Source organism: Notolepis coatsorum, assembly GCF_963971535.1.
Source record: "Notolepis coatsorum genome assembly, chromosome: 3".
Lineage (NCBI taxonomy): Eukaryota > Metazoa > Chordata > Actinopteri > Aulopiformes > Paralepididae > Notolepis > Notolepis coatsorum.
The window spans coordinates 72,312,652-72,438,361 of record NC_140167.1 but is presented as its reverse complement, the minus strand read 5'-3'; the positions used below and the strand labels follow the sequence as shown (position 1 = coordinate 72,438,361).

Below are 125,710 nucleotides of genomic sequence, written 5' to 3'. Positions count from 1 at the left end.
GCATCCTTGACATCCAAGGACAACGATGTAAATAAGTCACTGCGCCTTTTTCGTTTCTATCCTTGACAAAAATGTATAATGGAGTAATGAGCTGTATATGTTTTGGAGTCTGAATAAAAACCAAACCAAACCAAACCAGCATCCAGGTGCAGAGCCCTGCTGTGAGGAGATGCTTCCAGCTGCAGACCTTCAGACCAGCGCTTACAAGCCCCGCACATACAAGCACCGCACATAGCAACCCCTCGCTTCCATTGGCTGATTTTGGTGACGTGATTTTGGGTCACGTTGCACGTTGCACTGCGGGATTGATTGATTGATTGATTGATTGAAAACTTTATGGTGACGTGATTTTGGGTCACGTTGCACGTTGCACTGCGGGATTGATTGATTGATTGATTGAAAACTTTATTAACAGATTGCCGTATGATTTGGGTCACGTTGCACTGCGGGATTGATTGATTGATTGATTCATTGATTCATTGATTGATTGATTGATTGATTGAAAACTTTATTAACAGATTGATTGATTGATTGAAAACTTTATTAACAGATTGCCGAATGGGTACACGTGACCACAGGCCCTGATTGATTGATTGAAAACTTTATTAACAGATTGTAGAATGGGTACACGTGACCTGACCGATTGATTGATTGATTGATTGATTGATTGATTGATTGATTGAAAACTTTATTAACAGATTGCAGAATGGGTACAGTGACCGATTGATTGATTGATTGATTGATTGATTGATTGATTTATTGATTGATTGATTGATTGAAAACTTTATTAACAGATTGCAGAATGCAGTACAGCTCAATACACACAATTGTTAAGGGGATGCAGACCATGCAGTACTGTTACATTTGTGACATACAGTAAATATATACAAGGGGGAGGGAACTGTACATTTATGATGAATTGAAAATGGGGGACCCTGATGTAAACAAGACGGAAGTCTTTCTCTGGTCTGCATCCCCTTAACAATTGTGTGTATTGAGCTGTACTGCAGATATATTTCAATTGCCTTACTTATTTACATAAGTATTATAGGCCTACAGCAGTATTGTACAGACAGTCTGTGTGAAGTCTGTGTGGTTATCCAGCTGCACAAAGGCAGAGCAAGAGGCTCTACAGAGGGTGGTGAAGGCGGCAGGCAGGATTGTCGGGACTCCTCTATCAAACATCACCTCCGTCTTCACCTCCCGCTGCCTCCACCGCTCCAAGTGTATCATCAAGGACCAGTCTCACCCAGCACATCACCTCTTTCAGCTCCTTCCCTCAGGGAGGAGATACCGGTCCATACATGCCAAGAGTTAAATATTTAAGAACAGCTTTTTCCCCCAAGCAGTCAGACTGTTAAACGCTCATTGACTGTCCCCTCACGTGCACCATGCACTTACCTGGACTTGATAATCACTGTTACCACTCATCATGCACTTTATTTAAAATATTCTGTTATGTACAGTGTTATATGTGTTTCATGTATGTATATATTGTACTACGGTCTGTGGGAGCTCCCCTGAAATTTCACTCACGGTCATATAAGAGTTTTAATGTACCATGTACAGACATTGGATTTTCTACCCATAATTTGATTTAAAACATTCCATAGATTTTTACCATCATTTCTCACATCATATAACCATGGTTTAAAATATTCCCTTTTTCTCACCTTATTTAACTTTGTGACTTGATTACGTAAGGAACGGTACTTTTGTCTGTCATCTGCAGAACTGGAACACACTGATGCTTTTTTGGCTACAGTATGTCTCTCTCATTCATTAAAATTCATTAAAAGCTACTATCTATCCATGGGGCTGATTTGTTTCTGACATAAATAAGTCCAGTGCAACCTCTGGGTCATCCTCACAACATACCTCCTCCCAGTTTATACCCAACATTTCATTAATAAAACCTTCTACATTAAAACTCTTATATGACCGTGAGTGAAATTTCAGGGGAGCTCCCACAGACCGTAGTACAATATATACATACATGAAACACATATAACACTGTACATAACAGAATATTTTAAATAACGTGCATGATGAGTGGTAACAGTGATTATCAAGTCCAGGTAAGTGCATGGTGCACGTGAGGGGACAGTCAATGAGCGTTTAACAGTCTGACTGCTTGGGGGAAAAAGCTGTTCTTAAATATTTAACTCTTGGCATGTATGGACCGGTATCTCCTCCCTGAGGGAAGGAGCTGAAAGAGGTGATGTGCTGGGTGAGACTGGTCCTTGATGATACACTTGGAGCGGTGGAGGCAGCGGGAGGTGAAGACGGAGGTGATGTTTGATAGAGGAGTCCCGACAATCCTGCCTGCCGCCTTCACCACCCTCTGTAGAGCCTCTTGCTCTGCCTTTGTGCAGCTGGATAACCACACAGACTTCACACAGACTGTCTGTACAATACTGCTGTAGGCCTATAATACTTATGTAAATAAGTAAGGCAATTGAAATATATCTGCAGTACAGCTCAATACACACAATTGTTAAGGGGATGCAGACCAGAGAAAGACTTCCGTCTTGTTTACATCAGGGTCCCCCATTTTCAATTCATCATAAATGTACAGTTCCCTCCCCCTTGTATATATTTACTGTATGTCACAAATGTAACAGTACTGCATGGTCTGCATCCCCTTAACAATTGTGTGTATTGAGCTGTACTGCATTCTGCAATCTGTTAATAAAGTTTTCAATCAATCAATCAATCAATCAATAAATCAATCAATCAATCAATCAATCAATCAATCAATCAATCGGTCACTGTACCCATTCTGCAATCTGTTAATAAAGTTTTCAATCAATCAATCAATCAATCAATCAATCAATCAATCGGTCAGGTCACGTGTACCCATTCTACAATCTGTTAATAAAGTTTTCAATCAATCAATCAGGGCCTGTGGTCACGTGTACCCATTCGGCAATCTGTTAATAAAGTTTTCAATCAATCAATCAATCTGTTAATAAAGTTTTCAATCAATCAATCAATCAATCAATGAATCAATCAATCAATCAATCAATCAATCCCGCAGTGCAACGTGACCCAAATCATACGGCAATCTGTTAATAAAGTTTTCAATCAATCAATCAATCAATCCCGCAGTGCAACGTGCAACGTGACCCAAAATCACGTCACCATAAAGTTTTCAATCAATCAATCAATCAATCCCGCAGTGCAACGTGCAACGTGACCCAAAATCACGTCACCAAAATCAGCCAATGGAAGCGAGGGGTTGCTATGTGCGGTGCTTGTATGTGCGGGGCTTGTAAGCGCTGGTCTGAAGGTCTGCAGCTGGATACTATTGGCTGTGAGGGCCGCTCAGCAGCGCCACCCACCCAATGCCTGAATTGGAGTATTGCACTGTGCGCTACAAAGAGGCCAGAGGATGTACATACTGTGAGTAAATTAACGATACTTTTGCTCACACAATATCTTGAATGAATGAGTTTATTTATTTTGAACATAAATTGAAAATAAATAATAATAAAAAACTAGACAATTCTGCGCGGGGGAAATTGTGAAAGTGTGGGTGATCGATGCCTGTGCCAACGGGAGAGGGGTATTGTCTCTGTGTCTCTTTCCACAGCAAACCAGTCGGCAAGGAACCTTGGTTGATAAATGCAGGCTTCAATCTATGTTGTTTATCTGTTCAGTACTGTTTCAAGATGCACAATGAGATCTTCTGAGAGAATTGTTGAATAGATACACAAATGTTCTAGAATGTTTGATTATGACATACATGACATCATACTGTGACATCACAACGGAATATGTTTGAGTCCATTTGAATAATATAAATAATATGTTTGGTATGGCTGTCCCCAAAGACTGTTTTTGGGATTCAAACTTCGTCAGGGTTCTTGGGAACCTTCGTTTTTAATTAAAAAAATAAAAGAAAAATTTATAATATATTTTTTTTATCCTCAAATTAAATCCTCAATTTGAATAAAGTGATTCAAACTTCGTCAAGGTTTTTCGATACGGACGTTCGAACCTTCGTTTTTAAAGGTGACATGCATTATAAATGGCTTTTTTCTGTCTAGCATTGTATTATAGTAATAGTATAGTTAGTATCAATGTGTCTGTGTCTCTAAATACCATATTGGCAGATTGCTCTCATTCATGTCCGACCATTTCCTGCTCGAGTTAATTAGGTCATTCTGATTTGACTCGCATCGTGACGTAACAAGGCGAGGATGGAGCGGATAGTGATCCGATTGGCTCTGTGGTTGTAGCGCATAGTGTAACCCGACACTTCATCAAACGGGGTTTGACAGAGAGCGAGCGAGAGAGAGAGGGAGAAACAGATACACCCTCGCGACAGAGCACACATACACACACGCGCTGTCGTCTCTCTCTGTCTGTCTCTCTCTCCCCCTCTCTATCTCTCTCTCTCAATTCGGGAGCATAACTAACGCCCCGTCTATGGCTGTAGCGCACAGTGGAAGACTTCCTCAAACGGGAGAGAGAGAGACAAGGGGACCTGCTAATCTCACACACGCAGCTTTGTTTACACAGTGCTCCGTCTCTCTCTCTCTCTCTCTCTCTCTCTCTCTCTCTCTCTCTCTCTCTCTCTCTGTCTGCCACTCGCAGACTGTGTGGATGACTGTCACTCAAAGTGCTTATGGGCGGAGCCAGGCCAACATGAAATCCAAAGCTTTTGAGTACTTGATTAGAAATATAAAACAATGCATTTTTTGGAATAAAACCTTACAGAGGTGTTCCATAGACTCACAGGAATTGTGTAAAGTTGCCTAAATAGTGCTAGGAATAGCAATGCATTTCCCCTTTAAATGTGCACATGGACAAATATGAAGGACAAGAATTCAAAATGTTGGACATGAAGAGAGGCTTGGAGAACCTTCTTTGGGAGGTATCTTCGTCTCTGGGGGGGAGGGGGCTTCTCCAGTGGGAGGGCTGATCCCCCTCCAAACCGCCAACCGGGGAAAGAGTGCGAAACATATAACCATTTGTATTCATGTAATTCTTTCTTATTGTGTTGTTAGTTTAGTGTCATAAATATAGGCGGTGATGTCGGTGACATGGGAGGTACAGAGGTGGGCAGGCTGGGTTCAGTGGGGGGGGTGTCGGGGGGAGGGGCCATCGTTCCGGCGGTTCGATCCGGGGGAGGGGGGGCCTTGCGTGTTGTGGGATTGGTGTGGGGGGGGTGGGGTTTCCTGGGGTCCTCGGCCGCCGTGGCCGGGCGGTCTGGTCTCCGGGCCGAGGGGGCACCGGGCTTGGGGTCGTGGGGGGTCGGGGGGCCATTGAGGCGTGTTGCTTAGGCCTTCTGCGGGCCTGGGCTTGGGGCTCTCGTGAGCCGGGGGCCTGGTGGTCGGGCGGGGGCGGGTGGGGGCTCGGGAGGCTCGGCTCCGCGCATGGTGGACCAGGATATGGGGGTGTTCTGTCTCTCGGGGAGGAGGGCGGGAGGGAGGGGTTTCTCTCGGGGGGATCAGAACGGCTGGGCTTTGCCCGGCGGGGCCCTGTGTGTTGGGGGGTCGATGGGCGAGGGGTGGGGCTCTTGGGGGCATGGGAAATAGCGGGCTTGGCTCGGTGGGGCGGAGTCCCCTATCCTTTTCTCTACTGGGCCTGGCCCAATTGATTCAAGGGACCCGTGTCGCTGGGGGCCCAGCTGCGAGCGCAGCAGCCTGGGATATGGGGGGCTCCAATGGGCTTAACTCAGGGGGGGGGGGGTGTGTACGGGGGTCTGGATGGCTGAACGAGGCCATATTCAAGGGACCCATGTCTGTATGTTGTTATGTTATGGATGTCACTGTAAATATTGTGTTGTATGTCTATAAATGTTAAATAAAAATGTAAGTTTAAAAAAATTATAAAAGATCGACGGCTCTGGGGAGCTCCCGTAGCTCACCGCATATCTCGGCGCTATTTCTGCGTCGGGGAAAACCGTGCTCGTCACGGATCTGGGGGACACGAGTTCGATTCCCGGACCCGCCGTCATTTCTCAGAATGTCTTCCCCTGCTCTACATCCCATTTCAACCTGTTTCTGTCGGTCATGCTTGACCAGAAAAAGCGATAAACGCTAAAAAATAAAGTTTAAAAAAAATAAAAATCGACGGCTCGGGCAGAGTCACACTTCGGAACAGGAGGTTCCTACGCAAGTTCAGCCCTGTTCGCAACAACCTTCCGCCTCCTCGATCAATTTACGACGACCTGGTGACCCGTGTCACTGTACCAGCACTCGTTGTGACACCACGTCTGCCTGACCTCTACTGCGACCCTGTGTCCCCCACATCGCCACCGGTACTCACGTAGGCGAGCCAACCCCGGCGTGGGACGCCACCCGCTTCGCACACGATCCTCCGGGCGTCACCACCGGCCCCTTTGGACCCGGGAGCCGATCCCCCACCGGGGCCCACTGTGTCGCCCCCTGCACCTAGGGCGGAATTACGCCGATCCACCAGGGCAACCAGAGTGCCTGCCTGGCACAGGGACTATTCCATGGGCTAGTCACATAATGGACACATGATTTATAGTCACATAACCTGGGTGTGGGTTATACAGGCATTTATTCACGTTTTTGTGTGTTCGTTTATAAAAAAAAATCTCAGCCTTTACACAGTATGTTAAAGACTCTGGGGGAGATAGAGAATATCTATACAGAGCCTCTATAATAGACGGCCTTGCACAGTAGCGCAGCGACCGGAACAGGAAGCTGAGACGCTATTTGTAAATACACCTGCAGTCGTCCGAGACTTGTTTGTATCGTCCCATATTAAACTGGATGGAACAAATGGAATATCGTTCTTATTTAGAAAAGAAATAAACCATTTGGATATCTTTGAGCGGCTGTGGACATTATTTTTCTTTATCAACGAACGTACTACTCACGAGTAAGCAACTTTAACCAGTAGAGTGGAACGTCGGCCCTCATACTGTACCCATTCTGCAATCTGTTAATAAAATGTTCAATCAATCAATCAATCAAGTCGCTCCGCTCGAGTAGGGTATATCTGCAGAGCCACAGAGCCCAACGTCTGGGCGGGGCTTCGTGGCGTGGGCGGGGCTTCGTGGCGTGGACGGGCTTGAGGCGGGGCTTCGTGGCGTGGACAAGTCTTATGGCATGGACAAGTCTTTGTTGGAGTGCGCATATGTGGACTGGAGCATGTGAGAGTATAAAGAGTCAATTTTTTATATTTGAATACCGTATATGTCACATGTATCGGTACTAAATACCTGTATGTCCCTATGTCGATATGAATTGAAAATGGGGGACCCTGATGTGAACAAGACAAACGTCTTTCTCTGGTCTGCATCCCCTTAACAATTGTGTGTATTGAGCCGTACTGTATTGTACCCATTCTGCAATCTGTTAAAATAAAGTTTTCATTCACACTCAAATCTGCGTTCATTTTTTATTTTGCATACTAATGTTCTGTGTCTTGAGTCGTATACTTGTATTGAAAAACTGATTTTATATGTCTGAGGAGAAGACTGGTACTCATCATCTTCGTCTCCACAAAGTACTGGGGGGTCTACTGTATGTGAGACATATTTCCTTTAGAGTGAAAGAAAAATAACATGTGAACAAGTATGTTGTGTGCCAGGTTAATGTACACAGTCCCCCCCACCCAACCCCCTCCAATGTACAGTTTTCCCCACCTACCCAACCTCTTCCAATGTAGTTTAATCCCCCTCAAATGTATAGACTCTATTATTACTATATATACTCTACTATTTTTGTATCACAAACAGTGCTGTATATTTGTAGAACTGGTATGTCATAAATGTCTAGTATATTTGTAGATCTGGTATGTCATAAATGTCTAGATGTATTACTGTCTTCTGCCTATCTGTATGTCATGTTATGATGAATTGAAAATGGGGGACCCTGATGTAAACAAGACAAAAATTGTGTATGTCGTAAACGAGAGAGAGAAGTTACAGGTTGAAAAAACCCTCAGCTCAGAACTAGGCAAAATCTGCATATGGCTCGCTGATAACAAACTATCATTACACATGGGCAAAACAGAGTCCATTCTCTTCGGTTCAAATAACAAACTCAGCAAGACCGACGGCTTCTCAGTTACAGTGGGTGACAATATTGTCACAAGGAAAGAAGATATTACCTACCTGGGTTCCATCCTAGAGGCAAATCTTTCCTGTGACAAAATGGCATCCAATGTAATAAAAAAAGTCAACCAACAAACTCGATTCTTGTACCGGATCTCCTCACTGGTAAACAAGAATACCCTGAAGACTCTAGCAGGAGCACTCATTCAAGGGTATTACGACTATGCTTGCACCTCATGGTACCAAAGCACCTCAAAGGCGCTAAAAACAAAATTACAAACATCTCAAAACAAACTGGTCAGACTACTGCTTGACCTTACTTCTAGAACCCACCTCACCCCTGCCCACTTTGACAACCTAGGATGGCTTAGAGTAGACGACAGAGTACAGCAACTTGCAATGGGCCTGGTCTACAAGATACACTACACGACCAAGGTACCCATGTACATGACAAAATACTTCCCAAAGGTCAGTGAATACCACGATCACAACACCAGAGGGAGCTCCACAAATCATGTTAAACCCAGATTCGGCTCAAACAAGGGACTAAACACGTTTCGCAATTATGCCACATCAATGTGGAACGCCCTACCCAAAGCTGTAAAGGAATGTGAATCACTACCCACTTTCAAAAACACTCTCAAAAAACACCTACGGGAGACTGCAACTCGAAACTGGCCCCTGTAAATGTCCGAACACAACCCCCTCCAATGTACAGTAAATTACCAAGTATGGTCTTGTCAATATTCCAATGTACAGTTTTGTTTGTACAGTTGTACAGTGTCCCCCACCCACCCCTCATACCCAACCTCCCCCCCCCCCCACCCACCCAACCACCTCCAATGTACAGTCCCCCCCCCCCCCTACCTACCCAATCCAATGTACAGTTTCTACGTCAAATGTATATACTTTTTTTTTCTGGACTCTTGGTATCACAAACAGTACTGTATTTGCAAATCTGGTATGTCATAAATGTATAGATGTAGCAGTACTGTCTATCTGTATGTCATGTATGTCATATATGTTACGATGAATTGAAAATGGGGGACCCTGATGTAAACAAGACGAAAGTCTTTCTCTGGTCTGCATCCCCTTAACAATTGTGTGTATTGAGCTGTACTGTACTGTACCCATTCTGCAATCTGTTAATACAGTTTTCAATCAATCAATCAGTCAATCAGAGAGCGTCTCCGAGAAATGCGGCGTGCATATGTAATGCATCCATGCCACAAGACTTGTCCACGCCACGAAGCCCCGCCTCAACCCCTTAACAATTGTATGTATTGAGCTGTACTGTACTGTACCCATTCTGCAATCTGTTAATAAAGTTTTCAATCAATCAATCAATCAAGGCCGTCCGCCTACGCCACGAAGCCCCGCCCAGACGTTGGGCTCTGTGGCTCTGCAGATAATATGCTATTGCTCCGCTCTCCGATGACTCCAATAGGTCGTGGGAGCGGGCGGAAGTTGCCCAATCTGGAACAATCTCCGGGGCTGCAGCTGGAGGCTACTCTATAGATATCTGACTCCTCCGATGTGCACTCGATGTAACCCGAGCACTTCCGAAAAGTAACTCGTGGTCTCATTTCATTGGCGAGGGTATCGTCCAATGAGCCACGGCCATCTGTGCAGGAATCAGAGTGAAGAATTTCTCAAAAAGCTGTTTCCTCCTCGAGGATTTATACACAGAGACAGGAGGACGTATAAAGTGATCTCAGGAGATCACCCGGTCACTTCACCCGGTCAACGCCGCAAAGAGCAGCAAGCATGAGGACCGTAGCGGCGATCATCGCAGTTTTCGCATCGATAGCTGTCACATTAACTGGCGCTACAGTACACTTCAAGGAACAGTTTCAGGATGGAGGTGCGGTATATACTATAATAGTGTGTTCCCCTTTTGTCTTTTTAATGATCATATCGTTACATTACCTATTAGGTTAATACTTGTACGATTACCTATCTCAATGTTATTATTATTATTAGTACTGCTAATGTATGTGTATATTGAGATGTTCATGTTAACATAATCTAAACCTATTTATTGTAGTAGTAGGCCATGTAGTTCACTCGGTGCTTAAACAAGACAAGGTTATTTAGTTGGTAAATAAGAACGATATTCCATTTGTTCCATCCAGTTTAATAAAGAAGAAAACAATATACAAATAAGTCTCGGACGACTGCAGGTGTATTTACAAGTAGCGTCTCAACTTCCTGTTCCGGTCGCTGCGCTACTGTGCAGGACCGTCTGTTATAGAGGCGCTGTCTAGATATTCTCTATCTCCCCCAGAGTCTTTAACATACTGTGTAAAGGCTGAGAAATAACAATAAACAAACACACAAAAACGTGGACAAATACCTGTATAACCCACACCCAGGCTATGTGACTATAAATCATGTGTCCATTATGTGACTAGCCCATGGAATAGTCCCTGTGCCAGGCAGGCACTCTGGTCGCCCTGGTGGATCGGCGTAAGTCCGCCCTAGGTGCAGGGGACGACACAGTGGGCCCCGGTGGGGGATCGGCTCCCGGGTCCAAAGGGGCCGGTGGTGACGCCTGGAGAACCGTGTGCGAAGCAGGCGGCGTCCCGCGCCGGGGTTGGCTCGCCAACGTGAGTACCGGTGGCGATGTGGGGGACACAAGGTCGCAGTTGGGGTCAGGCAGACGTGGTGTGACAACGAGTGCTGGTGGTACGGTGACACGGGTCGCCAGGTCGTCGTAAATTGATCGAGGAGGTGGAAGGTTGTTGCGAACAGGGCTGAACCTGCGCAGGAACCTCCTGTTCCGAAGTGTGACTCTGCCCGAGCCGTCGACCTTGACCACGTATTGGTCATGCTGGCGTACCTCCACAACACTGCCAGTCCTGTCCCATTTGTTGGGGTAGGGCCCTGTCTGGTTCTGTACACGGACCATGTCCCCTACCATGAGTGGCGGGAGGCGTTTTGTGTGCTCTGCCCAGGCATCCGCTGTGCGGATGTGGCGTTTGCGGAGAGCCTCCTCCCTTGCCGTCAGTGTCTCACGCCAGGTCTCGTGTGGTCTGTACTTCCCAGGTACAACCGGGATGAAGTCACGTATCGGGCGGCCGAAGACACACATTGCCGGAGATATTTTCGTGTCAGGGTCAGGTGTGTTACGATATTGCAGGATCGCTCTCTGCACAGCATCTGTGTCAAGCTCCCCCTTTGGGCCGGTGTTGTCAGTGATAAGGCGTTTCATTGTCTTTACCCCAATCTCAGCGCGGCAGTTGCTGTGGGGGAAGGCCACAGATGAGAGGCGGTGGTGTACGCCCCATCTGTATAGAAATGACCTGGTCTCGGTGGAGGTGAACTCTGGACCCCCATCTGATGTGAGCTCTTCCGGCGTCCCGTACGTCACGAAGGCCCGACGTAGGTGATTTATGAGGCCGGCGGCGCCCCCCGTCGCCTTCGAGATGATCGGCCAGTTTGAGTACCGGTCCACCGTCACGAGGTAGTGCACGCCCCTGTGCATGAAGAAGTCCGAACACACCGCCTGAAAAGGGTAAACAACTGGGATCGGCGGGGTTGGCGGCGCTCCAGGCTGTGAAGGTGCCATCCGGTGGCAGTGCTCGCAGTTCCTCCGAGTGGCGCTGATGTCAGCCGACATGCCTGGCCAGAACACAGAGGATTCTGCGCGGGCGGTCATCATCGATACGCCCTGGTGGGCAGCGTGTAGGGCGCTCAGCACTTCTCTGCGGAGAGAGAGTGGTATAATCACCCTGTCCTTGTACAAGACCACCCCATCAGTTGATGTGATGTTCTCACGGTACTGGTGGAAGTCACGGATCGTCGTCGGCATCTCGAATTTTGAGTCGGGGATGCCGTCCGTCGCCATTTCCTCCAGGGTGCGCATCTCACCATCGCTGCTGGTGGCCTCCCTGACACGATCCCATGTCACTGACCGCAATGATTCAAGGCCCGCAGCACACCATGCCAGGTCATCCTCCTCAGTGTCGTCGTCATTCCCTGGCTCGGTCTGGCGTAGGAAGGACAGTACATCAGTGTGCGTACTGGGTGGGAGGTGGGCGTTGTCATCTGGAAGGTCCATAAGTGATGGCCGTGTGGTGCCAACCGGCCTACGTGACATGGCGTCCGCCGCCTTGTTCCTCATGCCCGGGACATGCACAATGCGGAAACGATAACGCAAGGTCTTCTCCTTGAGGTTCCGTAGGCGTGGGTTTGGTATGTCATCGAGCGCCCTGTCTGCAAGGAGTCTCAGCAGCGGCTTATGGTCTACAGCTACAATCAAGTCCTCGCATCCCAACACAAAGTAGCGTGCCTTGTCCAATGCGTCCGCGACCGCAAGAGCCTCGCCCTCTATGGGCGCGTACCTGGACTCCGCCGCATGCGTGAATCTGCTGCCAACCAGGGTTATCTTCCACCCATCAGTGCAGCAGAAGGGTCTGACTGGCATACATCGGCAATGTTTCTGGAATAACCAGAATCCAATGCCCTCCTTTGACCAGTCCGTGGCGATACATGTTGGCCTGGTTTTGTCAAAAATGCGGACACCACGCTCAATTTCTTCGATGATCACATCCTTTGACTCACGGAATATGTCTTCCAACTCCGCGGACCACTCGAAGCGTTCTCCACTCTTCAGGAGCTTCCGGAATGGCTGCATACGCTTGGCCATACTGAAGGCGTAGGCCACCTGGTTGACCAGCCCGAACCACGACCTGATGTCCGTGACATTACGTGGTTGTGGGAAGTCGTGTATCGCCTCCAGGTAGCGACTGCACGGTCGCACATCAGTCATGGTGATTGTAAAGCCAGCGAAGTCCACCGTGGGTGCGCTAAAAATGAACTTCTCCGGGTTGAGGACTATTCCATTCCGGCCGCATATGTCCAGCCACTGGACCGCCTGGAAGTAGCTCTCCTCGATCGTATCTGACCATAGTAGCGTGTCGTCTATGCACTTAGTTTTGTTGCCTATGTCCGCGACAACCTCGTCATACCGTCGCGAGTAACCGTCCCCCGATGCCATGTACCCCTGCGGGGCCGACAGGTACCGGTAGCGGCCCCATGGGGTTATGAACGTCGTCTTGTGGCGATCGTCCTTGTGTAATGGGACGCTGTGGTAACCATTCCAGGCATCGAACACAGTCTTGAGTTTCCCGTTAGGCACACATCTCGCTTGGTGGAATGGAGATTGGGTGTGGTGGGTCTCGCGGAGTGCATACTTGTTCAGGGCCTGGAAGTCGACAGTGCGTCGCGGTTTGCCTGTCTTCTTCGCGCAGATCACCATGCGATGACACCACGTCACCGGTGTACCGATTGGTACTTCCTCCAACACGCCGAGGCGGACGTCCTGGTCGAGGCCTGCCTTTACCTCCTCTTGCCAGTGTAGGGCCACGGGGATGGGGGTGTGACAGGCAACCGGTGTCGCATCCTCATTAAGCATGAGGCGGAGTGGTGGGCCGGTCATTTTCGGTAATGTCTGGTGGGGGCATGTGTTAAATGTGCTCTGAGCGTACAGTTCTAACAAGTGTCTCCGTAACGCCTTCCTGTTAGCCTCGATCGCCAACATGGGGAGTGTGGTTGGCCTGGTCGGCGGCTCCGCACGCCGCGGGCAGTCACATACTTCTGATGTCGCCAGATTCACCTCCCCGAGTGTTGGGAACTGGGCGGAGATCATTCCCAGGTCCACGCAGGCTGCGCGGGAGAGAAATATGCGGTCTGAGGTGTCCGTCACATACGCGATTTGGCGTGTCTCCAACCTTCGAGCGTCACCACTGTTGCCGGCGAATCTGACTACCGCAGCTCCGAGGATCCGAATTCCCTTATTGTTCGCAGCTTTCATGGTCATGGATACGGGGATGAGGTCCTCTGTGCTTAGGCCCATTTGTTGAGCGACTTTAATGCCGATCAGGCAGCTTTGGCATCCCGTATCGGCCATAGCAGGCAGGGATACTGCACGGGTGCGTTTTAGGAGGTCAAAACCCAGAGCCTTGTAATCCTCGTGCTCGGTGGTGAGAGTGAGGTTGACGTATGGCTGCGGGCTGGACGCACGCTTCATCCACTTGTCGCACATATCATCGTACAGGTGGTGAGCGAGGGGAAGCGTGCGTAACTCGCCATCTGTGCTGATTGTGCATAGCTCAACGAATGCTGCTGTCTGCTCGTCACACGTCCAGTCTGTCTCTCCGGGTGGGGGCCTAGTCGATCGGCCACCCAGGCAGGCCCTCTCGAGGTGATTCTGGCGGCCACACTTCCGACACTTTTTACCGTATGCTGGGCACTCGGCACGTCTGGCGTGCCACTGGGGTGTTTTGCCGTGGCCCACCTCGCCGCAGTGGATGCATACCCCTTCGGGTTTGGCCTTTGGTTTCTCTAGCCTGGCTCCTCCTCTGGCGCGGGTGTCCTGTTGTCTCACCCGCCTGTACGAACTGCTGACCGTGTCCGCGCTCTGAGGGTCAAGCAGGCGCGATGCCGAGCGCTTTCCAGACTCCTTAGCCTCGATATACTCGATCATGTCCTTTAGTGGCATGTTCTGGTTCTTCTCACCGAGCAGGTCGAGCTGTATTTCCGAATCTGCAATGCCACGGGCAATCACGTCACGTAGGATCTCTTCCGTGAAGTCGTTGACTTGGTCGCACCCTGTCCTAGTGCATTTCATCTGGTACTTGCACGTGTCCGCCTGCCCCTTGATGCGGGCGTGGAACGACCGGATGGGCTCTTCATAACCCTGCCGCATGTTAGACAGGGCCGCCCGAGCTACCATGGTGTTCTCTGCGCGAACGGCGAGTGCCTTCATGGCAGCGAGGACGTCCTCCTCGTCGTTGCCCGCTAGGCTCCTGCCTGCCGCGCGTGTGAGGTCCTTCCTCAGATCCTCCTCGCAGCACTCCAGTAGCTGTGAAACTATGTCGGGCCCGACCAGCTTGGTGCCTGTTTTATACTCACCCCAGCGGGTTACAAAGTATGACCAGGCCTCGCCCGTTCCGGCCAGTGCTATGGAGGGACGCTTTAGCTTCTCCATTTTAGCATTTGCGCCCGGCGCCCAGGGGGCTGCGCCTGCGACATGTATAGTGGCGTGTACACTTAACATGGCCGCCACCACGGCCGCCGCTACATGCTCAGCTACATAGTCACAATCCTCAATAGGGCACTCTGCATTTATAAGCACCATTGTCAGTTATTTGGATGAATAATTAATAGCTTGCTTCCAATGTATAAAAATTACTTCAGACTACAGCTGTAGCTCCAAAAAAATAATCCCTTTTGGCATCTTCCGTTGGAACTAATAATAAAAGTCCACTATAATCCAATGAAAGCAAAAAAAAATCCATACCAATTGTCGACGTTAACAGTGTCCTGGTCCTTTAAGTCGACAAGGTGCCGTGTTGTTTGCCGACGGCTCCGTCGACTATCCGACTTTCTCCGGTCTGTTTGCGCACCTCGTCGTCCTCCTCTGATCCACAGTCCACTGATCATATCCGTTGGACTACATCCAGATATTTGTATATAAATAAGAACGATATTCCATTTGTTCCATCCAGTTTAATAAAGAAGAAAACAATATACAAATAAGTCTCGGACGACTGCAGGTGTATTTACAAGTAGCGTCTCAACTTCCTGTTCCGGTCGCTGCGCTACTGTGCAGGACCGTCTGTTATAGAGGCGCTGTCTAGATATTCTCTAGTTGGCTACCTTGTTGTGTTTTACAATGTAACTTTTCAAAAAGTAGGCTATTTTAACCTGACAAAACGATGACTGTAATTTTCTAAAAGTAGTTTGATTCGAATGTTGTCCAACCAAGGCAGGTATCCTTCAATAAGTGATACAACTATTTAATTAAGTCACATCATAGATCACATACAGTCATTCCGACAGATGTAATCAAATTTACAGCAAGAGCATAACAAAATCGTTCACTTTTGCTATCGCAGAACTGCCAGTTAGTCCTTTCCTGGAAATCCAGAAGGCTATAATTGGATTTATGCTAATTCCTCTATCAACCCCTGTCGAATGATTACTTTCATTAGCTTTATATAAGCTACTACTACTTATCATGATTGTATTGGTTTGATACAACCATGTTGTAATAGTGCATTTAAAATAATAATTGTAATAGTGCATGAAAATGGATTGATTGATTTTCTTTTAGGATCTTTATTGACGTGAGAGTGAACGACCTGTGTTTTCAGATGCGTGGAAGAGCAGGTGGGTGGAGTCCAAGCATAAATCGGACTACGGACAGTTTAAATTGACCGCTGGGAAGTTCTACGGGGATGTAGAGGCTGATAAAGGTAATGCTGACAATAGGCCTATATACACATACACTAAATATGATTGGGTTGTTTCCACTAATGCAGAGATAATTGTTTAAAATGTGTTCAATTTTGCAGTGTTATTAAGTGAATTGGATGCACTTTAGTTTATTTGCATAGTAGTCAAATTTTGGCAATGCAAATGTAGGGGAGCTGGGTGTCTGAGAGAGGGACAGACACACAGAGTGTACAGGAGCCAAAGCTATTTAGGTTATTGTATTATGAATGTTTATATGTATATTTTTATAACCTTACATTGAAACAGCATTAGGAATATTGATTGGAGTTATTGAAGTCATTGAACCGGCTTATTTGTCATAATAGAACATTCTAGAACATTTGTGATGTCACAGTATGATGTCATAATCAAACATTCTAGAACATTTGTGATGTCACAGTATGACTTCATAATCAAACATTCTAGAACATTTGTGATGTCACAGTATGATGTCATAACCAGAAGAGGTCAGTGTGCATCTTGAAACAGTGCTGAGCAGTACTGAACAGATAGACTAAACAACATAGATTGAAGCATGCATTTCTAGACCCGGGTGCCTTGCCTACCGTTTTGCTGTGGAAACGGCCGGCAAGTTGATCTACGGCTTTCAGGTGTGGAGGAATTTTGTCGTGTGTCGAGTCTGCAGTGATTTTGGAGACTGGGAAAATACAGTTTTCTTACCTTGTAGTAGTGACGTGAATATTTAGGAAAATAGCTTTAGGATCACTTCTGTAAAGAAAGACTTCGCTGTGGAAGAGAAATAAACCATTTGGATATCTTTGTTTTACACTGGAGCTGTTGTGGACATAATTTCTTTATCAATGAACATACTACTCATGAGTAAGCAACTTTAACCAGTAGAGTGGAACGTCGGCCCTCATACAGAGAGAGAGAGAGTTGGAGAAGAGATGGATACTATGCTTACTACAAAGAGATGTGTGATAAGCTTGGTAGTTTGTTTTGCGTCATTTCCAAAAATACAGTAGTGGTCACCTACATTTTACTAGATTTCCTAATATTGTTGTATATTAGTCAGCCCTGTAAAGGGTAGGCTACTCACTCATATTCACCAAGTTTAAAGGTGCTATAGATGACATTCAGCCACTAGATGTCGCACTAGAGCACTAGCACGTCATTTATCCAATCTGGTGCATTCCACGTGGGGAAATGGGAAGCAAAGAGGGGATACATGTAAACAACATTCACTTTGCACCCGCACAATTTTTTTAAATGATAAAAGCATAAAATTATACCAAATAAAGTTTATTATTATTAATAAATATTGTTTTGGGGGGGAAAGCAGTACTTTTAGTCTGCACCTAAACCTGGATGTATTATTTATAAAAATAAATAAATAAAGATGACTCTACAATGTTTATCTAAAAAATCTAGCTCATCTGATCCACTTCTGCACTCCCCTGGGTCCCTGCAACAATACACCCGCCTAGAGTCAAGTTGAGCCTGATGGTGGTGCTAGATAGAAAGGTCACCCAAATCAATAGCATTCTTCCTCTAGGGGTCATGAATATGCACAGCAAGTTTTGAATCACAAAGATTTGAATAAAAAACAATTTTGATCAAATGATCTGTCACGGTGGTTGGGGTGAATATAATGACCAGCTGTGTAGAATACGACTGTCTACAGATTTACAGATATCTACACATTGAAAAACACGTATTTTTTATTTTACTTACTCTACTTTGAGTTGACGAGAAAGCCAGTCCAGTTTGAGTTGTCAGATAACATCCTCTATCCATCATCACTCCTGTTTAGTTGATTCAAGTAAAAAAAAAAAATAGGTTGACTGCCAGGTTTGTGTAAGATATAAGATATTCCTTTATTGATCCCCTTGGGGAAATTCGGGCATCATAGCAGCACGGGGAGGGGAGGTACAGATATGGGCAAGGTAATAGTAGAAAGGTAAATATAGGCAATACTTCAGTTTTGTTTATTTCAAACCATGCAACCTATACAATACAAGACAACCACAAATCTATCTAGGTCGTTCTCGGACGAGCCCTCCATCGGTGCTTCCAGTCATCCCAATCCTCCATGCATCTGGCTAGCTTGCCCATGCTTTCTGTTCCCGCATCTCTCCTGAGTACGTCCACATAATGTTAATGTGGGACGTTCTCGTGATCGATGCCCATGTGTTGGCTCCCACAGCACAAGTTTGCTGGTTGGCAGCTCATGGTGTCCCTGGCAGTGACCTGCCAGCCTCATTCTCCTGACTGCCACTTTCTCGCTCACCCTTAGAGCCCCCCCCCCCCCCCCCCCCCCCCATACAAGTTTGCATTAGTGACATGCTCATCCCTGTTGATGTTAAGTACCGCACATCATTCTGGTGTAGCACCCATCCAGGGACTTCTGCAGGGTGGGCTTCAGGGTCCAGCATTCACTGCCATACAGAAGGACAGACTCAGCTGTTGCATGAAAGAAGTTGAGCTTGATTTGACGGGGGAGGTTGGATTTCCACACACTGGTCATGTCGTTCAGAGCCCTCCATGCAAATGCCTTGCTCGGACGAGTTGACCCACGAGCCCAGGTATTTGAAGTCACCGACTTCCTTTAGAGCAGTGCCTCCTGTTGTCGTTAGAGGTGGATGATCCAGGAGGATGTTATACATTATGACCTCGGTTTTCTTGGCATTTTGCCTAAGGCCAACCTTGGCACACTCCGTCTGCACAGGAGTTCCTGTGCCTGCTCTACGTGGTCAGAGAGTACAATAACCACCACAAAACAATACAATAGACAACCTTAACAACGGACACCACTAAATGGTTTGAAAAGGGGGATGGAAGAAGCTAAGCTTTCCATTCCCCACACACCTGACCACCAATGGCTATACTATACCTAACATCAACATGCAACATTGCTCTGCTTTCCACATTCCCCTGGCATCTAAAAAAGACATGCATGAGTCTGACTAGTTAATACATATATTCTATATAACTATTCCTTTTAATGCCAAACGTCATATTCCTCCCCTTTTATACCTTTCCAATATTCCCTTTTTTTTTTTTTTTTTACTTTCTTTTCAACTGGTTTATGTTTTTACTCAGTTTAACCTCCTCGTCCAATCCATTCCATAATCTCACTCTACAAACGGATATGCACATAATTAGATATGACTATACAAATATGAGAAAAATAAACGGTGTAAACAAAGGTGCAGAGGAGGGTCTGTATGCCCTATCGGTTATATTATGTTATTTTATATATCTGAATATATACTATGAGTAAAAGTAAACCATATACACAAGGTACCCTAACTGACATGATATACAGTACATCATATGTTGTAGTCCGTGCAGGTTTTGGTGCAGGGACACATTTAGTGGTCAGACATTCCTAATGGCTCTCAAGGTCTGCAGTTGTGTGTGTGTGTGTATATATAATTTTCGTTATGGTGTACAGATATGAATTTAGCCTAAAATGTATCTCTTATACATTTGGCCCGCACGCAGGTCTGCAGACTAGCCAGGATGCCCGGTTCTATGCCATGTCCTCACGCTTTGAGGGCTTCAGCAACGAGGGCAAGCCCCTGGTCATCCAGTACACGGTGAAGCACGAGCAGAAGATCGACTGCGGAGGCGGCTACGTCAAGATCTTCCCCGCCGAACAAGACCAGAACGACATGCACGGCGACTCGCAGTATTACATCATGTTCGGTGAGGCAGGACCGCATGTGTGTTAGTTTCTAAGTGTGCGTGCCTGTGCACGTGCATGTATGTGTGTGGGTTCTTATTAGGGATGCTCGATATTGGCTTTTTTACCTATACCGATATTGTCCAACTCTTAATTTCCGATACCGATATATGCAGGGTTTCCCCCCCCCCCAAACAATTTAATAATTTCAGGTAATTAACATTACATATCTCTTGTTGTGGAATTAACACAACATTATGCATACGTTTGACAATAAATAAAATCAGAATTTGTTCTTACTTGCTTGCCTGGGTAAATAAAGGTTATAGAAATGTAAAATAATAAAAAAACATTTAAAACCGATACCGATATTTTCCAATATCACATTTTAATGCCGATAATATCGGACATCCCTAGTTCTTATGAGTGTTTTGTTTGTTACTTTCAGTTTGAGGAAGAAATGATGCGAAAGGACAATGTTGACTAATTTCTGTGTATTTTCCCTACTGAGTAGTTCAGTAGTCTACTTCCAATTTATCTATTGTGTTCAAGTGATATACATGTTTTATTTTGATTGGGTTATTATACTTTACAAGCTTTTTAAAGAAAATATTTGGAACATTTAGCTGGTGTGAAATGTGCAGGGATTAAAGTTCTCCGTCCTACGACGGATTTCCGTCAATTTGATTCGGAGTCGCGACGGATTTTCCATCAATTGACTACCTGGTATAATATGATTTGTAGAGGCATACAATCTATTTTGATGTCGGTATTAGGTAGCCTATATAAATTATATATAATAGCATAGCAACTCAATTTTGCATAGCAACTCAATTTTGCCAATCAGCGGCTTCAAATATGATGCCTGAAGGGCGATTTTTCTAGCGCCCCAAGCAGAGTCATTGGTGTGGGGGTGCACGGACTGATGACGACAACAATGATGGACGCAGAGAGACAGGATCACACGCTAATAGTCGTTGTCGGAAATGGATAATAATCACAATGACAAATCAATATTGGCTTTGGTGAAACAGAAGCATGCAGGCTGTTTGAACTTTGGCTGAATAATGAAGGCATAAGATCCACATTCTTGTTTATTTTTTCTATTCTATTTCATCTATTGGTGATAAGCGGTCATTGCACTGTATTGACTTGCTTTCTGAATTATAAAATGTATTTAACCAGGCAGGTCAATTTAAGAACATATTCTTATTTACAATGATTGCCTGGCGACAAACACCTCTCGAAGGGTAACAGGGAAAAGGGGTGTAAAGGGTCGCCAGTGGCTCGGGAGGTAGAGCAGTCGTCTGAACCTTCTAATCCGAAGGTTCCCGGTTAGATTCCCGCTCCTCCCGGGCAGCAGCATGTTGAGGTATCCTTGAGCAAGACACTTAACCCCTAACTGCTCCCAATGAGCAGGTTGGCACCTTGCATGGTTGCCTTCGCCGTCGGTGTGTGAATGCGAGGAACACATTGTAAAGCGCTTTGTATAAAAGCTGCTATGGGACAAAAAAGTGAGAAAAGTCATTAATGGGAACTACACTGAGTTAGTTCTCTATTCATTCCAAACAAACTGCTTTTGCTGCTGGTGATCACTTCCTGTGCAATGGATGATTTTCCCAGGAATGTCCTACCAGTACAACAGTATTTAGAACAGCAAACATAAAAGCATTCATGAAATTATTTTACGTAGAATCACTCTTGTGTAGGGTTGCCACCCGTCCCCGTAAAATACGGAATCGATACGGGACGCACTTCGTCCCGTATTTTAAGGTTGCCAGTATTGTGAGAGAAATGAGCCAGCCGACCTACAAAAACAAGCCAAAAACAAGCAAAATTGTGTCCAAGTTGCGGAAAATAAACAGACTTGGCAACTCTTTTTTTTTTTTATCTACTTTTTCTCCAATCCCAATTTTCGTATTATCCAATTCTACCCTCCCCTGTCTCGAACGTTGTTAGACTATGCCTCCCACTGGTCGGCTGCAATGTGGATGAAGCCTTTCATCACGTGTCCCCTCCGGTACACGAGGAGGCAGCTGTCATCTTTTCACCTGTACAGCGCGATCTCAGCAGCAAGGAGTAACGCGTGGGAGGCTCACGCTGCCCCGTTGCTTCCTGATTCTGCTGTACAGGCGCACCAACCGATCTGTAGGAGTCGCTGTCCACAACGTCCGATCCCCACCCACCAGCTTTCCCACCCCCTAATACTGCCAATTGTATTAGTATGAACGACCAGCCAAGCCGGAAGCAATGCAGAGAGCTGGGCTCGATCCCAGCATCTCCTGCGTTAGTGGTGAGCGCCTTGCCCACTGCGCCACTTAGCCGCCCTAATATGAATCTTTTTTGAGATTATTACTTTAAGAATGGAATGCAAATCTTCCCCAGGTCCTGACATCTGTGGCTACAGCACCAAGAAGGTCCACGTCATCTTCAACTACAAGGGCCAGAACCACCTCATCAAGAAGGACATTAAATGCAAGGTGAGTTTTGTATAAAAGTATTTTCTGACGTTTGCCCTGAACCCATCTTCCCTCTAGACCATCTCCCCTCTAGACCATCTCCCCTCTAGACCATCTCTCCTCTAGACCATCTCCCCTCTAGACCATCTCCCCTCTAGCCCATCTCTCCTCTAGACCATCTCCCCTCTAGACCATCTCCCCTCTAGCCCATCTCCTCTAGCCCATCTCTCCTCTAGACCATCTCTCCTCTAGACCATCTCTCCTCTAGACCATCTCTCCTCTAGCCCATCTCTCCTCTAGACCATCTCCCCTCTAGACCATCTCCCCTCTAGACCATCTCCCCTCTAGACCATCTCCTCTAGACCTTCTCTCCTCTAGACCTTCAGTAGTAACATAATTCAAGGCTGCATTCGTGCCCCAGGGGCTACTGGGAAGTCATCCACCACAGCCATTCAACTCGACCTTAATTCTTCATTATTCATTATTTATTATTTTATTATTATGACTCTGGCATATAGTTCTGTTCATGTCTTATATTTCTGTGGAGCCAAAATAACTGCCATCGTAGAGGGCCCCTACGCGCTGAGGGTCCCTGGCAATGTGCCCAGGTTTCCCATATGGTAGACCCGGGCCTGGCTGCACTGTGAAACTTTGGGAGAAAAAAAAATTAAGATCTATATCTTTTATATCATCATAGACTGCAACCAGAATTTGGAGCCCAACCTAACCCTAGATTAGAAGATGGCTCTTTGTATAGTCGATGATGTATCGTAAAACTAAATTGTAGGCCCTGAACATGTAAACAATGGAATGGTAACATTCTACGGAGGCTTTGGAGCTTCATGCTCTGTTCCATTTTTTTTTTTTTTTTTATAACTTTCTTTATTGGAAGAAGTATGCAGGTAAAAAGACACCAGGTAAAAAAACATCAAAGTGCAAATGAGAAATCTTCCGTTTTTCTATTCACAATTTCTATCCCCTAACCCAGGGGTCGGCAACCCGCAGCTCTTCAGCCACTCTGCAGGGGCTAATCTTGAGTTTCTGACCGCCCAGTAAGCTAACCATGGATAAATCTAAAAAAATGTAAGTCTCGGAGGAACATGGAGGGTTTAATTCAGCGTGGGCAGGCAACCTTGCGATCTAGCTCTCTCCACAAGCGCCCCTTTCTCCGTTACGCCTGTTGCCTGAATCTGTCTGACTGCGCACTGTAGTAGATCGATATCAAATATAGAAATAGATGCGTTTGTTAGAGAACTAATTTCAATAATATACCTTATTCTATGCGCATATAGTATAACTATATAACACTTTATACACTTATCTTAATTTTAAGGGCAAATAGGTTTTGCGGCTCCAGATGAATTTAATTTTGTGCATGAGGGGGCCAAATGGCTCTTTTGATAGTAAAGGTTGCCGACCCCTGCCCTAACCCCACCCCACCCAGGGAGAGCGACGACAAATGGTTAAGCAAAAGGTTATGCTGATGACATCGGCACAGGCAAAGCTAATGATGTCAACATTACAGAATACACATTCAAATAAAAATAGATAAACATAAATACAGATGTTTTACAAAATTATTTTTGTAATTTATTTAACGAAAATGTACAATCAATTATTTTATTGTGTCTTTTCTGAGGTTCAGATTTTCCCTCAAACTACAGTGATTCGGGGGCGCCCTCGTGGCGCATACCATAGTGCCTCGCGCACCTACGCGGCCGACCCGGGTTCAATCCCAGCTCCCGTCGTTATTTGTTGCATGTCCCCCCCACCTCTCCTCCCGTTCGCCCTCTCCTCTGTCGGTCCTGCATGACCAATAAAGCTGTAAAAATGCTAAAAAATCATAATAAAAAAAAACTACAGTGATTCTAAATATCTTTCTTACTGTCGTCCGTCCGTCCGTCCCCCCCCCCCCCCCCCCCCCAGGATGACGAGCTGACCCACCTGTACACGTTGATCGTGAAACCGGACCAGACATACGAGGTGAAGATCGACAACGAGAAGGTGGAGTCTGGTTCTTTCGAGGACGACTGGGACATGCTGCCCGCCAAGAAGGTCAAGGACCCCGAAGCAAAGAAGCCCAGCGACTGGGATGACCAGCCCACCGTGGAAGACCCTGCTGACGCCAAGCCCGAGGTAAAGGCTTCAGCTTGTTTATTCTGAACACGTGAAATGTAGCTTGTGATGCAGTAGCACGGGGTCGTAGTGATGAGTAGAACCAGTTTCACAGATGGAGCCATTCGAGTCTATAAAGGGGCACATCAAAAAAATAACAAAGGTGATTTATTTTGCACATAATCTCACACACATCCAAAATCTCTAAACAGTTGAACACATTCATTTAGTTTGACAGTAAATGACTGAATATTGCCACCTAGCCCCTTTCGTGACTGTGATACACCGAGTGAAACCACAGTCACTTCCTAGCCCATAGCAAACCAACGTATGTTGACCATGAAGGACTGGTTCTGCCCGAACCGTTCGTTATACAAGTATCGCAGAGAGATTTCAAAGGTACTCACAGTTGCACGAGGGTTTCGGACAAAAATACGTGATGGTTTGAAAGCTCTGCGTTGCTAATAAACATTTAAAATATTTTTTATAAACTGGTCAATTAGGTAATAAAATAATAATAATAAACAGAACATCACCAGACAATAACAATGACAATAGAATGACAGTAGAAATAACAAACAAAAAAGAAATAATAAATACAGAACCTAAAAATAAAAACAAATTATATGATCACAGACTAAATACATTTCCTCCCACCCCAGGACCAACACCCCAACCCCGCTCCGCTGCTAGATAGTGGCCTTAACTATCATGGCCGCTGTGACCCACAGTGCAATGTTGGCCTGTCTCACCCCAATTACCCGTGCAGTAGAGATTTCCATATAAATGATATCCAGTAGTGTCAGAGACCAATTAATCATTGAGTTTCTTAGGTTGTTTCCACCTCATGGCTATCAGCTTCAAGGGCAGAGGATCTTGAAAGACTGGTTTGGGGCGTGGAGAGCTTTGCATGCTTAACTATCGAATCAATGTATAATAGTTAGCTGAATCCTATAGACCTCTTGCATAGGCTGAATCCTATAGACAACAATGGCAGGTGAAACCAGCGCCATCGAACCTAACTGAATCAAAATCAAATTGAGGACCTTTTGAATGGAAATCACAGCCCTATTTGTTAGAAAAGTTAAATATGTATTTCCATATTGAAGCGCTGCTAATTGTGCAGGACTGATGTCATCGTCTCAAGTTGGTAGGGTTTGGTTGGTCAGTGTGGCAATAAGGGGAATAGACCTACATATAATACCAGAGATAAAAGAGGACAGTCGTTTATGGTTTATTGACTTCATTTGACACTTAATTTAAAATGGACTGTACCGGTCTAATTATTCCCCCGACTAGGGCCGGGCAATTGATCACATTGTATTTTCATGATCACATTGTATTTTCAGTTACGATTTTGGCTTCTAGCGATTATGTAAACAAGGAAATCCAATGTCAAAAGTTATTTATTTAAAAAAAGATATAATGTTTCCAAAGTCAGTGGGTAGTCATGTTAAATAATCGTGATCTCAATATTGACCAAAATAAAGGTGATTATGATCGAGTAGCCTGCCTGCCCCTGACCTTTCCTGAGCGTTGTTTACTTTTTACATTTTGGTGATAAATCATACAATTCTATAGAAGAACCCAACCCAAAAATGATCTCCTGGTCGTGTCAAAGCATGTTTTCTTCCCATGATGGCATCGAGCACCGTTTTCAGGTCAGGCCATCATTCACTCAGTCATCAAGGCTTCATGACAGAGGGCGTATTATACGATGCCTGTTTTTCATTGTACTCTTGAGAGCTCACAAGTCCATTTCCCATTGTACCTATATTTGTACCATCAATAACGATAACATTTGTTGAAATTAAAGTGAATTGAAGTCAATGGAATTGAACACAGGGGCCTGTACAGAACCTGTGCTCTCTCTCTCTCTCTCTCTCTGTACGTCCTTGTTTATGCTCAAGAACTCTCCGCTTTCAGTAGTGCCTTTCTGGTCCAGTCCATCGCTTTCTTTTTGATAACAGGTCTTTGTTAGCGCAACCAGGAAATGGTCCTTTTAAACCATAAATGTAAAACTTTTGTGGCTAGGACTTTGACAAGCCAGAGACCATCCCTGACCCCGACGCTAAGAAGCCTGACGACTGGGATGTGGACATGGATGGCGAGTGGGAACCCCCCATGATCAGCAACCAAGACTACCAGGTACAGTTAGAACACAGGGCTCCAGACTACCAGGTACAGCTGGAACACAGGGGTCCAGACTACCAGGTACAGCTGGAACACAGGGCTCCAGACTACCAGGTACAGCTGGAACACAGGGCTCCAGACTACCAGGTACAGCTGGAACACAGGGCTCCAGACTACCAGGTACAGCTGGAACACAGGGCTCCAGACTACCAGGTACAGCTGGAACACAGGGCTCCAGACTACCAGGTACAGCTGGAACACAGGGCTCCAGACTACCAGGTACAGTTAGAACACAGGGGTCCAGACTACCAGGTACAGCTGGAACACAGGGGTCCAGACTACCAGGTACAGCTGGAACACAGGGCTCCAGACTACCAGGTACAGCTGGAACACAGGGCTCCAGACTACCAGGGGACCACTGCCATAGACGATGGAGCTGTAATAACGAGTCTCAAAAGGAGCTTCTATCCCCAGGCCATCAGGATGCTCAATGACTCTATGCAACATTAACCCATTCATCTACATTCGTTACACACACATCCACATGCACACGCTCACTACTTGAACTCCCTCCCCAGGGAGAGTGGAAGCCCAAACAGATCGCCAACCCCGACTACAAGGGAGCCTGGGTTCACCCGGAGATCGACAACCCGGAATACTCTGCTGACGCTGCCATGTTCAAGTTCGACAACATCGGCGTGCTGGGCCTGGACCTGTGGCAGGTACATGCACCTTCAGTGGAATGTTTGACACGTTGCTAGGCAACGCATCTGCTAAGACTACAGTTGATGTTGAACAGACGTAGATGACATCTCCCTTGATTGACGATGTGGATAATTCTTATTGTTTTAGGGTTGCTACTGCTGGCTACACCTCAGGCTCTCTGCCAGGAGAGGTCTGGAGAAATCCACACTATAATAAACTCCCAACCCACATCAGACAAAAACTAAATGTAAACAAAGTGCAATACCAAGCACCTCCTTTGCCTAGAGGTCGCTGTTTGACAACATGGTAGTCTACTGAAATTTTTACAACGCCTGGCCCAGTCAAACACTTCTGCATCTGTGACCAAACCTTTGTGATATCAGAACCTTGGTTTCAGTGTTTGATGCGTTGCCATAGGGAACGGCTCAGTTGATTTTCTGTTTCAGTGTTCGCTAATATCAATAACTTGACGGGTAATGCTTTTTTTTTTTTTTTTTTGTCAAGTCGAAACCGTCTAGCCCAGTGGTTCTCAAGTGGTCTAGCCTCGGGACCCAACATTTTCCGTAGTCATTAAGTCGCGACCCAACATTTTTAACCACTATGATTTATGTCAAAAATTAAAGAATTGCAGTAATACGCAATCTTTCAAAACATGAAATAAACACAAAAAAGTGCAACAAAAGTGCAACTATTGCTAAAAACCCAATGAAATTAAATAATCATAAATAATTATGCTTCTTAGCAGATTTCTTAGCTTAACATAACAGACCTAAGTTTGGGGGAACTAATGGGATAACTGGGGTTGCAACAAAAGTTGATTGATTGAAAACTTTATTAACAGATTGCAGAATGGTACAGTACAGCTCAATACACACAATTGTTAAGGGGATGCAGACCAGAGAGAGACTTTCGTCTTGTCAGGGTCCCCCATTTTCAATTCATCAGGACATATATGACGTACATGACATACAGATAGACAGTACTGCTACATCTATACATTTATGACGTACCAGATTTGCAAATACAGTACTGTTTGTGATACAAAAAGAGTCAAGAAAAGGGAGTATATACATTTGACGTAAAAACTGTACATTGGAGGAGGTTGGGTGGGGTTGTGTGGGGGGGGTTGGGTACATTGGGATATTGACAACCATACTGGGTAATTTACATTGGAGGGGGTTGGGGGGGGGGAAACACTGTACAAACAAGCAAAACTGTACATTGGGGGGGGGGGGGGGGACACTACAAACAAGCAAAACTGTACATTGGAATATTGACAACCATACTACGTAAATTACTGTACATTGGAGGGGGTTGGGTTAGGACATTTACAGGGGCCAGTTTTGAATTGCAGTCTCCCGTAGGTGTCCCTTGAGAGTGGTTTTGAAATGCAACTAAGGGCTAGAAACGCAATGAAATAAAATAATAATAAATAATATATCCTTCTTAGCAGACTTCTTAGCTTAACATCCGAGGGAACTAATGGGATAACTGGGAATGTTGTTTGCTCCTGACAAGAGTCTCAAAGTCTGGGGTGATGGTAGACAAAGCAACTCTGAGGTCATGCTCAATGTCCAATCTGTTCCTCCGCTTTGTCTTCAGCCGGACCAGAGCTGAGAAGCCACTTTAACAAAGATAGGTAGTGCAAAAAAATGTGTTAAAAAAAAATACTTTTTTTTGTCTTTTTCACACACATCCGCGACCCACTCAAAATGGCCCTGCGACCCACTTTTGGATCGCGACCCACCAGTTGAGAAACACTGGTCTAGCCTATACTGTATTTAAGCATTACATCACACGCAGGAGTGGTTTGTGACCAATAAACCATGCCTAGGGGTGGTTGTTAGGCCCGAGGCGCAGCCGAGGGTCGTTAGACCCCCCTAGGCATGGTTTATTGGTCACAAATCACGACTGCACGTGGTGTAAAGCTTTTATACAACTGCCAGATTCATCCAACCTTATTTCTATACAATAAACACACATTAATCGAAGATTTATTGAAAAAACCATCCGCCAGAAAAAGTAGTTCCCACAACTCCATGTGGAAGCAGCTTGAAGTGCATCCAACCAAACTAACACATCCAACTGTGTATTATTGGAATGATTGAGAGAAGTTGCCTCATGTGGAAGCAGCTTGAAGTGCATCCAACCAACTAACACATCCAACTGTGTATTATTGGAATGATTGATTGAAAATTTATTAAAACGTTTTCTTTGCCCTATAGGAAAAAAACGTTTTCTTCGCCCTATTTTTTTATTTATTTCTTTTAGCCTAAACTTAACCAGTTGGAAACCAGGGGTACAGTAATAAAATTAGCAATCAACCAATCAATCAATTCAATAGACCATGCTCACTTAAAACAGCGCTGCTTCTCTCTCAGTCTGACTCCCCTGCTGTTGCAGACAGGAGTGTGTGTGTGTGTGTGTGCGTGTGTGTGTGTGTGTGTGTGTGTGTCACAGTGTGTGTGTGCGTGTGTGTATGTGTGTGTGTGTGTGTGTGTGTGTGTGTGTGTGTGTGTGTGTATGTGTGTGTTTGTGGGTACGCCAGCGTCGGACAGTGTGAGAGAGAACGCTGCAAGAAAGTAGGAAGGAAGAAATTTAAATCAATCAATTAATCTATCAATCAATCCGCGATTTTTCTTTTGTTCTAGATTGAGTCAAGACCCATCAATTACATCATCCAACATTGTTTAAAATACTAACACGTTCCCCTTGACAGAATCGCTTTATATTTAGTCGTTATGACGCTATCAACATATCCATTTGTTAAAGATTATTGTCCGCCATCTTGTTTTTTCCGACGGAGTGATCCGGCGGAGTGATGTGATTCGGTGGTGGGCGGGTCCTGGGACCAGGAGCGTGGATTATGAAGGATACATACGTGTAAATGGACTGTTTCAGCCAATCAGAATAGAGAAATTTGCATGCCGTTGTATAAGTAGTGGTATTCACAGACGACACTATAGAATCAGAGTTTGATTAAATTCACTTTCAATTCAGGAGGTGTTTGTCATTATTTTAATTTAAAAATAAATAAACAATTGTCCTGAGAAGCTTGTCTTACCTACTAAGGTATGTCTGAGACTGAATGCTTTACCACTTTAGTGGATAAACGGACCCTGATTGTAATCAATTCATTAAATGTTCTCAATTCTATACTGCGAGAACGATATGATAAATGTGTGATACACTTAGACCAACGTTGTACTTGGTTATTCTAGAAGAATTCTAAAGTGGATGTGTTTTGATGGTGATATCATACTGTACGTGTGTTTTGATGGTGATATCATGTGTGTTTTGATGGTGATATCATACGTGTGTTTTGATGGTGATGTCATACGTGTGTTTTGATGGTGATATCATACGTGTGTTTTGATGGTGATATCATACGTGTGTTTCTCCAGGTGAAGTCTGGCACCATCTTCGACAACTTCCTGATCAGTGACGACATCGCAGAAGCAGAGGAGGTGGGGAAGGAGGTGTGGGGAGCCACCAAGGTAAAGTCAAATCATTTATATAAATAAATATGTTGCAATGGATCACAGACATGTGTAGAGCAGACTGTGTTAACCCTTTCACTACCACACTATAGAAGGTTAACCATTTCACTACCACACTACAGACGGTTAACCCTTTGTAGTGTGGCCTGCTGAGCGCACTACAAGCTTACTGTAGCGCATGGCTCACACATCGTCAAGATCCATGTGCCATGCCATAAAATAAACCCATGCAAAAATATGCTGTTTTTATATCGATATAGCTGCTTTTAAAAATATTGGTAGGGCCATGGCCTACCGGTCTAGATGTTCCCCGGGCCCCTCCCTCCACCGTTGGTGGAGTTCAAGCTGCATCCAACATTTATATTGCATGCTTTCTAATGTTGATTAATAACATTAATGGCATTCTGTTGCCTTTTAATACTTATTAATATAACACCAAATAAAGCTGTCTGGTTGATGCATATTGTTAATAGGTTTATGCATATTTTCCATGCTTCATTTAGTCCTGTGAAATCTGACCAGTGCGTTTTTTACTGGTAGCTGAAGTAATGCCTTAAAAAACAAGTACCTTTTTTGCCTTAAAGTCGATTTCCCCAGGATCCCCGGGGATAGTGTGCTTCTATTCCCGGGATAGAAAATTTCTATGAATCCCTAGTGTTGAGTATAATACAATATGTGTCTTCAGTCAAAGTGGGAACGGCTCTATATTCCTCATTTTATCCAAGAAGACCAATGGGAGATTGGTGCTAAACACAGTCAGGGATTCGATCCCTGCTGGGATTGTCCATAACAGAAATGCATACTTTTCCATTTGTGGTCTGGAATTGTATTTGATCCAAGTGTTCACCAAATGATACATAGCTGAAGACTAGCTACAAATGGGAAAATCTACCCTAAACATATTTATATAATAATATTGTGTAGCTCAGTTTCAGATTTGGGAAGATGAACACATCTTTCCTTTAATACCTGAGAGACAAGCCTGTAGTGATGTCATCAAGTTCTGGAGCTGCTCCATAGATGGTGAATAGTAGAACAACTCCTAGGACACTATGACAGTAACCATGGTGATTTTACTGGGATATGAGGACACTATGACAGTAACCATGGTGATTTAACTTGGATATGAGGACACTATGACAGTAACCATGGTGATTTTACTGGGATATGAGGACACTATGACAGTAACCATGGTGATTTTACTGGGATATGAGGACACTTTGACCATGGTGTTTTGTGTTTTTCTAAATGTTGAGATTATTTTAAAAAGCAACATGTACCTTCTCACCCAACCAGGCACCAGAGAAGAAGATGAAGGAGCAACTGGAGGACGAGGAGAGGAAACTGAGGGAGGTGGAGAAGAGCCCGAAAGACACAGATGGAGACTACGAGGAGGAGGAAGAGGAGGGAGAGGAAGAGGAAGAGGAAGAAGATGAGGAGGAGGAGGAAGAAGATGACACTCCCTTAGAAGAGGACAACGAGATCAAGCACATAATGGACGAGTTGTAGTGGGGAAGCCTGGTGGAGGTGTTCTGTCCCCGCCTCCTTCATTCTGTCTGCTCCTCAGAGGGAAAGGACTGCTGTGCACCTCTCCTCGTTAAAAAAAAAAAACCTTATGGATTTTGGCGTTCCATACGGCAGCCTTTAAAAGAAAATAAAAAATCAGGTGGCGGGGCGTAGGGGCAGCAGGTTCTTTTTTGTTGTTGTTAATTAATTCCCTTGTTGCTATTTTTAGGTTTTGAAGTCGGAAGGGTTTACGTCTTTATTTTGAGTGTATGCGTGTGTCCACCCCAGAGAGTTCTTCTCTTTTAATTTAATGTGATTTACAGAATGTGATTGGTCCCGGATGTATGTACTATATATATATATATATATATATATATGTGTGTGTGTCCTATAGTGGCTCTAGGTGCTGATTCTGGCTCAGCTGTTCAAACTATCATCATCCATGTTCATGGGGTCATCTGTCCCTTGCTTTGAAAGGAAAATGCCCCCCCCCCCTAGTAAATTTTTTTTTATATTTTCCATATTAAAAAGTCTATTTTTAGTATAATAGTGTTAAAAGTATATTTCTATGCATATGTACTTTTCTGAGAGTATACTTGCAATGTATTTTTGGTACTTATGCGCTTTCATGTACTAGTTCAAAGCCCATATTAGTATGCTAGTCATTAATATCCTGTGAGTGTAATCGAGGTATGTTTTGAGATGTTTACCAAGCTTATCGTGTACTTTGGTGTACTTGAGTAAAATTATTAAAAGTGTACTATTTTGAAAGGGAAAAGTAACCAAAAATACATCAAGTGTATTTAAGTACATTTAAGCATATCTTGAAGTACAAATTTTAACACATCAAGTAGTCGTTTCAATTTGACAACTCTTGTATACTTTCTGAATACATAAAAAGTATATTTTCAGAAAATATACATACGTTTTTTTTTTTATATACTTCGGCCCCTCCCCGCCCTGCCTTCTTGCTCTCATATCTCATGTCACCTGCTTGGGGATTGGCTATAAAATCGAGGGCTTATTACCTGTTGTTTCTTTGCACTTTTCTCATGTTTTTGTTTGTTTTAGTTTTTTTTACATGAAGTTGTATGCAGTATGGTGTCTTTGTCTGGTGTAATTTATCCACTCATAATTTATTCAGTCATTTCAATCATATCGTTTAAAAATTTACAATTTTCCAGTTCTCTGTCAGCATCTGCCCTTGCCCTAAGTGTACTGTATGTGTGTGTGTGTGGAAGAGAGCGAACAGGAGAGAGACTGCACTGGACAAACTGACTTTTCTTTGTCTTGTCTTTGTCCCAAGACGTGACTGTCTCCCATTGACACACACTGTACCTTTTTTGAGTTTCAGTCAATAAATAAAAAGGAAGCGTTTTCTCTCAATGAAAGTGACTACTCTTGCTCCCGTGAGACTGCTATGACTGACTGATTGATTGATTGAAAACTTTATTAACAGATTGCAGAATGGGTACAGTACAGTACAGCTCAATACATATATACAATTGTTAAGGGGATGCAGACCAGAGAAAGACTTTCGTCTTGTTTACATCAGGGTCCCCCATTTTCAATTCATCATAACATATATGACATACAGACAGTACTGCTACATCTATACATTTATGACATCAGATTTGCAAATACAGTACTGTTTGTGATACCAAAAGAGTCCAGAAAAGAGTATATACATTTGACGTAGAAACTGTACATTGGAGGGTAGGTGGGGGGGAGACTCTACATTGAAGGTGGGTGGGGTGGGACACTGTACAACTGTACAAGCAAAACTACATTGGAATATTGACAACCATACTTGGTCATTTACTGTACATTGGGTTGGGTTAGGACATTTACAGGAGCCAGTTTCGAATTACAGTCTCCCGTAGGTGTTCTTTGAGAGTGTTTTTGAAAGTGGGTAGTGATTCACATTCCTTTACAGCTTTGGGTAGGGCGTTCCACATTGATGTGGCATAATTGCGAAACGTGTTTAGTCCCTTGTTTGAGCCGAATCTGGGTTTAACATGATTTGTGGAGCTTCCTCTGGTGTTGTGATCGTGGTATTCACTGACCTTTGGGAAATATTTTGACATGTACATGGGTACCTTGGTCGTGTAGTGACTACTATGTGGTTAGTGTTGATGCCATTTTGGAGTAGTGTAAAAGGACTTAGTGATTTCTACCAGGGATATTATAGTTTTGTATTTTTCATTTGTATTTATTCATTTTTATTCTCAGTTTCTTTCCAGAGTGGGCTTGCTATTTTTTATTTTTTTAGTAGGTGCACAATATGGGTTAAGTTTAATTCAAACAAATTCTTAGGCCTGGTTTTATTTGTATTCCAGTTTACTAAAATATAGCCCCCCCCCCCCATGCCTAGTTTTAGTTGTCTATAATAACCTTGATTTGTAGTTGTAGTGTGGACATTGATTGATTGATTGATTGAAAACTTTATTAACAGATTGCAGAATGGGTACAGTACAGTACAGCTCAATACATACAATTGTTAAGGGGATGCAGACCAGAGAAAGACTTTCGTCTTGTTTACATCAGGGTCCCCCATTTTCAATTCATCATAACATATATGACATACATGACATACTGATAGACAGTATTGCTACATCTATACATTTATGACATATCAGATTTGCAAATACAGTACTGTTTGTGATACAAAAGTGTCCAGAAAAAGAGTGTATATACATTTGGCGTAGAAACTGTACATTGGAGGAGGTTGGGTGGGTGGGGTGGGGTTGGGTGGGTTGGGTGAGGGCTGTACATTGGAGGTGGGGGGGGGGGGGGTTGGGTAGGACACACACACACATTTTACACTGTACATTGGAATACTGACAAAGCCTTACTTGGTCATTTACTGTACAACTAGGTTAGGACATTATTTGTAGGGGCCAGTTTCGAATTGCAGTCTCACGTAGGTGTTTTTTGAGAGTGTTTTTGAAAGTGGGTAGTGATTCACATTATAAGACAAATGGCAATTGAAGCTAATTGCCTCTACTATACACCCTAAAATGGCCACCATAACACTTGACATTTGATACATGGGGCAAAGAGGGACAACACTTTCTATAAATTATGACTTATGAAATGAGGCCAGTTGCATTTGGGATATAGTGCCTTTTTTATGAATGGGTGTAAAATAATAATAGGCTACCCTGTTGTCTAAACGGTCACATATAGGTGACAGACAGTAGTGTGAGTGGTGGATCAACCAAGTTATTTATGACTACACTCTCAAATGGGGTGGGACAATCGAGTGATTTATTACCACACAGCCTGAAATAGGGGGGCGGGGTGTGAGTGTGTCGCCGAGGCATCACTAGTACCGTTACACAGACCGGGGTTATTATTATGGTCCGCTCAGCAGTCCTGTCTCAAGCAGCAAGTAGAGCGTCTGAGCTCAGCTGAACAGTGAGAAGCTGAGTCACACGCATAGGCTACATAGGCGAAACAAGCAAACAGTAGAGAAATAGGTGTCAAAACGCCGGTCGGGGCCTGGCATTTCGCAGGAGTTGTCCGGAAAGATGTTGACGATAATAACGCTGAAGACCCTCCAGCAGCAAACGTTTAAAGTGGAAATGGATCCGGAATTGACGGTGAGTAAAGAAGTTGCGGGAGTGAAGTAAACACGGCCGGGCCGGGCTGCTGCACTGGGGACGGTACCAGACCAGCAGGCCGGCGATTTGATCCAGAAGGAAGGCGTGCATTTGTTCTTAACGTCGCACATTATTATTATTAATAATAATAAATAATAACTTTGATTTATACAGCGACTTTCAAAGACACCCAAGGACGCTTTACAGGCAAAAAGACATAAGGAATAAATAATAACAGTAAATGACAGGGAGACCTTGTTGTCACTAGTGTGCGGTGTTTTGTAGTAAGCGGGTTTAGGGGGGTTTCTTTTACGTTAACGTTCACTTCGTAGGCTGTGTTGTTCACCGCGACTGAATGACGATGCAATATTTCATGCACCCCCCTGTCTGCATGTAATATCCAACCAGTATATACTCTGTCAGGATCTATGGGTAACTTACAGTACTGTATATTTGTATATCGTATATGTCACAAATACCTGTACTGTATGCCATGTGTCCCTATGCCATAAATGTCATGTATGTCATAAATTTCATTAATTGAAAATGGGGGACCCTGATGTAAACAAGACAAACGTCTTTCTCTGGTCTGCATCCCCTTAATGTGTATTGAGCCGTACTGTTTTGTACCCATTCTGCAATCTGATAAAGTTTTCATTCATTCATTAATTTCATTCACCCCTGTCCTCGCATGTAATGCTGGTGAGAACCCCATTGAACCCCCTCATCTGGGTAAGGGGGGGGGGGGGGGGCTGGGGGGGACGGACTTCTGGACATTTCTCATGATATTGAGATCTGTCATCTATAGATAGTAACGCTAAGCTGACTGCACTGAAATTATTCTAGTGACAGTTATTTTCTATAATGTCAAACCATAATTTCCTAGATAGCCTACTCGAGATCTGCTGAATCCTGTAGAATATAGAATATCCCTGAAAGCGTGAATTGGAAGAATTCAACTCAATGTTGTACTGAATTTAATATACTGTATCATTCATGATGAGTGTCTGTAGTATGTATGCCAAATTATTATATATGATGACGCTATTTATATTACCGGGTTTGGGGTCATGTGAGGACATAAACCATCCATTTAATAAAGCAGTGACAGTTGATGTGTTTTGTCTTGTCAGGTGAAATCTCTGAAGGAGAAGATCGAGCTGGAGAAGGGCAAAGATAGCTTTCCAGCCCTAGGCCAAAAACTCATATATGCAGGTATGATCCAACTGAACCGAATTTAAAGGAACGCTCCGTCAGAAAAGAAAAGTGTATGTCATTGTCCACAATTTCATACATATCGCAAAAGTATTTACTTATTATTATTATATATTTTTTTTAATGTAGCCTTTATTTGACCAGGAAGTTCCATGGAGATTAAAAAAACTATAAATTTTCTTGTAGATTATTTTGGCTTGACAGTTAACACTATGGTCGCCAAAAACGCTGTACCACGTCATTCCCCGCCATGCTCATTCTGCCAAAGACGCCGTACCACGTCTTTGATATCAATATTTCAAAAATCTGTGATCAAAATCATATTTCTCCCCCGGAGACTTGAGATCTACTGTTGATCCCCTCTCAACTCTCCAACGGTTCAAGAGCGCCATCTGGTGGCCGATCGGCGGATCGCCCAGAGCGGAAACAGGAAATGGAAGCTGGTGCTCATTCCAATTCGGTCCGATCACTCGGTAATAGTCCCAGGACTCGAGCTAGACACAACGGATAGCAATCCGTTACCAATAACTCGATAAACAACATGATTTGGACGTATATACTATTATACAACCTGGAAATGGATCGCATATTTCTACATCCCATAACAGGAATATTTCTGTTCCACGCTCATCGCCCAACGCTATGAGGAAGCTACGGTAAGATTCAGTGTTATTTTTTAACGTGTTCGATACTAACTGCTCTAATGATCATATCACCCACACTAGATGAATCATCTAACGTTGGCCACGGAATTATAAACTACCCCCCCCCCCCCCCCATCCGGTCAACATCAGATGATCAGTAGTAACTTCTAGAAGCACGTCCAGATTCCTATCAAACTGTATTTGATCATCAATATAATGCATTTGGAGCTATAAATCACGTTCTGGAGAAAGCTGCAGAAAACGATAAAAACATACTTTAGACCGTATTTTAGTGTGAATATGTGAATGAAAAAGTATAACGTTGCTACACCCTGAACAATAGATACTTGATGTTGAATGGGCCATAGTAATGTCAATTTAGCAATACAATTAAAAAAGTTATAGCCCTGCAAAGAAGGGGAACTTCTCCATAGACAAATAGAGCTGGCGGAGGATGGTATATTAAGAATATAAGCCTGGCGACCAAAGTGTTAAAAAGAGGTGCAGTCCCTCTTCTTCCGCTAACCACCATGGGACCCTACTGTATTTCAGAAAAACTCATACAGTACAATGGCAAGAGAGAGACAAATAATCTTTTGATCCCGTTTGTGTTGTGCCACATATATGATGTTTGTCAATATAAAAGATAATTTTGCAAGTCAAGAAAGTTGATTGACAGGCAAGTTAGCTAGCGTTAGCTAACATTACAGATATCTTTTGATGCTATAACTTAATGTTAGCTGAGTCATTCCACGAAACCGGTACGATTTGAGTCCCTCTGACCTTTTTTAACACTTTCAGTGCCAGGCCAGCCATTAGACGCAGCCCTCTGTAGCGATGCCGCCGCTAGATGGATAGGAATTCCATGCATACATTCACGCGTTATACCGTGGTGAATATATGTTTTTAGATCGGTCTGGGGTAATTCCTGAAATGCATGAGGAATAACCTTTTTTGTTTCTTGCCTGGACCTGCTATTATTCTCAAATCAAATCTCTATCATAGGTATTATGTTTCATCATGAATGCATGAAAGGGGAGGGGGGGTCGTTCTGTTGATGCTTTGATCGCCACCAACGGCATACGTTGTGGACTAACGTTACAGACACATGTTCGGATCGAGCTGAAGACATGCTTGGATCAACGCAAGATTGATATCATATAGCCCTTACCTTGACTAGGATGTACCCCAAAAAGAATATTCCAATTATCTGATCACGTTTCAAAGTAGTGATGTCCATCGTGTCGCCAACATAATCCACCACACATCATGCATCGGGAGCATTTGCTTCTTCTCAATCCGACCGTTATAACCGCTGAGCTTGAGCAAAAAAAAAAAAAACGACCCAGACCCATTCGATCGACCCACAGGCCAGGAAACAAGGTTTCAAAGGGTGCTCAATACCGCCGTCTAGCTGGATGCAGCCGGTATTGCACCTTGGCGACCTCAGACTCATTCCCATACCAACAGGCTCCCTGGGTGGATAATGAATACAAATATCGATAAAAAAGGAAAGTCGACCCAGAAATTACTTAAGTCGTTTTTGGCACTGAACGACTTGGGCCCAGAAACGACTTAACTTGTTTTTGGCACCCAAAGTGTTAACTCATTCACTGCCAACGACGAGTATACTTGTTATTGGGTGCCAATCGTTGAACGCCAACAACGATTATACTCGTTATTTGATCGTTATTTCTTTTATTCGATATTTATTTATTCGACCATGCAGGGAATTGGCATAACAACTAAATTGGGATGGGTGAAAAATACAGAAAGCCCCAAAAAATATATATAAACAAATAAATAAAGATGGCCATTGCTCTACATGTGGTGAATAATAGGAGAGCACATGGCACACATGAGATTAAGAAATCATATATATTGATATTATATATGATATATATTGATATATATTAAATGATAATTTTCACAAGTAATGGTTTTCTGTCTTTATTTAACCCAATGGACGCCAGACCAGAGTAAAGTCGGATTTTCATCGTTATTTCTTTTATTCGATATTCCCATTTATTATCCATCCAGGGAGCCTGGTGTTATCATAGGGAATGAGTCTGAGATCGCTGGTAGGATGCGGCCTGTATTGCATCCTTTGAAACTCTGTGTCTTGGGCTGTGCGTCGATTATATTGGTCCGGGCGGACTTTTCCATGTCAGGCAAGGGGAGCGGTTGTCCCGATCGGCTTGAGGAGCGTCGAATGCTCCAGATGGATGATGTATGGCGGATTATGTTGGCGACACGATCGACACCAATACTGGGACTCGCAATCAGATAATTGGAATATTCTTTTTGGGGCAGATCCTAGTCAAGGTAAGGGCTATATGATATCAATTTAGCGTTGATCAAAGCATGCCTTCATTGCGATCCGAGCGTATGTGTGTAACGCTAGTCCATAACGTATTTCGTTGGTGACGATCAAAGCATAAAAAACGTTTCATGCATTCATGATGGAACATAATATCATATGCATTTGATTTTTTAATTGTAGTGTGTGTAGGGATGGAACGCAAATGTTTAGTATAATACACGTTGGGGGCTATTACCAGCCTCTCATGAATTACCCTAAAACCATACTTATATTCACCACGGTATAAAACGGGAATGTATGGATGACATTTTTTTTTCTTTTTCACATATTGAAGGATAGATACTAGCCCTGCAAACACCACCACGTATTACTTTTTTTTGTGAACACATTTTTTTTATAATTTTTTTGACATGACATAAAACTAGACACACAAGCATTAACAGTAAATATCCACAATAAATCACAGGACTATACATTCCAGTATTTGAATCAATATAAATGTAGTTTACGAGATATATACATAATACTATATAGAAATATACAATACAATACATACATATGCTCTTGCTCGCTCTTCTTCCCCCCCCCCTCAGGACCCCCCTTGGATAATCCATCCATTATTTCGTTTGCAATGCTGGCTTCATTGACACCTAAAATTCTTGCAGTAGATATCTCTAGATAAATCACATCGAGATAGGTAAGAACCCATACCTTCCGGCACATTTTATCCGGTTGAATCCAGCGTGATGCTATCAGCTTTTTAGCAGCCGTAAGACCGGACAAAATTTGTCTCTTTAGCTGTATAGAGGCTGCTAACTGAGAAACATCATTCAACAACAATACAGAAGGCAGTACAGGTATGGTCAGAAATAAAAATTCTGATAATTGCGTGGTTACTTCTTCCCAGAATATCTTAACAGGGGGGCATTCCCAGTACATATGTATAAATATACCGATATCACCCCTTAGACACAAGGAGCATAGAGAGTCTTGTTTAAGCCCCATTCGGTTCAATCTTATAGGAGTCAGGTAAATCCTATGAATATAATTAAGATTAATCTGTTGATGATCCGGGTTGCGTGACGCTAGTCGAACGTTTGCCCAGACTTCTTGCCAATCAAAATCTACTTCCAAGTCTGGTATATCCCTCCTCCAGACTGAGTCTAGGGGAAGGATTCCATACGAAGACGTATGAGCCACCGGTGGGCAATCCCAAAACACCTAAATATTTTATAATAATTTTGTTAAGTTTATCAAAAAGTAATTCGATTTTTTAAACTCTGTCTGAAATGTTTCGATAAATCATAAGAATTGATTGAGTAATTTTTGTTCAAATTCTGAAGTTAAACACATTTGATAAAAATGTATTGGGTCGCTGTCACAAAAAGCTCATTTCAGGCTTTAGTATAGCAAAAGTTTGAGATGTTATGTAATTTTTATATTTGCTGTTGTTGAATTAGTGTGAGGGACTTCTGAAAATCCCTGAAAATGTTGATTTCATTACAAGTACATTTTATAATCGTATTCAGACAGCTTTCATAGTGTCCATAACATGAAATAATGACTAATAATAATAGGGATTTGATGCCTGAGGTGGGAAAATATGTTTTTCTGGAAGTTAAATGTAGCCTTAATGTTGTGGGGTGTTCAGAAAAGTTATACATTTTGGTAAAAAAAAATGTCATAGTCCAAATCGTACTGATTTTGTCGAATGACTCAGCTAGCTGACAATTATTATTACACTTTTAAAATGTCAGTGCAATTCATGGCACAATTCAAACGGGATCAAAAAATGATTTGTCTCTCTACGTTTCTTTCTGGGTCCCATGTGGGTCCAGCAGAAGGGGAGGGACTTCACCTTTAGAGTTACGATGTGTGATGTCATTATGATGTAGGCCCATTATTCCAGGATGTACAGGTAAACTGACATCTCAGTGAAATTATTAAAATGAAAATAAGGCCTTAGTGAGTGATTTAAAGGAACATGTCAACATTATGGGAAATGTGCTTACCGTCTTCTCCAGAGTCAGACAAGAAGATAGATACCAATTTCCTCTCTGTGCATTCAGTAGAAAGCTATCCCCCTGCAAGCTAGCCTAGCTTAGCACAAATGAGAAGACAGTAAGCACATTTCCCATAATGCTTTTGTGTTCCTTTAAACATTTCTGGAAAGGCATATACAAAGGCCTTGATATATTTTCACTTTCATCATTCCACTGAGATGTATTTATTACTTTCTGGAATAATATGCATCATAATGATATCACACATCCTAAGTCAATAACTCTCAAACCTAAATTAATTTGTACAAGATGTTTTATCATTTTGGGATACGTGTGAGATCTTTAAAGGAACATGACAACATTATGGAAAATGTGCTTACTGTCTTCTCCAGAGTCGGACAAGAAAAAATATACCAATTTCCTCTCTGTGCGTTCAATAGAAGGCTAGCTGGCTGCAAGCTAGCCTAGCTTAGCACAAAGGAATGGAAGTGGATACGGACCAGTTAGCCTAGCTATTGTCCATACACCTCTCTCTGAGTTTTAAGCTAGTCTAGTGGTCCGTATCGGCTTCCATTAATTTGTGCTAAGCTAGGCTAGCTTGCAACCAGAAAGGAAATTGGTATCTATCTTCTCGTCTGACTCTGGAGAAGACAGTAAGCACATTCCCCATAATGTTGGCATGTTCCTTTAAGGTAGACTCTGTAATGTTGTCAAACAGTGACCTCTAGGCAAAAGAGCCCCGCTTGATGTTACACTTATTAACATTTTAGTTTTGGTCTGATGCATAGCTCGGGCTATGCCAAGACAGGTCTAAATAAATTCACAGTTGCTAACTCCAACCCACACATCAGACCAAAACAATTAAACAAAGTGCAATACCCAGCAGGATTATTTTGCCTAGATGTCACTGTTTGACTGATGGCATTACAAATTCTACCTTTTAATGAAAACCAGCTAGTAAATGGCATAATATTAATGGTACGATAATTCACTTAATGACTGTGTGTGCTATCATGTTTCTCTTAAATATTTTAGCTTAGAGTAGGATTATGCTTCTCTCAGCTCTGTGTCCGAAACCATGGGCCATTTATCTTTTTCCACTCCTTGTACCTTTTTGATGTACCAGGCAAAATCTTGAACGATGACATACCTCTGAGAGACTACAAAATCGATGAGAAGAACTTTGTAGTGGTCATGGTTACAAAGGTGAGTCTCTTTTATCTGACTTTCTTTGACAAATCCTTATGAGAGAAGTGAGTATTATTTCAGTGGCATGATATACTGTACACTGTGATTAGTATACACTGAAAGTATATTTTTAGCTTATTAAGTGTGTTTAAAAGCATATTTCTACCCATATGTACTTTTATACTTGCAATGTACTTTTGGTGCTTATGTGCTTTCATATACTAATTAAAATCACATTTTAGTATGATTGTCATTAATATGCTGCACGAGCTACACGCCAGGTGCTGCATGCTCCTCTGCATTGGAAATTAATTGAATGCAGCCACATTACTAGACTTGGCTGGAGGCGGTCGGAATGGCCCTTTACACCAGTACTTGGTTACAATAGCGCTCGCCTGAATAGGGCACTGTGTCCTTTATGCGTCTATATTAATCCCAGCCGAAGAGTGCAAGAGCGCTTCCGCATTCTTCCCCATTCGCCGGTAAGCAATGCGCATTTCCTTTTCCTTCGCCCAGGTGCTCGCCGCGCATGCGCATGAGGTCCTCGCTTGGTGTTGTAATGGCAACATTAAACTGAAAGGCTGAGACCATCCGGTACATGTTTCTATTGTTCATGGGCGTATTATGGGGTATGTTTTATTGCGAAAATACTGTACATCTATTGAGGGGTTATAAAATAGGCTAATCTGAGATTTATACAATTGATTTTGCTATAACAGTCTCCCCTGTTCAGACCTCTGGTGAGTGTACTGAATTAATAAAAAGTCACCTTCAAAGTAATGTGTGTCTTCAATTATTTTAATTATGCAGCAAAGGCCCAATCAGTGATCCAAATGTAAACCACTGGGTATAGTCTCCACCACCAGAAACAATAAGAAATTAAGGAGACTGGTTGATTGACTTCTTGATACAAGGACTACATTGACTAGACAACATGTAACTATGAGTTTTAATTGTAATTGCTGTATTATTATACTTTGGTAATTGTATGTTTTGAGCTGTACTGTACTGTACCCATTCTGCAATCTGTTAATAACGTTATGAATGCCCGAAATAACATAACGTTACAAAGTACAGTTGACAGCTGCGTTGTGTTAATGTACAGCGAAATAATGTTATGGCGTTATGAAAGTACAGTTGACAGCTGCGTTGTGTTAATGTACAGCGAAATAATGTTATGGCGTTATGAAAGTACAGTTGACAGCTGCGTTGTGTTAATGTACAGCGAAATAACGTTATGGCGTTATGAAAGTACAGTTGACAGCTGCGTTGTGTTAACGTTACAATGTACAGCGAAATAAAGTTATGGCGTTATGTGGTCCTCGTTTGGATAATATGTAACGTTACAATGTACAGCGCAATAACGTTATGGCGTTATGTGGTCCTTGTTTGGATAATATGTAAAGTACAATTGACAGCTGCGTTGTGTTAACGTTGCAATGTACAGGGAAATAACGTTATGGCGTTGCGAGTGAATCTGGTCCGTGTCGCGATAATATACATGTATTCCATTTCATTTCGGCGTCTGAGCGGCGAAAAAGAAGATGCGCATTTGGAGGGCATTACCGGGGCCAATCAGGGCAAAATGCGGAAGCGCTCTTGCACTCTTCAGCTGGGATTAATATAGACGCGTCCTTTATACGCCCTCAACTACTCTACTCAGACAGTATATTTTTGTGTTTCTGTCCCGATAGCCTAAACCAGCGCCTTCTCCAAAAGCCGCGCCTTCTCAGTCAATCCCGTCGTCGGCCCCGCCCGTTGCCCCGGCCTGCGTCCCCATCCCTACGGTGGCCGCGCCCGCCCAGGTAGCTACCCCATCCACGCAGTCAGCGCAGCCCGCTATGGTTCCGGCACCGGAAACAAACGCCCCCCCCCCGCCAGTGTCCTCGGAGCCGAGTGTGGCTCCCACCACTCCAGCGGACACAGACAAAGCTCCAGCTACAGCAAAAGCCCCAGACCCGGCCTCGACCTGCACCACAGACCCGTGCCCCGCCACGTCCTCCCTGCAGCCGGAAGAGAAACCCAGGGAAGAGGACCTCCAGGATGGGCCGTCGTCAGCCACTCCACCGGCTCCCTCCTCCTCTGCGTCCAGGTTGGGGCAAAATCCAGTCCTCCATTACCTCCTATACAATCTGATATGATCTGATAACTATTACAAATGTTCACCATACCAGTTGATTGTTTTCACCGGTAACTTGTGAAAAGGTGAACGATTAGAAACCATTGACAACCAGCAGAATATAAAGATATACTTAGGCCAGGCCCAGGGCTGATTTTCAGGATACATCTCCATGCACATTAATATTTCATATGTCTCTTTTACATCCAGAATACCAGGTGTCTGTAGTCTCCCACACTAACATGAGACAGACAGGCCACAGTCTGTTTATGTAAAATTTTCCAAAAACATCCTTTAGAGCTACCTGCTTCTCTCTGACTGACTGGACTATAGGCTGTGAGTGGGGAGATGCTGCTGTTCCAGAATAGAGATATCAGTTTGAAATGGATCACTATTATTGCCTAGGTTTGAATAGGGCGCCTTAAAGGGATAGTTCAGATTTTTGGAACCCTAGCCCTATTTCTTACTTACTAATGATGTTGTTGTCCTTTCGCAGAACAATCCATGCTGTTTCTCATACCACCTCCTGATAGTTAGCCACAATCCAATCCAAAGTCAATGGGGTTGAGTCCGTCTGTATAAGTTGACAGAGACTGACTGAAATATAGTGTGTACTGTGAAGTCAATTTCAGTTACCTTCAGTCAGTTACCTTCAGGAGCTTGACCCCATTGACTTTGCATTGGTTTGTGACTAACTATCCAGAGCTAGTATGAGGAAGAGGACCAGGGTGCCAAAAATCTGAGCTATCCCAAATTTAAGACATGTATACTATAGATATTCTACTTCTGACTGAACCAACATTTTAAAGAATTTTTATAAACTGGTCAACACTGCTCAAAATGGCTTTAGCTGCCTGATCAGGCACCCAATGCCGGAAATAAAGCTGTGTTGACCAGTGTTGACCAGTTTATAAATTTCTTTTAAAATGTTTATTAGCAACGCCAAGCTTTCAAACCATTGCGATTATCTGTCCAAGACCCTCGTGCAACTGTGAGTACCTTTAAAATGTCTCTGTGATACTTGTATAACGAACGGTTCGGGTAGGACCAGTTCTTCATGGTAAATCTAGGTTGGTTTCCTATTGAGGAGCAAGGGACTGTGGATTCACTCGGCCAAACCTTGTTGGCGTGCATCACAGTCACGAAAGGGGCTATCTGGTGATCAGCTCTCTAGTGACCAGCTCTCTGGTGACCAGCTCTCTGGTGATCAGCTCTCTGCCTCTGGTGATCAGCTCTCTGGTGATCAGCTCTCTGGTGATCAGTTCTCTAGTGATCAGCTCTCTAGTGATCAGCTCTCTGGTTACCAGCTCTCTGGTGACCAGCTCTCTGGTGATCAGCTCTCTGGTGATCAGCTCTCTGGTGATCAGTTCTCTAGTGATCAGCTCTCTAGTGATCAGCTCTCTGGTTACCAGCTCTCTAGTGACCAGCTCTCTGATGATCAGCTCTCTGGTGATCAGCTCTCTGGTGATCAGCTCTCTGGTGATCAGCTCTCTGGTGACCAGCTCTCTGGTGACCAGCTCTCTGGTGATCAGCTCTCTGGTGATCAGCTCTCTGGTGACCGGCTCTCTGATGATCGGCTCTCTGGTGATCAGCTCTCTGGTGATCAGCTCTCTGGTGATCAGCTCTCTGGTGATCAGCTCTCTGGTGATCAGCTCTCTGATGATCAGCTCTCTAATGATCAGCTCTCTGGTGACCAGCTCTCTGGTGATCAGCTCTCTGATGATCAGCTCTCTAGTGATCAGCTCTCTAGTGATCAGCTCTCTAGTGACCAGCTCTCTGGTGATCAGCTCTCTAGTGATCAGCTCTCTGGTGACCAGCTCTCTGGCACCAGTGTACAACGACATAGGCATGCCAGTGATCCTGGTATTGTCGTTGATATACCTATGCATTCAAATAAAATATTTTTCAGCTAATCTGTTTGCAGTCTGTTTGCAGGTTAAGTATTTAATGTTCGCTTTTGCCCAGCTGGCCACATACAGGTAATGCTCAAGTGAAACTCACATTATATGTTGATAGGTCTAGTTATCAGTGAATCTCTTAGTTATAACAAGATTGTGTTGCTCAGAAGTGTTAAGTATAATTTACAATGTTTGCTATTTGGTGAAACAAGACGGCTGGCCAGAAAGCACTTACTCACACTGGCAGCTGGGGAAGGAGACAATCCTAACCAGGATTAAAAAAATTGCTCTAAAAGGGAAATACAAATAATTAGCACGATTTAAGAGACCAGTCACAGCTGTAGAAATAGAATTTTGTGAATTATCAGGTGCGCCGTTATGGATTATAAACAGAGACATCCAGTGGTTAACTGTTTGGTCTCAACAGTGGCATTTTTGGTATTTAAAAAAAATGAGACAAGGCGTTGAATATTAATTAAGATCCAGCATTTCCTACTTCTCGCCTAAAATATTGTGAGAAACATATCCGTTTAGGTGGTTGGATTCTGTCATTCCCTGATATATATCTAGGTCTGTGCTCCTTCCCCTGAGACGCACAGTGGCGTGTAGTGAGAAAGCAATGTGGCCAAATAGCGAACATTGGATATAATGTTAGTTCACCTATAAACACAACCTTGCTTAATTTATACAATCTTGCTGTAACTAAGAGATTCACTGAACATTTTTATCGTTTTCTTGGATAGATGACTAGATTGATTAACCTCTTAAGCATTGATAGATTATCGATTGGCATTTCTTTCCTATACACGCTATATTAAAAATTCAAATGTATATGATCGGTATACATTATGCTTCATCATGGCGAAAAAATGAAATATTGATGACAAAAATGGCGTAAGTCGTTCTTGGCATTCAACGCATGGCGGGCAAAAACGGCGTAACTCGTTCTTGGCGACCAATGTGTTAAGAGGTTAATATCTCAATATGAGTTTCACTAAACCTTTCCTGGTTGATAACAAGATCATGAAAGTCGTTAAATGGCCAATAGCAAACTTTAAATATTCTACACGTAAGCCCCACCTAACATGTAGGCTACTAGACAAGAATGGGCTGCCACTTGGTGGACATTTGCGCTCTACTGAGCTCACCTTTCTAGTTTGTAAATGTTCTCTGCTGGCATGTTGATCTCTTTTCTTCTAAATGTGGTTCTGTTACAGCCTTGTTGATGAACTGGGTATCCTTGAAGAAGCAGCTTCAATACTGGGTAATGAACATAGTACATAGACAGTAGACTATCTATCTATCTATCTATCTCTATCTCTATCTCTATCTCTATCTCTATCTCTATCTCTATCTCTATCTCTATCTCTATCTCTATCTCTATCTCTATCTATCTATTTATCTCTTCCTCTTCTACCCTCTCCCCAACCCCTCACAGTGACGGGGCAGGCGTATGAGAACCTGGTGTCAGAGATCATGTCTATGGGATATGAGAGAGAGCAGGTGGTGGCTGCTCTGAGGGCGAGCTACAACAACCCTGACCGCGCTGTGGAGTACCTCCTCATGGTGAGTGTCAACGTGCCTTCAAATCAGTGGTCGATGTGGTTTCAATGGCTGATATCTAGAGAGCAGGGTTGCCGGTGGTTTATAAGATGCCGATATAATAATTAATTTGAGTTTTTACAAACAATTTAATATTAACTAATGAGACACAAAATTGCTGAACTTAAGTTCACCAACATGTAAGATAATATAAGATTATCCTTTATTAATTCCCTCTGGAAATGCAGGTGTCAAAGCAGCATGGGGGGGGATACAGAGCTTCACAGTCCAATAATATACTATAAGATACAATATAAAAAGGACAAAATACAAGATAGTACAATGTGTCACTAGCGTGTCACTAGCATGTCACTAGTGTGCAGTGGCGGCGGGGGGGAGGGGCTAGCAGGGGCTTAAGCTCCCTCTGAAAAAGGCTTAGCCCCCTCTAAGCCCCCCCCCCCTCCCAGTTATGTTTTTTATTTTATTTATATATAAAATACATTACGAATTCCGTTATATTGGACATTTGTATTAATTATATCAAGCGAAGAACTGAGAAATTTGGCAGAGAGAGACGGCAACATTATCCGCCTCCCAACGACTTGGTGCACTGCTGGATTTTGCGAGAGCATGCAGCTGCAGAGCCGCAGAGCCAGCGGTGTTTTCAGGTCCGGTCTGGGGACCGCTCAGCAGCGCCCCCCACCCAACAGCTGAATTGCCAATGGCTGAATTGGAGTATTGCACAGCACCAAGCTCCCGCTGACAACATCGTTGTCATTACACAGACACACACAGACACAGACACAGACACACACACACACTGGAATGTAGGGTCTTCTTCTTCTTTCTAGTTTAATGTATAGGGTCGCCGTGCCCAGTTGACTACTGCTCTGTATGGTGGCTGTTACCGTGGTGAATGAATGGTGCATGTCAGAAATGTAGTCATATTATTATAGGCTATGTTTTCGTTGTCCTTGTGGTTTGTCATTATCTGATATATATATATTTCGTTGCTATACCCTTTGTAGAAACGAAATCTTAAATATTACACCTTTTCTTTGGTTACTTTTCTTTCAAGCGTTGTTTTAAATTGTAATCATACTGACTGAGCGACCTTTTACGCACAAGCGTCAGATTACCACCCCGATATAATGTAGAGTTTTATTGGGTGCTTGCATTGGTGTATAACGCTAAACATTTAGTATCGTGCATTTTCAATGATAGCCTATATTAGCCGTTATTTTGTTTGTTATTGTTTGTCACATTAAAATTCATTAGCACCTGCTATAAACAATCCAGCCCCCCAGAGCTCCCCAATGCCAATTCTCTGGCGCCGCCACTGCTAGTGTGTCACTAGCATGTCACTAGCGTGTCACTAGCATGTCACTAGTGCGTCACTAGCATGTGTGGTGGAATGTAGCCGAAGCTGAATAACTTACTCAGTCAGAACAGAAGAGATCCGGTTAATACAATTTATTAACTCAGTCAAAGTATCAATACAAAATAGTCAGAGAACGGCTGGATGACTCTCACACTAGGTGACTAGCTAAGAAACCCGGAAATGAGAGACCTCCCCCCTCACTGAGGAACCTCTTTATACACACGGGAGAGGGTGGGGGTCAAACTGGGACTGGACATCTGGGGAGGTGAAGGACTGGGGGTTGGGTGGATACTAGGAAGGAAAATGAAGGAGGGGGGGGGGGTTTATCTACTACACATGTCACTAACATGTCTTCACAGATGTTCTCGGAATGCTAAAACCATTCTCAAACACAGCGTGCTGTGTGTCTGAACGTACTAACTCTCAGTCTGAGTTGGAGGTGTCTGTTTAAACTCACTCCTCAGAAAATACTGCCATTCATCCTGTTCTAGCATGCGCTTCTGATTTGTCTCGATCGATGATCAATTGCCGCCAATTATCAATCTGTACCTTCCTTTTTTTTGTAGAATTCTTTTTTTGGTATTTCCATTCATACATACTTCATTTCAAACCTTTATTTAAACTCGAAAGGCAACTGAGGTTTCCCACATTTACAGTCACATTGAGTGTACTGTTCGTGTTTACAGCCTCCTCGTTGATTCTTATCACCTTCCGTGAAGTCTCTGTGTTGTGTTTATTTGTTGTTGTTGAGGCAATCGTTTGGTGGAATTCTGTCCTCCCACGCACTGGCTGTAACACTGTTTCACCCCGTTAATCCGGACAAAAAGGTACTGGAATCGTCGTCTCATATCAGAAAGGAGGATGTTTATTTTGCATAAACCAAGGTTCTCATACAGCATGAAACTAATTGAAAGTCTTTCGTGGTATAAGAAACTAGCCGAGGCCTGACTGTTAGCCGCTAGCTATCTCTCTACCTCGTGGTCTCCCTCCCCCTCCCCATCAGGAGGAGGAGGAGGAGGCCTGGGCCCTGTTCCTCGTACCTGGCTAACTGAGTTAGCTGGATAATTTTCAGGATAACTTGACCTGTCGGTTCCCCGACGCGCGATTGTCTAAATCACTATGGCAACAGATCAAAAAGTTTGAACCTGCTCCAGCGCAGGGGTAAGTTCAGTTAGCTGGATAACCTACATGGCCACGCCCTCGCAAAGAAATGCCAGCTCCCTTCCTGAAATAATTCTCAGTCTACTCTAGATCCCATTATACCATTCTGAATTATGTTTTTGTGCTTAGTTTTTCTAGAGAGGGCTTTTGAAATGTAAATTATACAACGGCATGCAAATTTCTCGATTCTGATTGGCCATTTACACGTCTTTATTGGCAACAATCCACGGTCCTGGGCTCAGGACCCGCCCACAACCGAATCACATATCACTCCCTGGCTCACTCCGGGAGAAAACAAGATCGTGGACAACAAATGGATATGTTGATAGCACCATAACGACTAAATATGAAGCGATTCTGTCAAGGGGAATGTGTTAGTCCTTTAAACAATGTTGGATGATGTAATTGATGGGTCTTGAGTCAATCTAGAACAAAAGAAAAATCGCGGATTGATTGATTGATTCATTGATTGATTTAAATTTCTACTTCCTTCCCACTGACTGCAGCGTTCACTCTCACACTGTCTGACGCTGGCGTACCCACAAACACACACACACACACACACACACACACACATACACACACACACACACACACACACACACACACACACACACACTGTGACACACACACACACACACACACACACACACACACACACACACACACACACACACACACTCCTGTCTGCAACAGCGGGGGAGTCAGACTGAGAGAGAAGCAGCGCTGTTTTAAGTGAGCATGGTCTATTGAATTGATTGATTGGTTGATTGCTAATTTTATTACTGTACCCCTGGTTTCCAACTGGTTAAGTTTAGGCTAAAAGAAATAAATAAAAAAATAGGGCGAAGAAAACGTTTTTTTCCTATAGGGCAAAGAAAACGTTTTAATTAGTTTTACCTACTTTATATAGAAGCATCTAAGAATGAAGTTCTATGGAAAGTAGGTCTGCATTCCCTTAACAATTGTGTGTATTGAGCCGTACTGTATTGTACCCATTCTGCATCTGGTAATAAAATGTTCAATCAATCATTCCAATAATACACAGTTGGATGTGTTAGTTGGTTGGATGCACTTCAAGCTGCTTCCACATGAGGCAACTTCTCTCAATCATTCCAATAATACACAGTTGGATGTGTTAGTTTGGTTGGATGCACTTCAAGCTGCTTCCACATGGAGGCAACTTGTCTTTTTTGTAGTTGTGGGAACTACTTTTTCTGGCGGATGTTTTTTTCAATAAATCTTCGATTAATGTGTGTTTATTGTATAGAAATAAGGTTGGATGAATCTGGCAGTTGTATAAAAGCTTTACACCACTTGTAGTCGTGATTTGTGACCAATAAACCATGCCTAGGGGGGTCTAACGACCACCCCTAGGCATGGTTTATTGGTCACAAACCACTCCTGCGCGTGATGTAATGCTTAAATAATAGAGAGCATCCTGACTGGCAACATCACCTCCTGGTTTGGGAATAGCACTGCACAAGACCGAAGCTGACTACAAAGAGTGACACGTTCAGCCGAACGCACAATTGGAGGGGGGCTCCCCACCCTCCAGAACATTTACAACAAGCGGTGCAGGGGCAAGGCTAAGAGAATCATTAAGGACTCCAGTCACCCGAACAACTGCCTCTTTGAACTGCTGCGGTCAGGCAAGCGATACCGGAGTCTCAAGGCGAGCACAGAAAGACTCAGAAGAAGCTTCTATCCCCAGGCCATCAGGCTGCTCAACGAACAATGAACACTACACAACAACCATCAAACGCACATAGCACACACATCCACACGCACACACTCACTTTAAACAAACACACTGTAGCACCCACTCCCCACACTTTATAGCACACACTCACTTTAAACAAACACACTGTAGCACCCACTCCCCACACTTTATATTTATTGATAAAGGATTGCACTACAACTCGTACACCTTACTGTAAATTGTACCTAAATTGTACCTCATCCCATTTCTGCTTTGCACTATATAGTATTGTATATTAGTACACTGCATAGTATTGTATATTATATGGTAACTCAGTTATGTCTATTCTGCATCGAACATTGTACATATGTCTATACTGAACACTGTGACCTCATTTTCTACTTCTAATTTACATGCTATACTATGTTATTTGATACTTATCTTGTCTAGCACAGTCTCTGGAGCGTAACAGTAAGAAGCATTTTGTATAAAAGTATTCTGTACTTCTGTATGACAACTATTAAAGGAACTTGAAAACTTGACCATCATGCCGATCATATGCAGTTTGATTTTTAACTGTAGCTTCTCTATAGCCGAAATACCATTGGATTTAAGGTTAGTAGCTTAGCGCCCTGTATCTCGCCTTCCAGGAAATATACTAGTCCAAATCCCATATAACGCTTATATTCAAGATGCTATAAAATGAGAACGCATTGATGAGAAAATTATTTCTTTAAGCCATTTTGAAGGGACTGTTCATGGTGTCAATTGACAATGAGAATGGACAGATAGCAATACTATAAAGTATAGATTTAGCTCTACAAACAGCCCCACGGACTATGCAAGTCTGTTTAGAAATGCTGGCCGTCTAGAGTGATATTAGACAGATCCAAATGGCCGGGAATGTGTTAAGGCCAAAGCATGTAAAAAAGGTTTTATGTATATATGCACCCATTTTCGTACTACCCTGTTTTGCGCTTATGAGTTTTGAAAAGAGCTCTTTTAAACCTGTACTGGAAACCAGTTCCACCAGCCTAGTTGTGTGGAACTTGAAAGACACTTTCTTGGCTGTGGTTAAAGCAGTGTCTGAATAGCAGTGATTGAACATGTCCTCAAATATCCAGTCAAAAGGTATTGACATACTGTATTTGCTGTTGAATGTGGCTACTTGTAAGCAACACTGTTTTGTTAAACTTGTCAGCAGGAAGGGCACAACTCTATCAGCTGAGTAACAATGTTCATCAAAGTGTTCAGACTTGAGTGCTACAGTGTTGAGTGTATGTTAGTATATTAGGAAGAGTGCATGACTGTAGAGGACAGTAAGAAGGTTAGTATATATTTTTAATTGTACATTTTACATTTTAAATAAAAAATATATACTAACCTTCTTACTGTCCTGTCTAAGTGTGTCTTTAGTCGACGGCAAAATATTGGTTGGGTTTCAGCTGTCCTAATTGTGGTGGGAAGTTCGTTCCACCATTGTGGAGCAATGACTGAGAATAGGCGGCTTCTCTTTGATGACCCTCCCGGAGCTCAGACAGTAGTCTGATGCAGCCAGAAGACATCGAGCGGAGGGGTCTTGAGGGTGTGTAGTTAGAGACCATTGACCGGAGGTAGACAGGAGCTGTTCCCTTCGCCGTGCGATATGCCAGGTCGAGGGCCTTGAAGTGGATTCGTGCAGCCATGGGGAACCAGTGCAGGTCCCTAAGAAATGGGGTAATATGGGCTGACTTTGGTAGGTTGGAGAGCGGAGAAGTTCAGCCGATCGTCGAGGACAACGCCAAGGTTCTTGGTGGTTGGGGACGTGGCCACAGCTACATTCTCCACTGTGATGGAAAGGTCGGTCAGGGGGGAGGAATTGGCCGGCAGGTGAAGCAATTCTGTTTTGCTTAGGTAAAACTTTAGGTGGTTGGTCGTCATCCAGGCAGAGATGTCGGACAGGCAGGCCCAGATCCACTCAGAGACGTGGATATCTGAGGGAGGGGAGGAGAGGAAGAGTTGAGTCTCATCGGTATAGCAATGATACGATAAGTCATGAGACGTTATAATGTTACCCAGAGATTTGGTGTAGAGGGAGAAGAGGAGGGATCCAAGGACCGAGCCCTGGGGGACACCTGTTCGAAGGGGGCCGACAGGGTCCCTCTCTGTGATACTCGGTAGGAGCGCTCGCCGAGGTAGGATGTCAGCCATGCCAGCGCAGAGCCAGCCACTCCCATTCCTGCGAGGGACGCGAGGAGGATTTGGTGGTTGACTGTGTTGAAGGCTGCAGATAGATCTAGGAGAATCAGGACAGAGTTTTTTTTTATGAGTGGTGTGACTCTGGCTTGTTTTAGGGAGGCGGGGACCACCCCTGAGTTGAGGGAGGAGTTGATGGTTGCCGTTAGGAATGGGAGGATATCTGGTTCTATGGTCCGGAGGAGTGGAGAGGGTAGCAGGTCCAGCTGGCATGTAGTGGGACGGTTGTGTTGAGGCCTCGGCATCTGTAATGGGAGAGAAAGATGATAGAGTGAAGGATGACATCTGTGTGTCATCACGCACATGCAGATTTTAACAAAGTGTTAAGGTGAGTTTGTGCACCCAATGAGTTTGATATTTATTCTAGTGTTGGAAAAAAAAGTTTTGGCCACAATTTAAACGTGTGTAAGAACTCAAACATGCTATTTTTTTTATTTGCAAATAAAGTCAATGTTCCATTCATTGTCTATAGAGCAGCCCCATATTTTACGTCCAGTTGACGTCACAAGTTACAAGGTGCTCTCTGATTCCTAGCTTTAGGAGAGAGTGGTGATGTTCCCAAGTACTATTATGGTACAAGGCCGTTTCTATTGTTATATAGCCTACAAGCTGAATACATGTCTTACCTCATAACCTTTGCAAAGTACATTATCAATGTTTTCTTTGCCCTTGCAATGTTTACATCCCATCCGTGTTGGGTTTCACTTACGGTTTTGGTGAAGTTGAAGTCCTCCTTTGATAGACAGGCGGTTGGCCTGGGGACCCCGGAATTCACTGTGTACGTCGATATCTACACATGACAGAAATGGGTGGGGCCAGGTAACCAGGTTATAGGGGTTGGAAGACAAAGGGGGGGCGGGGGATGGTGACTAGAGGGAGGGGGTGAGACGGGAAGGTAGTTAGGAAGGTAGGATGGAGGTGGTAAAGGTATTTAAGGTACACAAAGGAACGGTATCAATTAGTGGGGGAGGGGGGAACAGTTTCTACCATACATGCCTCCAGTGCACTCTTTTTGTGTACTATGTCACCCCCGTGCTCCTGGCCTGCTTGTGTGTCCTCGTGCACGTGCTGGAAGAACATGGTGATACACAATTTTTGGGGGACACCCTTTTCTCAGGCCATGGTTAGACTAGGTGTTTTTGTTTTAGTTTTGAATACGTTTTGAATATGTTTGCTGTCCCTGTTAGATAGAAATGTCGTTTTGGCAGGAAAACGCATTGCCCTACCAAAACGCTGAAATTGTGTTTCCGTTTTGGAAAAGCGCCAAAACTTGCCGACAACGTGTTGTGTAATCGGCGCGGAGCTGTTGTTGCTCAACGCCCATGCGCAGTAGATACCGACATCGGCGTGCCCTCACAACAGAGCTGTCCCAAATAGCTGCAGCTACCATGTGTTGTCAAGTTATTGTTATAAGGACCCCAGTCCAAGCTACAACAGTCTGCATTCCCTTAACAATTGTTTGTATTGAGCCGTATTGTATTGTACCCATTCTGCGATATGTTAAATAAAGTTTACATCCATTCATTCTGCTAGCATTAACGATTGCATGAGCAGCTGGCTAACGTTAGCTACCTACCGTAGCTACCAGACCCTGTTAGCTCAGAGCTCATCTTTCAACATAACAAGCATTAAACAAAATGGCCCAGTCATCTATTCACCTTTGTTTAATACACAAGGTGTTGTCTCTAATGTTATCTAGCTACTGATAGCTCCCGATATCATCAGTTTGGTGCTGGCTGGCTAACGTGTGCTAATGTTAGCTGCTAGCCACAATGCTATACTGTTATAATGGCATATTCCTATCGCGTTAGCATGTAAGCTAACAAAATCAGCGCCGATGAGACTAAACTCCGCTCTTGGTGGTCAATTGTGTTGATGTTAGTTTTGTTTCATCAACAAATGAGAGGCAGAACACACAGTGAATGTATCCGTTTTGTTTATTGCACTTTTATTACACTTTGCTGAAAAATAAGTGCTGCATTGGCTAAATAGCCGGAGGCATTTAAAGATGGCGGCGTGTTGACATTTCTTTGCAGGAAGTGTATTGGCACATTCAAGTTCTGATTGGTTGACAATTACCTTCATGTTCGCCACCTACTGCCACCTACTGCTTTGGCATTGTACTACATCACTGTGCTCAGGTGACAAAACGAAAGTGCTCAGGTTGCAAAACGAATGTCTGACTCGCCTACCGCTACGTTGCGACCTGGAAAAGCGAAACTCATCTTCAAAACGAAACGAAAACGTCAGTCTAACCGCAGCCTCAGACTATTGGCGCTATTACATCAATTTCAACAACTAGTGGTGAAAAACTCCACTGGACACCTTTAAAAAGAAGATAATGATATGATCCTTCACATCAGTACAGTACTACCTGCTGTGTGGTGAATCTGTGCACGGAACGTAGACCAAATGCGTCCACATTTTTATAGGATTCTATTACATTTTCATAACAATAGCGAATATTACCATTTTCATTGAGGTTTCTTACAAATTAACAATGCTTTATGTTGTCCTTTTATATGCCGATTATCATTAAAATCTTAAATTGTACCAATTGTCCCCCTTTAGACAACATATGTAACGCTACCAGCGCACTTTTGTTAAGATAATTAGTTTACCATTCGCTGTCGCTATACCGAGGTTGCAGTAATAGTTTACCGCTGTTCAGATCACGGCGAAGAATAGACACATCCCAGTGACCTGTGACCTGTGCTAAGGATCTTGGGAAATGTATTCATGTAGTTTTCAACATTTTCACCTTTTAATTTTAAACCAATGCTGCCATCTACTGACAACAAAGTGTTGTCTATCGTCACCTTTAGAGTCACTTCCGTATACAGCGTCGCCCGAAACCCATTCTAGAGATTCCCACTTTTTACTGGGAATGGGGCGTGGCCGTATTTGGTCCCAGACAATAAGAGTGGCTGCGATTGGTCACCGTGACGTTAACTATTTCAGGGGATCCCAGTGGACCATCGGGACGTCCCGCCACAGGAGACGCTAAGACCCAGTGCCCCATCCAACCCTCCTGTCCCTGCTCCAGAGACAGCCCCTCAACCTGCACCTGCGGCCAGCAGTGAGGACACACACACACGCACACGCACAAACACATCCACACACACAAATTCTCCTACACGTATCTTCAAATATTTCGAAAGCCCTATTTGACCCAAACATTAGGAATGTATTTACAATATTTAATTCCATAACCATTCAACTCTTTCAACTCCATTCTGTAATCCTTCTATGGGTTTTCAGCTCACTTTCAATTCATTGAAGGTCTACATTGATACTATGGTGATGATGATGATGATAGATCTGGTTCTGCGTCCCCCAGCAGGACTGGTGCCGGTGTTGGCCAGCCAGACAGCTCCTCCTCCCTCTGGCGGGAGTAGAGGTCCCACTGGGAACCCTCTAGAGTTCCTGCGGAACCAGCCTCAGTTCCAGCAGATGAGACAGATCATCCAGCAGAACCCTGCCCTCCTGCCAGCCCTGCTGCAGCAGCTTGGCCGAGACAACCCACAGCTACTGCAGGTGTGTTTTTACTTCCGCCAGCGCTTCCAGAGGTACCGTTTACCGTGTGTGTATGAGGGAAAGAGGATCTATTCTCACCATATATTGAAAAGTAATGGTTGGATTGCCATACAATTTGCTGTGCACATTCATGATCCCAAGAGGAAGACGTTTTTGTGACCTTTCCTCTAACGTCACCACCAGGCCAAAATTGTAATTTGCAGTGTTTCTGCGTCATATCTCGACAAATACTGTCCGGGTTGCCATGGAATTTGCTGTGCATATTCACGATTCCACGTGGAAGAAACCTACTGATTTTGGTGACCCCATGACCTTTCCTCTAGCACCACCATCACCACAAAATATTCAAATGAGCTTATCTCCTGACCTGTTTGTCGTACAGTCACATAATTTGCTGTAAACATCCATGACCCCTAGAAGAAGACACCTTTGATGACCTTTCTTCTAGCTCAGCGGTTCTCAAACTACGGATCATGACCCAAAGTGGGGAAGGTGACAGGCGCATTGGCAAAAAAAATAAGAAATATCAAGAAAAAAAAAACTGACGAGCCCAACTCCGATAGAGTTTTCCACCTGGCAGCTGTGTGTATTTGCCATGTCTCGCCCCTTCATCAACGGAGGCCGACACACAGTATTCCAATACACATCTCACTACATCCTGTGCATGTATAATCGCGGAGCCCACATCTGGTCTTTTGTGTGTAATCTGGACTCGGATAGGTTTGTTGTCAGAATCTGTGCCGGTTGGCCGTGATGAAATGGGCTCTACGCATAACCAGCTGCTATACCACACTGAAGTGAGGTGGCTATCTCGAGGCAGAGTATTAAATCGCCTTTTTGAACTCCGAGAAGAAGCGCAGATTTTCCTTGCAGACAAAAACAACCCATTGGCACAGCTGACATATCTAGCCGACATCTTTGACCGCCTCAATGCGTAATCTGGGACTACAAGGCCGGGACACAGACCTGTTTGGACTCGCAGCTAAAATGGAGAGCTGGATTAAGAAACTCTTAGTGGCACTTAGTGGCACTCCAGGATAATCAGTGGAGATTTGGGGGTATTTACTCTGCTTGGTGGCTTTTTGTAAGGAACAGAATGTTGCAAATTTTGAAGCCCATCATCTAGCCACTAGAAGGGCTCATTGAACAATTTCGGAGAGAGAGCGTGGACAATTTGGACAACTGGATCAAAGATCCATTTATTACGCATGACGCAGCAGGCCTCCCACTGTCTGAGCAGGAGGCGCTCAATGATTCATGTGACAAGCTACTGAAAGTCAAGTTCACTGGACAGGCACCCGCAAAGTTCTGGATATCAGTCCGGAACGAGTACCCACTAGTGCTGTGTAATGCTGCGCTGAGAAAGCTTGTCCCCTTCGCATCAACATACCTCTGTGGGGCCGGATTTTTGGCACCGACATAAATAAATACAGATCTCACCTCAGAGTAGAAGCGGTTCTCCGTCAAAGCGCATCTGAATGCTTTTTCTTTTCTTTTTTTTATGTTCTGGCTACATATTTTGGCTAAATATGCCTTGTTTTTATAAATGTGTTTACAGAAACAATTCCGTTGTTTTTGTTGATAATTTATTCATTTCATTGATAAAATTGTGTTGTAATTTCATTTACTAATAAATATGCATGATCAAGTTCAACAACGTGTGCTTTTATTTTGATATTCCTTATTTCCATGTTGAAATTACGCGAGTGTGGGGTCGCCAAAAAAAATCCTAAATAAAATGGGGTTGTAGTATAAAAAAGTTTGAGAAACCCTGCTCTAGCTCCACCATCAGGCAAAACCTTCCATTTTCAAATGAATGTATATCCTGAGTAGGGCTGGGCGATATGGCCTAAATATGATATCACGATATTTTCTGACCTTTCGGCGATACACGATACACATCACGATGTTTTTCTTTTTTCCCCCAAACAATTCATTATGAGGCTTACCAAGACAGTATTTGAGTTTGCAAGCTAACATTAAAGACAAAATAAAATACCCATGCATTTAGCATTTTTATATTATATATTAGATTTAGATTATTGGATTATTAGATTATATATTGCATATATTTAGCAACGAGATATTATATGATTTAGATATGAAATATGATGAATTGAAAATGGGGGACCCTGATGTAAACAAGACGAAAGTCTTTCTCTGGTCTGCATCCCCTTAACAATTGTATGTATTGAGCTATACTGTACCCATTCTGCAATATGTTAATAAAGTTTTAAATCAATCAATCAATCAATAAATAGCATTTTAGCATTTTTATGAAACTACTGTATATTTGTATGTCTCTAAATGTTTTGATGAATTGAAAATGGAGGACCCTTATGTAAAAAAGCTGAAAGTATTTTTCTGGTCTTCATCCTCCAGTCCACTGTTGTATTGAGCTGTACTGTATTGTACCCATTCTGCAATCTGTTAATAAAGTTTTCATTCATTCATTCATTCAGACGGCAAACAGAATAATTTTGTTCTTAGCACCAATCGGCAAGCGCGTATTCATGTTTTACTTCCGCTTTTGTCCGCCATTGATTTTGACGAGAGCTCAGCTCAATAACATCAACAACGTTAGCTCCCCGCCGCCGACGTTTAGCTTTTAGCTCCACAGGATGACTAAACGAGGCATAATGATTTTACTGCAACAAATGTTATAATAAAAGCCTTTCCATACATCTGTCTGATTGAAAACTTTATTAACAGACCGCAGAATGGGCACAACTTACTCAGCACGGGCTGAGATATGAACCGAGTAATGCTTGCTATCTATCTAGGTTGCTATGTTCGGGTAAATACGCTGATGTTATTGAACGTGTAACTGTATAACGTTAATGCCACAAAACAAATGCATTTGTTAATCATAAGTAGTAACTTTGATGCAGTAGTGTGTGTGTGGGGCGGCGTTGTTCAAAAGTTTGAGCGTGTGGACCAGATTGACGCGACACAATCCTCTTGGGCAAAACATCACGATATCCATGATACGTTTAAAAAGTGTATCGTTAATGAACTGTACCCGATATTTATATAATATCGTCATATCGCCCAGCCCCAATCCTGAGCCATCAGTCACAAACGTTGCCATTACCTCTTGTAGGCCTGTGGGACCTACTTCATGTAATGTGTATGTTACGTTCCGCCTGGTCCTGCCCTCTTCCCCCCTCTTATTCCTGGACTTACCCCTCCACCTCACTTCCCCCCACCTGTGCATGGACTACCCTCACTAGTGCATAACCTCCTCGTGCACTGGTGGATCTTTAATGTTTCTATGTTCCTCTGCGTCCTTCCCCTTTTACTGTGTCTCCCAGTGTGTCTCTTGCCCTTCATGTTCCCTTGTTAGTGTTATGTTCCTAGTGTGTTAGATTCCTTGTGTTGATGTTATGTTTCTAGTGTCACTTTAGTCAGCCAGTCTGTACCCCCTCCCAGGTGTGTATCATTGCCATCAACCCTCATGTGTCTCGTTTGTCAATTAGGCCCAGTCCACACGATCACAGGGATTTTTTACACAGTTTTTTTTGTATTATTCAAAAAAGTTAAACTCTGTCCACACGACTGGTTTAAACCCTGCACCGAGTGATGTCATATACATGTAGTACAATGTCAAAGCAATAGGTGGCGATGTAGTTCAAACATGAAGGCCATTTCAACCAATCAGAAGGGTTTAGGGTTAATACCGGAAACTGAACTGAAGCCTGGAAGTTCTGGAACACAACATTTTGCTTGTGCTCACAGCCAAACAATTCTACAGTTTGCAGCTAGAACAATGTGCAATAAACAAAAAAGGATACATTCACTGTGTGTTCTGCCTCATTTGTTGATTAAACAAAACCGACATCAACACAATTGAATTTACCACCAAGAGCGGAGTTTAGTCTCACAAAAAGATCGCAGATTTTGTTAGCTTACGTGCTAACGTAATAATAAAGTAGTAACGTTAATGCTAGTAGAATGAATGGATGAAAACGTTATTTAACACATTGCAGAATGGATACAATATGGCTCAATACAAACAATTGTTAACACATTGGCGACCGCTGGGACCCGTCTAATATAGTGGTTGAGGACCAGCTTTTGTAAAAAGACCGGTGTGTTTTTGTAGAGCTAAATCTATACTTTATAGTATTGCTATCTGTCCATTCTCATTGTCAATTGAGTTCATAAACCGTCCCTTCAAAATGGCTTAAAGAAAAAAAAATGCATCAATAGGTTGTCATTTTATAGCGCCGTGAATATAATCATTATAGCGGATTTTGTCTCGTATATTTTCTGGAAGGCTACAGTAGTTATAGGGCTAATAGCTGCTAACGTTATATTCAACGGCATTTCCGTTTTACATATGCTAAAGAAATAACTCAAACTGCATATCATCGGGACTGTCCCAAAGCATGTATGCATCAAAGGGGGAGGGGGGGGGGGGGACGTTGTTTATTATTATTGATTACCAATAACAGTGGTCGTGTAACTAGCCACATACGCTGCTCGGCTGGTTGCGTATCATAGCAAGCTCTGATCCGGCTGTAATTTATGTGAAAAAGATCTTACCATGAGCCGGTGAGATACCCCGAGCATTTCCCCGTTATCGATCGGCATCTGGTAGATCCATTGGCTGATGATAAATCCCCTTATTCCATGGTGAAATCTGCAATTCGAAACGTAATCCACGGTACAAGATGCTGATTCAGAATCCGGGTACTAAAAATATCCATTGAAAGGGGGGGGAAAAAGTCATCCGTTCGCCCACAGGGCACATTGCAGTAGCGCGATGGCGCCCCTAAGAGGATCTGGCCGGTATTGCATCTTCTGGAATTCACAGACTAGGGAATCTATGCAGTGCCGCTCCGCGACCTTGACTCGGTTATTAAAATGATATAAAAGCTGTTGTGAAGGGCCAGATTAAACCGAATATATATATTTATTTATATATATTTAATTGTATTTGTATATTCTCTAATATTCCCTGATATCCCTTGTATATTCCTTGTACAATATGCATTGAATATCCATTCTAGCCTACTGCACATCCCATAATAGTCTCCATTCTACTATTGGTCGAGACCTTGGTGCCAGGCTGCCATACCCCTCAGACCCAGTTCAAACGTACCGCTCCACATGTACGAACAAGTCCTAGTTCCGCGTAGGAATCTGACTACCGCACCACTAATGGGACTATTTGTTCATAGTGCGTATATATACTGCGCTACTAAAGTAGGACTTCCTTTTCAGTCCAGTTTCTTACCCTCCAATAGAGTCACAGACGTAAAGCCTCCCCGCGACGCCACGTGTGGGAGTAAGGCCAAGTTCGCCTACCATCGGTATTGAGACATCGTGTATATTAATATTTGAATAGTCATATTTGGCACTATATCGTCGAGTTGGACGTAGTCTATTAAGCTAATAATAGTCTGTTAATATATAGTGCTTCGTGCGGTGAGAATACTACCGTAGTCAGTACCCCATCGTTTCGGGCAGAGAACTGGCTGCTTATCCAGGGTGGTTGACCCCACGTGAAGCTGCACCCGAGGAGCCCCAGAGCCGACGAGCGAGTGGACCTGTATACCGGATTATTCTACCGACGACAGCCCGCCTTCCCAGGCACGGATTATGCTTTGTATACTTTGATTATTCCATGGATAAAGACCCCCGACACTGCCGTGTGTTGGAACCCCCCCCCCCTGGAGAGGACGCAAGGTGAGGAGACGCTCTGCAAGACGAGGTCGCTTCACGTCTCTCCTCCGTGGACCGGATGACGCCGGCCCACAAAGAGTCCACCTGCTTTCATCTGTGGTCCAAGGATCGCCGGCGCATTGAACGGCACTACAGTGGGTTCACCTGGGATACCCTTGGCCGGATGAGGCAGCCGGATTCTACCCCCCCCCCCCTCCTACTCCTGTCGGCTTACAAGCGACCGGATTAACCCCCCCTAGTGTATCCAGTATATAATCATTAAAGTATCATTGCTGTTATTCCTTAAACTATTCCAGGTCGTATATGTACCACCTGCGCCTTCAGAGATTGGACATTCTCTATTGATATACCGACGAATACTCTTGCCATAAAAGTGCATACTAATTCCATTCATAAATGTGATTGATTTGATTAAGTGCTTGCTCTACACACCATCGCTGTGTAGAAATAAAGACCTATTTCTAATTCGTACATTTGTGTTGGATCCGTTTCATCTACGTGACAGTGTTCATCATAATATATTTATGCCGTGTACTGGGTGGCCGAATATTAAGTACAAAGGTAGTGGTAGTAAGTATCATATCTAGTAATACAGTCAGGGAATTGTACCCCTCAGTTACAATTGGTCCTTCGAGCCGGAGGGTAATTAGTGTAATATTAATATAGTGTTATTAATATTGAAATGGCCTATGATGAACACTCCACGAAACGATCCTCCTAACCAACGCCCGCAGCGCGAACGACGGCTCCCTCAGTACTTAGAGGCCTACGCTGTCAGTCAACAACCTAGTCTTCTACTAACAGTAAACGCGGTAAAACTAGAAAGTAAAAGTATGTCTAACCCCAACGCCCAGACTACCCCGACCATAGAGGCCCCTACGGGCTCTAATGTAACTGACCAAGTTCACGGTGGGGACCAGTGGGAACCAGACATGACTTCACACCCCGCCAGTACTGAAGAAGTAGTCCCCGATGAGTCCCGGGAGGAATACAACGCTACCGAGAGAGAACTCGGCACGGAAGAAGACGGGGAGAGCACCGTGGAGATAGAGCTCCAAGGCTCCGCAAGGAGTACCCCGAGGGAAGGCTCCCCTATACAACCGCCTTCTCCCAGCGAGGCAGAGAGGACCCTACAGCAGGCCTTCCTCATCAGCCTGAACGCCGCTGCTGAACGCGACCGACTGCAGATCCAGCAGCGGAGCGAAGAAGAGCATATACGTCTAGAACTAAGACGCATTCAGAGAGAAGAGAATGTGGCCCGAGACCGAGCAGACAGCCAGCGAGCAGCTGCTGGTGCTCTACGGGACGCAGAGCGCGACAGACAGCAAGCGCAACTAATAGAACAGCTGATCAGACGGACAACACCCTCTCCCTCCGCCAGAGGCTCCAGGAACTCGTCTAGACACACCTCCAGGGCGGCATCCCCTAGCCGAGTAAACAACCCTGAACTTGACCAACAGACGAGGTCTATACCCCCCACAGACCACCTCCCCCCACCGGTCCAAGCGAGACCTAGCAACCGGGAAGGAGCAGCATATCCTGTGGAGAGGCTAAACCAGAGACTACAAGCACTGGATGACCTAACTGAAGATGAAGAGGAAGAGGAGGAGAACCACGCCCGACGACAGCACAGTACTCTACCGGACCAGGAGGTCCGGTACAGCCCAGGCTATACTCCCGCGGAGCTGCGCTACAGACCCCCGACTCTATACACGGGTGAGCACGACGCACGACCCGCACCGAGGAACAGCACCTGGACAAGCGGGCCATGGTACACTGCCGGTACCAGCCCATACCAAGGAGCGGGAGGAGACTCGCCTAGGAGGCCTCTCCCCCAACGCTCGCCGATGTATCCACAGTCAGCGTCATACATTGGCCCGCCTATGGTACCCGACTTCACCCAAGAGAACCGGGCCCAGTATACGGAACTCCGCATGTGTCTGGAGACCATGTTGGTGGATGTATTGGATGAACGCCATAAATACACCATCCTACTGAAGCACTTAAAGGTACCCCGCGCACATAATATAGCGCTCGCCTACGCGACTTCCACCACCCCATACACAGCAGCGCTGGTAGCATTGGACCAGAGGTATGGGCGCATATGGGATTACGTGATCCAGGAGATCCGACACATCGACCGCTTACCCCCAGCAATAGACAATCGAGCACTGGACGACCTGTCCATCAGAGTGCAGTCCCTGGTAGGGATGTTGGGAGCGCAGAGAGAGAAGGGGAGGCATGAACTTTACGCCAACTCAAATGTGGAAAGGATCTTGGAGAAGCTGCCGCCCGCTCGACAGGAGCGTTTTAGGCGACAGAGGGACCACCGAGACCCGAATGGCCCCGAACCGAACCTCCTCGATCTAGCAGACTTCCTGGCGAGAGAAGTCAGCAGCCTACGGCTAGATACATTCGGACGGAGCACCCCTGGCTCCAGAGAAGGAACCAGACGACTAAATGATGGAAGAAGATCGGTGACTGTGATGCACCAATCGGAGTCAGTACCGAGCAGCAGGAGCCACAGTACCCCCTCCAGAACGGAGAAGTGGAAGATAGTGTGCCCCTACTGTGAGAAAGAACACTGGCTAGCGCAATGTGACTCCTTCCCCAAGCTGAACGCGGAGGAAGCAAGTCAATGGATAAAGTCCAACAAGCGCTGTTTTCGCTGTGCGCGCTCACACATGGCAGCCGAATGCCGCTTAAAGAAAAGGTGCACCAAGTGCGATGGAGCCCATCTGGACATACTTCACAACAGTAACAGACGGCGCCCTTCACCCGCACCATCCAGCAGCAAAGCGAGCGTCATGTACATCGATCCCGCCAGCAGCAGTGGAGCCCGAGTACTCCTAAAAGTAGTGAGTGTGACACTAAGCTACCAGAATAAAGTCCTGGACACTTACGCCGTCCTCGATGACGGGTCAGAGAAGACCCTGCTGCTCGCCTCCGCTGCGGCCCAGCTAGGGCTGCGGGGAAGCGAAACCCAAATGACAATTCGGACAATAAGACGAGATTTGAAGACGATAAAGGGCGAGAATGTCTCATTCTCTATCGCAGCAAGCGGCCAGCCTGAGCGACGGTACCAGATTGCAGACGCTTTCACCAGCCAAGAAATAGGACTGTCGCGGTACACATACCCCGTCGCCAAGCTGATGGAGAAATATGCACATCTGCGCAAGTTACCGATCCCGCTCATAGACAATGCTATGCCGACCCTGTTGATAGGCTCCGACCATGCAGACCTCATTGTCCCGATAGACCGGGTTCATACCGGACCCCGAGGCTGTCCTGCAGCAGTCGAGACCCGTTTGGGATGGACTCTCCAAGGCCCGCTCGCCAAATCTCTCAACCGAAGTACAGCCACTAGATGTCTCCACTCCCGAGTCACAGAGGGAGAAACCGCACTCCTGCAACACGTAGAGCGGCTATGGACCTTGGAACAAATGCCCTTTAAGAACGGAAAGAAAGACATTCGCTCTAAAGATGACATTTACGCCATTCACCTCCTCGAGACAGGGACCAAGAGAGTCCCGGTCAACGGCGTGTTGAGATACGCCACGCCACTCCTGCGGCGAGAAGGAATGCCTACTTTCCACGCCAAGACAGACGCCACAGAACGGTACCTGCTGAACACGGAGCGGCGCTTAGCCAAGAACCCCGCCCAAGAGAGTGTATACCGCGCTGAGATTGAGAAGCTCATCACAGCGGGACACGTCACAAAGATGGACATTAAAGAGGCTAACCAGACCACTGAATCGTGGTACGTGCCTCACCACAAGGTCCATCACAACGGTAAAGACCGCATAGTATTTAACTGCAGCTACCAGATCGGATCCCAAAATCTGAATAAAGAGTTACTGCCCGGTCCCACACTCGGCCCCTCCCTACTCGGCGTTCTACTCCGCTTCCGCCAGGAAAAGGTGGCCATCAGCGGGGACATTAAAGGAATGTTCCTGCAGGTGAGATTAGTAGAGGCGGACAAGCCCCTGTTACGGTTCCTATGGAGAGAGAAGCCAGGAGATGAGCACCCAGCCATCTACCAATGGGAAGTCCTCCCCTTCGGAACGACGTGCAGCCCCTGCTGTGCTACATTTGCACTACAGAAACATGTAGCAGAGGACCCAGCAGCGGACGAAGAGGTCCGACACAGCGTAAAGAACAGCTTCTACGTAGACAACTGTCTACAAAGCCTTTCAACCCAGGAAGAAGCCGAGGCTCTCCTGATTAAACTCTGCGCCTCATTGATCAAAGGCGGCTTTGATCTCAGGCAGTGGGCCAGCAGCGATCCGCAAGTACTGCGCAGCCTCTCCTCCGAGGACAAGGCAGCCAGCAGCGAGACCTGGATGGCTACAATCCCGGGAGAAGCCCAGGAGATGACCCTGGGATTGGTGTGGCGATTCAAAACAGATTCGCTTCACTACAGACACAAGCCCCTGACTACGGAGCAGGGAAGGCCGGCGGCGGCGCCGACCACCAGACGGAGTGTGTACACAACACTCGCCCGACAATATGACCCGCTAGGATGTATTCTACCGTACACCACCAGGGCAAAAATGATTGTACGAGCACTGTGGGACAAGGACCAGGGCTGGGACGACCCCATTCCCGCACACCTTGCATCCACCTGGAGAGAGTGGGAGATGGAGCTCCACTCACTCCCAGGCGTTAATATGCGCCGAAGCTACTTCCCACCCACGGTGAGGCCAGAGACATGTAAAATGGACTTACACGTCTTCAGTGACGCCTCAGAGGTCGCATACGGATCAGTAGCCTACTTGCGGGCCCAAGACCAGGGGGGAGAGATCTACACAGCATTTGTCCTCGCCCGCTCGAGAATAGCCCCACGCAAGCAACAATCTATCCCACGTCTAGAGCTCTGCGCAGCCCTAGCCGGAGCGCACCTAGCCACGCTCATCCAACGTGAGCTCACCATACCGGTGTCTAGAACAATCCTGTGGTCAGATTCCACGACAGTACTCGCCTGGATCAAATCGGACTCATGCAAGTACAAAGTCTTCGTGGGAGTCAGAGTCACCGAGATTCAAGACTTAACCGAAGAGTTAACCGGAGAAACAGAGTGGCGCTACGTTGATACAAAACAGAACCCAGCTGACGTCATCACCCGGGGGATGCCCCTGGATGACCTCACCCGTCGCAATGTCTACAGTGACGGCCCCACATTCCTAAGACTCCCGGAAGGACAGTGGCCCATGCCTATCCCGAGGGAAGCAAGTCCAGAGGAGGTGGAAAATAAGAAGTCTGTGTTCTGTGGATTGAGCACCGTAGCCTCCACCGACCCTAACAGAGACAATTTGACAGAAGGAACAGTCGTCATGATTATTGATCAATCACTGCCCAGAGCTATGTGGCCGGCCGGCCGCGTAAGCAAAGTGATCACCGGTGCCGACGGCAAGGTCCGAGCAGCTGAAGTGCTCGTCCAGGGTCGCACTTACACCCGTCCCGTGGCGAGGCTCATAGAACTGCCCCGACTCCCAGACACAATCGATGATGACCATGACCCTATAACCCTATGACTTTGTGAAGTTGACTGACCCCTACAGCAAACCCTTATGTGTAAATAGACAACGCGATTAATCTGTCTCTGTTTAACTGATTAGGTCTGGGACCAATCAGGGGGTGGCTGTTGTGAAGGGCCAGATTAAACCGAATATATATATTTATTTATATATATATATTTAATTGTATTTGTATATTCTCTAATATTCCCTGATATCCCTTGTATATTCCTTGTACAATATGCATTGAATATCCATTCTAGCCTACTGAACATCCCATAATAGTCTCCATTCTACTATTGGTCGAGACCTTGGTGCCAGGCTGCCATACCCCTCAGACCCAGTTCAAACGTACCGCTCCACATGTACGAACAAGTCCTAGTTCCGCGTAGGAATCTGACTACCGCACCACTAATGGGACTATTTGTTCATAGTGCGTATATATACTGCGCTACTAAAGTAGGACTTCCTTTTCAGTCCAGTTTCTTACCCTCCAATAGAGTCACAGACGTAAAGCCTCCCCGCGACGCCACGTGTGGGAGTAAGGCCAAGTTCGCCTACCATCGGTATTGAGACATCGTGTATATTAATATTTGAATAGTCATATTTGGCACTATATCGTCGAGTTGGACGTAGTCTATTAAGCTAATAATAGTCTGTTAATATATAGTGCTTCGTGCGGTGAGAATACTACCGTAGTCAGTACCCCATCGTTTCGGGCAGAGAACTGGCTGCTTATCCAGGGTGGTTGACCCCACGTGAAGCTGCACCCGAGGAGCCCCAGAGCCGACGAGCGAGTGGACCTGTATACCGGATTATTCTACCGACGACAGCCCGCCTTCCCAGGCACGGATTATGCTTTGTATACTTTGATTATTCCATGGATAAAGACCCCCGACACTGCCGTGTGTTGGAACCCCCCCCCCCTGGAGAGGACGCAAGGTGAGGAGACGCTCTGCAAGACGAGGTCGCTTCACGTCTCTCCTCCGTGGACCGGATGACGCCGGCCCACAAAGAGTCCACCTGCTTTCATCTGTGGTCCAAGGATCGCCGGCGCATTGAACGGCACTACAGTGGGTTCACCTGGGATACCCTTGGCCGGATGAGGCAGCCGGATTCTACCCCCCCCCCCCCCCCCTACTCCTGTCGGCTTACAAGCGACCGGATTAACCCCCCCTAGTGTATCCAGTATATAATCATTAAAGTATCATTGCTGTTATTCCTTAAACTATTCCAGGTCGTATATGTACCACCTGCGCCTTCAGAGATTGGACATTCTCTATTGATATACCGACGAATACTCTTGCCATAAAAGTGCATACTAATTCCATTCATAAATGTGATTGATTTGATTAAGTGCTTGCTCTACACACCATCGCTGTGTAGAAATAAAGACCTATTTCTAATTCGTACATTTGTGTTGGATCCGTTTCATCTACGTGACAGTGTTCATCATAATATATTTATGCCGTGTACTGGGTGGCCGAATATTAAGTACAAAGGTAGTGGTAGTAAGTATCATATCTAGTAATACAGTCAGGGAATTGTACCCCTCAGTTACAAAAGCAATAACAACTTGCCACAGCTTTATACGTGATTCTGTCCACAACGCATGGATTCGAAACCCGTATTAACTCGTGGTCGGGCGGCAAAGTGTTAAGGGGATGCAGACTGTTGTAGTTTGGACTGGGTTCCTTATAACAATAACTTGACAACACGTGAGCTTAATTTAGCCGCAGCTACAGGTTTACTCTGGTCAGGTCAGGAATGCGACAACAGACATCATCAGTCGATCACAACACTTTTCAACACAGACGATACATTTCGAACAAAAGTAAACACTGGAAATAACTTCGGTTTCTATGCCCACACGCAACCACTGCAACCGGGATGCGCGCAAAACTTCACCCTGGACTCCGGTTTTAAAAGACCATGGTTGCACTGTTCCAAAACCCCGGTTGTGTGTGGGCGAACAGTGCAACCACGCACATTAACACATTGGTCGCCAAGAACGACTTAAGCCGTTTTTGCCCGCCATCAAATTTTTTCGCCATGGCATTCATAATTCATCCAGCCAACCTCCGGACTGCAGCGGCACCCTGTATGAGATTGCAACGCCTCAATACCGCCGCCTGGTGGATGGTCGGGCGAGTTACACTCTCGCCAAAACCGGAAGTGGCGCTGGTGCATCGAGGAAATCCCTCCGGCAGTAATATCTTGTTACATGGATCCAGACAAACACTATAGTGCATTTGGATCGCTTTCTAACCTTAATAATCTATATGATTTCGGCGTTTATTGCGCCATACAAACCGGAAATGGATCTAGGCGATCGGTGTCAAATAATTGGGATCTTTTTCCTCCAGTCTCATCGGCAAACGGTAAGAGGACAGTAACGTTATTTTCAGCCTGATTGTTTATTCATTTCACTGCAAACCATCTGATCAATATATCAACCCATACTAAATAAAGCCGTTACTGACGATCAAGGAATTATAAACGACCCCCCTTTCCTTCACGCATGATGAAGCATAATGTATACCGATCATGTATACATTTGAATTTTTTTATATAGCGTGTATAGGAAAGAAACGCCAATCGATAATCTATCATATGCGTCAGGGCCTATAACTCTCGTTTTTGGAATTACAGCAGAAAACCTTAAAAACATACTTATATTCTAGACTGTATTAACACAACAATGTATGAATGAAAAAATATAACGTTCCCACATCCGGAACGATAGATAATCGATGTTGAATGGGCCATAGTAATGTCAATATAGCAATACAATTAAAAAAGTTATAGCCCTGCAAAGAAGGTAAACATCTCCGTAGGCTTTCAACGGTGGCAGACTGGGTACAATGATGGGCACAACCCCCGGTGCCCAATGTGTTAAGGCTCGGTTACATAACACCCCGCGTGCGTGTGGACAGGGCCTAATAGTCTGTGTATATATGTCTAGTCTGCTCTGTCTTTCCTGGTGGGTTCACTATTCTTGTTAGTGGTTGTTACTGTCATGGTCGTTGTCGGATGCTATTCGTTCCTCGTATTACTAAGTGTTCCCCGTGTTAGTTTTTGTGCCTTGTTACGCTTTCTCCTCTTCCAGCATTGTTGAGAGGTTTTTGTTTCGTGTTTAAAAAAAAATGTATCTACTTTTTCTCCCCATTTTCAATTTTTTCTCCCTTCCCCAATTTCGTATTGTCCAATTCTACCCTCCCCTGTCTCGAACGTTGTTGGACCATGCCTCCCACAAGCCGGCTGCAATGTGGACGAAGCCTTGCATCACGTGTCCCCTCCGGTACACGAGGAGGCAGCCGTCGCATCTTTTCACCTGCACAGCGCGATCTCTCAGCGGCGAGGGTCTGCGTGGGAGGGACACGCCGCCCCCGTCGCTTCCTGATTCTACTGCGCAGGCGCACCAACCGACCTGTAGGAGTCGCTGTCCACAACGTCCGATCCCCACCCACCAGCTTCCCACCCCCTAATACTGCCAATTGTATTAGTATGAACGACCAGCCAAGCTGGTAGCAATGCCGAGAGCTTCCAGCACCCAGCATCTCCTGCGTTGGTGGCGAGCGCCTTGCCCACTGCGCCACCTAGCCGCCAATTTGTTTCGTGTTTTTGAAGTTCGTTTTTGGTTAGTGTTTAAGGCCTTGTTCAGACGAAGGCGGATCCGATCTTTTTCGTTTTCATTTAGTTTTCATTTAAAAAAAGGTTTCCGTAAACACGAAATTGTTTCAAGAAATATGTGCGTCCAAATGAGAACACTGAAAATGCTGAAACGCTGCCGCAAACTACACCAAAATGTACAAAATAAACGTCTTTCCGGTGTTTTAGATATCGCTCTTTTATTTTGAAACCCCCTGACCGGAAGTATTATTGTTGTTATCGCTAGCGGAACCTATCTATGAGCGGAACAACTTGTGTCATCCGGTTCTGTGTTGTTGTGTGTTGTAGCTATGTTAATACATTCTGAATGGCATTAACGTTAGTTGGGTATGTTAGCTACTAGTATGATAGTCCAATCAAAGATATTTAGTTAGCTTGCTAGCTATCGTTGATCATCAAAAGTTGTCTGTATTTAACGTTACCTCAGGATACGACTGTCATTGTATTTAGTTGGTTAGCTATTTAGCTAATGTTGATAGCATTGAATAGCACCAACGCTAGCTGGCTGGCTACAATGAATTCTCACATGCTGGCATCGTAAAATCTCAACACCAGCCATGGGAATACTGTTTACTAAATTATGGAGGCTTTTTAATCGTCAAGGTAAGAGAGGATTTGTCATGATCAACTGAAAGCGTATGCTATGGAACAGTCTATGTGCTTGGCTACTTAGCTAGCTTATTTGGGTTTTCACCGCTATGTGACACTAATCTCTAGCTAGTATCGTATTGTGTATTTCATCACAGTACCCTCCCGGTATTTAATATACACTTCTAGCCAGGACATATCTGGACATATATGACATATATATCATGTTTCTTTTTTGTTGGCTGGGTTTGCACATGCGGATTAAGGGAGGGGTGGGCTATCGCATCATCGGTTCAGGAAATATGCGTACTGGCTTGCAGGAACGCAAGGATGGTGTTGATTGATTTGATTTATTGCATCTTCAGATTTGTTCACTCTGGGACCCGTTTTCCGAAAATAGCGTATTCAGGCTCCCAGAACCCGATTCCGTCTGGACGAAACGTGCATACGATAAAATACTTTGACGGATACAACCGAAATCGTTTTCGTCTGGACAAGGCCTAAGTAAAGCTCTCTGTTTGAATCAGTACCTGCGTGTTAACCTCGTTCCCAGTTTTATCTCCTCCGTGAGATAAAGACTGGTAAAGCACTACAATCGAAAGTGTGAATTTCTGGTGTATGTACTTCCCCTGGAAGCTGCCTCCAAACGGACCAAACTTTTCCCGAATCCTGTCGGCAAACAAGCTAGAACGTCCCGGTCATGTAGTAAATTCTTCAGGCAAAGCCGTTGCAGTGGCTTAAACGAGGAAATATTGTGCACTTCACACGTTTCTATAATTGTTTTGTCGAAACCGGAAAGCCTGTAGCCGGTACTTCCTGTACTTCCGTTTTCACACTTTAGGAGGCATAGCTTTACCAGCCTACCCGCGTGTCCTGCCTGCTTCCTCCTTGTCCTGTCTGCGATTGGGTCCTGCCACCACTAATCCCTATTGATGTCATTTTTGCCCATTGGAATTTTGTGAGGTTTTGTTGTATTTACTATTTATTATGAAGGGTTATATTTGGTTTTTTCTTTGATGCTGATCTTTTAGATGCCATGTAAATTGTAATTGTATCCCTTCAGGTTCATCTACAAACGTAACCTGCAATATTTGGTAAATCTTTTTGGAGAATGCAGTTTAGCCTTCGGGTATTAAAGGAACATGTCAACATTATGGGAAATGCTGCTTACCATCTGGCTGCAAGCTAGCCTAGTGTAGCACAAATTAATGGAAGCGGATACGGACCACTAGCCTAGCTTAAAACTCTGGAAGAGGTGTTTTTGGCCAACAGCTGGACTAATGGTCCGTATCTGCTCCCATTAATTTGTGCTAAGCTAGGCAACATTTCCCATTCACCCGTTTTCACGTGTTCCTTTTAAGATGGCTTTTCTTTTTTAAACTTACATTTTTATTAACATTTATAGACAAACAACACTTACACAAAAATGGATCCCATAACACAGTATGAAAGAATGCAGTGAACATAAATGGTTACATGAATAGCATTGTTCGTTTCCACTACAGTTATTTTTCCAGGCACTTAATACAAAGACAGATTGTATACCACCCTTGAACAGGTATAGACAAATGTAATACCTACTCAAAAGGATTAGATACTGACTAAGGCAAATATGTATGGTATGGGTCCAGTGACCCTCCTTGAATTTCCTTCTTCTCTTATCCTTCGCCCTTTCTATTTCTTTTATACTAAATTTCTCTTTGCCTTTTGATTCACCCATTTACAAACCACATCTTCCTTGATTATTAATACAACATTGTTAAACAGACATAAATAATAAAGTACAAAAAATGTAATACAATTGTAATGCCCAAAAAAATGAAAAATAAAATCAGAAAATGCTAACTAAGTCAAAAGTGTGTGACATGGGTTCAGAGACCCTCCTTGAACCTCTTTCCTCCTTTACCCTTCGCCCTCTTGTGATGCATTTGGTTCTTCCTCTGTGATGTCGTTTTCGTTCCCCTTGTAATCCTCCCACTTTCCCCATCTTTCTCCAAATGTCTCTTCCTGTAACCTCAGCATGTGTGTTATCCTCTCCATATCCTGTATCTCATCCACTATTCCTACCCATTGTGCTATTGTCGGTGGGTCTTCTTTGTACCACAGTCTTGTTTGTTCCTTTCCCTCCTTCGTATGCCCTTACTATCATCCTAATTATTCCATTGTGTTCTTCTTCCTTGTCCCCTTTTATTTCTTTATTATAGTAATCTCTAATCTGTAGATATCTGAAGTGGTCCTTGTTTTCTAGTCCAAATTTCTCCTTTAATTTTTGTAGTGTTTGCATTTCCCACTTCTCTATCATTTTGCATATCACTGTTGCCCCCCCCCTCTCCCACCTTCTGAATCCATGGTCCAGCCTCCCTGGTTTGAATCTCTTGTCACGTGCTATCCATCTCAGAACCCCTGACTGCTTCTCTAATTTGTGTGTTTTTACTACTCTGTTCCATATGGTCAAGGTGCATTTGGTGATAGGATCTAGCAGTCCCTCTTTTTCTTTGAACAGTTCCCTATCTCCCACCAGAGCTTGTACCTTGTATCCCTCCCCTTCTTTTTCAATGTCTTTCCATCTTGCCTCATATTTGTCGTTACACCAGCACGTCACTGCTCTCAGTTGCGCTGCATAATAATAATCTTGTAGGCTGGGTACTGCCATCCCTCCCTCTTCCTTTGGTAGTTGTAGTGTTTTATATCTGACCCGTGGTCTTCTCCCCGCCCATATGAACCTCGATATCAGTCTGTCCCACTCCCTGAATTGATTCTGTGGTATTTGTATCGGTAGTGACTGGAACAGGTACAGTAACCTTGATAGTATGTTCATTTTAATTACCTCTATTCTTGAATTGAAGTCCAAGGGCATTACTGTCCATCTCTCTAAGTCTCTCTTGATGTTCTGATTTATCTGTGTATAGTTCGCCTCAAACAGTTTCCCCACCCCTCTCGTGATGTTCACCCCTAAGTATTTAATCTTGTCCATGTCCCATCTTATCCCGTACTGTTCCCTAATTTCCGTCATTGGGGTATAGTTCCATGCTAAGGTCTGTGTCTTTGTCACGTTTAGTTTGTATCCTGAGTAGTGGCCATATTCCTTCAGTAGATCCATCAGTGCCGGGAAGCTCTTGTCTGGTTGTCTCATGTATACTATCACGTCATCCGCAAATAGGCCTAGTTTATATTCCGTTCCCTTTATCCTTACTCCCTTGATGTCCTCGGTCTGTCTGATCAGTTGCACCAGTGGTTCTATGAAAACGGCGAAGAGCGTTGGTGAGAGACAACATCCCTGTCTGGTAGCCCTCTCTAATCTGATTCTATCCGTCAGGCTGCCATTCACCTTAACCCTCGCTGTCGGTTCTTGATATAGCGCCTTGATCATCTTCATCGCCCTCCCGTTCAGTCCGAACCTCATCAATGTTTTATATAAAAATGTCCAGCTCACACTGTCGAATGCTTTTTCTGCATCTAGGCTAATCAGTACCGCGCTACCACCTTGTTTTTGTATCTCCTCTACTATGTGTAATGTCTTTCTCACGTTGTCCTGTGTCTGTCTCCCTTTAATAAATCCAGTTTGATCTTCATCTATAATGTCTGGCATAAACGTCTCAAATCTCTTTGATATTATCGATGTATACATCTTGTAATCCACGTTGAGTATGGACACAGGTCTGAAACTACTACATAATTCTCTATCCTTCCCTTCCTTCGGTATCGTGGTGATTATGGCTTCCTTCCACGAGGGGGGCATTTTGCCCTCTTCCATCGTGTGTCTGAACGCCGCCCCTAACATGGGTGCTAATTCCGTTCTAAATGTCTTGTAGAATTCCGATGGGAATCCGTCGCTCCCCGGAGATTTGTTGTTTTTAGCTCTACTAATTGCCTCTTCCAGTTCTCGTTCCGTAATTATTTTATTTAATTCTTCATTCTGTTCTTTCCCTATCGATGGTAACTCTAGCTTCTCCAGATATGCTTCTATTTCCTCTTCTCCCGCTGCTTTTGGCTGTGTGTATAGTCTCTCATAGTATTGTCTAAATGTCCTCTCTATTTCAGCTGGGTCTCTCAATATTTCATTAGTCTTTGTATCCCTTATTGTGTGTATCGTGTTCAACTTCTGTTGCGTCCTAATTCTCCTAGCCAACAGTCTGGTCGCTTTTGGTCCCCCTTCATAGTACGTTTGTTTCATGAACCTCGCTTTCTTTTCTATTTCCGTCAATATTTCCCTATTTATCCTGGCCTTTACTTCTTTGATTTCTCCGAGCGTTTCCTGTTCTTTTGATATCTGGTGTCTCCCCTCTAGCTTCTTCAGCTTCCCTATCAGATTGTGATATGTCTCCGTTCTGGCCTTCTTCAGCATTGCTGTCTTCTCCATCAATTTCCCCCTTATCACCACCTTCAGTGTGTCCCATAGAATGTTCGGATCTACCGCCCGTTGTCATTTTCTTCCTTATACCTGGCTATCTCCTCCTTGATCTGACTCACCACCCCCTTGTTATTTAATATTCCTACATTTAGTCTCCAGATCGTGTTCCTCCGTCTCCCTTCTAGATCTACTGTCAGATATATGGCACTGTGATCCGATATGTCCGCTACTCCTATTCTGCTCTCCCGTACCCTGTAACTGTCCCCCGTCGTCATCAAAAAGTAGTCTATTCTCGCATATGTCACGTGCGGGTGTGAGTAATGTGTGTATTCCCTGTCCATGGCGTGCATCCCCCTCCAAACATCTATAATTCCCATTTCCGTCATCTGAATATTCATATATCTACTGATTTGTGTCCGTCCTTTTCCAGTACTCGTGGTGTCTAGGTCGTGATTCAGTACTACATTAAAATCTCCCGCGCATATCAATATCCCTTCTAGTTCCATCACTATCATATCAAAAATGGTCTCATATAAATCCCTCTCACTCTCTGGGGGTGCATAAACATTCACTAACGTAACCATTTGGCCCTCCATTTTCCCCTTCACCAGAACAAATCTTCCCTCCTTGTCTCTTACTTCCTTGATCAATTCAAATTTGACTGTTTTTGATTAACGTGATTACTCCTCTCCTCAGGTTCCGTTTAAAGGAACTATAGTATGCATTTTCATATCCAAATCTCTTAAGTTTCTCATGATCCTGTGCTACCAAATGTGTCTCCTGCAAAAAAATCACTTCCCTCTCACTTTTTTTACACTTTTCACTTTGCCCCTCTTTATCGTATTATTCATTCCATTAACGTTTAACGACATAATTTGTATACCTTTAACCTCTGTCATCTTTCTTCTTCTTTCGTCTATCAGTCCCCCCCATGTCACAGTCATTCCCCCCTCCGGTTGTAGCCTCCGCTCTCTTCACCGAATACATATAATGATTAACATAAATAAAAAACATAAACTTTACATAAAGTGCTCCCAAGGCGTTCGGGGGATCCCTGTGTCCCCCCCTGTCCCCTGCTGGTGGGTGAGGGGTAATTGCTCTCCTAGCGAGAGGCTTAAGATGGCTTTTCATGGTTACAAACGTAAGACACTGAGGTTACCCTCATTTACAGTGACGACGGGCTTAGAAAACAAGTTAGTTTATCAGCAAATCCATACATATAGGCACAATAAATAAGCAATAAAGAATCCGCTAAGACAGTTACAAATCAACACACACAGTGGTCGTAGATCATACTTTTAAATGCAGCAAGAGAAGGAGTTTTAAGGCGGAGGTTTACCAATAAGGGACACAGTGGTGGGTATCATGTGCTGGATGTAACAGTACAGTACTGTTTATCTGTATGTCGTGTATGTCATAAATGTTATGATGAATTGAAAATGGGGGACCCTGATGTAAACAAGTCTTTCTCTGGTCTGCACCCCTTAACAATTGTGTGTATTGAGCCGTACCCATTCTGCAATCTGTTAATACTGTTTTCAAGCAATCAATCAATCAATGTCTGTCACCAGTAATAAATCTGAGGGCAGAATGATAGATAGACAGAGTCCAGCGGTTTAAGAGTTGAAGCCGCAACATGCCTATAAATCACATCACCATAGTGCAAAAATGATGAGAAAACAACTAATTGTGTTTGAAATAAATTAATTTAAAAAAGAATGCACACAGGTTTCTACAGAAGTAATTGTCAAAATGTTTCAATATCAAAGGAATAACTTGTACTTGGTCAGAAAAAAGGGTATTGGTGCACCTCTAGTACCTCTATATTAAGCTATATAATGTTGGTACCTGTCTCTCTTGTTGGCTTTGCAGCAAATCACACAGCATCAGGAGCGTTTTGTGCAGATGCTGAACGAGCCTCGACCTGGAGAGACGGAAGGAGGAGAAGGAGAAGGTGGAGGAGGGGGAGGGGGAGGGGAGGGTGCGGAGGCCCAGGGGTCACCTCACAACAACTACATCCAGGTCACCCCGCAGGAGAAGGAGGCCATCGAGAGGGTAGGGAGATGACCGGTGCATTATGGAACTGACAGCGTTAAAGGAACACGCCAACATTATACAGTAGGAAATTATCCAGAGTCAGACACTGTCTATCTTCTTGTATGACTCTGGTGAAGACAGTAAGCGCATTTCCCATAATGTTGGCGTGTTCCTTTTAAATAAATGGTTAAACCTGTAATCTATTTATCTGGTTCTGCTGTTGATCCCAATTGTGTATTGTAGAAAAACATCATCCATATAATTTAATACATCCTTGTGTGTAGCCCTGCTCTGCACTAATAAACCAGCCTTATGTAGCCCTACTTGGCACTAATAAACCAGCCTTATGTAGCCCTGCTCTGTACTAATAAACCAGCCGTATGTAGCCCTGCTCTGCACAAATAAACCAGCCTTATGTAGCACTACTTGGCACTAATAAACCAGCCTTATGTAGCACTACTTGGCACTAATAAACCAGCCTTATGTAGCTTTGCACTAATAATGCAGCCTTGTAGTATTAGTAGTAGTAATAGTAGTACATTTAAATTGACATGAAGTCATTATTATTTATCCAAATTATGTACAACAAATCAGCAGGAGGGGTACACCTCTAGCAGCTAATAGTAAGTGGTATTGTTCGTCTAGCAGTGCTGAATTTGAGTGCTTCACTTTGAGTGCATAGTAGTATAGACATAGGGTGGGAATCACCAGTTTCATCACGATACGATATCGATTCTTTGGACAACGATACGATATTTGCCGATATCACAAAGTCTGCCACGATACGATACGATTCGATTCAGGTGCCTGCAATCGATATGAGACGATATTATGTGCCCATTTAACACAATCAGTCACATTTAGATCAACTAAAAAAAGGCTACGGAAATATCAATTGACGTTTTTATTTTTGAGCTCTTCCAGACATTTAAATTAAAAACAATCTATTGTTTTAATACAAATAGACCTCCTGTTCACTGTAAAGTGCCACGTTTTTATATATTGAGCTTTAAAGTTTAAGTAAAATGTTTTGGAACTCGCCACACGCAAGCTAAAACCCCTTCCTCTCCCAAACCATTCCTACAATTGTTTTATGTTGCATGATGATCATCAATACATTTATTATGTATTCATGTTTACTTTAAATATCAACATTATCTGTCCATCCTCAGTAAATAATATCAATATAATAATACTCCTGACTTCATTTGGTCTTTTCAAACGCGCACACACACACACACACACACACACACGGAATGCTCCCGTGCCCCTCCTCCTTCCCCTCTCCTCTCTCTCTCCTGTTCTCTCACGGTTAGCTTAAGCAGCTAACCTAACGTTAATTTAGATCTGCCCACGTGACGTGGGCATAAAGGAATGGCGACGATGCAAAGCATGTTTAGATGCATTTGACCCGTTGCGGGGGGAAAACTGCACAGACTTATATCGCAAAATAGACGCTCTGACTGTAGCCCTGCTCTGCTGTACAGAGCTACACAGAGTTTGACAATACTGGGCGCGGGCGGATATGACGTCGCCGGATTTTCAAAATAAAAGTATCGCAATATGAATCGATCTTTTTACGTTGCATCGATCCTATTTGATTATTGATAATAGATCGATATTATCAATATCGATCTAGGTGGGGCATCGTCCCACCTAGACCCAATCCCAATTCCCTTCACTTACCCCTCATTTTGGAGTGCCCTCGACTGGGTAGTGGCCCTTCAAAATTAAGCTAAGAGGTAGGGGTTGAGTACTATCAGCTTACTTGTTTTTTTGCAGGACCTAGACACATTAATAATGTTAGAATGTTAGGGCCTAGAATTATAATAATAATAATAGGCCTACATATTTATTTTATGTATCGAACACAGCACAATAATTTGTTGTATACATGAACTGAAATATAGTGGAACTGAAATCTTTGGAACTCTGTGCATCTGAAGAGAAAATGCCACATATTTCAGCTTTTTACCTCAATATCTCTGCTACACCTGCGAGTTACAAAACACTAGTTTCTCTGGTAACCGGACAGGTCTCTCCTACATGGCGTTCTACCATCCCGGCTGTGGAGAACATTACTGCTCAGTTCGTCTGGTTGAGCAGTTTCTTGCTAGTTAAACTGACATAACCATCGTTTCCGCCGTCAAAAGATAGTTAAAATCATTAATTCTTTCTTCATTTGGAAATAGTTGTCGTCATCTTTTGAGCGGTGTGAGAAAAAGTGACACGATTTAGCGTATTTCTTCAAAGGGAAACTGAAAACCTAAGTCTTTAGGTTAGTCTCCCTTCTACCCCTCTGTTTCGAGTCAGCATCTGAAAACACTCTGTTCGGAGAGCCAGTTAGAGGGCTAGATAACCTCTTCCCCTAGACCCACAAAATCTTTTGTTCATATGTTGATTGAAAAAGTGTGTTTGTAGTTGACGGCAGAAGATTGGCCAGTTTTCAGCTGTCCTGACTGGTGGGAAGTTTGTTCCACTACTGTGGAGCCAGAAGAGAGAATAAATAGCCTGCTTTGTTTCAATGACCCCCCAGGAGCCTGAAGAGGAGTGGGTCTCAGGCGGTCAGAAGATGCAGAGCGTAGGGGTCTGAGGGTGTGTAGTTAGAGTCCATTGATCAGAGGTTGTTGCACGGAATGCCAGGTCAAGGACCTTGAAGGGGATTTGTGCTGCAATGAGAAGCCAGTGCTGCTCTCTGAAAAGTGTGGTGATGTGTGCTATCTTTGGTAGGTTGGAGATCCGGTGGGCCGCTGCATTCTGTATGAGTTGAAGTGCCTTAGTGGGCGCAAGTAAATAAACCAGCTAGCTGTGCATTGCAATAATCAAGGCAAGACATGACTGTTGATTGCAGGAGTTGGGTGGCTTTTTTGTCAGGAAGAGGCAGATCCTTCTCACATTGCTCAGGAAGAATCAGCAGGTTCTGGTTTTTGAGGCAATATGAGCAGAGAAGTTCAGCCAAGGACCACACCTAGGTTCTTGGTGGTCGGGGACGGAGCCATGGCTACATTCTCCACTGTGATTGAAAGGTCAAGTGAAGTAGCTCTGTTTAGCTGAGGTTCAGTTTGAGGTGGTTGGTTGTCACCCAGGCAGAAAGTAGTAGTAGGCCTAGTAGTGTAAGTAACAGTAGTACTGTAGTAGTAATAATAGTAGTAGTTGCAGTAGCAGTAGTAGTAGTAATTATTGTAATAGTAGTAACAGTAGTAGTAGGCCTAGTAGTAGTAGTAGAAATTTGATCTATTATTATTAGTAATAATAATAATTCATTTATTTTGTAAAGTGCTTTTCAAAGACCCAAAGTCACTGACAATAGGCACAAAAAAAGGAAACAAAGAAAAACAAAGAAACAGAACCACAGGGAAACGGAGGACAATAAGAATACACAGGAAACATAAAACCAAGAGTAACAGACAACAAATACGGGAGTGAGTAGGGGAGACAGTCGGGAGGAGAATAAGGGAAAACCAAGGGGGGTGGGGGGGGGGGGGGGGACAGGAGAGAACGTGGGGCAGGGGGTAGGTTTTGAGTCTGGATTTGAAGGTGGAGAGTGAGGGAGAGTCTCTGATGGTCTGAGGGAGGGAGTTCCAGAGTCGGGGTGCAGCTCGTGAGAATGCCCGGTCACTGAAACCTTTGAGTTTGGATGACGGGACAGTGAGGGAAAGAGTGGAAGAGGACCGGAGGGAACGGGTGGGGCGGTAGGGGAGAAGGAGGTCAGTCAGTCAGGTAGTAGTAACAGTAGTAACAGTAGTAACAGTAGTACAGTAGTAGTAGCAGTAGCAGTAGTAGTAGTAGTAGTTGTTGTTGTTGTTGTTTTAGAAGCAGTATGTTTGCAAACTGAACATGTGTGTTGTATGTTTTGTTCCAGTTAAAAGCGTTGGGCTTCCCCGAGGGACTGGTCATCCAGGCTTACTTTGCCTGTGAGAAGAATGAAAACCTTGCTGCCAACTTCCTGCTTCAGCAAACATGGGATGACGAGTAAACAACCAATGCGACGTGTTGCCAAGAGAAAAGAGGCTGAGGATGAGAGACAGTGCTCCAAGTCCAGCACTAAGGAAACAAAAACATGGATTTGGTTTTACAAAACCTACATTTAGTTTGTGCTTTGTGGGTGCTTTTTGAATTGGAAAAAGTTATGATGATGAGGATGATAGAGGTGGTGGTGATGATAATGATGATGAGAACGATGATGATGATGGTGGTGATGATGATGAGAATGATGATGGTGGTGGTGGTGAGTGATGATGATGATGATGATAACACTGTTTAACATAGGCTTTGCTGGCTACTCTTCATTCTGCTGTGATGATTGTACTGGATGAGCTCAAACATACACTGAGGTCTGTCCGCCTGGGCTAATGCATTCACACATGAGAACTATTTGTATCCTCTTTTCAAAGAAATCCAACATGATATATTGTTTTCTTGTGTGTGAATATACAAAACCACAAAATATCCTTTTGTATATCTGTTCAATTAGCTAGATAGGCCATAGAAGTGGTCACCCCCCTTGCTGTGGTGTGGGGGTGGTGTGAGTTAATCGGCTGACGCACTTGAGCGACCGATGCACAATAGGTTAGATCCCCCACTAGCACACTGGAGACAGAGCTGTATGTGGTGTTGGGGATGCTGTGGGGTGACCAGGCCTAAAAAAAAAAGTATTGTTTGTTTCCGGTTGCCGACCGACCCTGCCGATTTAGGTGCGACCCAATATATTTTACGAGTTAAAAAAAAGATTTTTTTTTCTTTTTTTAATAAAGTTTCATCGAAATCTTAGTCAAACCTTTAGTATTATGGATATTAAACATGCTGGCAGAGTACATGCATCCATGTTGTTGTGAACATTTAAATTAAATAAAGAAATTCCCTATCCATAGTTGCCGTGGGAAAGAATAAAATAAAAAATTAAATAAATTCCCTACCTACCCATGGCCTTAACACTTTGGCGACCAAAGTCCTGCGGCGATTTATAGTCCAGAGGACCGAGCGTTGTCTAACAGCTATATATATACTTTATAGTATTGCTATCTGTCCATTCTCATAAACCGTGCCTTCATAATGGCTTAAAGAAAATAAAAATCCATCGGTTGGTTGTCATTTTATAGCGCCGTGAATATAAGGTTTATCGCAGTTTTTGCCTTATCTTTTTTCTGGGGAGCTAGATAATAGGCTAAAGGCTAGTCACGTTATATCAAACGCCATTTCTGCTATATATATACGAATGAAATAAAACAAACTGCGTAGCATCCGACTATTACAGAGCATCTATGGATGAAATGGGGGCGGCAGGGGACGCCGATTACCGTAATTCCTCTAATAGTAACCCCGGCTTGTATTTGTTTCAACTGTAGCGGGTACCAGGCTTGTATTAGGAGGAGGCCTGTATAAGAGGGAGGCCTATATTTCAAATTTTCAAACGGATCATAATGAATAAATCAACATTTTGTGTCAGTTTGAACCCAGTAAAATGTACTGGGTTCATTTATTGAAACCAAGTACTGTATGAAATAGTAAACAGTGCAATTACAGGTGGTCACTGGTCATTTCAACGTTTTCAAAGTGAAATCAAGTAACTAGCTCAGTATGCAGCTCAGTATATTAGTAACCCGGCTTGTATTAGGAGGCCGGCTTATAATTGCTTAGCTCAAGAGCGCACCCGGCCATTAATAGAGACCCGGCTTGTATTTGAGACCCGGTTACTATTAGAGGAATTACGGTACTACAGTGTGCGTTCAAGTAGCCATTTTCACTGATCGATCACGTTGCGTTTTAAAACAATGTCCAATCCAGCTGTAATTTGGGGGAATAGTATCCTACCGTCAGCCCATGTGATCGCCGGCAGCATTTCGTCATTAGTCATCGGAATCTGGTAGATCGATATGTCCATTGGCTGATCATAAATCCCATTATTCCAGGCTGAAATCTGCGTTCGGTAACGTGATCAAAGATGGAGTATGTTCGGCTGGGATCGAGGCTCATATGAAACGCCCACAGACGGTAATTTTTTTTTTTCAATCGCCCTCAATGATACTGCAGTGGAGCGATGGCGCCCCTAAGCGGATCTGGCCGGTATTGCATGTTTTGAAAATCAAATATGCGGGTAGGTCCTGCAAGTCGATCGGGGACGTTAATAGCGGTATTAATATGGAATAAACTCGTGGCTCTGGTCCACAACGCATGGCACCGTAACACGTATAAACTCGTGGCTGGTCCTTAAAGTGTTAACTGACAACCAACAGGAAACAAACAATATTTTTTGTTATGCCCCGGCAGCCACACCACCCACAAATCACATGGCCAATTATCAGTAATTTAAGGACGCAATAAAGAAATCCCACGACCTGATACGTTTCCCAGAGAGCTAAGTTAAGGCATGATTTCTGTTGCTTGTTGGCTGCGTTCTATCATTTAATTTCTGTGTGTTTGGTGCTGTGTCTGCGGCGCTGTGCTGGGGGCCGTGTCTGCGGCGCTGTGCTGGGGGCCGTGTCTGCGTGTTGAGACACGTTTTCTGAGCTCAATAAATACTGCATCAATAAACACTAAACTGCTTTGTCAGGTCAGTGTTGTCCCAACCAAGATATTTGCCAAAAATAGAACATTAATTTGACTTGAACATTTAGCAGTAAACAGCACAAGTTCACCCTTTCTTTGTTGCTGTGGCCGTTTTGGTGGTAGTTGTAGTTTGTAGAACAAACAGGACTACAGTCATGTGTCTGGGGAAATATTTGTGAAATTATAGGTTTTCTGATTTTCTTTCTGATAGTTTTAAGCAAATGTAAAATGATCAATGCAGATAATGTTTCAACCTTATCAGAATTACTTGTATTTGATTTTATTATTATTATTTTCTCTATAATAAAGTATTGGTTGTTTTCTTTTTTAATCATGGGCGAGGTTAAGTGTTAATTGTGTAATTTATCTGAGAAACCCATCTGATTTGGTCCACATTAGCAGTAATTTCAGTCCATTCAAGAACACATTGCTCTTTTAGCTTTTGAGATATTGGAAGCAGAGATTGTAGAGATTTGTTAGCAATGCTGGTGGAAGTCAATATGTTCTCATAATGTCTGAAAAGAAAAATCACTGTTTCACACTAGATACTGTAGAAGGACTTGCAATTTAGTTTTTAAGATAATTTGTTCAAAAACCTATTGACTTCCACCAGCATTGCTAACAAATGCTAATATTTTCTACTTCCAATATCTGAAAAACCAAAACAAGGGTTGACCTCATAAGACTTTTTGGAAAGAGTTTCTAGGATAGAAGTGAAACATAAACATTAACTTCTATTACAGTTTCTTTATTTCTTTCTTGTTTTTTTTGGTAAGTAAACACAAATGTATTGTGACACAAACATGTTTAAAAGGTTTATAAGTGCTATATGCTCACTAACTGCTCTTACTATCCATGTTTGTAAACCTCTGTTTGCAGCCACAAACACCTTTCGTTTGTCATTCTTGCTCCAGTTGTAAGTATTCTTTATGATTTAGTCTTTTATTTCTTTAGCTTAATGATTTAAATATGGTTTCAGACAATCTCATTTGGTCTTGTAACTCAGACCCTCTATGCATCTTAAGAGTGTGTGGTTTCAGTTTCCATGCCTTATCGATGGGTTGAAGAGGTTTCATTGTATCTGTAGTGCAACACTGTGTTTCATCTCTTTAACCCTTTCACTGCCACAATACCGAAGGTTAACCTTTCACTACCATCATTCTGTAGTGTGGTAGTGAATGGAACCTAAAATGCATTTCTCCTACTTACCCGTCTGGTCCATCCATTGGCATTGTACTTCTACTTGGACTTGTTGTGCGCATGCTCAGGACTACGCTGTTCCGTTTACTATACTGTACTGATGGATCGATAGAGCTTGTTGCCTTTTGAAGTACATTTTGTAATAACTACAATGCCCCTGTTTTTCAGAACAACCCACTACAATATTTAGAACTGGAAATATGTGTTTGCAAGCTGTATTTAATGATTTCAGCAAACAACATGGCTTCCTGGTTGAGAGCTCCTCAGAGTAGGAGAGAGTAGGAAGATAATTGAGAGTATAGAAGAAATGCTTTGTAGGTTTCTGTCTTTTTATAAGCTACTGCATGTTGACAATAGGAAATGAAAATACACTGGCATATACTTTACATATTATATCCGGACGAACGCCCCTGAAATGTATGTTGCTAATTAGAGTTATTAGAGTTTTGAATATCGTAAGTGTAGCATATAGGCCTGTTCATTAACAAAGTGGACTAAATAGAATTCCACAAAGAGCTAAAAGCCAAAGTAAGTGATTTCAATTCATCCTGCATCGCTTATTATTTTATCTTATTTTGTTTCCCCCTTCTTCTTTAATGGGAACTGAATCATTCTGTATCATAATGTACATGGAGAACACAAGTTGTGGTTATGAGGACAAAATGCTATGTTTTTGAGCCATGGCGGTTGTTTGTTGCATAAGTGTGTTCAGGTTTATTTAAAAACATGGCTGTGGGATATGAATGGATAGTTTGATTACATTTTGATCTTAGTTTATTATTTGTTGTTATAGTACTGTTGTTGATGTTTTTTCGGGATTTGTAAAAAAAAAAAAAATAAGACGTATAGCCTTAAATACATCCCTTGAAGGTGTGCTTAATAGTTGTGGACACAACTCCTTGTTTCAGCATTGTGTACAATAAATGGCTTTTACAAAGCTTCAAGACCGTGTCACCAAAAGTCTTGTTAAGTCACATTCCTGAATCCAGTGTTGGGAATTCGACTTGAGTCCCATTACCTAGACTCAAGTCAAGAATTTGATCACAAGAGAGAGAGATTGTGTGTGTGCTTGAGCCTTGATATTATTTTCTTGAGACTTGACATGGACTTGGACATTACATTATTTACTTTGACATTACATTATTTACTTGGACATTACATTATTTACTTGGACATTAAATTATTGACTTGGACATACATTATTGATTTGGACATTACATTATTGACTTGGACATCGCATTATTGACTTGGACATCGCATTATTTACTTGGACATTACATTATTGGATGTGAATAGGGTGGCTTCTGATAAACCCCTTCACTGAGTTCCATAATATTCTAGGGTCCTTTACTGTGTTAATATTGATTCCCCAAAACTCTGAGTTTTTCCTTAAAATCGGTGCAGAAGTTTTTTTAGTATCGATGAGTTAAATCGCCACCTGGGGGCTCTTGTGGTCAGTTTACCAAACGAAGCTGTGAAAGAGATACCTTCATGATCAGAGAGAGCCATGGGTAATAAAGAGATATCAAAGCTGTCAAAGAGATTGGGAGAAGAGAATAAGTAGTAAATCCTGGAAAAGGTCTTATGTCTGGCAGAGAAACAGGAAAGTAATTTATAGGCACCATAGGTCAGTCAGGCCCAGTGGCGGACTCAGGCTGTTTGAAGGGCAGGGGCGAAAAGAAAAAAAGGGCACCTACTGGACAAAATGGGACGCCTGGGACGCATGGGACCCCATCAGTGAGCAAAAAGCTATGATGCGTCATTTATGGTGAGATAGTCTTCATCCTTGATTAAGATTAACATTCGAATAACATAGACAATCCAGATTAATAGTATAACGCACCTCTATGATAAAAACACACAGGGAACAATACACCTTTCAAATGTTTATTTCACCTCATTGTCATGGTGTTTGAAAAGTAGATTTATCATGGTGTTTGAAAAGTAAATTATGGTGTTTGAAAAGTGGATTTATCATAGTGTTTGAAACTTAGATTTATCATGGTGTTTGAAAAGTAGATTATGGTGTTTGAAGGCCTAAACCATTGCTGCAGTGGTACATTTCTCAATGCTAAAGATATCAGTGAGGAATATAAATATATGGGAAACAGCATTTTAATATGGTCTGGGTTGAAAAATAGTGAACCTATTCTTTAAAAGCTATTTACAACATATACAGTATTTTACAGGATATAAAACAGTTTAAAAGTTAAAGTTAATTTGAGTGCCATTGAGCTTCTTCCTTTCACTCTCCTAACTCTCCTCATGTCCTCTCCTTCTCTCCTCCTATACTCCCCTTCTCTCCTCCTGTACTCCCCTTCTCTCCTCCTGTACTCCCCTCCTCTCCTCTCCTTCTCTCATCCTGTCCTCTCATTCTCTCTTCTATCTCTCCCTCCCCCCTCTATCTTCCACATTCTCTCAATTAAAGTTAATATATTGTACCTGGATACTGGCTGGATCAGTGGGATATTTTAATGGCAACAGGAGAGCATTCAAGTTATTTGTTGTTGTGTCGTTTGAATTATTTCTCTCCCTATCATCATTTTCATCCTCGCTTTCTTTAGCATCTCCATGACCGTCTTCATCATCATTTTTCTCCATAGCATCATCTGCATTCTCTTTCCTCAACTTCTTCATCATTTCTCTCCATAGAATCATCTGCATTTTCTCTTTCCTCCATGCCTTCATAATTTCGCTCCATTGAATCATCTGCATTTTCTCTTTCCTCCACTTCTTCACCATCTCTCTTCCTGATATCACTATTTCCCTCTTGAATATCTCTACCTTCATTGTCTGTACTGTCTTTATCTAAGGTGGAGCAAATAATATTTGTTTTATAATAGTAATATAATTGTACTGTATATAATATTCGTACTGTAGCCTACAATGTTATAATTGTATTATAAAATAATATGTCATATAGCACTACCACCACTAGCCCTCTTACCTTGATTGGAATAAAAAGGGTCTATGGTTGGTCAATTTAAATGTTTAAGACACATCTTTCTGTAAAAAATAAGCATTATTGACCATGTTAGCACCAGATTCTCAGTTATAATCCAAACTATGGCTCTGTGAGACAAGCTTGTACATGTATCTAGTAGTGCAGACTTACAAATACATACCTGTATCCTTATCTCCTCCCTTACTATTGTTGCTTTGGACCCAATTTTTCAAAGAGAATCTGCCTCTCGCAGCCTTTTTCAGCTGATTTTTAATATTCTTCCGATTTCTTTCTTGGCATTCTGTAATCATAGAATATAGGCCAATGCTAAACCCACTTATCAGGTGGGGGCCCACATGTGGGCCCTCTTGAGGACGATTTGCCCACCTGCACTTTGGCGACATTATACATTCGAATTAAAGACCCATTATTTGCCTGTCGATAGCCCTTTCAGGTGACAAAATCCATTCAGCGGTTCTCGAGTTACATGCCGATATGTGAGGCTTGCGCGAAGTACACGGTATTGCGCAAATACTACTCCCGACTCTTGGGGCTCTAGTTCCGTCAATCATTTGGCGATCTCGAAAATGATTGGACAGGGTTGTATCCAATGAGTGTGGCTTTCCAATGATACCCCACCTGGGGATGTACGAATCAGGGATCTAGGTGAATAGTCACGAGCGAAAACAGGAAAAGAAAAACCACAGAATTAGTTGACGTCTATGAGAAAACTGAGCTTTTCTTTTGTACACAGTTTACCAAAATCACTCATAATCACTCATTTCTGAACGGATCTTTATGATCTACATAAGACTCGGGTGTTTTTTAAGCCTCCAGCCATTCTGGGGAAATACTACTTCTGGACTACTACAGAAAAACGTGAGTAACAAGTTTATCTACAACTCAAGTTCAGACCTATGTTACTCTATTTCATTAGCAGTAAAGGTGGGTTTTCCTTATTGTATCAGAAACTCCAAAATGTCATCTTTCAAAAGAGATCAGGCTCATGCATGTGGTATAAGTATAAAGTATAGTATTTTGGTTTGCAAAAAAAGTATGCAGTCCTCAAAAACGAAAACTAAAATGGCCAATTTTGGGGTTTACTACCACTCTTACATTAACTTTAAAAAGCAATTCACACTGAATTTTAAAGTGCTAGTATATTTTGTGCAAATAATCATAAAATAATTTAACACTTTATTTCTAAAACTGAGAACACAGGTTAGCATAGAATCAGCTAAGCAAGGTACCTGTTTAGTTAGCTATAGCTACAGTAGTAATACAGCTAGCTAGGCTAAAACATACTGCCATCAATAAAAGCACTTGCAGTGTACAAAGATTGAGTTTGTTTTACCAATTATGCATTACTAAATACTAATAGTGTATTTAGTAATGCATAATTGGTAAAAAAACAAACTCAATCTTTGCTACTTCAAAGAAAGCTTGATGTATTACCTACCTCACACACAGCAGTAGGATGAAGGGTTACAGCTCAGACTGCATTAAGCCCTCTGGCATCTGAACATTCAAGAGGGGATGTGTCTAAAACTGAACATTTAAATGGATGGAATATTGTAGTGACAGGGCTGCTCAGAGTTGTAGCTAACACTTTTGTGTGACATTATTTAACCGTCTGGGTCAAGTTTAGACCATTGGAATTGATTGATTGATTGAAAACTTTATTTAACAGATTGTAGAATGGGTACAATACAGTACGGCTCAATACACACAATTGTTAAGGGGATGCAGACCTGAGAAAGACGTTTGTCTTGTTTCCATCAGGGTCCCCCATTTTCAATTCATATAGACATTTATGACATACACAACATACATGACATTTATGGCATAGGGACATATAGGTATTTAGTACTGATACATTTGTGACAAACGGTATTCAAATATACAGTACTGTTAACCCTAGATCCTGACAGAGTATATACATATGATGGGGAGGGGACTGTACATTAGGAGGGGGTGGGTGGGTGGGAGAGAGATACGGCGGGGAGGGAATATATACATGCGGTGGGGAGGAGACTGTCTATTAGGAGGTGGTGGGGGTTTTGGGCATTTACGGTGGCCAGTTTCGAATTGCAGCCTCCCGTAGGTGCTCTTTAAGAGCGGTTTTGAATGTGGGTAGGGATTCACATTCCTTTACAGCTTTGGGTAGGGCGTTCCACATTGATGTGGCATAATTGCGAAACGTATTTAGTCCCTTGTTTGAGCCGAATCTGGGTTTAACATGATTTGTTGAGCTTCCTCTGGTGTAGTGGTTGTGGTATTCACTGACCTTTGGGAAGTATTTTGACATGTACATGGGTACCTTAGTCGTATAGTGTATCATCTTGTAGACCAGGCCCATTGCAAGTTGCTGTACTCTGTCGGGAAGGAAGGGCACCAATGGGCACGTCCTCTCATTTTCGCCACTCAAAATGCCATTTTAGCGTGATATTTTCAGCTGTGGGGGCACATAGTCAAGTTTAACCATTGGAAGGGCACCAATGGGCACATCCTCTCGCTTTTGCTACTCAAAAGGGCACTTTAGGTTTAGCGTGATGTTTTCAACTGTGGGGGCACATGGTCAAGTTTAGACCATTGGAGGGGCACATCCTCTAATTTTTGCCACTCAAAAGGGCACTTTAGTGTGATGTTTTCAACTGTGGGTGGGGGCACATGGTCACGTTTAACCATTAGAGGGGCACCAATAGGGCACATCCTCTAATTATTTCCACTCAAAAGGGCACTTTTGCATGACATTATTTAACCGTGGGGCACAAAAGCACTCAAAAGGGCACTTTAGCACACGTTTTTCAACCGTGGGGGCACCAGGCCCCCCCTGCCCCCCCCCCCCCCCCCCCCCCCCTGAGTCCGCCAGTGGTCAGGCCAGTATCGCGGGCCCAGGCTCGAAGGGCAGCAGAGGATTGTTTTTGATCGTGTGTCTCTGAGATCTGTCAATAGTTGAGTCCCAACACATTAAAATCGCCCCCCACAATAAAGGCGTAGTCATGGAGTTATAACATTATCCTAGTGATTGTCTTATAAAATTCTGCGTCAAATATGTTTGGAGCATATATCGAAATGTATGTGATCAAACTGTATGATAACATCTGCGGCCCGGCTATGTGCAAGCATAGGGATGGGAACCTTGGGAATTCAAAAAATTTTAAATGCTATGCTAACATCTGAGGTGCATTTATTTTCCTGAAAACTTGAACCCCTGAAAAGCCACTCTAATGTGCCTTAATATGATGATACAATTATGTCTAAAAACAAACAAGAAGAAGTCTTCCTCAGATTTAAGCATTACATCACGTGCAGGAGTGTGTTATAGGAATTGGATCATGCCTAGGGGGGGTTGTTAGGCCCGCCGCACAGCGGAGGGTCATTAGACCCCCCCTAGGCATGATCTAATACCTATAACACACGATTACAAGTGGTGTAATGTCTTTTATACAATGGTCGAATTCACCCAACCGTATTGTTATAGAATAAACACACAGTAATTGAAGCATAATGGAGATTTATTCACAAAACCATCCACAGAGAAAGTAGATCCAATAGTAGATCCAATAGTAGACACCAGAGGGAGCTCCACAAACCATGTTAAACCCAGATAGACAACTGCTACATCTATACATTTATGACATACCAGATTTACAAATACAGTACTGTTTTTGTAGGGTGATTATGGTTTATTTACATTGAGGTTCTGGGGTCACGTACTCACGTGGAGTGTGTTATACGAAATACCCCCCCTCCACCCCACCTACCAATCTCCTACCTACCAACCTCCTCCAATGTACAGTTTCTTCGTCAAATGTATATACTCTCTTTTTTAGACTCTTCTTGTATCACAAACAGTACTGTATTTGTAAATCTGGTATGTCATAAATGTATAGATGTAGCAGTACTGTCTATCTGTATGTCATGTATGTCATATATGTTATGATGCATTGAAAATGGGGGACCCTGATGTAAACAAGACGAAATTCTTTCTCTGGTCAATTGTGTGTATTGTACCCATTCTGCAATCTGTTAATAAAATGTTCATTCAATCAATCAATCAATCAATCAAATAACAACCGGTAACTTCACTGTGCTTTTTTTTTTATTTATTTTTTATTATCATTTTCCCTCTCCTACTGTTGGTCCGAGAGGCCGGAGACTGTCACATGCTTTCCTCCGACGCATGTGCAGCCAACCGGCAGCCAGCCTGGCAGGCAGCGCAGATTCTCACTGGGAGAGTGTAACGTGTGGAAGGTCGCACTACCTCTCTCCAGATCCTACCCTCGCTGTGCAGGCGCCCCGACCGAACTGTAGGGGTCGCTGTCCACAACGCCCAGGACCCACCCACGGCTTCCCTCCCCCTAACTCAGCCAAACGAGTTAGTATAGCGATCAGCCCAAGCCAAGGCAATGCTGACTCTCCGGGAGTCGAGACCGCAGCCTCTTGCATTGGTGACGAGCAGAATCTCCGCTACGCCACCTGACCGCCCCCACTGTGCTTCTTAAACAAGATGTAGCAGTACTGTTAATCTTTATTACATGGCGTTTTAACATTCGCCAAAATGCTTGATTGTGATTGGTCAATAGCGCTCCATTGCCCCTAGCAGCGGCCAATTATTTCTCGATAATTCACCGCTGCTATGGGCAACGCGCAATAATGACCGCTGTTAGGGGAAAGATAGCCTTGCAGCCGGACTCTCGCAGCGTTATACCATGCACAGCCTGCGGAGCACGGTCTCGACAATAAGGCAGGTCTCGACAGTACACCATGCATTTGATCTCGTCTTGTCGATGGTGTAAAATGTATTATATTGTTGGTAAGTTAGTCCTGTAATAAGTGGGATAATGTATAAGTTGACACTGCGAGATCCTAAATAGACTCAGCTTTACCATATGCACAGCTGCACTGCATCAGGTGTAATCAAGCTCATTGTGATATTTCCTCCAACGCCAGAGGAGCAACAGAACAACCGCGTCTGCATTTGATCTCGTCTTGTCGATGGTGTAAAATGAATTACGTATATTGTTAGTAAGTTAGCCCTGTAATAATAAGCGGGATAATGTATAGCTATACTCGGTCATTGTCGCAAAATAATTGACCTTCACTGCGTTTAGAATTATTTTGCGACAATGACCTTATCCCTTACTTATACAATGGTATGCAAATTTCTTGATTCTGATTGGCTGAAACAGTCAAGTTAGACGTGGTTATTTCTCATAACACACGCTCGTGATCCCAGAACCCGCCCACAACCGAATTACAATCACTCCGCCAGTTCGAGTTTTTAGGAAAAACCAAGATGGCGGGGGATCATCCCTATGTTCCCCGGGTCCTATGTTCCCTGCTTGATTGATTAATAGATTGAACATTTTATAAATTTTTATTATTTTATTAATTATTAATGTCCGCCTTGTTTCGAACTGGTTAAGCTTAGGCCCTCTTTCGAACTGGTTAACACTTTGTATGCCACTCACGGCTTTTCTCGGGTTTACGCCCCGACCGTTGAATGCCACGTCACGAGTATTCTCGTTTTTTTTATTAGCGATCTGAAATCATATTGCATCACGCGAGCCTACCGTTGGAGATCCAGGGACCGCCGGCGCTCAGATGTGAAAAAAGCGCCCCCTATCGTCTCCCAGATGGTAAATCACCCTTTTGGAATGGACTCAATGAAAGTGAATGGGAGAACGGATTTCTGACTCCACATTTTACTTCTCACTGATGCAGCCGGGGTCTACCAGAGTTCATTCTGGAGCCTCTGAGCCACGGCGAATATGGGTTATACTGTACACACGATGGATCAATACAATTATCGATTTTTTCGAATGGCGATCGGAAATTGGAATAAACCATTTGGATACCATCTGACCTCAGGTAAGGAATCTATGTTATCAGTGTTAGGATAATCAGACTCGTTTTCACGGATATATAAGCGTATATGTGATATGGCTGTTTTGACTGTAAAAGCCATGAGGAAATAAGAGCAGCGATTATCAGCGCACGGCATGAGCGTGCGTGCGCACACATATACTATCGATCATCTAGCGTTTATTTGAAAACGATTCATAAATAGGCAGACAAATGACAACGTTCTGGAATATTCCAGTAAAAGGCGATTATCATAGGCATGGGTTGTTTTTTTCCCGAAAACGGGTGATTTTCAAAATGCTATCAAACGGAAATGAAGCGATAAAAAAACAATCTGCCTTGACAATGTTGACTGGAAAATGATTCTTTGATAAGCAACGGGCAGATTAGACACATAGCCATAATTTAAAACATAGATTAGATAGATTATTAACGTTAACATTGGTCGTGGATGGTGGCATTCCAGCCGGTAAAAAGGAAAACACGGCTGGCGCTCAAAGTGTTAAGGTTAGAGTTTGGAATCAGGGCTGGTGGTCTAAAATGTTCAATCAATCAAAGCGGGGAACATAGAACCCGGGGAACATAGGACCCGGGGAACATAGACATGCTCCCGATGGCGGACAATAATCTTTACGAATGGATGTGATGATATAGTCATAACGACTCATTCAAAAACTATTCTGTCACGTGGAATGTGTTTCTTACACAATGTTGGATTATGTAATTGGTGGGTCATGAGTCATTGTGGAACAAAATATAAATCGCGGGAAGTCTGATGTTTTTGGGTATGTAGTACATCCACAGCTAAAGAGATTGGTTTTATCTGGTATTACAGTGGCTAAAAAACTGATAGCATCACGATGGATTCAACCGGAAAAAAATTGCCGAAAGGTCTGGATCCTTACATATCTCGATGTGATTTATCTAGAAATATCTACAGCAAGAATTTTGGGTCTCAATGAATCCAAATTGAAAATGTGGTTAGAAGTGGTGGAGAAAATAAAAGCTAGCATATAATGGTAGTGTCTGGTTAAGAGCGAATGAGAATGGATGGATTATCCATTGGGGGGTCCAGTGTGGGGGGTGCGAGCAAGAGCATATGTGTGTAGGGGAATAGATAGCAGGTATTAGGGGCATATCTTGTATAAGACATTTACTTAAACTGTGATTTAATTTGATGTGCACTGTTAACACTTTGAGTGCCACGCCGGGTTTTCCTTTTTACCCCCTTGATGCCATGGTCCACTTCAATGTTAACGTTAATATCGCCTAATCTATGTTTTAAATTATGGCTATGTGTCTAATCTGCCCGTCGCTTATCAAAGACTACTTTTCCAGTCAGTGCTGTCAAGGCAGATTGGTTTTTTATCGCTTCATTTCCGTTTCAGAGCATTTAGAAAAGCACCTGTTTTGAGATAAAAAACAGTTCATTCTGGACCATTCATGCCTACATCCATACAAATAAACTCCTTTCTCAAAGATAATAACATCATGGAGGAATTACAATCAGGTTTCAGAACAAATCACAGCACTGAAACTGCCCTTACCAAAATAGTTAGCGACCTCAGGCTAAACTCCGATGCTGGCAAAGTCTCAATTCTTGTCCTATTGGACCTTAGTGCAGCGTTCGATACGATTGACCATAATATCTTGATCAGTCGTCTTGAAAGACTGGTTGGCTTTTCCGATCATGTACTAAATTGGCTCATAACATCCATTAAGGGGAGAAGGTTCTATGTTAAGCTTGGAGACAATGTATCCGAGGAACATGACAGCAGCTTTGGAGTTGCACAAGGAAGCTGCCTTGGTCCATTACTCTTCTCACTATATATGCTGCCCCTCGGGGACATCATTCGAGACCACAATGTATGCTTCCATAGTTATGCTGATGATACACAACTATATATCTCCGCAGAACCAAATAACACTACAGCCATACAGTCCATTACAAATTGTCTGTTAGCAATAAACAAGTGGATGAACAATAACTTCCTAAAATTAAACGAAAGCAAGACCGAAATCCTATAGATCGGCCCAAAAGCGAAAAGGGAAGTGCTGTGTGAAAACCTGGGGAGTCTGTCATCCTATGTAAAGACTGAGGTTACAAGCCTAGGTGTCATCTTGGACTCAGACCTGACCTTTAAGTCTCATATAAATAAGGCCATGAAAACATCATTCTTCCACCTAAGAAACATAGCGAAAGTAAGACCTTTCGTAAATAAAAAGGATGCAGAGAAACTTATTCATGCTTTTGTATCAAGTCGGCTTGACTATTGTAATGCACTGTTCACTGGTCTTCCCAAAGCAACCATTGGGAAGCTTCAGCTTATCCAAAACTCTGCAGCTCGATTACTAACTCATACAAGGAGAAGAGAACATATCACTCCAGTCCTGGCCACTCTGCACTGGCTTCCAATAACTCATAGAATTGATTTTAAGGTCCTTTTCCTAACATATAAAGCTCTTAATGAGCAAGGCCCAAAATACATAGCAAATTCCCTAGTTAGTTATCTGCCCTCAAGAACGCTACGGTCATCCACTACAGGTTTACTAGACACACCCAGAAACCAAAAGAGGATAGGAAGTATGGCATTTGCCAACTATGCCCCAAAACTATGGAACACACTACCAACACACATCAGAAACGCCAGCTCCATACACATTTTTAAAGGAAAATTAAAAACGTACCTATACAGTCTAGCTTACAAATAGTTATGGCTTGGAAAAACCTGATGGATCCATGAGGCTAGGATAAGCCTTGTGGACCCAACTTTTTAGATGAAGGAACGGGTACATACGCACACAATACACGACCACTGATGGATCCGTAGGGCTTGGAAAAGTCTTGTGGACCCAACTCTTTAGATGAGGGAACGGGTACATACGCACACAAGACGCGGCCACTGATGGGTCCATGGGGCTTGGATAAGTCCTGTGGACCCAACTCTGGCCACTGACCACATGAGGGAACGGGTACATACGCACACAATACACGGCCACTGATGGATCCATGGGACTTGGTAAAGCACTATGGACCCAACTATGACCACTGATAAAAACGTAACTACACTAGCGTTATAAGAGCTAAACATTGCTACCTACCATACAAGTGCATTGGTTTAGTGCACTTCCGGTTGCTACTGAGCGGACATGTTTGTGCGGACCTGTTCTCCCAAACTGGTAAGCAAATGACTGTTTTTACGTTATTTTCATTTTTACGTTACTATTATTATTATTATTATTATTATTATTATTATTATTATTATTATTATTATTATTATTATTATTATTATTATTATTATTATTATTATTATTATTATTATTATTATTATTATTATTATTATTATTATTATTATTATTGTTATTATTATTATTATTATTATTTTTTTTTTTTTTAAACATTGATCTTAACTGATCACTGTGACTTTATTGCTTTTATCGTTATATATGCCTATATTTGTGTACAGCACTTTGAGCTACATGACATGTATGAAAGGTGCTTTATAAATATTTACTTACTTACTTACTTACATTCTATGATAATCGTCTTTTACTGGAATATTCCAGAACGTTGATATTCGTCTGCCTATTTATGAATCGTTTTCAAATAAATGCTAGATGATCAATATTATACGTGCACGCAAGCACATTCGGGCCGCGCACGGATAATCGCCGTGTTCATTTCCTCTCTGACTTTTCCAGTGAAACCGAAAGAGCCCATTTCACAAAACAGCCTATATCTTCATCAAAATTAGTCTGATTATCCTAACACTGATAACATAGATTCCTTACCTGACATCAGATGGTATCCAACTGGTATATTCCAATTCCTGATCACCATTCGAAAAAATCGATAAGTGTATGGATCCAACGTGATACAGTAGTACACATGATTCCGCGGGGCTGAGAGGCTCCAGAATGAACTGTGGTAACCCCGGCTGGATCAGTGGACTGGAAAATGTGGAGTACCGGATTTTTTCCCCCATCCATTTTCATTGAGTCCATTCCAAAATCCCTTATGTCATCTGGGAGACGATAGGGGGCGCTTTTTTCCACATATGATCGCCGGCGCCGCTCGGGTATACTCGGGTAGGCTCGCGTGATGCAATATGATTTCAGATCGCTAAAAAAAAAGAAAAAAAAATCTGAGAAATCTCGTGAGTGGCTTTCAACATAACTATCGGAAACCCGAGATATCTCGTGTGTGGCAGTGAAAGTGTTAACAATGCTTGTATATCTAATCGTGTGTTGTCATGTTTGTTTATGTGTTTGTTTAAAAAATAATAAAAAAATAAAATAAAAAAAAAAGAATCGTGGGAAGTCTGTTGTTAGATGCCTATCGTCAAAAGGACACTCATTTCACTGTTAATAAAATTTTCAAGCAATCAATCAATCAAACCAATAACACAGGCTCACTTCACTGTTAACCAGCATGCTTTGAAGCAGCTCGGAGGTGCATGCCATCTAATGAAGTGAGCGTGTGTTATTGGAATGATTGATTGATTGATTGAAAATGTTATTAATGTCCGCCTTGTTTCGAACTGGTTATGCTTAGGCCCTCTTTCGAAGTGGGTTATGCTTAGAGTTTATCTTTAGAGCAGGGCGATAGACCACCAGCCCTGATTCCAAACTCTAAGCATAACCAACTTCGAAAGAGGGCCAAAGCATAACCAGTTCGAAACAAGGCGGACATTAATACAATTTTCAATAAATTTTTTTTTTTTTTAACCTACTTTTTCTGCGGATGGTTTTGTGAATAAATCTCCATTATGCTTCAATTAATGTGTGTTTATTATAGAAATATGGTTGGATGAATTCGGCAATTGTATAACTATAAAGATGTAAGCACTGTCTATCTGTAATAAAATTTTCAATCAATCAATCAATCAAACCAATAACACACGCTCACTTCATTCTTGCCTTGAAACAGCGCACCTCCGAGCTGCTTCCACACGGAGGCAACTTCTCTTTTATTTATTTTTTTTACTACTTTTTCTGCGGATGATTTTATCAATAAATCTTCAATTAATGTGTGTTTATTGTATAGCAATACGGTTGGATGAATTCGGCCATTGTATAAAAGCATTACATCACGCGACAGAGTGTGTTATAGAAATTAGATCACGCCTATGGGGGTCTAACAACCATCTAATTTCTATAACACACTCTGTCGCGTGATGTAATGCTTAAGTATGTCATGTATGTCACGGACTGAGCGGCATAGGAGGTCCTTTGTCCCCACTGCCATCAGACTGTACACCAGCGTAATATAGTGCGGGGGACCTTGACCTCTGACCTGTTCCCTGTTCCTCACACACCTGTTTTTACACCTGTTTTTATACACTGTTTTGTATACACCTGTTTTTACACACTTGTCTTATCTATCCCAGGGGTTAGAATAGCAAATGGAAAATGGAAGAAACAGACACACACAATGATCCCAATAATGTCTGCTTTTACTGAAGCCTGGGCATGTTATCCATTACACTTAGCACTGTAATTTATTAATACATGGCACCGGGTGCTCTTGCTATTATAATGTAGGGGAAGCTCTTCCCACCATAGGCACCGAGTGCTCAATAAATTTTTTTTATCCACTTTTTCTCCCATTTTTTTCTATATTTTCTCCCATCCCAATTTCGTATCATCCAATTCAACCCTCCCCTGTCACGGACGCTGTTTCTCGCCTCCCACAAGCCGTCTGCAATGTGGACTAAGTCATACATAGCACAAGTCCCCTCCGGTACTTGAGGTAACAGCAGTCGCATCTTTTCACCTGCGCAGCTCGATCTCTCAGTGGCGAGGAGTAACGCGTGGGAGGCTCACGCTGCCCCCGACACTTCCTGATTCTACTGCGCAGGCGCACCAACCGACCTGTAGGAGTCGCTGTCCACAACGCCCGATCCCCACCCATCAGTTTCCCACCCCCTAATACGGCCAATGTGTATTAGTACGGACGACCAGCTAAACTGAAAGCAAATGTGGAGCGCTGGGCTCGAACTGACGAGCCCAGCGTCTCCAGCATTTCATGGGGAGCGCCTTGCCCACTACGCCACGTAGCCGCCCTTCCGAGTGCTCAATACATTAAAACACCCCGCTTGTACTAGGGGAACCCAGGCATAAAATAGAGACACATTGGGAGTTCAAATAACCAAATAATCAAATAACACCAAGTAAATGTGGGCCCACGTTACCAAAAGAAAACCTAACCTAAGCCGGCTTAAATTGTTCGGGGTACCCCTTAGACACTGGTTGTTAGCGTTCACTTGAATGGACGTTGCTGTTGATACACGTGGTACCGTTAGTACTTAGACAAGATGGCGGACCCACCCTTGTCACCGCTCGTCCAGGTGACAAGATGGCGTCGGCGATCCCACGAGCATAGCCAGCAGGCTGTGCGAACAGCATAGGCAGTGGTTAGCTGGAGGAGCGTGCTAGATGGCGTCCTCTGCTGGTGGGAAGAGGCGTCCTCTGTACCGTCTGGGAAACGTCCACCGCTGCTGTTGCTGGCTTGCTTCTGTCGCGCGAGCTAATACTGTTGCTACCCTAAACACAGCTAAGCTTCGGGTCTAGATGCACCCTCCTGCTATATCGGTTGTACTGCTAACGCAACGTGGCTGGCCATACCACTGGTCTCTTCAGCGCCGCGCGCCCGGTAGTCTACTCAAGTCAGACGGAGCCGCTAGCAGCATACTAATACACCGCACACAGTAACTACTATAACCCGCTAACGTTAGACGTTAGTCTCGTTAACTCTAGACGTTAGTCCTTCGGTTCTGTATCTCTTACTCACACACTATCGCTGATACTTCTAGGATAACCCGTCACTAGCAAGTACTTGTTGTCACCAGTTGCTCGTTCCAACGGGGCTTTTCAACCGCTCTTCTTCCACGGGCTCGTTTGAGTACCCGCCCGTACTTCTAGGATAACCCGTCTACTAGCAAGTACTTCTCATCATCCGCTGCTCGTTCCAACGGGGCTCTCCTTCATAACTTCTTCAACGGGGCTATTCCAAAGCACACACCCGCTGTGACTGCGACTGATCACGGTCAAGTCCAACGCCGAAGAGAGCTTCCTGCTCCCTTTGCCTCCAGGTAACTCCCTCTTCCTCGTTGCTTGCTTCTCTCCACCGCTCCACCTGCCACCACTGCCACTCCGCCCCCTGCTGGCAACCTCCACTGGTCCCACTCAAGGACCGCTCCAGAAAGGGAAAAAGGGCTCAATGTTATTGTTAGTAATCCATACTGCAGCCGGAGAAGAGTAGCACCTCACCTCGTCGTTAGACTGGGCGAGCTATCCAAAGGAACACTGTTAGGCTATCCAAAGGAACACTGTTATACACACACAGGCAAAGTTAGTTAGCACTACTGAATACTTTGTAGAATATTCAGGCTGCTACATATCTATCTATCTATCTATCTATCTATCTATCTATCTATCTATCTATCTATCTATCTATCTATCTATCTATCTATCTATCTATCTATCTATCTATCTATCTATCTATCTATCTATCTATCTATCTATCTATCTATCTATCTATCTATCTATCTATCTATCTATCTATCTATCTATCTATCTATCTATCTATCTATCTATCTATCTATCTATCTATCTATCTATCTATCTATCTATCTATCTATCTATCTATCTATCTATCTATCTATCTATCTATCTATCTATCTATCTATCTATCTATCTATCTATCTATCTATCTATCTATCTATCTATCTATCTATCTATCTATCTATCTATCTATCTATCTATCTATCTATCTATCTATCTATCTATCTATCTATCTATCTATCTATCTATCTATCTATCTATCTATCTATCTATCTATCTATCTATCTATCTATCTATCTATCTATCTATCTATCTATCTATCTATCTATCTATCTATCTATCTATCTATCTATCTATCTATCTATCTATCTATCTATCTATCTATCTATCTATCTATCTATCTATCTATCTATCTATCTATCTATCTATCTATCTATCTATCTATCTATCTATCTATCTATCTATCTATCTATCTATCTATCTATCTATCTATCTATCTATCTATCTATCTATCTATCTATCTATCTATCTATCTATCTATCTATCTATCTATCTATCTATCTATCTATCTATCTATCTATCTATCTATCTATCTATCTATCTATCTATCTATCTATCTATCTATCTATCTATCTATCTATCTATCTATCTATCTATCTATCTATCTATCTATCTATCTATCTATCTATCTATCTATCTATCTATCTATCTATCTATCTATCTATCTATCTATCTATCTATCTATCTATCTATCTATCTATCTATCTATCTATCTATCTATCTATCTATCTATCTATCTATCTATCTATCTATCTATCTATCTATCTATCTATCTATCTATCTATCTATCTATCTATCTATCTATCTATCTATCTATCTATCTATCTATATGTTATGATGCATTGAAAATGGGGGACCCTGATGTAAACAAGACGAAAGTCTTTCTCTGGTCTGCATCCGCTATTGAGCTGTACTGTATTGTACCCATTCTGCAATCTGTTAATAAAATGTTCAATCAATCAATCAATCAATCAATCAATCAATCAATCAATCAATCAATCAATCAAATAACAACCGGTAACTTCACTGTGCTTCTTAAACAAGATGTAGCAGTACTGTCTTCTATCTGTATGTCATGTATGTCATATATGTTATGATGCATTGAAAATGGGGGACCCTGATGTAAACAAGACGAAAGTCTTTCTCTGGTCTGCATCCCCTTAACAATTGTGTGTATTGAGCCATACTGTATTGTACCCATTCTGCAATCTGGTAATACAATTTTCAATCAATCAATCAATCAAATCTGACAAAAAATAAATAAAAAGTCTATTTTTTTTATCTCCGGGATTTTTCTCAGAATCAGAATCAAGAAATGTGCATGCCATTGTATAAGAATCAGTAGAAAATAACTGCCACATTTTTCAATAATGGTAAAAGATAATGGAAAAAGAAGGGATTGCATTAAGAATGACTTGCAACCAACATGTCAAAAAGATCATAAAAAAGATACATCCACAGAGCTTTTAGAAAGGTGCAGAATAAAAGTATTGCTTTCCCCCCCAAAAATAATAATTAATAATGATAAATGTTGTTGTTTACATGTTGCATGCAGCTATATCCTCCCTACTTCCCATTACCCACGTGGAATGCTCCTGATTGAATAATGCATGCTGGTGCTCTAGTGCAACTTCCATGTGACTGAATGTTATCTATAGCACCTTTAACCCTTTCACTGCCGCACTACAGAAGGTTAACCCTTTACTACCCGTCGGTAGTGTGATAGTAAAGGGTTAACCTTCTGTAGTGCGGCAGTGAAAGGGTTAACCTTCTGTCGTGCGGCAGTGAAAGGGTTAACCTGCTGTCGTGTGGCAGTGAAAGGGTTAACCTTATGTCGTGTGGCAGTGAAAGGGTTAACCTTATGTAGTGTGGCAGTGAAAGGGTTAACCGTTTGGTATACATGAAGTTGTGTTTGGAGGGTGGAGAAAAGAGGGCGGGGCTTGATAGCCAATAGGTAATAGCCTAGCGGTAGGTATAGTGAAGACCATCAGCCAGACTCATATGTGCCAGAAGCAGCAGCACTATCCTGTCCCCGACGTGTACAACTCATACTCATACTTACCTGCCTGGCAAGGGAGATAGATACCATGATCAAGAATGTGGTGCACTCCGGCGAATTTCTCAAATGTACACCACCAACTACCATATGAACAGACACTGGTGAAATGGGCCCTATAGGAACCTGCCGTGTCACAGGTCTAGCATTGAGCTATGCTTACCCGCTCAACAGGTAGCGATCCCAAAATATGGATATATTCTACACTGTAAGTACTGTAGCACCAGCAGACCCGGCGCCATGGGCGGGCAAATAATAATATATATATATTTTTTTGTCAATCAAAGTCGACTATCCAAATCCTTAGTCGGGGACAGCCCTAGTGGGCACTGATGTCAACAACAACACTACTGAAGCTAGCACGGCACTCTGTGAGAATTCGTTTTCTACCCTCAAGAACGTCTTTACAGAACATCGCCTTAGTATCCTTCATCGACGCAAGGCCAATTTTATTCAGTTGGCATTTGAGAAGGACTTAACAAAAAAGTTCAGGAATGAGTGGAGAGGGGCAGTGTTTTAAGAAGATTTCACTCTGTCCCCAAATGCCGCTTGCTGCTCTACTAATGATGGTGAGTAGCCTGTGGAGGAATTTTGTTTGCTTTTTTATGCACCTTATTTTTGTCAGTTCAGTTTGTCAGTGAATTCAGAAGTGTTGAATAAATGGAGACTTTTCAAAGATATAGAATAGAATAGAATAGAAATGTATTATCCTGAGGGAAATTTGACACTGCAAATCACTCAACATTAAACATTTAGACAGAACAAGTCACAAATAAGAATAACAAAACAAATGGCCTAAGAATAGAATAAAATTAAATAGAATAAAAATAGAATAAAAGATACAGTAAATAAATACAGTAAAAATATACTGAAGTCTACAGTACAGTAGGTGTAATATTGCACAGTGCTGTTTAAAAAGTAAGAGTCCAGGAAGATGGTAACTGTCACTCTGTGCTCAGTGAGGCACAGTGATGCATTGTATAGTCTGATGGCTGTCGGAATGAAGGACTTCCTGTGCTGTTCAGTGCTGCATTTAGGTAGTGTGAGCCTATAACATGCTCCTCCTGTCCGCCAAGTCTGTGTATAGTGGGTGGGAGGGGTTTTCCCTGATGGCCTGGAGCTTAGCAAGGTTCCTCCTCTCCGCCACCCTCGCTAGAGTCCAGCTCCACCCCAACCACGCTACTGGCCTTCCTGACCATCTTATCCAGCCTGTTTGTGTCCCCTGCTCTCAGTCCGCTGCCCCAGCAGGTCTGTTATATTATCCGTTCAGTCTGTTTTTGTATAAGTGAATGTTCTTAAAGGATAACTCCACTATTTTGGGAAATTAGCTTATTTAACATCTTCCCTGGAGTTAGACAAGAAGATGCATACCTTTTTTGTCTCTGTGCGTGCATTTTAGCTTTGGGAATAGATGCTCCGTTAGCATAGCTTAGCTTCATCACTGGAAGTGAGGCAGGACAGTAGCCTTACAGTGCCTTACAGTGTATTGCAAGGTCTGACATTGACCAAACTTGATATGCATGACCTTGGTGGGCTCTAGGTCAACTCCTGAAAAGGGGGTCAATGTCAGACTTTGCAATCAAAAGTTAGGGGGCTAATAACCCTTGCCATAATTTCAGTGCGCCCCTAACTTTTGATTGCAAGGTCTGACATTGACCCCCTTTTCAGGAGTTGACCTAGAGCCCACCAAGGTCATGCATATCAAGTTTGGTCAATGTCAGACCTTGCAATACACTGTAAGGCACTGTAAGGCTACTGTCCTGCCTCACTTCCAGTGATGAAGCTAAGCTATGCTAACGGAGCATCTATTCCCAAAGCTAAAATGCACGCACAGAGACAAAAAAGGTATGCATCTTCTTGTCTAACTCCAGGGAAGATGTTAAATAAGCTAATTTCCCAAAATAGTGGAGTTATCCTTTAAGATAGAGAGAAATTAGATTTTTCAATTGCCTCTCTGCTGTTTAGTTCAGCACCGTGGGCAGCGCCAAGCAAGCCACAGTGCCGTTGTCCCAGCTGAAACGTATAAAAGGGAACTTGTGTTGAAAAACCATTGTGCCCCCCCGAGAAAATGTTATGCCCCCCCACTAATTTGTTTCTGCAGCCTGGTCTGAGCACCAGTGTGTGTGTGTGTGTGTGTGGTGTTTTATGAGAGAGATCAGTAGCGCCTCCTTGCTGTGCAAAATGCTTACTGCACCTGGTATTCCCAGGCGGTCGCCCATCCAAGTACTAACCAGGCCCGAACCTGCTTAGCTTCCGAGCATTGGCTGTCACTCTGTTACACCTATACACGGCTGGCCCCCGCCCGCGAGATACTCTGGAATACTGTCCCTCAATAGCATTTTCGTTTTTTCCTGTTCCACCCTCTGTGGAATGCAATGTATTTCCCCATTGACCATTTCTAAATCGGCTCGTTTTAGATAAATAAAGCATTAACGTTGGCATGGTGTACCTTTCTGTGCGTATTTATCCACAATCTATAGCTCAACAGGAAAATATTCGCAATTAATCGTAAATGTAGCAAAATAACAACGTTTATGTTTTCGTTCGCTGAGAAACAACACTGCTATTTGGCGCTGCTGACTGACGTCACCACAGCGTAGCCTCCTGCCTATACTAGTCACAGACCTAGGATTAGATTTCCCTTAAATTCCATAAGCTTAACAATTCGTACAATGGGAAAATAACTGACCCTGAATCTGTGGCTAGTATCTGTTTCACCCAACACTAGTGCTCCGTGATCATAGCCATTTATCTCTAAAGCTAACCACTATTTGTAAAAGCCACAATTACGTTACCATATTTGTATTTATAATTTAAATCGTATAACGTTATTTCGCTGCATATTAAATCACTGTAAATACTAATGTAAATCATTGTGTCGTTGTACATATTGTGTATAGTTTATAACGTTAGTAGCTAGCTAGCTTGCTAGCCAGCATTCCCGAAACTCCTAACATGCCCCGATTTAAAATGGTTCTCTCCTCTTTGTATACCTTTGTCCTCACAAAAAAAGTATTCTGCCAGGGAACTTATGGACACGACAGTAGTAGTAGTTATAAGGTGTTTGAGCTTGTAACGTTAACGTTAGTTAGCTATCGTTTAAGCCCCTTTCGTGATTGTGATCACAGTCAAGAAAGGGGCTACTATTGTGCTATCAGCCGGCCGTGATGTGTAGCTAGCTAGCTTGCTAGCCGGCATGATGCGTGTGCAGTGCTTTCCCCACAGGTCTGAGAAGAGGACCTGCACATTTTACTCGTTCCCGAAACTCCTCTACATGCCCCGATTTAAAATGGTTCACGACAGTAGACAAAATGCTAACGTTAGCGGGGTAACGTTAACGTTAGCTAGCTAGCTTGGTACTATCAGCTGCCCGTGATGGGGAAAAGGCGACAGCCTAACAGGCCAATAGCGGCTGTGTACTGAACAGGCTGCCTACTGGTGTAGTTCTTTTTTTACGACAAATTAAAAACCTTATAACTACCTTTGTTTCAACCAAAAATGCTTGTTAGTGGTAGAAGGGAACTCATTTTGTGCAAAAATGGAAAGCTTGCCAATGTTCATGCGGCAGAATTGTTACAATAGCCGATAATCCATTTTCCCAATGATAAATCCCTATACGGGTGGAACAACCAGTGACGTCAGACTACACCTCCCTATATCTTAGTGGTTATTTTAACAGGGTAAGGGATGTACACAGACATGCCACCAGGGGGAGTCCTACAGACATCGTCCCAGTGAGATGTAATAGAAAAATAGGCCAAAACTCATTCATATATTCAGCAGCAGTACTATGGAATAGCCTACCAATGGAGTTGAAGTCCATAAGCCCCTTCTCCACTTTTAAATCAGCTATAAAGTGGTGGATCATAAATAGCAGAAGCTGGGAGTAGTGAACAAATGGTTTCTAATATGTGTTATTCCTTTTTATTCTTTTATTGTTTATAAAATGGAATATTAATGTATGTATGCATATGTATTATTGGTATTGCACAGTTGAACAATTTGATTGTAAGTTGTATGCAATATACCCCCCCCCCCCCCCCCATCCCTGACGTGGCGGCTGGCGGGTTCACCCATGCGTATCCACAGACTCTGACCATGTTTTTTTTTCTTTTTACACCACACATCCTGAGATACAGACACTACAAACACCCACGTCCACACCTTGTACATAACTCCACGGACACCAATGATGAAGGACCGCAATGGAAACAAGCCTATGGCTTTATTGTGTTTATTTTAATCCTATTGGTAAATGGTAATATGTATACCTGTTCATCTTGTGTTCAAATGTATGTGTTATTTCCATTCTAAATCAATAAACGATTCTGTTCTACTATATCTATCTACCGTATGTCCCGTGTCTGTTTTTAACATGCTCTATTTTGTGATTTTGTAACATTGTAATGGTAATGGTGTGCTATCTTGGGCAAGTCTCCCTCGAATATCTTTAAAAAAAATGTTTACCTCCTGGTTAAATAAATAAACTAAAATAAAACAATGGCCCTCCATTACAGTTTCAAGTACCTCGGAGCCCACATATCCGAGGACTTGTCATGGACCACACACATTGACAGTGTTGTGAAGAAGGCACGACAACGCCTCTACTTCCTCAGGCGCCTAAGGAAGTTCCAAGTCAGCCAGAAGATCCTTAGGAACTTCTACTCATGTACAATAGAGAGCATCCTGACCGGCAACATCACCTCCTGGTTTGGGAATAGCACTGCACAAGACCGTAGCAGACTACAAAGAGTGACACGTTCAGCCGAACGCACAATTAGAGGGGGGCTTCCCACCCTCCAGAACATTTACAACAAGCGGTGCAAGGGGAAGGCTAAGAGAATTATTAAGGACTCGAGCCACCCGAACAACTGCCTCTTTGAACTGCTGCCGTCAGGCAAGCGATACCGGAGTCTTATGGCGAGCACAGAAAGACTCAGAAGGAGCTTCTATCCCCAGGCCATCAGGCTGCTAAACGAACAATAATCGCTAAACGAACAATAATCACTATGCAACAACCATCAAATGCACACAGCACACACACCCACACGCACACACACACTCACTCAAACAAACAACACACTGCAGCACCCACTCTCCACACTTAGATCACACAAACACACTTACACTTTATATTTATTGATAAAGGATTTGCACTACAACTCGTACACCTACTGTGAATTGTACCTAAACTGCACCTCGTCCATTTATGCCTTGCACTATATAGTATTGTATATTAGTACACTGCACAGTATTGTATATTGTATGGTAACTACGTCTACGAACATTGTACATATGTCTAAACTGAACACTGTGACCTCTTTTTTTTTCTTCTAATTTTTACTATGTTTTTATTTCATACTTATCTTGTCATGCACAGTCTCTGGAGCGCAACAGTAAGAAGCATTTTGTACAAAAGTATTCTGTACTTCTGTATGACAACTATTAAAGAAACTTGAAAAACTTGAGATGGAGGGCCATTGTTTTATTCTTGGCCCCAGATAGTGCGGTCAGCCCCCGTAGAATGTAGCCCCCGTAGAATGTCATACAGGCGTTTGTCCAGCAGAGGGCGTGTTCTCTAGTAGAGGGAGGGTGTGTGCGTTCCCGCAGCAACAGGGAAGATGGCAGCTCTCACATCTTTCACTCAGGTAAAAAAAGATGCACTGATTTATTTCGGGAGACTCGTTGAGTCTGGTCAACGTGGGAGTCATATAGCACGATATATCATGCGTTGTTGTGTGTGACATTGCGGGTTTTAAATGCATGTCCAACATGTTGTAACGCCGCTTTGAAATGCCGCTAGAATCAAGCAAGTCAGCTGGCCGGACGAGGCCTTAGCTCGCATTACCGTTACATCTAGAATAGATATAGCTCCTGTCTGCTACTAGCCCCTTTCGGTGCATCACAGTCACGAAAGGGGCTAGTCTGCTACATGCTAACGTTAGCCGCTGCTTACGAAATAGCCGGAAAGCATCACAAACAGAGGCGTTTCACGATAATAACCACCATGATTCATGCAGACACTCTTTTAGGTACATGTTGACCAGCCCATAATAATATAGTTTCGTTTAATAGGCCGAGCAACTGAGTTGAACCATTAGCTAGGCTTAACTACTGTCTTACTGTACTGTCTATCTGTATGTCGTGTGTGTGTCATAATGATGAATTGAAAATGGAGGACCCTGATGTAAACAAGACGAAAGTCTTTCTCTGGTCTGCATGAATGAATGAATGAATGAAAACTTTATTTAACAGATTGCAGAATGGGTACAATACAGTACGGCTCAATACATACAATTGTTAAGGGGATGCAGACCTGAGAAAGACGTTTGTCTTGTTTCCATCAGGGTCCCCCATTTTCAATTCATATAGACATATATGACATACATGACATACAGATAGTCAGTACTGCTACATCTATACATTTATGACATACCAGATTTGCAAATACAGTACTGTTTGTGATACAGAAGGAGTCAAGAAAAGGGAGTATATACATTTGACGTAGAAACTGTACATTGGAGGTTGGGTGGGGGGGGTTGGGTACATTGGGATATTGACAACCATACTGGGTAATTTACATTGGAGGTGGTTGGGGGGGGGGGGGGGGGGCGGGGGGCATACTGTATAAACAAGTAACACTGTACATTGAGGGGGGGGGGGAGGAGACACTGTACAAACAAACACAATTGTACATTGAACTATTGACAAAACCATACTAGGTAAATGACTGTACATTGGAGGGGGTTGGAATGATTGGGTTAGGATATTTACAGGGGCCAGTGTTGAATTGCAGTCTCCCGTAGGTGTCCCTTGAGAGAGGTTTTGAAAGTGGGTAGTGATCCACATTCCTTTACAGCTTTGGGTAGGGCGTTCCACATTGATGTGGCATAATTGCGAAACGTGTTTAGTCCCTTATTTGAGCCGAATCTGGGTTTGACATGATTTGTGGAGCTCCCTCTGGTGTTGTGATCGTGGTATTCACTGACCTTTGGGAAGTATTTTGACATGTACATGGGTACCTTGGTCGTGTAGTGTATCTTGTAGACCAGGCCCATTGCAAGTTGTTGTACTCTGTCGTCTACTCTAAGCCATCCTAGGTTGTCGAAGTGGGCAGGGGTGAGGTGGGTTCTAGGAGTAAGGTCAAGCAGTAGTCTGACCAGTTTGTTTTGAGATGTTTGTAATTTTGTTTTTAGCGCCTTTGAGGTGCTTTGGTACCATGAGGTGCAAGCATAGTCGTAGTACCCCTGAATGAGTGCTCCTGCCAGAGTCTTCAGGGTGTTCTTGTTTACCAGAGAGGAGATCCGGTACAAGAATCGAGTTCGTTGGTTGACTTTTTTTATTACATTGGATGCCATTTTGTCACAGGAGAGATTAGCCTCTAGGATGGACCCCAGGTAGGTAATTTCATCTTTCCTTGTGACAATATTGTCACCCACTGTAACTGAGAAGCCGTCGGTCTTGCTGAGTTTGTTATTTGAACCGAAGAGAATGGACTCTGTTTTGCCCATGTGTAATGATAGTTTGTTATCAGCGAGCCATATGCAGATTCTGCCTAGTTCCGAGCTGAGGGTTTTTTCAACCTGTAACTTGTTCTTGTCAGAGACCAGCAGGGCTGAGTCGTCCGCAAACAGGAACAAGTTGCAGTCACAAGCTGACGACATGTCATTTGCATAAATTAGGAACAGTAGCGGTCCTAGTATGCTTCCTTGTGGAACACCACAGCTCACTGTGAGGGGGGGGGATAGGGTACCGTTTACCTCCACCATCTGTTCCCTCCCCTCAAGGTAGGATTGCATCCAGCTCACTGATAGACTATCAAAACCAATTGCTTTTAGCTTGTCAATCAGAATGGAGTGATCCCCTTAACAATTGTATGTATTGAGCTGTACTGTACTGTACCCATTCTGCAATCTGTTAATAAAGTGTTCAATCAATCAATCAATTAACTTAGCTAACATTAACCAAGGAAGGGTCATCACGTCAGAATACCAGTATTCTATGCTATATATATATATATTCTAAAAACATACAAGCTATCTGAGCAAATATACATCAACCAACATATCAAACGTTAGCTAGTCAACAGTATAACAAATTGCAGATGATTCTGACATCCGAGGTAATAACCTGTTTAAATGAATGTCATAATAAACGAGGACGAGACGGTTCATCCCATTCTGAAAGTTTCCACACATGGCACCGGGTGACGTGACGAGTCGACTCTTCCTTCTCTTTGATAGTTTCCTTGACGTTGACCAGCAACGCGATGATGATAACGGTACTGATTTGGGCTGGAGACACTAGTCTACACAAGTTAACCATAGCTAACGCTAACCCGAGCTTTGATGAATGGTGCCTTTGTGAGCTGGCTGAGGCTGTCAAGCCTCCTCGTCTCCAGCTGTACAGGCTAGTTGACGTTAGTTCATCAGGTTCTTCTTCTATTAAGACTAGCAGTTTTGCACATGTCAGGATGTGGTGCTGCTGTGTTGACGGAGATGCTCTCAGCTCAGCTGGCTTCATAACAAGATAATAACTTGGGGTGCATGTTTTATCTTGTTCTTGGCAAATGGAGACGGCACATGCAGTGAGATGATGTCACTCAACGTTGGGTTCATCTATTATTTCTTTTATTTTTGAATGATCAGCTTTGTTTTTCCTTCAAAGGCCAAAAGCAGGCATGGGTGGGATGAGCCAACAGGAGTTACTTCAGAGAGTTAGAAGCCCACAGTAAACGAAGACTCCTGTACAGTATTTGGTTATTTGTGGTCACAGCTTATGATCTTACATGCCAGGAGAGGTATCGATGGTGCCTGACTTGTGTCCTTAGTAATATAATACACTCTCTTTCCCCCATAGTTGCCAAGTGGGAACCCTGTATATGAGACATTTTACAGACAGGTAAGACTCTTATAGAGAACAGTTGATACTAAACTGTTTATTACAATCACATAAACTTTGCCTATAAGCCGTGATATTGGCTATTTTGAGTGGAGAGTTTAAAGATACTTAAAATTGGATGTGATGGGCATGTGTGCACAAGCTAATGAAGTGTGTGTGTGTGTGTGTGTGTGTGTGTGTGTGTATTCACCCACATGTGTTTGTTAAGGTGGACCCTGGGAACACAGGGAGAGTGGGGCCCACAGAAGCTGCATTGTTCCTGAAGAAATCTGGACTCCCTGATGTCACTTTGGGAAAGGTGGGTGTTGTGGATGTTGTGGATGTTGTTGATGTTAGAAAGGTGTGAAAACAGCTGTAGCTATTGTAGAAGGGTGGATTATCCCTGCTTGTGGGAGTAGTAGTACACAGACACTGGGTAGTAGGATACTATAGAATTGGACCTATATGTATCCCCGTCTTTGGCCCAGAACGTCGTTCTGGAGGGCTTGCAGCTGGAGTGGATGGGGCCCAGGATTGACTAACCTGGGGACTGGTACTCTGGTCTCCCTCGCCTTCCAAGGCGGTCAGCAGTAGCTCCCCACACTTTCACTTCCCCCAGTACCTCCGACAGCCCTCCCACACCCAGTGACTGTCAGTTCAATAGTATTATTGGGCTTCCCTTTAAGCAGTACCCTTCCTTGACCACCTGTATAGACCCTTCAAATGCTATTCTGTGAATGGGGTGTAAGGGTTAAATAATTATGCAGTCACAATATTTACCCAGGGGTTAGAATAGCAAATGGAAGAAACAGACACACAGACAATGCTCCCAATAAGGTCTACTTTATAGAAGCCTGGGCAGGTTATCAGTTACAGTTAACACTTTCCACTTATTCATACATGGCACCGGGTGCTCTCACTGTTAATGTAGGGGAAGCTATTCCCACCATAGGCACCGCGTGCTCAATACATTAATAACACCCCGCTTGTACTAGGGGAACCCAGGCATAAAGTAGAGAAACATTGGGAATTCAAATAACCAAATAACCAAATAACAAAATAAAACCAAGTAAATGTGGGCCCACGTTACCAAAAGAAAACCTACACTAAGCTGGCTTAAATTGTTTGGGGTACCCCTTAGACACTGGTTGTTAGCATTCACTTGAATGGACGTTGTTGTTGATACACGAGGTACCGTTAGTACTTAGCCAAGATGGCGGACCCACTCTTATCACCACTCGTCCAGGTGACAAGATGGCGTCGGCGATCCCGCGAGCACAGCCAGCGGGCTGGGCGAACAGCATAGGCAGTGGTTAGCTGGAGGAGCGTGCTGTGATGGCGACCTCTGCTGGTGGGAAGAGGCGTCCTCTGTACCGTCTGGGAGACGTCCACTGCTGGCTGTTGCTTGCTGCTGTCGCGCGAGCTAATACTGTTGCTACCCTAAACACAGCTAAGCTTCGGGTCTGGATGCACCCTCCTGCTATATCGGTTGTACTACTAACGTGGCTGGCTATACCACCGGTCTTCAGCGCTGCGCGCCCGGTAGTCTACTGAAGTCAGACGGAGCCGTTAGCAGCATGCTAAAACACTGCACACTTACTACTATAACCCGCTAACGATAGATGTTAGTCCTGTTAACTCTAGACGTTAGTCCTTCGGTTCTGTATCTCTTACTCACACACTATCGCTGGTACTTCTAGGATAACCCGTCAACTAGCAAGTACTTCTCATCACCCGTTGCTCGTTCCAACGGGGCTCTCTTCTTATTACCCGTCGCTCGTTCCGACGGGGCTCCTCAACAGTTCTCCTTCAACGGGGCTCGTTTGAGCACACGCCCGCTGTGACTGCGACTGATCACGGTCAAGTCCACTGCCGAAGAGAGCTTCCTGGTACTCTCGCTCCCAGGTAACTCCCTCTTCCTCGTTGCTTTCCTCTCTCCTCCGCTCCACCTGCCACCACTGCCACTCCGCCCCCTGCTGGCAACCTCCACTGATCCCACTCCAGGACCGCTCCAGAAAGGGAAAAAGGTCTTCAATGTTATTGTTAGTGATCCATACTGAAGCCGGAGAAGAGTAGCACCTCACCTCGTCATTAGACTGGGCGAGCTATCCAAAGGAACACTGTTAATCACACGTTATACACACACAGGGAAAGTAACAGTTAGTTAGCACTTCTGAATACTTTGTAGAATATTCAGGCTGCTACACTATATTTTGATTTGCGCATTATAAAACACTGCTGTTCTTGAACGCATACTTCTCAGCTAACTCTCCAATGTTCACAGTCACAGTACTCAACTCACCCCTCCCCTCTGTTAGCTACATTGGTCTGTTATTAGCAACATGCTAACTGCTAGCCCCTACTAGTACTACTCACACCGTTTGGAAAATACTTGGGAGTCAGCTGTTTAACTTACACGACAAGATCCAGCAGAGGTACACTGCTGTCTGTAGACTTTTCAAAGAACAAGTATCACTACGACAATACGAGGGATCCATGTTCAACGTTAGAGCAGCCTGCCTAGCTGTATGCTAACATTGGAAAGGTGGGTGTTGTGGGTGCTGTGGGTGTTGTGGATGTTAGTGAGTCTTGTGGGTGTTATCATGGAACGGGTTAAAGAATGCAGTAATACCGGTATTAGAATCAGTTATGAAATCAATACCAGGCAGTGTCCGAGAATTTCCCCTTAGACCAAAATCCAATACCAAGAGTACGGAACATATCCAGTGGCAAAGCCACCTGACCTTCTTCCCTTTGCACTTCCCTTTGCATGGATGTTTGATCTCTGGAATAGAGGAGAATGGATCATGCTAGGTGTCAGTTGTTTTCTGATTTCGCCATTGTGATATAATAAAGTATCTGAGGAAGAATTCCTCGTCTTCCTTATTAGACACCGTATTAAGGCATAATAGAGCAGATTTTCAGATGTTAAACTGACATTTTAGTCACATGTTGTGACTTCTATGGGTTTATGAAACTTTATGTGGTATTTAAGACACATCTTCAGATACAATTGAAGCATATGGCAGTAGTGAATCAGCAGAAAATAACGTCAACACTTTTTGTAACTGAGGGGTACAATTCCCTGACTGTATTGATAAGTATGGTATCATTAAACCACTACCGCTTGATGTACTTTAACTTCTGGCCATACAGTACACGATATCTAAGTATGATGAACACTTTCCCACATATGAAATCAGGTCCACACAAATATAACAGTCGAAGGTTTAATATAGCAAAAGGTATATACAACATTCACTTAATTACATTTATGATTTGAATGCACTTGTAAGGCAAATGAGTATTCGTAGGCAAATCAACACTGAATGTCCAATCTCTGGTTACGCAGGAAGCAAGTATACAACCTGGTTCTTTAGGGAACTATAGCGATGGTACTTAAGGATTATAGCGGGATACTAAAGGGGTCCTGCTGGTTGTAAGTCAGTAGGGGGGGGTGGGGTTTGGAGAGCCGTCAGCTGCATCCCATCTGGCCAACGATTCCTGGGGAGAATTCAGGTACAGAACACAGTGCCCGCAGGATCTTGATCCACAGATGAATACACTTGGGCCCTCTTGTAGACGGTAGCTGTAGGCTGTAGGTCCACAACGAAGGAGAAGCGAGGCGGCCTCGGTCTGGGTTGAGCGCCGTCTCACCTGGGCTCCTCTCGGGGGTAATTCCAACACTCACCGGCGTTGGCTGTTATCCGCTCCACAAATCAAAGCACCCAAAGCAAATAGATATTCCATGCCGTATAGGCTCAGCAGTCGTCCGGGTAGGTAATCCAATGTGCAGGTCCACTCGTCCTCGCCCAGAACTCCTCGGATGAAAGCACCACGCGTGGTCTGCCCAGCCTGGTTAAGACTCTAGATAACGCGAGGAAACGATGGGGGTGCTGCTCACTTTAGAACTCTAACCGAACGATGCACCATACATAATAGACTATTATTAACTTAATAGAAATACGTCCCACTCGACGGTACAGTGCCAAACTATGACAATTCAGCTATGAATTTACACGAGGTCTCAATGCCTATTCTGGGGCCAAATAGGCCATACTGCACCACACGTGGGTCGTGGGTGAGGCTTCACGTCTGTTACTAGGTTGGAGGGTAAAGGACTAATGGACTAAAAGAAAGTTCTACTTTACTTGCGCCATATTTATATGCACTGTGAACAAATAGTACCATTCGTATTTCGGTAGCCGTATTCCTACGCGGAACCGGGGCTAGTTGGGACATGTTCGTCGGCACTATTGAACTTGACTCAAGGGGCCTGTCTGCTGGCGCCAGGTTCTTGTCCAATGAGAGAATGAACTATTATGGGCTGTAGTAGACTAAAGGGATATTCAGTGTATATGTACAAAGAATATACAAGGGATATCAAACGATATACAAATACTATTAAATATATATCCATAAATAAATATATATATTCGGTTTAATCTGATCCTTCACAACAGCCGCCCCCTAATTAGTCCCACCTAATTAGCTAAGCAGAGACAGATTAACCGCACTGTCTACCACTCAAGGTCCGCTGTAAGGGTCAGTCAACTCACAAAGTCGTGGGGTCATGGTCGTCATCGATAGTGTCTGGGAGTCTTGGCAGTTCTATTAGCCTCGCCACGGGTCGTGTGTAAGTCCGCCCTTGGACGAGCACTTCAGCTGCTCGGACCTTGCCATCGGCACCGGTGATCACTTTGCTTACGCGGCCAGCCGGCCACATAGCTCTGGGTAGTGACTGGTCGATAATCATGACGACTGTTCCTTCTGTCAAATTGTCTCTCTCTTTTACCCACTTCTGGCGGGTCTGTAGAGACGGTAGATAGTGGAGTAGGAAGCTATTCCAAAACTTGTCAGCCAGTACTTGACTGTACCTCCACATTCTTCGGCCGTTCGCTTCTTCAGGCCTGTACATTGTCTGGGGTAGCGCGGGGTCCAGCCGCCCCATCAAGAGTGTGTTGGGGGTGACTGGGTCGACATCTGCTACATCACTTGAGACGTAACCGAGGGGCTTGGAGTTCAATACTCCCTCGATCTCCGTGAGGACTGTCATTAGGACTTCTTCCGCCACAGTCTGGGCCCCAAGCACGGCGTACAGGGCTGTCTTTATAGAACGTACTTCTCGTTCCCAGGTTCCACCGAAGTGGGGTGCGTTCGGGGGATTAAACTGGAAGTCAATCTGGGATGGAGCGAGGTGGGTCTTAAGTTCTGGGCCCATAGCTTGGAAGCTCTCTCTCAGCTCTCTTTCTCCGCCTTTGAAGTTTGTCCCGTGATCAGACAACAATGTAGACGGTTTTCCTTTCCGCGATGTGAATCTTCGGAAGGCCATAAGGAATGAGTCTGTGCTCATGGTTGGAAGGAGTTCGATATGTATCGCTCTGGTGGTCATGCATTTGAATACAATACCCCACCGCTTCTCGGTTCCTCTTCCTTTCTTTATATATAACGGGCCAAAACAGTCCATGCCTGTGGAGTGAAAGGGCTTGTCGCCGAGTCGGAGGCGACAGGGAGGTAGGTCAGCCATCCGGGGTATGCTGGGCTGCGCGCGCCACTTTCGGCAGTCTAGACAGGTTCGCTGGAAGCGTCGCACTGCTTCTCACCCTTGAAGTATCCAATAGCGACGTCTGATCTCCGCGAAGACTCTCTCTGCTCCTGCGTGGTGCACATCCTCGTCGTATTTCTTTATGATCAGCTCTGTGACCTTGTGTCGGCTGTTCAAGACTATCGGGTACTTAACGTCATCCGGTAGGTCGGGGGCTCTCCGCAGACGACCACCCACTCTGATGAGATTATGGGCGTCACTCTCGGGTGCCAGGTGGAGCAGTCTGCTGTCTGATGGGACGGGCTTTCCTCCCTGTAGACAGTCTAGCTCATCGGGGAACGAGTCTCTCTGGGCTCGTTGTAGTAGAAGAAGTTCTGCTTCTTCGTAGTCAGCTGCTGAAATGTCAGTGGTGGGCTGAATCTCTGGGTGGTGCCACAGGAATGTCTTTAGCTGCGCACTCTGTAGGGTGAGGCAATCATCTATGTTGGGGTCTGTGGAGGCGACTGTGCTCAATCCACAGAACATAGGTTTCTTGTTTTCAGCCTCCTCTTTACTTGCCTCCCGTGGGGTGGGCGTAGGCCACTCTTCTTCCGGGAGCTTGAGGAACTCTGGTCCGTCACTGTAGATTTTGTGACGGGTGAGGTCATCTAGGGACATTCCCCGGGTGATGACGTCAGCTGGGTTGTGTTTGGTGTCCACATACCGCCAGCTTGCTGCTTCTGTTAACTCTTGAATCTCTGTGACTCTGACTCCCACGAAGACCTTGTATCTGCATGAATCAGACTTGATCCATGTGAGTACTGTCGTAGAGTCTGACCACAAGATTGTTCTTTGCACCGGGATGGTGAGTTCACGTTGGATTAACGTGGCTAGATGCGCTCCTGCTAGGGCTGCGCAGAGCTCTAGACGCGGGATATATTGTTGCTTTCGTGGGGCTATTCTTGAGCGAGCCAGGATGAAAGCGGTGTGTATCTCTCCTCCCTTCTCTTGGGCATGCAAGTAGGCCACAGATCCATAGGCTACTTCGGAGGCGTCGCTGAAGACGTGTAGATCCATCTTGCATGTCTCTGGCCTCACTGTGGGTGGGAAGTAGCTGCGGCGTATGTTGACGCCTGGGAGTGAGCGGAGTTCCGTCTCCCACTCTCTCCATGTGGAGGCAAGGTGTGCGGGTATTGGGTCGTCCCAGCCCTGGTCCTTGTCCCATAGTGCTCGTACAATCATCTTTGCCCTGGTGGTGTAAGGTAGAATACATCCCAACGGGTCATATTGTCTGGCGAGTGTTCTGTACACACTCCGTCTGGTGGTCGGTATCGCCGTCGACCTTCCCTGCTCCGTGGTCAGGGGTTTGTGTCTATAGTGGAGCGAGTCTGTTTTGAAGCGCCAGACTAGTCCTAGTGTCATTTCTTGGGCTTCTCCTGGGATGGTCGCCATCCAGGTCTCGCTACTGGCTGCCTTGTCCGCGGGGGAGAGGCTGCGCAATACTTGCGGGTCGCTGCTGGCCCACTGCCTGAGATCAAAGCCGCCTTTGATCAGGGAGGCGCGTAGCTTGAGTAGGAGAGCCTCGGCTTCTTCTTGGGTCGAAACGCTTTGTAAACAGTTGTCCACGTAGAAACTGTTCTTCACACTGTGTCGGACCTCTTCATCTGCTGCTGGGTCCTCTGCGACGTGTTTCTGCAGTGCAAATGTAGCACAGCACGGGCTGCATGTGGTTCCGAAGGGGAGGACTTCCCATTGGTAGATGGCTGGGTGCTCATCTCCGATCCTCTCTCTCCATAGGAACCGCAGTAGGGGCTTATCCTCCTCCACTAGTCTCACCTGCAGGAACATCCCTTTGATATCCCCGCTGATAGCCACCTTGTCCTGGCGGAAGCGTAGTAGCACGCCTAGTAGAGAGGGGCCGAGTGTGGGGCCGGGCAAGAGCTCTTTATTCAGATTCTGGGATCCGATCTGGTAGCTGCAGTTAAACACAATGCGATCCTTGCCGTTGTGGTGGACCTTGTGGTGCGGCACGTACCATGATTCGGTCGTCTGATCGGCCTCTTTAATGTCAATCTTCATTACGTGTCTCGCTGTGATTAGCTTCTCAATCTCAGCGCGGTACACACTCTCTTGAGCGGGGTCTTTGGCTAGGCGCCGCTCTGTGTTCAGTAGATACCGCTCCGTAGCTTCTTTCGTGGCGTGAAAGGTGGGCATTCCCTCTCGCCTCAGGAGTGGAGTTGCGTATCTCATCACTCCGCTGACTGTGACTCTCTTTGTCCCTTGCTCGAGGAGGTTTATGGCGTAAATGTCTTCTTTAGAACGAATGTCTTTCTTTTCTTTCTTAAAGGGCATTGTCTCTAGTGTCCATAGCCTCTCGACATGCTGCAGGAGAGTGGTGTCTTCTTCTGTCACTCTGGAGTGGAGGCAGCTAGTGGCTGCTGTTCGGTTGAGAGATTTAGCGAGGGGGCCTTGTAATGTCCATCCTAGGCGGGTCTCGACTGCTGCAGGACAGCCTCTGGGTCCTGTATGGACCCGGTCTATCGGGACTATGAGGTCTGCATGGTCGGAGCCTATCAGCAGGGTCGGGGTGGCGCCGTCTATGAGCGGGATAGGTAGTTGACGCAGGTGCACATATTTATCCATCAGTTTGGCGATGGGGTAGGTGTACTGTGATAGTCCTATTTCTTGGCTGGTGAAAGCATTTGTAATCCTATACCGTCTCTCTGGCTGCCCGCTTGCTGCGATAGTGAAGGAGACATTCTCGCCTTTTATCGTCTTTAAATCTCTTCTTATTGTCCGAATCGTCATCTGGTTCTCGCTCCCCCGCAGTCCCAGCTGGGCCGCAGCGGATGCGAGGAGAAGGGTCTTCTCTGACCCGTCATCAAGGACGGCGTAAGTGTCCATGACTTTATCTTGGTGGCTCAATGTTACACGGACTACCTTTAAGAGCACCTGGGCGCCGCTGCTGCTGGCGGGGTCAATGTACATGACACTTGCCTTTGTGCTGCTCGATGGTGCAGGTGCAGGCTTTCTTCTGTTACTGTCGTGTAGGACATCTAGGTGGGCTCCGTCACACCGACTGCACCTCTTCTTTAGGCGGCACTCGGCTGCCATGTGACTGCGCGCACATCGGTAACAGCGCCTGTTGGACTTTATCCATTGACTCACTTCTTCTGCATTCATCTTCTTGAACAGGTCACATTGTGACAGCCAGTGTTCCTTCTCGCAGTACGGGCACACCATCTTCCACTTCTCTTTTCTCGAGGGGGTACTGTGGTTCTTACTGCTCGGTACTGATTCTGATTGGTGCATGACAGTCACTGATCTTCTTCCATCGTTTACTCTCCTAGGTCCCTCTCTGGAGCTTGGTGTGCTCCGCACGAATGTATCCAAGCGTAGGCTGCTGACTTCTCTCGTCAGGAAGTCGGCTAAATCGAGGAGGGATGGTTCGGGACCGTTAGGATCACGGTGGTCTCTTTGCCGCCTAAATCGCTCTTGTCTGGCGGGCGGCAGCTTCTCTAAAATCCTCTCGACGTTAGAGTTGGCGTATAGCTCGTGCATACCCTTTTCTCGTTGCGCTCCCAGCATCCCTACCAGGGACTGCACTTTTATAGACAGGTCGTCTAGTGAGCGATTGTCTGTTGCTGGGGGTAGGCGGTCAATATGTCTTATCTCTTGGATTACGTAATCCCATATACGTCCATATCTCTGGTCCAGCGCTGCTAGAGCCGCGGTGTATGGGGTCGTAGAGGTGGCATAGGCTAGCGCTATATTGTGCGCTCGGGGTACTTTCAGGTGCTTCAGTAATATTGCATACTTGTGGCGTTCGTCAACGACATCCACCATCATTGTCTCTAAGCACATCCAGAGCTCCGTGTACTGTGCTCGATTCTCATGGGTGAAGTCTGGAAACGTCGGTGTGCCAATGTATGACGCCGTGGATGGCTGGCACATCGGTGAGCGTTGGGAGAGAGGCCTCCTAGGCGAGTCTCCTCTTGCGCCTCTCTGTGGGCTGGTACCGGCAGGGTACCATGGCCCGCTGGTCCAGGTGCTGTTCCTCGGGGCTGGTCGTGCGTCATGCTCACCCGTGAATAGAGTCGGGGGTCTGTAGCGCAGCGCCGCGGGGGTATAGCCTGGGCTGTACTGGACCTCCTGGTCCGGTGGAGTACTGTGCTGTCGTCGGGCTTGGTTCTCCTCCTCTCCCTCTTCTTCTTCTGTCAGGTCCTCTAGATCCTGTAGTCGTTTATTTAGCCTCTCCGCAGTG

At 43.9% G+C, this 125,710-nt stretch overlaps 3 protein-coding genes across 3 annotated transcripts in view; all 3 read left to right on the top strand.

The window, feature by feature from the left end:
- The first annotated feature begins 9,675 nt into the window (after nucleotides 1-9,675).
- Nucleotides 9,676-33,782, top strand: LOC311224651 (calreticulin-like). The gene is made up of 9 exons (XM_084309723.1): nucleotides 9,676-9,905; nucleotides 16,204-16,305; nucleotides 19,793-19,996; nucleotides 22,359-22,453; nucleotides 24,359-24,568; nucleotides 26,582-26,695; nucleotides 27,259-27,402; nucleotides 30,790-30,882; nucleotides 32,182-33,782. Exons 1-9 carry the CDS (start codon nucleotides 9,809-9,811, stop codon nucleotides 32,392-32,394), a joined length of 1,272 nt encoding a protein of 423 aa, XP_084165849.1. The 5' UTR covers nucleotides 9,676-9,808; the 3' UTR covers nucleotides 32,395-33,782.
- A 1,995-nt stretch (nucleotides 33,783-35,777) lies between these two features.
- Nucleotides 35,778-87,676, top strand: rad23ab (RAD23 homolog A, nucleotide excision repair protein b). The gene is made up of 10 exons (XM_084310926.1): nucleotides 35,778-35,996; nucleotides 37,130-37,211; nucleotides 43,308-43,387; nucleotides 45,064-45,461; nucleotides 48,604-48,650; nucleotides 48,825-48,952; nucleotides 58,369-58,486; nucleotides 58,748-58,944; nucleotides 80,635-80,817; nucleotides 84,662-87,676. The coding sequence occupies exons 1-10, from the start codon at nucleotides 35,925-35,927 to the stop codon at nucleotides 84,773-84,775; spliced, it is 1,419 nt and encodes a 472-aa protein (XP_084167052.1). The 5' UTR covers nucleotides 35,778-35,924; the 3' UTR covers nucleotides 84,776-87,676.
- A 24,987-nt stretch (nucleotides 87,677-112,663) lies between these two features.
- The window catches only part of eps15l1a (epidermal growth factor receptor pathway substrate 15-like 1a), a gene marked incomplete at both ends in the record, with an annotated part of 148,269 nt that continues 135,222 nt past the window's right edge, over nucleotides 112,664-125,710 (top strand). The window contains 3 exons of the mRNA XM_084309500.1: nucleotides 112,664-112,690; nucleotides 115,902-115,943; nucleotides 116,152-116,241. Coding sequence (XP_084165626.1) covers nucleotides 112,664-112,690; nucleotides 115,902-115,943; nucleotides 116,152-116,241 — 159 coding nt within the window. The remainder of the gene's footprint in view (nucleotides 112,691-115,901; nucleotides 115,944-116,151; nucleotides 116,242-125,710) is intronic.

What these genes read in the sequence shown, in the direction of transcription:
- LOC311224651 (XM_084309723.1), top strand. Translation starts at nt 9,809, where the DNA reads ATGAGGACCGTAGCGGCGATCATCGCAGTTTTCGCATCGATAGCTGTC. An exon ending in GGAACAGTTTCAGGATGGAG is followed by an intron (nt 9,906 to 16,203) that starts GTGCGGTATATA and finishes CTGTGTTTTCAG; the next exon opens with ATGCGTGGAAGAGCAGGTGG. An exon ending in GCAGTATTACATCATGTTCG is followed by an intron (nt 19,997 to 22,358) that starts GTGAGGCAGGAC and finishes AATCTTCCCCAG; the next exon opens with GTCCTGACATCTGTGGCTAC.
- rad23ab (XM_084310926.1), top strand. Translation starts at nt 35,925, where the DNA reads ATGTTGACGATAATAACGCTGAAGACCCTCCAGCAGCAAACGTTTAAA. An exon ending in AGAAGCAGCTTCAATACTGG is followed by an intron (nt 48,651 to 48,824) that starts GTAATGAACATA and finishes AACCCCTCACAG; the next exon opens with TGACGGGGCAGGCGTATGAG. An exon ending in AGAAGGAGGCCATCGAGAGG is followed by an intron (nt 80,818 to 84,661) that starts GTAGGGAGATGA and finishes GTTTTGTTCCAG; the next exon opens with TTAAAAGCGTTGGGCTTCCC.